Consider the following 132,166-nt stretch of genomic DNA (forward strand, 5'->3'; position numbering starts at 1 on the left):
ATGCATATGATTATGTTTATTTTACTATAAATAGCAAACTATTTTTATGTATATTGTTTGCTTTATGGATTCCACCATTTTAGGGTTTTATATGTGCACAGACATGCTGTTTATGGCGAAGGTGCCTGTTGCTGGTCATGTGGGTATTCAGTATGACATTATATGGATGTGGCATATGCCACTATCATGTCATAGCTGTTTAAAATGGCTATATGCAGCAGTCGCAATCCTATCTTCAAAATATATTGTAAAAAAAAAAAACAAGTTCTTTGTGCACTATTTAGGGAAAGGATTATGTTAATGTGACTTATACAAGTGTTCCTATCTATTTTTGGGTTTTCTTTCCTGAAGATACTATTTTTATTGTTATTTTCATTTTTCGTGTGGTATTGATAAACCTGTGTGACCTTTGCCACAGGAGGATGTGGCTGCCCTTCAGAAACCCCCCTCTTAAACAGTTTTCCAATGGGAAACAAACACACTCTTACACCTCCTCTATGCAGGATTAGCTGCAGGCTTGCTAGCTTGTGCGGGGCTTCGAACATTTAAAAGACCGAGCTGCGGTCATCCTGACGTCTCACTTCCCCCAGACTCCCTCTGCTCCGGTTGCTGCTTCCAAGACGCTGTGCCCCCTTGAACAAGACTTTGTGTTCTTTTGACCAGGAGTTGGGGCCAAGGTGTCACGTTTAACAGCTGTCCCTTGTGTGGCCAGATCGCTTCTGAAAGAGACTTGCGCTTGTATCTGCCTGGACAGCAATAATGTTTCTAATCTTTGGAAATCCTCCTGTACTCTCCTGTGCAACTTTGTTACCAACGCTTGACACCTGATTTATTCTAAATATATTTATTTATTTATTTATGCAACATCATTTCAGATTGTTCAAGTGGCCTGGTTACCATGATATGCAATGACATACAGTAAATATGGAGATGAGGATGCGTTACCTTCATTCTCAGTAATTGCAACTTCTCTTTAAGAAATATTTCTTTAAAAAAGCAGTAGTTTCGGATGTATAGTTTCTTTCCAAGTAGGGCATAGTGTTAGAAATCTACATTTTTGTTATTGACTTTTGTTTGTGACTTTGACCTTATCTTTGTCTTGTCCTTTAGCTCTGTTCTGTTTATTCTGATTGATCTCCTGGTTTTGACCCTTCGATTTCCTTATCCATGATTTGTGCCTCCTCTTTCTTCTGCTGGCCCCCTGTTGCTCACAATAATTATAAAGCAATATAAACATTTCCTCAACAATTTTAAACTTTTAGCTTTCTTTTTTGACTTTAGTTTTTGACTTTTGTTTAGAGGTTATTTTCTATCATCTTTCAGTGTACTGATGTACTGGCCAATGATTATTTTTGTAAATAGCATCTAAACCCTTCATTTCCTGGCCTTATTCTCTTTAAAATAAAAGCCCCTGTTGTTTTTAGTAACTTTTTCCATTGTTGTCATAACTCATCCAAGATAAGAAAAGATCTACTGAATGTTTTGAAACTGTCACGGCCACAAGTTTCAAGTTTGCCCTGACATGTTTGGAGACCCAAATACTTCATGTCCTCAGATGTATCTTGCAGGATCCGATCTGTCCTATACAGAAGTTCTCTGCAGCCTCCAAAGTGCACAGGATAAGTCCCCTGGCTTTCTGCTCATCTCCAATGACCTTCCACATAGTGCAACTCCTGTGGGTTGATTACTTCTAGGACACTTTTTAAACATAAAGATATAGAGCCATCTAGAAGTGACTTATGCTTTCATAATGGGTCCCTCTATCATAATACAAACTTTGTCCAAGTATTTTCCTATTTTTACCGCTGGTTGCCAGTGCATAAAACACACACATGTGAACGTCTGTACAAATTTAATGGTACACCTTAGGTTTATTATATGTATCATTGTAATATTCACAAAGGTAGTAGTAAAAGAACCCTTTAGGCATGTTGACCTGTGTATATGCTACAGCATTTATACATTTCCATTTGAGATATCCACTTTATCAGTTCTTTTTATTCTGCTTTATATATTTCTTAGCTAATGTAAAAAGGAGTGAAATACATAATGAGCAGAAGGATAAAGGCACACTTCCTCTGCTTTTCCACTGCTAATAAGTAGTGCTATTAAAATGCTGATGTGCCTTCTGTGATAACTAGTAGTTATCCTCCTTAGTAAAAAGACAAGTCTCTATTACAAGAAGATTACTAACTATGGCACCGCTTTTCTCTGTTTCAACTAAACTTTTTTTTAATGTATTTTTTCAAGAGAAACCCGCACCTGTGATTAATGCTGACTGTACTTCAAGGTTAATTCCAGCAGAATGAGTAGACTTAATATAATCCCTCCAGGCAAATAGCAGCTCTGAATTTCACAAAAGCTAGCAGTTTTAACACTTACGAAATACTGTAAATGGAAGGTACAACAAGAGAAGCGGAAATCTCTTGCAGCACTGACGATGCTTTCAGAGAAAAAAAAAACTACAATCTATCTGTCTAGTGAAGATGTTTATCTGTGTATCCAGAAGGTGTTGTCAGTGGTGCAATGGCCATTAAGGTGGTAAAGGGTACAGGACATCTCTATGAGAGAAAAAAACTACACTGGTGCTAATATAGAGTCTGCTAACGGGCGCCACATCCAATCAGCAGGAGGGTGAAGGGTGAGACCACCAGAGAGGGGATGAATATTGCTCCTGTTTTATAAAATACCTGTAGTCTTATGATTATCCTGTCAGAAATGCACAGAATAGTCTGATTTTAAACATAAAGGTATACATTAGTCTTTCAGCTCTTGATGAAGACAGGACCTATTGTAAGCAATAGTCTGCAAATGGAAAAATTGTGAGGCTTTTAATATGTGTCATGTTGGACAAATCTGAAGTGCAGATTGTATTGAGGTTCATTGTTTCAGTTTTGAAGCAGATTATACTTCAATTCCCTGATGCTGAAGCACTTCCAGTTTTATGCCACTGCTGAGCTAATACAACAAGCATTGCTGGTAACACTTCACTTATAAGCAGTGTCACACACGTGCGATTTGGAGATGACTGAAAGGCCTTAAGAATACTACTACCACGCCAGACCAGGGGGTGTCGAGCTGCACTAACTCTCTTTCTCAATCTTTTGCAGACCATCCATGGGAAATATTGCTAGGTCCTAACGCCAGTGATCATTTCACTTCTGGTCCCGCCACCATGAATAATATCACTTCCGGTCCAGAAGACGCCACTTCCGGTTCGATCCCGATGACATCACTTCCAGTCTCAGGCTTTAAAGCCACCATCTTTTCCTATTACATTCAGTTTTATTTTGGACTCAAACCTGTGAATATCACAATCCATTTCTATCCATTTGCAGCCAAGGCACAATATATGGGTGGCTGCCCCAAACCTTTTTATGTCTGTGGTCTGCTTTTGTGACAGCAGCTATCAAATGGCTAAAATATTTTAATAAACCATCATTGGAAATAGTAATATTATTGTCGCTATGTATGATGAAAAAGTATTATATTTATCCTGGCATTAAACTTATTGAATATTACGTACTTATGTGTTTGCTTGGAAAAAAACGTGTAACAGTTTAAGAAAGTATTAGAACGTATGTAATATATAACATAGGTATTTTATTAATTATTGAAATATCTGGTCAAATGTCTTACCATGAACTATGAAGAACATCTTCAAAGGCTGTCATAAAGCCAGTCCTATAATAATGGATTATGATTATGGATCTCACGCACTAGTTGTTCTCACCACCACCACACTTCATATTCTCAGCTAGTTTGAATCTTGTAAGAAGAATGAAAAATTATAACCATTTAATCATAAAACATTTCTTGTGATTTATTTGAGAAGTTGACACAACCTTCTAAATGGCCTTTCTGTTCTGTGTGAAGAGCTACCATCCATGTACTATATTACTTTAATATGTCATTGCCTATTTTTTGAATTTTCTATTGCATATTAAACTTCCAGATAGGTTGCTCAGATTCTGTTGAGGAGATCGGTAGCCTACCTTATCGGTGTTTTGTAGCTCTACATGCTTGACCACTAGTGCTAAATGTTTTACAGTACAATGATAGGCTTTCTATAGACATAACTAGGCTCATTTCAGCACACAAACGTATAGTCTTGCCTCATGTCTCACTACAACACTTGCAGAACCATGAAGATGTCATTTGGTAATCAATGTTTTAATTGCTGAGCGTGGACCCCAATATTTTGCTGCTGGAACAGTTAAAATATGAACACTGATCTTGTCAAAGTTGAGAGAGGTCTACAGATTCCTAAATATTGTTCTATAGATCTTTGGGACTTTTTGAGAGTTTTGGAAAGTCTTTCTTCAGAAAACAAAAACAATACTACAATACTACAAAAGCTTTTGTAACATTTACACTGATACACATTCTTCCAGGGCATTTCATATACATCTAGATTTGACAAACTGTCAATGTTTAGTTTTAAGGATTTGTATTGGACAGCTGACACAAGCTATCCCTTTAATTAAGATGAGCTCCACTGGGGCAAAAATGTTTCAAGTCATAAGATTGCAGATGTGATTACCTTGCTTATTGAACATTTTTTATTTTTTTATTTTTTATTGATTTTATTGAAATCACACAACATTCCATACAAACACATCAATTTTACAAGAATAGGATTGAAAACAAATCAACCCCCACCCCTGAGAAAGAGAGGATGGGCAGCAGAATTAAACTTAAACCTAGTAAAAATAAGCAAATAGATAAATTAATAAGTGAATATAGATAAATGGAGAAGAAAAAGAAAAAAGAGAATAGGGAGAGAATCTGCTTCCTCAGTGCTTTAAAAGCTTATTCTAAAATTTTATTGATTAGATCCTGCCAAGTTTGGAAACATTTCTGCACAGATCCTCTAAGTGAGAATTTTATTTTTTCCCATTTCAGATAATATATAACATCAGTTACCCACTGACTTGAAAGGGGAGAGTTAGGATTGTTCCAGTTGAGCAAGATAAGTCTACATGCCAATAGTATAGTAAAGGCAATTACGGTTTGTTTTTCCTTCTCCACTTTAAGCCCATCTGGAAGAACACCAAATACAGCTGTTAGTGGATTAGGAGGGATTGTGACACCAAGGCTGTCTTAAAGGCATTTAAAGATTTTGGTCCAAAATGATATTAATTTGGTGCAGGCCCAAAACGTGTGACCCAGTGGGGCTGGAACTTGATTGCAGCGTTTGCAGGTTGGATCTTGCCCTGGAAACATTTTGGACAATTTTAAGCGAGACAGATGTGTTTGATATATAATTTTTAGTTGAATAATTGTATGTTTTGCACATATGGAGCGCGAGTGAATTCTCTGCATTGCTACCTTCCACTCCTTTTCTGATATGTTGAGGGAGAGATCCTTTTCCTATTGTCCTCTTGGATCTTTGAAAGGGAGGGACTGTAAAATGGTTTTATATATTGCAGAGATTCTGTCTAAGTCCTTGAAACTGATGAGTATTTTTTCAAGCATAGAGGGAGGTGGAAGATGAGGGAAATTGGGCAGGTTCTGTTTAACAAAGTTTCTAATTTGAAGATAATGAAAGAAATGTGTTGCTGGAAAGCTAAATTTAGAATGTAATTGTTTATAGGATGCAAAGACGTTGTCTATGTACAGATCTCTAAGTGATAAAGCTATCCCTTTAATTAAGATGAGCTCACTTGGGGCAAAAATGTTTCAAGTCTAAAGATTGCAGATGTGATTACCTTGCTTATTGAACAATAATACTATAATACTATATGTGAAAATAAAAGTATATAAATCAGTCAATCAAACTTGATTTATATAGCACCTTTCATACATGAAATGTACTCAACGTGCTTTACATATAGAATAAAATCAAAAAAAAAAAACAGCAGGCACACACAGTAGGTAATTAGAGATAAAGTTAAAATACATTGAAACTAAGAGAGAATAAGATAATAGTTGGAACAATAAAATAAAACAAAAAATAAATACAATTTAACTAAAAATGCCAGGATAAAGAGGTATGTCTTTAATTGCCTTTTAAAACAAGGAAGCGATTTATCTGCTTTAATTGCCATAGGTCAGTGCTTCCCAAACTCGGTCCTGGGGAGCCACTGTGGCTGCAGGTTTTTGTTCCAATCAGATTCGTAATCAGTGACAACACCTGATAACACTGATATCACTTAATTAGCTTGTTTTTTTTCTTTTATTCTACATTCAGAAAAGCACAGCAGCATGATTTTTACATTTAAAAGACATTTAGAAATATTTCTGCTTTTGCTATAGATTTAAATGCTTAATTCTCTTTTGTTGATTTCATTATATTTTGCCCTTTCTCTGTGCAGTTTTCCCCGTTCATTGTATCTTATTAATGACAATTAAAAATGAGCACAGCAGACACCCAGGCAAACAACACTGAATAATCAAAGGCTGCAACTACTTTGGCGTCAGACCAATTAATTAGTAAATAATGGATTAATTACCTAGAAAAGTAGAATGAAAATCAAGAAGAAAAAATTATTAAAAAGAAAAAAAAAACATTATTCACATAATACTGCTTGGTACATTTTTTTTTTTTACCAAACGTAGTTTTCTAATTTCTATATTATTCCCAAAACACAGATATTGGGAAATAACAGTTCACTTAATTAGCCCAGGAGTCCAATTAAAAACATATATATTGTAAAAGAATAAGTCTCAACACATTTTATCTTATCTTTACATCTTAAAGGCAAAATCATAACAAATTAACTTTAACCATTTCTTTCCCACATTTCTAGCCCACTGCCATCCAGTCTTGATCTGGGAAACTTTTCTAAACTTACTGTACAAGTGCAGCAATTCTGCAGTACATATCGAGCAGAATTGGATTCCATCCAACAACAACCTACAAAGTTATTAAATAAACCTCATTGTATAGTTTGATCACGGTAGACTGTTAAAGACAGGTATGAATTTTGTAATATCACTGAAGCAGGCAGTTGCCAAGATGCATGGCACGGACACATTCAAGCCATACACTTTGGATTCACCAATAAATGAAATACCATGTTTCTGAATTGTATAAGAAGACATGACAAAAATTAAAAACAATCTTAAAATGAAAGAACACATAGATATGTCATACAGCATAAACTCAAAAAACAGAAATGTTACTCAGAAAATGAGAGAACACGATTCTACCATCTGTTTTTCAAGAACGTTCATACTTAATGCTCATGTCTGTGGGATCAGAAGATTTTTTTAGTTTATTGGCTCAAAAAACAAAACAAAAAAAAACTCAACAGTAATACAACTAGCGTGCTATCTGTTCAACCATATTGCATTTTCAGTGAAGTTTCTTATGTACTGTATTTACTTATTTATTTATTCACTTATTTATTCACTTACTGTATTTATTTATTGTGGGTTCATTTTTTTAACATTAAAACAATATTACTGAAACAAAAAAATGGGCTATTGTAAAGAATGTCATTAAATATATAAAAGATTAAATTAAAAAGCAAGCTAATAACAAAGGTGGCAAACATTAAACATACCCGTATTTGGAGCCAGGCTGAGAGTGCAGTAGTGGGTTACAAAGTCTTACTGAAGTTTTAGCTGCCACCTGGTGGCCATTTTAAGCATTCACAACAATTTAAAGTAAATGATGACCCATCAACTCTAATTTCAACATAATGACACTGAGGTTTCTGATCTCACAGAAATTTTGAGGCTTTTAAGTAATTCTACCAAGTAAAATTACCAAAGCGTTGCTGCCTATCTATATAAAGATACAGGTAAAGAACCTGTGACTGTAATTGCTGTATTTGCTGTCAAATGGTTGCCAGCCAGCAGTGGGAAACCAAAAGAACCATTCTTTTTTAAAATTTAATTTAATTTAATTTAGTTTTAAGGACAAACCAAATTAGCAAAACTCTCCAATCCAAGAAAAATAATGCACAGTAATATATGTTATAAAAAATAATCCATAAAATTCTGCACTCAATAACTTTTCATTTCAATTCAGTCCTGTTCATACATATTGTTAGCCACTTTATTTTAGCACTGGGCCAAATACTGCACATGCACAATTCAACATGTTAGTCACAAGTGCAACTAAGAATTTCACTGAACTCTGCATATATGACAAATACTAATACTGCTGCTACTACTACTACAATGTGACAGTTCAGAGAAGTCAATCAACCTAAGATACTTGTCTTTGCGACAGAAGAGGACAATCTATGTAAACACAAGGAATACATGTAAACACTATACAGTTCCTAAGCTGAACTAGAATCCCAATGCAGTTTAATTTAAGTTAAATTGAATTCTTATATAGTATAGTTCAATTCAGTTTGCAAGGCTATAACACTACCAACATCTACAATTATAGCTTACTTAAAATAAAATGTAAAATAAAGTTCAACAACACTCCAAGACATGCAATATGTATGTTTGTGTGTATTTATGTCATACGGATAGTATCTGAATGAGCAAAAGATCCAATTGAGAGCCAAGAATGGAAGTGGACAGGCATGGTTACGGTTAGTGCACCGAGTCCAATTTGAGTCACTGTGTGGGACTGTGGAGGGAATATGCACAATATGTTACACTTCTAGAATCCATAGCCACATCTCCTTTTGCATCCTTCAATTTAGTCCCTCTACATATACATATACAGTATATAATAAATTGAAGTAAAGATACTGTATATACACACAAACCATATTTACAATATGGTAATATGTATTATCTGCTATATAATAAACCACTAATGTCTGTGTGTGCAGTCCCTAAATCTGATTGGTCCGTTTATCTTTGGTGTGAATAATCAGTTTGGCTTTGATGATGCGATCGAAAAAGAGGAAGAGCAAACGTGAGGCACATGAGGAGGAGTAAAGCTGTACGAGGCATGATGAGAAAATCGCCATTAAATGGTGGCAAGTATGAAACCGGTCAAGAGGAAAAAGTTTGGGAAGCAGGCTTTATGGAAAAGCACTTGACAGAGTGAGCACAGATGTAGGGAAGTTCACATACATGCAAATACAGAGGAAAGGCACCCACAGGTACACGTAGAACAAGAGATAGCAAATATTTTTTTAAATTACTTTATTAACTCTCGTGTCCCATGGCTAGTATATCAATATATTGTGAATGAAACACAAAAAGGTGGATTGTGGGTCCAGAAGGATGCCTCGTTTAATGTCCAGAGGTTTTGGAAAAGGACAAAAAATTCTGTGTTGGCCATTTAACGTCAAAAGCTATTCAAGAGCAGAAAAAATGCCTGTCTCTTTTAGAAGCAGGTCCCAAGATGAACACCGATATATGGAAAAGGAGACAGAAGAGGCGGGGCTTGCAAGGTGACATCATTGATGTTCTGAGGTGTCCTCTCCTCTCTAAGAAGGGAAACAGAAACTGGGTTAGTGATTGTGCATAACTGTTATTCTTTCCCCTGTGCTTCCCTCTTCTAATACCCATGAAACACTCCTCAAGCTTGCCTCTCCAACACGAAATAATTTATATAAATACGAGGGGGGACCCAAAAATAACCGGAAATATTTTTAAAACGTGTTTAATTTAATTTTCTGTACAAACTACAATTAGTCTCCTTCAAAGTACTCTCCGTTGGCAGAAATACACTTATCTAACCGTTTGTTCCATTGTTCGAAACATTTTTTAAATTCGTCTGAAGTAATGCCCATTAATGCTCTGGTCGTTTCTTGTTTTACCTCTTCGACGTCAGCAAAACGCCTTGCTTTCAAGTCTTTTTTCATCCGAGGGAACAAAAAGAAATCACACGGAGCTAAATCCAGTGAGTAGAGTGGGTGGTTCAGGATTGTCAGACCGTTTCTTGCCAAAAATTGGCGAATGCTGAGAGCAGTGTGAGATGGAGCGTTGTCATGATGAAAGAACCAATCGCCCGACTCCCACAAATCAGGGCGTTTCCTTCTCACACTGTTGCGCAACCTACTTTTACAAAAAAATTCACTGAACACAAGCACAACCTTCCAGACTGATGGCACTTGGCAGACTGACTTGTGAGGAGTGTAACTAGATCGCCCTAGCGGCCCAACCACGTACTAAAAGTACCAACCTAACAACAACAAAATTCCGATTATTTTTGGGTCCCCCCTCGTATACTGACACAGTGTGTAAGTGCACATCCTTAAGAGCTCAACATGCTATATCACAATTACAAAAACAGTGTAGCTAAACTGAAACATAAACAGAGAAACATCATACAATACTAGGGGGTTCTGCCCCCTGCTCTCTTCGCTCGCCCACCCCCTGGTTTGGTTAACCGGATATATAATTTTAAGAGATTGTTATTTTCATGGGAATTGTTACATATACATTATTTTCACTTTTACTTTAAAACTTTAGTAACAACAATATTTGGAATTAACTTTTCTTCAAGATCGCATTGAATTTTGATTCCGTGTTTGGACTTACATCATGACAACGTATGACTGCCTGTGAGTGAATATCGTTTCTTTCTCTTAATAAAAAAATTACTTTTTCGATTGTTTGTCCATGCTCTTTCTTCTTCTCTTAGTCATTGATGTGTCATCTAGAACATATGAAATTATTGTCCTAATAAAATTTATAAGAGCTGACAGTGCAGGAAGTGTGTAGTTGTAAGTAGGGTGTGACTTGAAAGAATCTCATGTTAAAAGTCTTTACAACGTTCTACTTTGTCATCTACTCTTTGTCCTTTATTTCCGACCCCGGGCATGAACTCGTCTCGCTGGACGTATAAGTGTCTCTCTTAAAAAATCACGTTTCGTCTCCTTCCAAGATTTTTTTTTATAATAGAGAGATATCTCTCTATATATAACATCCAATATCTGTCTGTCTGTTGGTCTCTCTGTATGTCTGTCCACTTTTCACAAGAGAGCTACTTAACGGATTTAGATCAGGTTTTTTTTCTATACTTTGCTTGAACATTCTGGTTGATTTTGTGACTTCTCTCATCGCGCCAAATATCATAGTTTGCTTGCAGGTGGGATTTATTTGTGCTAATCCGAGACAGAAGCTGCGGGCTGAGGGGAGGGGGAAGCGTGACGTCATGACTGGGGAGCCGGGTGCGGCCCTCCTCACTCACACGCCAATCTCCGTTTGAATCGGTCTATTTCTCGCCATGTTTTGGAGTGTACCTTTCCTCCGTGTAACTAGCAATGCCTGCTTGTTTATTGATTTTTAAACTTTGCTCTGTTTCACTACTACGTGGGCAGAGCTGCGGGGAACAGCTAGTATATGATAAAGTCCAGATTCAAATCACTCCACAAGGAAAGTGACAGCAATTTCAGTCAAATACTAAATAAATGAAATTAGGCTTGTCACTTGTCATGATATAGTCACTTCAAGGTTCAGAAACTGTCACTACAGTGGCAGAGAAGAGAAAGAAAACGGAAAGGGCCAGGTAATGGCCAATTAAAACAACTACAAACAATTAAAGGTCTATTTGAGAAATTAATATGTAAGGCCTCAGCAGCTACAATAAAATGACAAGGATACAGCTTTGATTTAAATGCAGAGGAGCTCTTTTAATATCGGCAGGTAGATTTTTCTAAAGCTTGGATGCCCTATAGCTAAAGGCTTTGCCTCCTGCACATTTATTTTATTTATCTTTGGAATTTTAAATGGGCCTGTATACTGAGATCACAGTGTACACTCTGGATTACACAGATCATGCATGTACTGTATCTATAAATCAATATAATTTTCTAAAATTAGTTTCTTAAAGCACTTAAATAGTAATCTATAAACAGAGAGTATAATAAACCAATTCCAAATTACGGAAGAAAGAAATAAAATCTACACAACAGTTAATAAATATATATATATATAGATATTGGCAATGAAACATCCATTCTAAGGGCTTCTTCCAAGGTCAGGTGAGATAATGTGATCAAGATAGCAGTGATATTAATTGTCATCACCAGAGTCTCAAATGAGAAAGAGAACTGGAAAGGCTTAGTAACAACCTGAATTTTTAAAAGGCAATATAAGCAATCTCAGTCTCAGCAGTTGCTCAAGATGGCATACACAATGCTAAGATAGTTATAGCAATATTCAGTTTTGATTTAAACACTTTTACCAAAGAGGCATCTTGAATACAGGCAAGTACATGATTTCAAGATTGTGGGCCCTGCTATTATGGTGTTCGTTCTCATATATTTACATTATAAAGTACGTAGAATGACACCTTTTATTGGCTAACTAAAAAGATTACAATATGCAAGCTTTTGAGGCAACTCAGGCCCCTTCGCCTAAAGAAGGGGCCTGAGTTGCCTCGAAAGCTTGCATATTGTAATCTTTTTAGTTAGCCAATAAAAGGTGTCATTTTGCTTGGCTTTTCTCTACATTCATAATGGCTAACATGGTACAACACCCTAGTATTATAAAGTACTATAAGGTAAAAGGGAGGGTCTGGCAATGAAGATACATGACAAAAAGGTATGGATACAACATGCAATATTTCCAAGCCTGTTTAATTCCTTCTTGAATAAGGCAAAGGCCAAGGTGCAATAATCAGAGCACTTTCATTAAACAGACAGGCCTTAAGGCATTTTGTGAGGCTTATAGAATTTTGGAACAAAGTCTCTAATTATAAGAAGTGAGACAAAATGTTAGACAAAACAATCTGAGAGCTGCCAGATGTTCTCAGAATCAGAGAACATTGTGTTTCTAATGGAATACATCTATTATTAATTAGGTCTGTTACAGTAGATATTTAATTTACAATAAATGATCTAGTTCTTTTATTGCTCACAATAATATTAGCCTTTAAAATAACCTGTCACCCACTAAGAATCTTGTTATCGAAGCTTTGATATCTAACCATTGGTTGTTCACTGAAAATGAAAATGAAAACATTTATGTGTCTTGTAAAATAAAGGGGTGGCCTATTTTTGAAAATAAATTATACTATCTGAACAATTTATTTGCTTACTTGATTTCCATGTTACTAGAGTATGTAGCATTAAAGCTGTCACATCATTCTTGTGATCTTAATTATACATTTCCCTTAAACACACTAGTACATGCTGACAAGTTTACCATATATAATATGGTATATTATTCAGCTACTGTATTCTTTACTGTGACATTTCCTAAAAAGTGTGCAACTCTACAAGCTTCAAATCTTAAAGTTGATGTGACTATAGAATAAACTGCTCAAACCAATGATAAATATTTAAAAGCTACACTAAGGTTTTAAATAATGAGGCAAAGTCTTTGAATATCAACATTGTTTTTCAAATAGAATTTTAAAATGTCCCTGTAAATATTTTTCTATACATTTTTAACAGCAGTTATTCGACACAGTGCCACAATACATTCTTCTTTATTATGGGAGCAGAGAATAGTGATGTTTTCCATGCTGGTTAAACATGCAAACAAAAATGTCCCTTTGCTGTGTACACATGACAATAATACTACTATAACTACAGAAAACCAAAGTCTCTATTTTGGACAGTTTTGGACATACTGTTAGTTAGAAAATAACTCTGGAATCAAAGCCAGTCTATCAAAGGCCATACTAATGCAAACAATCACACCTACTCTGACTCACTGTGTGACCTTCACCATATTACTTAACCTGCCTGGGTTGTACAGTATGTGCCTGCAAGGCACTATGAGTGTAGGAAATACAGTTGTGAAGTAGTCTATCAAAGTTCTAAATGCACAATTAATTTGTGTATGCAGGCAACACAAAATTCTTATTAAATACACTTTTAGCAAAGCTCATTTTCGTTTGCATTGCTGAAATATACCACAAATGCTATAAAAAAAATTAATATATATATCTATATATATATAGATATATATACTAGCAAAATTCCCACGCTTCACAGCGGAAAAGTAGTGTGTTAAAAAAGTTATGAAAAAGAAAAGGAAACATTTTAAAAATAACGTAACATGATTGTCAATGTAATTGTCGTAGGCTTATTTTAGTATTGAGAGTGAATTTGATGATTGTAAAGAGTTTAATCTATGATTGTAAATGTTGTGTATGAGAAATGCACATTTTTAGGATGTAAGGATCTCTTTGTAAACGACATTTGCAGTTCTGCCCTCGGGCTGTAAAATGACCAAGCTGTCTGCTGAGCTTACTGTTGAGCATGCAATGTACAGTTGGCCATGTGAGAAGCAATCTTGTGTCAAGTCAATGCCGACCTTTTTTAGAGTCTGGCCCTGTGACTTATTTATTGTCATAGCAAAGCAGACCCTTACTGGAAATTGGAGGCATTTGAATTGGAATGGGAGGGTATGAGAGGGATGCGAGGAATAAATGCAGTCTCCCCTGAGCCAGTTCCAGTGAAGACAGTTGCCTCAATGAGGTTCTTGTGAAGAGATTTGATCTGAAGCCTGGTGCCGTTACAAAGTTTTGGTGGTTGTAAGTTTCATAGTAACAATAACAGGCTTGAAGCGATGGAATAAAGAAGAAGGGAGCAGTGAGCACCACGAACAGCTGAGGAAAGTAAGGAAGCAAGTGAGGAGGCACATGAGCGCGTGATGTCGTTAATGTATATAGGCAGGGAGCCAACCACGTGGTAGGTGAGCACACAGAGGCCGTGCGGAAAAAGAAAGGGGGACTGGGGGCGGCCCTTGTGCATCGCTGCAGTGAAATAAATGCTCTGTTAATGGAAATAAGGAATGAAACCGACAAAAGGAGAGGTCAGTTCTGAAAGTTTCTTATGGCATAATGGTGAGAACCGCCAAAATGAAGACATTATTTTCAAAAGTTTGTTACGGGGCACGGCGCAAAATGAAACATACTTAATGTTTGTAAGTACAGTGTAAAGGATAAGCATGGCACATTTGGGCTTCCTACATATATTGGAAGTCACAGAAATAGTGAGGAGGGGTTTCCCCTATCTATATATACAGTTTAGGGGGTACACCTGTTTCCCCCCCTTGGGTGTTGCAATAGGACATGAAACATACCTAACTTTTGTAAGTACACTGCCACTATCTATATAACAAAGATAAAATCACCTTATAAAACATTGTTATCCATAATACATATGGCATAAAAGAAATAATAATTGTAAGAGATGGCCTGCAGCTGAACCCGGCCGTGACGCACCCTGAAATGAAAGGACGGGGGAAGGCAGCTTTTGTAGGACACTACCTCCCCCAAGACGCTAGATGGCAGCTCCTCTGGAGTACACCGGTGCCCCGGATTCCCACTGGACATCCTGGGGGTTGGAGTTTGCTATATCAACCCTGTTGGGTATCATGGGTGCCGCCAGAGGGTGCTGTGGAAGGACCAGGGGAGTCGTGCTTCTCTTATAGCCCAGAAGTACTAGGAAGTCACAAGGATGGGACCCCCAAAGTACTTCCAGGCTGATTAAAGAACTTTAATTCTCTGTCTGACCAGGAAGTGCTGAGAAGTCACGTGGATGGAAGAGCAGAAGCACTTCCGGGTCAAGGACTATTTAAAGAACTGCTGAAGAGGTGTGGGACAGAGCTTGCTGGGGGGAATTATTATTATTATTATTAATAATAAGAATTGTACTTATTTACTTGCCTGTTTACTTTGGCTGTGGTGCTTGAGAGAAGAGAAGAATTTAAAATACTTCTTTATGCTTTTAACCTGTGTCCTGTGTGTCTGTCTGTTGGGTTTAAAGGGGCAACATTGAACCCTAGCATCTTACATAATTATAAAAAAAAATATATATATAATAATAATATAATGTTAATAACATGTTTAACAAGTTCCCAAGGAAAATCGAGGCCTATTATCTACTAAGCAGCAAGGGCAAATTCCTCTTTATCTTTTTGATCTCTTCTTAATTCATAATGTGAACTGCTGCTGTCCACACTCTGACAAGGATTGTCCATTTTTAATTAAAGGGCAAAATGTAATGGTCTAAACTCATTAAGGCAGTTTCCCTTTTAATTTTTGCCAAAGACATGGCTCTCTGGTGCAAGGGCTCTTTCCACTCCAAGTCCAGCTTGACAATAAATTTATTGCACCTCTCCATGCAAAGTGGGACTCCTCGGATTCCCTGTTCTCACTTTATGACTTCACTTTCTTTAATATAAAGGCTAATATTTGGGTGTTTTCTCTCTCCTAAACTGCCTGACTGCTCTCTGTTTACAGGAAATTCCTGCAGCAAAACATCCCGAATGTTTCCTCAAGTTCTGTAATCTATATATATAAAATCCCTATGTGCGTCCAGGTGTCCATGTGTGGGTGTCTTCTGATGAAGTACGCATGCGCGGGGCACGGTGCGACTCGCGATATTACTGTCAGAGAAAGTTAGAGGCGTTTTATGGAAATACAAACCAGTATTACTGCGAGAGGAAATTAAAGGTACACAATACAGCCACATACAAGCCAGTATTACTGTCGGAGGAGATTAAAGGCATATTACCGACGCGCACGCCTGTATTACCGCCAGAGAAAATTAAAGGTAAATTACGGACATACAAGCCAGCGGACGTACAAGATGGTATCCTTCAATAAGGGCACGCACAAAAAGGCGAGCCTCAAAAGGGCGAACTCAATTGGGCGCAGCGAATAAAGGCGCGCGTAAATAAAGATCTGCACCTTTGTTGCTCTTCACATATTCCAGAGCCATTTGAACTAAATTATCTACGAACGCCTTTATTCGCCGCGCTCAATTGAGGTCGCACTTTTGAAGCTCACCTTTTTGTGCGCGCCCTTATTGAATAGAGCTGTACAAGACAGTATTACTGTCACAGAAAATTAGACACACAATACACGGCGGCAGCCCACGAAGAATGGTCAGCTCAGCAAGTAAACATCAACAAAAGAAAGGCTGAAAGAAAGAAAAATACGACCAACAAAAAGAATGAGGTCAAAGTCCCTTGCCATTTAATATAGACTGTTCCTACTAATGTTTATGCACTACTGTTCTAGCGCCTGTTATTGTAACGGGCTAAATGACTAGTGTTATATAAAGAAGTACTACAACTAACTGGCAGCAAAGTTTAAAAAGGCAGATAATGAGAAAAGATCATTATCTGAGACCGTCAATTTACTAATCACCAATTGAGTCATTTGAAGTAAAATTGTCCAATTTGGATTGGTGTCTTATCTGTCAGAGCATCACTGTATTATACAAAAAATGTGAAAAAAGTTAAATTCACTATACAAAAACTCAAACGTCAATCAGAATCTAGCAGTCATTAATTAATATTATACTCAGTGAACTGAATACAGTCCAAAGACATGCAGGTTAGGTGGATTGGCGATTCTGAATTGGCCCTAGTGTGTGCGTTGTGTGTGGGTGTGTTTGTGTGTGTCCTGCGGTGGGTTGGCACCCTGCCCAGGATTGGTTCTTGCCTTGTGCCCTGTGTTGGCTGGGATTGGCTCCAGCAGACCCCCGTGACTCTGTGTTTGGATTCAGCGGGTTGGAAAATGGATGGATGGATGGATGAACTGAATAACCCAGCCACAGGGGATGCACAAACCAGTGTGTTTCTTCATGCCGGTCAATGGGTAGGGTTACATCACAAAGGGCATCCGGTATAAAATTTTGCCAAATCAATATGCGGACAACAATACAAATTTCCATACCAGATCAGTTGAGCCCCGGGTTAACAACGACCGCCACCAGTACTGTTAGTCAACAGGGTGCTGGCGGAAATTGAGCTACTGTTGGCCAAAGAAGAAGGAGAAGAAGAGGGGAGAGACGTGTCTGGAGGCAGGAGGAGAGGAGGAAGGAAAAGAGAGTGGAACTGAGGGTAGGAACTTTGAATGTTGGCAGTATGACTGGTAAGGGGAGAGAGTTAGCCGATATGATGGAGAGAAGGAAGGTTGATATATTGTGCGTGCAAGAGACTAAATGGAAGGGGAGTAAGATCAGGTGGATCGGAGGTGGATTCAAATTGTTATATCATGGTGTGGACAGGAGGAGAAATGGAGTAGGGGTTATTCTGAAAGAACAGTATGTCAAGAGTGTTCTGGAGGTGAAAAGAGTGTGAGACAGAGTAATGATTATGAAGCTGGAAATTGGAGGTGTGATGATGAATGTTGTTAGTGCATATGCCCCGCAAGTTGGGTGTGCAATGGATGACAAAGAAGATTTTTGGAGTGAGTTGGATGAAGTGATGAACAGTGTACCCAAGGGACAGAAAGGGGTGATTGGAGCGGATTTCAATGGACATGTTGGTGAAGGGAACAGAGGAGATGGGGAGGTGATGGGTAGGTATGGTGTCAAGGAGAGGAATGAAGTAGGTCAGAGGATAGTGGATTTTGCCAAAAGGATGGACATGGCTGTGGTGAATACGTACAGTATTTCAAGAAGAGGGAGGAACATAGGGTGACGTACAAGAGTGGAGGAAGACGGACACAGGTAGATTACATCCTATGTAGAAGAGTCAATCTGAAGGAGATTGAAGACTGCAAAGTAGTGGCAGGGGAAAGTGTAGTTAAGCAGCATAGGATGGTGGTCTATAGGATGACGTTGGAGATCAAGAAGAGGAAGAGAGTGAGGACAGAGCCAAGGATCAAATGGTGGAAGTTGGAAAAGGAAGACTGCAAGGTTGAGTTTAGGGAGAAGGTGAGACAGGCACTGGGTGGTAGTGAAGAATTACCAGACAGTTGAGAAACTACAGCAGATGTAGTAAGGGTGACAGCAAGAAGGGTGCTTGGTGTAACATCTGGACAGAGGAAGGAGGAAAAGGAAACCTGGTGGTGGAATTGGGAAGTACAGAAGAGTATACAGAGGAAGAGGATGGCAAAGAAGAAGTGGGATAGTCAGAGAGATGCAGAAAGTAGACAAGAGTACAAGGAGATAAGGCGCAAGGTGAAGAGAGAGGTGCGAAGGCTAAAGAAAAAGCGTATGATGATTTGTATGAGAGGACTCGAGAAGCAGTGTACTGGTGCCGATATTTAAGAATAAGGGGGATGTGCAGGACTGTTGTAAGTACAGGGGGATAACATTGATGAGCCACAGCATGAAGTTTTGGGAAAGAGTAGTGGAAGATAGGTTAAGAAGTGAGGTGATGATTAGTGAGCAGCAGTATGGTTTCATGCCAAGAAAGAGCACCACAGATGCAATGTTTGCTCTGAGGGTGTTGATGGAGAAGTATAAAGAAGGCCAGAAAGAGTTGCATTGCGTCTTTGTGGACCTGGAGAAAGCATATGACAGGGTGCCTTGAGAGGAGTTGTGGTATTGTATGAGGAAGTCGGGAGTGGCAGAGAAGTATGTAAGAGTTGTACAGGATATGTACGAGGGAAGTATGACTGTGGTGAGGTCTGCGGTAGGAGTGATGGATGCATTCAAGGTGAAGGTGGGATTACATCAGGGATCAGCTCTGAGCCCTTTCTTATTTGCAATGGTGATGGACAGGTTGACAGACGAGATTAGACAGGAGTCCCCGTGGACTATGATGTTTGCTGATGACATTGTGATCTGTAGCGATAGTAGGGAGAAGGTTGAAGAGACCTTGGAGAGGTGGAGATGTGCTCTGGAGAGGACAGGAATGAAGGTCAGTAGGAACAAGACAGAATACATGTGTGTAAATGAGAGGGAGGTCAGTGGAATGGTGAGGATGCAAGAAGTAGAGTTCGCGAAGATGGATGAGTTTAAATACTTGGGATCAACAGTACAGAGCAATGGGGAGTGTGGAAGAAAGGTGAAAAAGAGAGTGCAGGCAGGGTGGAATGAGTGGAGAAGAGTGTCAGGAGTAATTTGTGACAAATGGATATCAGCAAGAGTGAAAGGGAAGGTCTACAGGACGGTAAGGTTATATGGGTTGGAGACAGTGGCACTGACCAGAAAGCAGGAGACAGAGCTGGAGGTGGCAGAGTTAAAGATGCTAAGATTTGCACTGGGTGTGACGAGGATGGATAGGATTAGAAATGAGGACATTAGAGGGTCAGCTCAAGTTGGACGGTTGGGAGACAAAGTCATAGAGGCGAGATTGCGTTGGTTTGGACAGGTGCAGAGGAGAGATGCTGGGTATATTGGGAGAAGGATGTTAAAGATAGAGCTGCCAGGAAAGAGGAAAAGAGGAAGGCCTAAGAGAAGGTTTATGGATGTGGTGAGAGGGGACATGCAGGTGATGGGTGTAACAGAACAAGATGCAGAGGCCAGAAAGATATGGAAGAAGATGATCCGCTTTGGCAACCCCTAACGGTAGCAGCCGAAAGAAGAAGAATACTCAGTGAACTGAAATGTGTCGAACCATTGCTAAGATTTGAATATTTCAGTATCTGAGTGATTATTTTATGTTAAATCTTTTTTTTCCTCTGTTGATGGTTAGGAAAGGAGGCATCTAAACTGAGTAAGATTTACTATTATATGTGTTACTGATATGTAATTTATTCATTATAATCCTTAAAATCAATAAAAATAAATACATAATTAAAGGCATTTAGGAAAGTGACAAAAAACTATGCTAATAAAGTGTTTTACTAGAAATGTGAACATATTCTCTTATTAACATTAAGATTCACAAACTCACATTATTTGAAAATGCCTTGCAATCAACAGCAATATAAATGGTCAAAATTAAAATTGTAATAATGTCTGTATTTACAGAACAGCAATTTACAACCTACACACTTAAGGATTGTTCAGTAATTATATACTTGTATACTCATTAACAGGAAGTCTGCCTACTACTTGCAAACAAGGCATTACATTGTTACTGAATATGCCCATTCAATAAAGCTATTTTGTAGATAGATTTCAGCTTGAATTTTGTGGTATTAAACTGAACATACTGTATATATAGAATACATCATGACATGCAATGTTTACATTTCAGTTGCTTTATTTCTTAGATAAACTAACTGAATAAATTACTATGGCTATTTGCATATAATGTCAGATGGGGGAGTGTGCTTTTAAGGCATGCCATAAATGTGGTCCTTAAATGACATAAACATCTCGGTTCATAGCACTCATCATGGGTCATATTTAAAAAAAGGAAAAATTAAATTAGATTAAAAGAAAACAATTAAAATAGACTTGTCCCTGGATGCTGTTTGACTGCTCAAATTTCTTGCTTCTTGTGTTGTTTGACTTTTGTGACCGATTTCTCGATAACAATTTGCCATTTTGGTAGTTTATTCACTTTTCATATATTGACCTTTACAGTACTTTGTTACAACTGGATCTAAATATGATATACCAACTTTCATCAGCCACTGCAAATCCTAATGGCCACATAGTACCAGAGTTAATCTCAGGTAATGATCATCAATGCACTTTATCCATGTGGTGTATATCTGAGCTATGCAAAACAGGGAAGTGAAAAAGATCACAGCTGTTGGGTGGCAGTAGACACTGAACCATTTCTTCTAAATGTAGGTGCTTATTCATTTATGTTTGTTGATGTTTAAAGATAATCTGAATATTTCAAGGCAGAGGTGGGTCCTGTTGCTTAGTCAGTATAAAAAGGAAACAAAAAGGGAAACAGAAAATAAATGATAACATACTTATTATAAATATATATAGTATTCATATATACAGTGGCATACAAAATTGTTCAATCCCTTTGAAACTCATCATAATTTTCTGCATGACACAAGATTTGTACACATATTTATCCATTCAGTATTTTTAATGTGATCTCTTATGCTGTAACAATACATTTCCACAGTCAAAATGATCAATTTTCTGTAGATATTTAACTGAAGAAGAAAAAGTATTCAAACCCTACACATTAATACATTGCTGAGAACCATTTTGCTGCAATAACAGTCTTAATTATTTTAGGGTAAGCATGTACCAGTTTTACACATTGTTCAGGAGTGGTTCTTCCCCATTTTTATTTGCAGAATTGTCCTCTAGGTCGCAGTGGGTAGTGCTGCTGCTTCGCAGTTAGGAGACCCGGGTTTGCTTCCCGGGTCCTCCCTGCGTGGAGTTTGCATGTTCTCCCTGTGTCTGTGTGGGTTTCCTCCGGGTGCTCTGGTTTCCTCCCACAGTCCAAAGACATGCAGGTTAGGTGCATTGGCGATTCTAAATTGTCCCTACTGTGTGTTTGGTGTGTGTGTGTGTGTGTGCGCCCTGCGGTGGGCTGGCACCCTGCCCGGGGTTTGTTTCCTGCCTTGGGTCCTATGTTGGCTGGGACTGGCTCCAGCAGACCCCCGTGACCCCGTAGCTAGGATATAGCAGGTTGGATAATGGATGGATGGATGTCCTCTAGGTTGGTGGGATGGTGCCTCTGGGCAGCAGTTTTTCAAATAGAGCCACAGATTCTCAATAGGGTTAAGGTCAGGGCTTTGACTTCCAAAATAATAACCTTTCCGTTTTTCCAGTGTCACTTTGGCCTTATGCTTAGGGTCATTGTCATATTGAAAGATGAATCTTCTCCTGAGTTGTTGATTCATAGCAGACTAGGACAAGTTCTCCTGTAATATTTTGCGGTATTTGTATCCATTCATTGTCCCTTAAACTCTGACAAGATTCCCATTCCCAGCATTTGAAAAGTATCCCCATAGGGTGATGCTGCCACCACCATATGTCACTGTAGGTATGGTGTTTCTTGAGGCATGAGCGGTGTTGGTTTTAATGCCAGACATACCTGTTTGATGTCTGGACAAAAGTTCCTTTAAGGTCTCACCTGACCACAAAACCTTCTCTTACATCTTAACTTTCTCACGCTTTTTTACAAATGCCATGTATCCTTTTATGTGGACCTTCTTCAGGAGTGGCTTCTTTCTTGCTAGGCTTGTTTTATGGAGAGCTCTTGAAATTGTGGACCCATGTACCTTCCCTACTGTTTCAGCCAAAGAGCTCTGCAGACTTGAGAGTGATGGTAGTAGTCTCTCACACCAGTCGATGTCTTGTTCTGATGTTTATTTTTGAGGGATGGCCTGTTCTAGTAAGAGCCTGGATGCTGTGATGAACCTTCCACTTTCTGATGATGGATCCAATAATGCTTAACAGGACATTTAAATTCTTCATTTTTTGTAGCCATTTCCTGCCTTTCAATGATTTTGTTTACCACATCACCAGAATGGTCCTTTGTCTTCATTTTTTGCAGTAAATGCCCAAAAAAGACTATGGCCATTACAAAAAGTGCTTTTTATAAAGGACTCATAAGTAGTACCTAATTATGTTTAATTATGGTAACATGACTGTCACCTTTGTGTCTTTTTGCGATTAATTTGTCATTTGTGTAAACCTGGAGCTTCCCAAGCACAGAGGTTTAAATACTAACTTTTGAGTTTTTTTTCTTCAGTTAAATATCTGCAGAAAATTATTTATTTTGTTTGGCTTAGGAAAATGTATTGTCACAGCATAAGTGCATAAGAGTTCACATTAAAAATACTGAATGGATAAATTTATGTGCAAATCTTTTGTCATGCAGAAAATTATGATGACTTCAAGAGGATTGAATACTTTTGCATGCCACTGTGTATAAATATGTTGCTCTTACTGTAAGCCCTTCTGTTTGAGGCTTACTCTACCAGGATATGTGTTTATGTTAAATCTTTCATAATGTGTTCAGTTGCAAGTCAGGGCTGATTCTAAACCGTTGAAACTATGATGTGTCTTAAAGTGAATGAATAAATCAATTGTGCCATATTTCAGACAGGCGACATTTTCTTTTGCCTGATTTCTTAAGCAAAGGCTAATTACTGCAGTGAACTCCTTAATTAATTGATCTACTTGTTTCTGTTTATAGTTTCAGTGTGAACAATTTATTGTGGCTGAGATGTACTCGCCATTCAAGTGGAGTCTTTCAACTTACACCTACGTTTTTAGGTGACTCATACTGAGCACTACAGTACATGCTGCCCTCAGTACAAAAAGCGATTTAAGCGGGAAGCTGCCCATCTGCTTTTTGTTCATCATTGAAACTCCAATAATTTACATTGTGCACTATACCTACTTATTCCAAGGGACATTTAATAAAATAAACAAACACATGCATAGATTTCAGATCTATTCACATGCAATGAAAATTAATATTTAAAATCCAGTTCAAGTTGCAGTTTTACATCCAAAATGCAAGTACATAATACAAACCACTGTGCCATCATACCATCCAACAAGTACAACAGAAATGTAATTCAAAGGAAAGGTGGAAGGAAAATCCACACAGTCAAAGGGAGATCATACAAACTAAATTAGGACAAAAACTGGTTGTTATACCCACTGTACCACTTTAAAACCCTTCAAGGAAAATGAATCTTTAAAAATTTAATTTTGAACTATCATAATTTTGTAAAAATGTATGATAGTTCAGTTATCATAGATATTTGATTTGATTTACTAAAACATCCAGTACCTTTCTTCAAATCTAATCCACATATTCATTTATTTAACCTCTGTGAAATCAAATATTGCAATCAACTGGAATTAAGAAACCTTCATGATCATAAATTTCCACTTTAATTGTACCTGTTTTTATAATTTCCTTTTATGCTGTTATCTGTTCATATAATTTCCACAAGTTTCTAGTCATTGTCTTTAATGTGGTATACAACTACATTAGTGAGGTTGTGAAAGTGTTAGAAAAGGTTCCATTGTAACAGTAAACACCACTTTAATGCTCTCTGAGAATGGCGTGCCAATCCAAAGGTATGATTAAATAATATTTGATAAATATTTATAAAATTAAAGGAGTAGAAGATAAAAGAGAAAACAACAGATACTCATCAAAGATGCAGAAAAGGTCTACCGTAATTTTCTTTCTGAATGCAAAATTTTTAGACCAAAGGACCACCCACTACTCACAAAGTGAATTTATTAAAATTCCTTATTACAAAGCAATACATTCCTTTTCATTCTATTGACAATACTTGTAAAAAGAGTCAAAATAAATAAATACATTTAAATGCTTGCAGATAATGTTTTAAAATATTAAGTAATGCTTTCTTAAGAAAGAAATATTTGGAACTCAATCAGAAAATAAAAAACACACCTCTTTAATTACATTGCCTGTTTTTATGACATTCATATTTCATGATTTAATTAATTTACCACTGCTTATCTGCAAAACTGTATGTTTGGTAGTTGGCTGATTCCCATTTCAGAATTTCAAGAGATGGAAATTCAACGAACACATGTGAAAAGCTTCATTTTGTGTGGACTGTGGGTGTTCTTTGGCCATACAGAATTTTCTTGAAAGCATGCATTAAAAAACTCCTACTTGCAGAATATTTGTGCTTCTCTGCTTCTGATGCTCCCACTCAAGTCATTATTCAAAGTAACTAAAGTGTGTGCCCATTAAATTTACATTCATATATACGCAAGTACTGACTTGAGACACTAGCAAGAGTGGCTACAATTGATGTTTCCTAAGTAACTCTAGAAAAACTCTAGTGTTATGTAAATGGGCTTAGATTACGTAGCAATAGTTCAATGTCCTCAGTTCAGAACTTCAGACCTAGTATTTTGCTATGATATGAAATGGGGTAAAATATTTTTGTTCATAAATGCACACTCCTACACCTCTAATTATATCTAATGAAAGTATAACAATTACTGTCCATTTTTATTTTTCTAGTTTGTAATCGTTAGATCTGATTCCATATTCCCCCTCTTCTACCAAGCATTCTTTCTCTTAATATGGTGAGGTTTCAAGGACGAGTAAATGTGACTTACATTATATTTTTCCATAGTTTACAGGACTGGAGTTTCTGACGGACTGTGTGTTTACAGAATGTATTCATGTATAGCACTGTGCAAAAGTTTTACGTCACCCAAGAAAGTTTTTTTTAAAGCTAGATAGAGTATCTGGGTATTAGGTTTTTTATTTGATCATGAAACACTATATAATATTATAGTAAACACAAATAATTATTGACAAAAGCCACAAGAATGTTTTTTGCTATAAAACTTTACCTAAAAAATGGCATGTATTTTGTTGACAGATAGCGTCTCCATAGATTACTAAAAGATAAGAAAAGACTGGGACAGACCAGCATGATACAAGAATCATAGTTAGGGCTGGGACAGGTTGAACACAGAAGAACAAAAAGAAAAAACACTAGCACTTGGACTATTTGAATTGCAAACTAACTATCACTAAAGATTTTTGAAGTTTATCCAATAGAGGGATAACAAAACATGAAACCACTGCCATATTTAAATTGTAACTGCCGCTTATGTCACTAATGCACCCAGTGATGCCCCTAGCCAAACTGGGCCAAATGTGGAATTTTATTGGGCTGCCCCCCACCCTGCACCTCCTTGAATCCACTACATTAATATTTTCTGTAACAGGTTTAATTGGAACAATTAAGATATAAATAAATAATAAACAAATGAGGAAGCACACATCACAAAACTAACTATAATTTTAACATCCAATACAAAATAGTTTTTTTTTTTTTACATAATCATAACTTGAAAGTAAATGTTGAGGGATTTCTTTTGTCTCTTTGTTGCATATCACAGCAGCATAAAGTCTACTTGTTTTTTGCAGACAAAGTCATCTATTAGGTCATCACACAACAGCTTCTGCACATGGTATGAGTTGATGCTGAAGATAGCCAAGCTGCTTATACATTGTTGTGCCATCGATGACCTCAAGCATTCCTTGATAAGCTTAAAATTTGAAAAACTGGTAATTGGGAGAGCTATCGCAATCTGGAGGGCAACCCATAGATTTAGATTCAATGGTATTTAATGGCAATGATATATTATTTGATTTGTTTCCTTTATAAATTAATGCCTAATTAATAATAATAATAATCCAGGGTATCAATGTGTTATTACTGTTTGTTACTTGATGTAGCTAACAGTATAACTTGTGACATGGTATACAACAATAATAATTCTACTACTACAGCTATTACTACTAATAATAATAATAATACAACTACTACTACTACTATTAATAACATATAAAATACTACTACTGTACTACTAATACTAGTACTGAACTTGCTTACTAAAATGAATGCAGTAAATACGGGGTGAAAATTAAGATGAATATTGAGATATTTAAAAAATAAGCATGTAAATATACTGTTTCACCTACACTTATGAATTTATCAAAACTTCACTTTCTCCTTCCAATGACAGCAAATAGCAATAAGGCATTAAATAAATTTGTAATGTTAACCAACAGTTGAAGTTAATCTTAGCTAATTGCTCTTTTTGTATAAATTTGCTTGCATGGTGCATTTCCACAATTCCATAAATAACTAGTAAGGAAGACAGCCTGTGTGTTGGAGATATTTACAAAGGTGTCCTCGAGGCAACAACACTCACGGCATTTAATATTTCAACTATCTTTAGCAGCATTGTATAGGTCCTGAGGTCTATATGGCGATAATATATAACCGACAGCCATGTGTCAACTAAATACTGTAATATCAGGTAATATCAAAACTATCATACATACTGGTGTTCCATTGTTGTAAGCTGCTAGCTTTAGTTTAGTTGAAATTTGTATAATTTTTTGCTAGCTTAGTGGAATTTGGACATATTTCTAAAATACACCTGCAAATTCAAATGCTTCTGCATGCATTCATTTTTTACTTTTCCGTGCTTTTGACTAATGTTGCCATAAAGCTACAGTATCTCTCTGCTTGTAAATGGAAAATTGTCATAACAGGTGACTATCAGTGTCATTAATTTGACAATTTATGAACCTGCAATAACCCCAGATAGAGTCAGGAAAGCACTGCACTGTGCAACAAGTGTCAGATGACTATGACCAGTGCTGACCTAGGTCTTCACCGGATTTCTATGTACACTTTAAGGAAGTGAAATTTAAATGCACATCATATGTGGATTATTTTTTGGGTCTTCCATTGCATTTTCAGTATTATATTTTTCCACCTTCTTAACATTTTTGGTGTGCTTCTGCGCTATGATAGTAGCATAATTGATAGAAAGCATATATGTAAAAGTGCATTACTTCCAAACCGTTACTCGAGAAACCCCAAAATTCGTGGTTACGATCTCATACAACCCTTCATTTCTTTAATTTCACCACTAGCCTACTGGTATGGCTAATCACTACTTCTAGTATGTTATCGCTGAAATTTATCAAATACATTCAGGGGCTCAAGTGCCACTAGGAGAAATTTGGGAACCAAACCTGTGTGGTTTTTTGGGAAACATTGGGGATTCTTATTACTTCTTATTTTGTTAATGTTTATTTGTATTTATTCTAATGCTATATATTGTTCTTATGAGCATATAAACACCTACTGCCCAAGTTTAGTTTAAAAAAAAATCTTGGGCAGCAAAAGACAACAGAGAACCTAAAGACAGTATAAAACCAGGAAATTTAAATTTTCACATAAAAGGAATTATATTTTGGCAATTATTCATAGTATTAGATAGAAATAAATAACTTCCAATGCTTACTCACTAGGTGATCTTTTATCCTGTAAATTATTTACACAATATGTATGACCACAATAAGTAGAACTTTTCATAGTTTATATTTTGTATTATTACACATACCTCACCTGATTCTAATAAGGTTCCTCGCACCATCATCTTCTGCTTCCTGTATTTTAGCCAATACTGCACTTGTCTACACTGTACACCCTGAACTCCCCCCTCTTTTAATTTGATGCCCAACCTTCTATGTGGGACCACATGAAATGCTTTCTGAAAGTCAAGATAAAGAATATTGTTTGTACTGCTTTGATCATATCCTTTTGTTTGTACTCATGATGACAGTTCAGTAAAACTCCTGTTCTTACCATGTGTTGCTCAATCTTATGCTTAATAATTCCTCGCAATAATTTACTGGTGAAGCACATGAAGTTTACTGGCCTGTAGTTACTTTTTATCTGCCTGGTCATCCATTTTATATAACAGGATTACAGGTGCCACTTTCCAATTCTTTGGAAATTCCCTCGTGTGCAGTGAGTTCCTAAAAATATGGGTGAATGGTAAACTCCTGCTCTTGCACTCCACTATTTGTAAAGATAGCCCAGTTAATTGTTAAGCTGTCTCACTATCTCATACAGATATATTTTAAATCTTTTCATGATCTCTGCTTCAACTATGTAATTGGGCATTTTGCTACAGACTCCCATGAAAATTTTAAGGGAAAAATCATTCCCCAATTTCTTCTTTCGCTGGAATCTTAAAATAATCAAATGGAACATCTCTGGTAGATTAATTGTATTAGTACCGTAGTAGAAGAATTTAATTACTTTTTCGGATTTAAAATTGATTTGATTAGGCATGTGCTTTTCCAGTTAATTCTCTAGCACAGCATACTAGATTGTATAGCTAATCATTTATAATATAGATACAGTTTAAATATCTGGAGATAACCATCACAAGTAAATATAAAGATCTTTTCTGATACAATATTTAAAGTACCATAGATAAAATCAAACAAGATGTTAGCAGATGGTCCATCATCTATCTTACCCTAGCAGGTAAAATTAATACTGTCAAAACAAACATCCTCCCTAAACTTCTATATTTATTACAGAGTATCCCTATACAGTATACATAAACAAATTATTCTTTAAGAAATTAGACTTATCATAGTATTGTTCACCTGGAATTCAAAATGGCCATACATTCAGAAGGTGGTATGGCACTATCTCACATTCCATTTTACTATTGGGCAGCAAATGTATGCACAATAAAATCTTGGAAACCGGCAGAAATGTGTGAATTCACACTGGCCTGGCTTGCAATGGAAAACAAATCCTATTTTAAATTTTCCTTGTATGCAACATTCTGTGCAACATTCAATGCTCTCTATCATTAATTTATAAGCAACCCAGTCATCCAACAGTTACTTAAAATATGGAACCAATGCAGGATGCATTTCAAAGTAGAAAAGCTCTTATTGGTTGCTCCTATACATGATAATCACCTTTTTTACCTTCTCACACCTACACAGTGTTGAATTTATGGTTAAGGGACTTAGAAATCTTTATATAGATTTCCATCTTATGAAAAATTATAATTCAAGTTTAACTTTGCAACTATAGTGCACACATTTTTATATGCAGATTGGACATTTTGTTAAAAGAATGTGCCCTATGTTGGCTGGGATTGGCTCCAGCAGACCCCCATGACCCTGTATTCGGATTCAGCAGGTTGGAAAATGGATGGATGGATGGATCCTACCCAGCTTTCCACATTTTGTGCCCACATCAATCCCAGCCTTAATGGTTGATAGTGCATAAGCTGAGATCATTTCTTTACATTAAGACTAGACATACAGCAATGCTATTATGAACATTTTCATTTAGCATGCATATGTATGATTTTGTTTTATGAATAAATATCTCATTTCTAACTTGATCAAAAGAATGATTCTGCCTGAGAGTTGAATTGCAGTTGATTAGAATTAAACACATATGCACGAAAAGCATTATTCTTTTTGCTCTTATTTTATAATCCCCAAAAAGTAAGCTAAACCTTCATTAAACATTTATCAGTAGTGAAATTCTTTGCTTCTAAAGTTTCAGATGGTGTTGTTCTAGCATCACATCAGTGAATGGCAGGTAAAAGTGAACAGCTCAAGTGAAACGCTAATCATCCAAAGAAAAGCACCTAAACCCATCGAAACTCCATTCCAAGCCTGACCTGTGAGAAGAGAGTCAGGAAACCTTGCAGAATCTCAGATGCCACGACATAAAAAGCTCATCACCAGTGAAAGTGATGGTAAATATTTGTTATTCTATAACAATTACCTTTAGTAATAATATTAGTTCAGATTTATATTTTTTTTCATCAGTAAATGTTCTTAGTAATAATCTGGATCAAATAAAGAATAAATGAGTAAAATATCTGAAAGTATTATTTATTACTATTACAATATAAATTTTAATTTAATACATCAATCATAATGACTACAGTGCAGTCATTTTAATATCAAATTTCTTATAAGTGCATAGATGTTATGTCTTCCCTGTCATATAGTATAAAGAATTAAACCAAAGATGTAACAGTAGTTTAAAGATTAATCTCTCAAAAAAAAAACCATGAATACAAACATGTGTCAGCTTGCTAGTATTTCATGCATAAGCTATTATTTTCTTTGAATATTCTGTTACCTGTAACAAGTATATTACAAATGTAACATTACATATACGAACATTTTCAATAAACAAAAAATGATCAATAATGTAAAATCAATTTCTCCCATTTTATAACTATAAATGTGTAAAAATTAATAACAGCAACAGGCTTCACATTCTTTGGATAATATAATACTACTTTTAAGTTTTATAACTGGAAATCATTCACAGGAAAAACTCTGCATGTTAAAGTTTATTATTCACCCATTGGGGATTCTTTAGAAATACTAGATCATTACTATTTTTGTCCAAGTGATCAATACTTTAAAAGTGTTTAAATAGTATGATATAATGAAATATTAAAATTTCCTGTCATATTAGCCAATAGACATAATTGAATACAACACAAAGACTAAAAATGTGTAAATGAAAGGAAAAGTCTTGTCAAAGAGAATTCTGAGAGCAATGTTTTTTGTTCCTTATAGCTTGCATAATGGCATTTAGGAAATCCTATATGTTGATACTTAATTTTTGAACCTTTTGTCTGTGTACTTACATGCAAACTGTAATTAACGTGTAAAGGGAAATCTGGTGAACTTATGAATGGCAAGTGGGATAGTATTGTAATGAATAAATTTAGACACTGGCTTTGGAAATCAACCAGGCAGTCAATAGCAATAGCCTTTGTATGCTGATATGTTACAAACTCCCACAGGGCTGTCTGGAAATCGTTGTCCACACAGACATCCCAGAAAAACCTGGGACTACTGTGTGGACCTCTAGTAGGATGGTCTCATGGCTTTGTCCATCTTGGGGACTGACCAAGAAGTGCTTCTTTACAGTATATTACATTGACTTTGAAAGCAGTTGTTCTTCATTGGAGCCTTTTTGGTAGGCAGTAACACCCCCCAAGACCTGCCATTTTGGATATGCTCATTTAACCATCACAATTTGGTCCATGTCAAAGTTAAAGTTGTAGAAACAGTCAAAACAAAAATCAAACTTCTTTCTAAGTAATTCAACTTCATCTGTAACTTCCTGAAATGAAAGAATTCGAAGGCATCCTCTTGAGAGCTGTCTCCCTGCCATGGGACAGAGCTGCACAATGCACTCCAAGAGTTAAGCACCTTAGACAGGTAAAATCAGTTACATTAGGGGATCGATCACTTATAAAAAAGTTATATCATCGTGATTTATGAGACTTGTGTGTGGAGGTAGCAGCTGATCCAGCTTTTCTTTAATTATTGCTTGTGTAAAGTGTGTTTTCTCTATAGCCAATCCAGTTTTAAAAAGCAATGTGTTGCATTTACTGTTCCATGTGTCACTATATACAGTATATGCATATATATATATAACCTCTGAGACCAGGCACCAAGTACCTGTGGCTTCACATAAACAACAAACTGGACTGGTCTGACAACACAGTGGCACTGTACAAGAAAATGTTGGAAATGTTCTATCAGTTCATAGTAGCCAGTGTGGTATTCTACACTGCAGTCTCCTGTGGAAGCAACCTGAGCACAAAATAAGCACAATGACTGAACAAATTTTTCAAGAAAGCTTGCTCCATCACAGATCAAACCCTTGACACATTGGAAGCCATTGCAGTAAAGAGGATAATGGCAACATTGGATGCCATTATGAAAAATCTCCTCCATTCCCTCCAGAAGGGATTCAGTTAGAGCAATTTTAGACACAGGCTCATTCCACTACAGTGTGCTAAGAAGTGACTCTGGGAATCTTTTCTGTCCACAGCTATCAGACAATTCAGTGCTTCTGCCTGATGTACTTGTAGGTTTATTTTTATTTACAGTCAATTCCGCTTAATTGGGACAGTAGCAGACGCGTGCTGCAAGACAGTCATCTATTGTCACCCGTCGAAGAAGCACTGGTAAGTTTAGATAGTACAATCTTAGAGTGGAGTAGCACATGTCTGCTTAATAGTCTACTATCACCACTACCGAACCATATTCAGTTACCCCTACACCACCTCACGTGTACGTATAACGTATAAGTAAACTTTTTTTTTTGTCAATTTTATTTATAAAATTATAACCCTTGCCAAGATGCCAAGAAATTATTTTACACTTTCTAGTAAAATTGCTTTGCTGGATAAAATTAAAAGCCAGCCATTTAATACAAGCCATCGTAGGCTTGCTGAGATAACTGGTGTACCAAAATATACCACAGTGCGTCTCTTACAACAAGAAAATCAACTGCGTGAGGAATGGGCATTACAGAAAAGACGAACTGCAAAGGACAAAGTACAAACTTACAAAAACAAAAGACAGACTACACTTGATGCATTTTTGCAGCATTAAATTGTATGTACATACCTAATTATTTTACTTTAGAATTTATTATTATTTTTTCTTCACAGCTTATATTATTTTCTTATAATTTATATTTGGGTTCAATAATTTTATTAAATATATTGAAAGAAAATTATTTATTGTTTAATTTTATGTGGAATTCGCTTAATTGGGGCAGCCGCTTAATTGGGACAAAATGTCCTAGTTCTAATGTGTCCCAATTAAGAGGAATCGACTGTATTTTTATATTTACTTATTGATTGATTGATTGGTTGTATTATCTGTCCTGTGAGTCTGTATCCTTGTTTTTTATGTTTCTATTGCTGCATACATCTAAATTTCCTTTTGGGATTAATACATTTTATCTACTCTAATCTAACATATATATATATATACAGTATACTGTAATATGTAGGGGATACCAGAGTTTTTAACAGCTTTGAATTAAAGTAAATATGCAAGCTAATTGCCAATGTTTCTTTCAAGGCTTAGCATACACTAACACAGATAAATGTGAAAACTCTGTTTTCTTTTTCGAGTCTGCTATCCACAATAGTGTTTTTAGATTGTTTTCTAAAATTTTTTAACTGTAAATCTTTCCTGCTTGCCATGCATGATTTATCAGCCAAGAGCAATATTTTTTTACAGAGTAAACCCAACATAAATCAAAATGCTGAAACAAACTAAGGAAAAAACAAACATCACCTGAAGAAAACACCAAATCAGATATTCTTCTCTGAATAGAGTGGTTATATAGGAATATAAAATATACAAAAGGCCTTGGAAAATACAGAGTGGGAGACTCAAAATATTTGAGTGTTTCAAGGTGTAGTAACTGTTGGCTAATGCAGAGAAGTTAGGTAAGAACAATCCCCACAGGTACTTGAATTAACATGACAAAGCTGAAGTTAATGTCTGATCTCATATATATGTATTGCACTATTAATAAAAAACATAATACTATTAAAGCAAATTAAATATTTACACTGATGAATAAATTAGTGTACTGTAAGTAAAAGATTGTTATATAGAGTATTAAATTAAGCTGTTGACTTTTCCAACAAGCTATCAGAGAGTATATTTTCGTATTATAAAAGATAATTTATCAGTTTAAGTAAACAACTACAGTACTTTCTTTATGAACTTGAAGGATATAAAAAATCAATAGCTTCTGTTAAAAAAAAAAATTGATACCAATTTTAAAGTATAATACTTGAGGATTTCTATTCCATGTTTTCATACTCATGAATTCTATCTGGGCCATCTGCATTGTTCTTCGTCTTATATTATTTAATAGGCTAAAATTAAACTCTTATAAGTGCCAAAAATGATAACATTTTGCAATCTGCAAACAAGATTTCAGTATCTCCTTTGAAAGAAATTCAGCTTTTTTCACTGAGTGGACAGAAACTATCTTTAGATACAAGAAGGGAAGCAACAGTTCCACGTGTGCATATCTTACCTAAAGTAAAGCACTTACTGTGCTGGTTTTTGAAATATTGTGACTTGTTTTATATGTAAGAGATTGAAATTAGCTTTATAGATAGGAAACTATTCCCAAAATAGATATTACATTTTAAGAAGCACTAAGAAAGATCAAGCAGGTATTGAACATGTAAATGTGTGTCTGAAATAGCAGAATAACTCATCTTTGCAGTTTCTTGCAATGTTGTGCGGATTGTATGGTGAAAATCCTTTATTCATTGCTCTTCTATACAGAGAGCAATGTGCTAAGAATATGTTTTTACTGTATTTTGAATGTAAAATAGGTTGAACTTACCTTAAAGCTACAATTTAAGCAGAACAATCAACATAAATGGCAAGAATGAATACAGAGGCATGAAATAAGATATACATGGCCAGATCATTCCTAATCTGCTCATTTAAACTAACAGTAGCACACTTGCATTCACTAGCAATTTTCTTAAAAACATGCAAGACTAGCAACAAGTTAACCTTTTCAGAGTTGGTCGACTCATTTGATTTTGCAGTGGCATTTGTGCATTAAGGGATGGTAACGGTCACCAGAAGTCTCTATTGTGGAAATGACCAAAAGGCCTCCCTTGGTAATTTAACTTGTTTAAAGCATCCCTCAGACTTTTATTTTGGTTTAATTTAACTCAATATTTTATTTGAATACCTTGCTGTTACAAGCAACACTACATACTGTACAGTATTATTTTTTTTTCATTATACCTTGATTCTGGGTAATTGCTTACTGTGTAATTTATTACAAGCTTCTCTTCTAGGATGGAGCTAAAGTATGTCATTATTTTTACCAGTTGTATTGTAGATGGCACTTAATCATAATAAGGCAATCTGTTCTTTCTAAAGCTGTTAAATTGATTTTATATAGGGTGGTCTGGATCTAATTATGCAATTTTCATTACGCTATAACTTAAGTTTATTACATAGAGAATTCACAGCACCTGCCCTGCACATAGAGATTTCACTTAAAATTCTTTTTGTTGTCGATAGATGGTAGCCTGTGGTGGGTTGGCACCCTGCCCGGGATTGGTTCCTGCCTTGTGCCCTGTGTTGGCTGGGATTGGCTCCAGCAGACCCCCGTGACCCTGTGTTCGTATTCAGCGGGTTGGATCATGGATGGATGGATGGATAAAATAAATGTCCAAGTGCAGTCCAAAACTGGATGTGGTATTGGAAGTAGTGTATAACCTTCTTATAATAGTTTTTCCTTAGTGCTATTCTGTATGTATCTTAAACTGATTCTTCACAGAATTTGTGTTTATAACACAGGCTTTATTAATCTTCGTTGCTCTAATAATATTCAACTAAACAACTCTTCTCTGGTGAAAGATATCAACAGTTAGTTAATATTCATGGACACAATTTAATTATCCTACATCCAACAACATGAAATAAAATAGCTGAAAATTAAATTATGAGAAGTGATAAGGCTTAAGAAAACAAGATCCTCACATACGAATGTGCAGGTGTAAAAGTAAACCTAATGAGATATATACAAAAAAAACAGTCACAATGTTTGCATTTTTAATATATTCATTACCTCATTTTCCATTTTCTCTCTCAGTATAGTTTATTAAATGTTATTTTAAAACTTCTAATGAAACTAAAGTAATTTACCAGACATCTTACACAAGCTAGAGAAGTCTAGTGGTTTCATTACAATCCATCCATTTTCTAACTCGCTTATCCAGTTTGGGGTCATAGGAAGTCAGTGCCATTCTTTACAGTACTTTTTTTGGATTCCCTACATAAAATTATTGTGCGACAGTAAAAGAGATATTTGAGAAGAAGATTGGGGTCATTTGAGAGCCCTGACTGAGAGCCTGATTAAACATATATAAGACACAAGACAATTAGGGCAAAAAGATCTTCTACAGTTCATCTGTGTTTGGCTCAGTCAGATGAGCTTTACTTAGATCTACTGAAGGAAAGATAAGCTTGCTAAACAGTTTTACTTAAAGCTCAATTGCAGTAATGAAAAATAGCAAACTTTTCCATAAATCAGCAGCAAGATTCTGGAGGGAAAACAAAATACTTGTAATTATTAAATTTAATTGAAAAATTACTACTGGCATTGTCTAAAACCACCACAACAATATGTGTAACAACAACAAAAGGCAATGCATTATGCATGATCAATATCATAAATTACCTTGCCCAGTTAATAAAGTTAACGATAAAAGATTCTGGGTCCATGAGCAGCAACAGTTTATGAAATCTTCTGATCAACAAGAATAGAGATCTCAATTGTATCTTGTTCAAAGGCACCTATTATAACAAACATGTTACAGATATTAATAGCTGAAAAAGTTGCCATCCCAGGTGAATGGTGTCTTTCATCACACTTTCTACGTATTTCCTGACCTGAGATGTCTCTATTACTGGAGTGAATTGCTCTTTTAAGCCTACTGTATTTTTTGTTTTTCAAGTGGCTTGTGTTAGATTTGGTAAACATATTACTGAACCAGCCATTACAGAGGAAGTAAGGGTATTTTGAATGGCACCCTTATGGAACTGGACAAGCATATTTTTTAAAATTGAAGTTTTCACCCCATGCTTAATGAATTGGGGGTCGCTTTCAACAGTTTTACTTAACAAATGTACCACATATTAACAAAACATTAGTGAAGTTGTTTTTTGTTTTTACTGAAACTTACAGATATCTTCTGTTTTTAACACTCTAGATTGTTTTAGGCACAACTGACCAGTTATAGTTAAAATTAAACAGAAGAATCAACATAATCAAAAATGGCTTCCAGTCCATTTCACAAAGCTCTTGAAAGTGTCATACATAGCTTATCATTTTTAGAACATTGAAATAAAACACATCTTCAGATGGATCTTGAATGCTGAATTTAATTGTACTTGTTATATTATTCATATTTGTTAAATTGAGATGTATTCTATTGTAATGATTTGAAATAAAGAAATTAAAAAACACCAGAGGACTTTTCTATGCTAATTAGACTGTGAAAGCGAAGGTCTGTGATACGGTTTGCATATCTGTGGCTAGAGATCCACAAAGGGAGAAAATGAATCATAATATAAAATAGTTTTGACATTAAAAAGTTTTTTATGTCTAAGCTTTATGACCTAACAGGTGTATACAGGGATCAAAGGCAATATATAGAAGAGTGGGTGTGGAGGAGAAAGTGTTCTGAAGCCCACCGCCTTATAACCTCCCCCTCCAACCCCCCACTTCACCTGCTATATATTGCCTTTGATTCTTGTATCACTAATTAGACTGTGTACATCCATGCAGTTAATAACATTTTTTAAATACCTGATTTACTGTCCACATTGTTTGCCTACTCAGTTTTGAAGTGGACATCCTACAAGTCTTTCTTTATAATTAGTTCATAAAACTCTGTTGGAATCCTCTTTCAATCCCAAATTCAAAAATATTCTTAGCTAATTTACAGTTAAAAATGCTATTTTCAGATTTATCTTTGTGATTTCTGTATGATTCTGTAATTGCCAGTTGTTAACTCAGCTACTGTGTTATTTTGAATACGAGGTCTAAATGAAATTTATTTTAAAAAAAAACATTATCTTTGTACTTGGGTTTAGCACAGGAAAATTAAATTTGTGAGAGCAATGCTCCTGTTATTTTATGAGGTTTACTCAGAAAAGCTGATATATTGTAGCATCAGTACATGTAACCTTAGCCAATGTGACAAGCAGATAAAGCACGTACCAATGTTTTTTGACATAACGTCTTCCCCTACTTATATAGGATAAACTTACATGAAAGGAATTTCATTAAAAGAGCCTCTTTGTTTCCTTTGTAAAATGTTATACCCCATGTAATGATGCAGATCTGGTTACACAAATTGACAAATGCTATGTCTGTAAACAGCTATTTATTATTTAATGTGCAGCGTGGGGACCCTTCTCATCTCACATTTTGAATAGTTCTTTAACTTAAGAGGCTTTTAATTGCTTTTGCCTTTTTCTTAATATAATATGAATGAGCATATGCATTCTCATGCTGCTGAATATATATAATTTCCCTGTGATAATAAGACTTAGGACTTCAAATTCAAAACCCTGTTAAATAAAAATAAAAGAAGTCACAAAAGTGTTGGAAGTTATTTCCCACTGAGATCTCCCCACTGTGCCATAAGTCAACACCGGGGAGTCAAACCCAGTTACTGGAGGACCACAGTAAATGCAATTTTCATTCCAGCTAATTTCTTAATTAGTAAGACAATTGCTGCTGCTAACCAAACATACTTCATTGTGTGTGTCGCATTTCATTTTATCTGAGTCACTTTTTAACATTCTGAAACTTAAATTACATTTTCTTCATTAAAAAGCTGTATTAAAGTCCTAAATAAGTTCTTCAGGTGATGATGTTCTCAATAAATGAAGACTATGTTAGAAATATCCTATGTGTTAGAGTATGTGGATTGCCAAGCTCTAATGCAGGGGTTTCAAAATATAATAATTTTAACTTTAAATACTTTTGAACAGAAATCAAAAAATGTGTAAATCGCTTGTCTCAAACTCTGTTTCCAGGTGGCCACAATGGCTTCAGGTTTTTACTTCATCCAGGCCTATTATTACAATCAATTTCTTGCTGTTAGTGATACATGTTACTTTATTCAATTATATGGCAACACAAAATTGAACTTCCATTACAAACAGTAAATGGCTTCTAAAAAGAAAACATGCAGTCACATTGCTTATGCATCAGTTCTTTTACTTCTTCAGGAGTCTGTACAACGCTCCCCAACTTCTTTGTGTACACAGTGCAGTCAGTCCTCCCTGTCTGCATTACATTCTCATACAGAACCTGTTCATCTCAGGATCACAAAGCACTACCTCTGTTATGTTCAGGACAAATATGAAACATGTTGCCATCAAAAGATAGACATCTCCCTACCCTATTCAGGTAAACAGTATAGGACCACTAGCACCTCCACGACTATATTCAAGAACAGTTTTTACCCATAAGTCATAGGGCTACTTATACTGATAATTCCAACTGTTTCTTTTATATATGGTATTGCATGTGACCTGATATAGCATTTAATGTATGGTGTTGTATTGACTGTGCTGTATTGATTGTTTGCTGACTGCTGTTGGTATTGTGCTACTGTTAATAGTTTGTGTGAAGCATATAGATTTTATTATTAAGTATTATACACACTTAACAATACTTGAAAACTGAACTTGAATTGAATTTTTCTCTTAATGAGGAATGGGATGTGTCTTCAGTTCAGAAGCTCAATCCTGTTTAGACATTGCCTCTCTCGCTTGTGCATGAAAGCATTTTCTGAAAGTGGTTTATTTACCAATATGTTATTCAAAATACCTGTGTTTGGGACATTGGGGACATATCACTAGGTATCTGACCTTTGCATTATATGATACAAGGTTTTTTGGGGTTTTATGTTCATAAACATTTTGTAAATGTTTGCTGTTGTTCAGCGTGGATTTTAATTGAAGCCCACAATATCAAAAATTTTATGACCTTGGTTCTCCATTGAAACATGGGTTAAAAAGTTCTTGGCCAATGGGGATAAGTAACACAAAAATGAACACTTTTGGATTGAGTGTTCCTTTAAGGACAACACTGATCAATGCTTGACAACTTCTTCAACGTTTTGAGTTGTTCCTTCTAAAGTGAATTAAATTTTTTTCTAAATTTAATTAAACTAAGAAATAATTTAACCATTGTCAATGGTAAATATATATACTGTATTCTAAGGGTACATATACAGTACATGAATAAATACCATATATTAAATGTTATTCACTTTAGGGGTGGTGGAACTATGGGATAATCTTGAAGGGGTGTAATTGAAAGTTACATTACAGCCTTCACAAGTTTCTCCTGAACTTGAACAATTTTCTAAGTGAGCGTTGAACCACAAGATTTCTGTTTAGTTGATTTCAGATAATAGTTAATTTGGTACACCAAACAGAGTATGTTGGGAAGAGGTGGTGTAGGATTTCCATTCTATAGCTACGAGTTAATTTCATTCTGATAGATAGATAGATAGATAGATAGATAGATAGATAGATAGATAGATAGATAGATAGATAGATAGATAGATAGATAGATAGATAGATAGATAGATAGATAGATAGATAGATAGATAGTACTTTATTCATCCCCAAGTGGAAATTAAGACTTTTTAGAAGCTCGATGACAGCATAAAAGCATAGGTTCAGATCAGAATCTTCAATGATCCACACTGACCATAATCTTTATTCTGTACAAGACAAAAGCACATTTTTGCTTAAAAATACAAAGACATTCAATGAAGGAAATTTTTCATGGTGTAAAATAAATAAAGCATACTTTTAACTTTTGTCTCTGTATAGTATATTATTTTCTGATAATGGCATTGAAATTAGTGTTTTTATACATAAGGTAGGAACCATTAAATTAATTAATTTTTGTTTTAACAGTCAGCATAGAAGTCGACAATCAAGATGACGTCAGTTCAGATGACAGTGAAGAGGATGACACAGGTAACTGTTCCTTTCTTTTAATTTTATTTATAATGGAGGGTGGAGTCATAATTTTAGTTAAATAGTAATGCTTTCTGCAATATACAAGTTACATAATTAACAATCTAAGTATGATTTCAGTAAATTAAAATAAGCATCAAATTTTCCTTCCTACTTTTACATTTGAAAGGTGGTGTTTGTATTTCTGAATAAATCAATATATTTTGCAACACATTTACTATCAAATGCATTATGATCATATCAAACATCCATCCATTTTTCAACCCGCTGAATCCAAACACAGGGTCACGGGGTCTGCTGGAGCCAATCCCAGCCAACACAGGGCAGGAACAAATCCCGGGCAGGGTGCCAACCCACCGCAGGACACACACAAACACACCCACACACCAAGCACACACTAGGGCTAATTTAGAATCGCTATTCCACCTAACCTGCATGTCTTTGGACTGTGGGAGGAAACCGGAGCGCCCGGAGGAAACCCACGCAGACACGGGGAGAACATGCAAACTCCACGCAGGGAGGACCCGGGAAGCGAACCCAGGTCCCCAGGTCTCCCAACTGTGAGGCAGCAGCGCTACCCACTGCGCCACCCATCATATCAAACAGAAATTGTCAAAAAAGTAATATGGTTCTATAATTCTTTGACATTCTATCTAAATTACGATGCAGAGATAAATAAGAATATTCTTTCAGAAATACTCTTAATTAGACATGCCATACACCAGTGACTTTTAAAGAAACCCAAAATTACAATAATAATCAGCTGTAAAGGACAGCAATGGTCCCATGCCTGGCAGGGACGCCCCTGCTGCATCTGTTCCGGGGGAGCCACTGTGGGCAGCTCAATACCTCCCCCGGGATGCTTGGTGGCAGCCTCCCTGGCAGACGATGATTCCCCAACCTGGCGCATGGCTCCATGGGACATGGAGTCCTCCACAGCCTGGTTGGGGGCCTGGATGGCCGCCAGGGGGAGCTGCATGGACTTTGCAGCCCGGCTGGTCAATTCCTCAGCCCCACCCGGAAATGCAATTAGGCCCAGGTGATTAAGCACCTGGAATACTTCCGGGTGGGGTATAAAAAAGGCCAGCCACCACCACTCAAGAGAGCCAGAGTCGGGAGGAGGAGGAGGACTAAGCCTGAGGAGGAGTGGTGGTGAAGAAGAGAAGAGTGTAGCGGTAATATTTGTGAGTGTTTTGGGACTGTGTTGGGCCTGTGGGACACGGGGAAGGCGTGCAGCACGGCTGAAGAAAAATAAAAGTGTGCTTTGTTTAAGTACGTACCTCTGCATCAGTCTGTGCCGGGTCAGGCGCTATATAGCGTCGTATATTACACAGCATTAATTACTAATAGTCTTTAGCCAAGAATTAGGCTAAACTGTGCTTATTGAGTGCACAATCTTTCTCTACAAATTGTAATCAGTTCAGTTATATCAGTGGAATTGACATGGTTTCCAAGATGGACTAAACTGATTTTACTTTCAGAAAGCACACATACACAAGTATGCTCACCAACTGATATTGGGGCATGAGTCTTACAACAGTAGCTTTATCACTTAACAATGACTAACACTTTTTTCAGAATTTAAATTAAAGCAGTTACTAACAAATTATAAACACTTCACATACCTCATAGCATGTTGGTCATCAACTTTCATTTACATTTGGTTGGCATTTAGATATTAATGTTAAGTATTGCTGTTACAAAAATGATGGACCAAGTAAACATTTTCTTTTAACAGCATATTATTAATTAAATTGTGGTAATGCCAACACCACCTGATATTGATGGTCAAATACCACTGCTACTCTGGAAAGCATGTATTCACAACAGCTAAGCAAGTGATTTTATTAAATAGACATTGTTTAAATGTTTCTTTATACATTGTGTTTCATTTTGAACTATTAACCAATTAACCAATTAATGAACAGATATCAGTAGTAGTGGTAGTAGTAGTAGTGGTAGTAGTAGTATTATCAGATGTACGTGAACAGAGTTCTTACATATCTAACGTTCTTGCTGAAACACTGTACATAATTTTATTTAATAGAAAACATAAATCAGTCTATCTGGTGTAATCTTTTCCCCTGTTTCCATTACATCCTTTTCAGTTATGCAGCCAATACCTGAAACCATTTAGAAACACCTGTGAAAAACTCAAGTATAGTTAGAAGAACAGCGTATCTGAACTCATTTATTTCCCCTTTGCTCTTAAGCTGAATGATCCTTCTCTTCCTAATGAAGCTGTGTCATATGGACCTTCTAACTCTTTTAGTACTGTGAAAGCCAGCCTGACCCCAGACTGACAGACACTGTCTTAAGTCCACCACACATGATTTATTTACACTATTTACAAGTAAAAGTCCCAAGTCCTGCACAGCACACAGTGCTTCCAGTACCAAACACCTCTCTTGCTGAGCCTTCCAATGCTCCTCTTCAGGCCAACTTCATTCCACTCTCCCAAGCCTTGTCTCCTTCCTCCCAACACCAGCCCCGAACTGTTGGAAGGCGGCCCCTTTTATGTTGCCGTGGATATGCTCCAGGTACCCCATGATGAACTTCCGCTGGCACTTCCTGGTGTGGCGGAAGTGCTGGCTTCCAGGGCTTCAGCATCCAGAACCCGCCCCCTGGCGGTGGCCATGGGCCCCTATAGGGTTGAGCTTTCCAGATCGGTTCCTGTTACTCCCATAGCAACCAGGGCGGCTGTCCTCTCCTAGCTGAGGTGCCATATAGGCGTCCCAGCTGGGTATGGCACCCAGCCACCCGTGACAGTACTTTTGTTTTAGAAAAATACTCTTTACAGAGTTCTACCATCACAATCAAGTTCTAACACAGAGTGCCAGCATATATACATGATATCACCTCTGATATCTCAAGTTAAGGCCTGTACCTGATAGGTGCCCCATCTTTAAATTGGCAAGATGGACTGTGCAGTCATAAACTAAGCATTTAATATGCATGTTAATCTCTGATCACAATAACAGATCTTAACACCTTTGTTTGACCTTCACCATGACAGGTTGCTCTATGCAATATTCAAAATACACACTTGCATTCTGCTGAGGATAAGTATACATTGCTTATTGATGAAACAGAAATTATTCCAACAGATATATCACTGATGCGGTTGATCGAAAGCCACTTTCTTCAGGAATTAGAATGTTGCCATTTGTATATATACAGTAGATTTAAGGAAATCTGCATTTGTTGTTGGATTTATTGGATTTGTGATGAAGAGGGACACACTATTGTTACATACAATAGGAGTAGTATAATGAAACTGGATTGAAAAACAATAAGCAGTCAATATTATATTATGCAAAGAGCTACACTGCAAGTAATGCATATATAAAAACTAGACATTAAAAACTTTAAATGGGAGTTGTTTTGTTTTTATTTAGCAAAAATATCTGTCAATGGTGTAAGGAAATTTCACTTGACAAGATTTCTTAAAATTAGCTAATAATCGTAAATACAATTTTGTTCAAAGTCAATAGTTCATGCAATAAGGAAAACAAGATTTAATGTCATGATATAAATACTTTTCACTTGCTTAGATTTAATTTTTTACAGAGAGCATTCCCATAAATATAATTTTTCACCAAACCTCATACCCTGCAGTACTTCTGCTAACATGTGCTGATGGTCCACACTGGAAAGGCACTGGGTTCTCCTTGTTGTCATAATGATGAGGAAACTCTGCGGTGTTCTCTTCACCTCAAGCTTAGAGAAATCACAGAATTGTTTGCGAATATCGAAATGCATTGAAGTCAATGGGGACGGACAAACTGAACTAGATTTGACTGGATTATAATGGTGGAATCATCTTTAAAGTGTCCCTGAGGGTTATTGAAACATCTGCTAACTATACTGGACTGATTATTGTAGCCTAAATGGCGACCTGAGTTGTGCGGCAGCAGTGCCAACCATTGCACCACCATGCTTCTGTGAGATCAAAGAAGAAACAACTCAGTTAGAGATACACAAACGTATATTACAACAACAACAACATTTATTTATATAGCACATTTTCATACAAAGAGTAGCTCAAAGTGTTTTACATAGTGAAGAAAAGAAAAATAAAAGACAAAATAAGAAATTGAAATAAGACAATATTAGTTTACATAGGGGTGGCGCAGTGGTAGCGCTGCTGCCTCGCAGTTAGGAGACCTGGGTTCGCTTCCCGGGTCCTCCCTGTGTGGAGTTTGCATGTTCTCCCTGTGTCTGCGTGGGTTTGCTCCAGTTTCCTCCCACAGTCCAAAGACATGCAGGTTAAATGGATTGGTGATTCTAAATTGGCCCTAGTGTGTGCATTGTGTGTGGGTGTGTTATTGTGTGTCCTGTGGTGAGTTGGCACCCTGCCTGGGATTGGTTCCTGCCTTGTGCCCTGTGTTTTGGCTGGGATTGGCTCCAGCAGACCCCCGTGACCCTGTGTTCGGATTCAGCGGGTTGGAAAATGGATGGATGTTAACATAGAAAAAGAGTAAGGTCCGATGGCCAGGGGGGACAGAAAAAACAAAAAAAAACTCCAGACGGCTGGAGAAAAAAATAAAATCTGCAGGGGTTCCAGGCCATGAGACCGCCCAGTCCACTCTGGGCATTCTACCTAACAAAAATGAAATAGTCCTCTTTGTATTTAAGGTTCTCACAGAAGGACTTGACGATGATGGTCATGCAGACTTCTGGCTTTTAATCCATCACTGTTGGAACATCACGGTGCTTTGAGTAGATGCGCCACCACCAAAAGGACACCGGAAAAGGAAACAGAAGAGAGAGTAGGGGTTAGTACAGATTTTAGAGCCACCATGAATAGTTATTATAATGAATTGGATATACAGAGTATCAGGATTAAATTACAGTGAAGTTATGAGAAGGCCATGTTAAAATAATGTGTTTTCAGCAGTTTTTTAAAGTGCTCCACTGTATTAGCCTGGTGAATTCGTATTGGCAGGCTATTCCAGATTTTAGGTGCATAACAGCAGAAGGCCACCTCACCACTTCTTTTAAGTTTTGCTCTTGGAATTCTAAGGAGACACTCAGTTGAGGATCTGAGGTTACGATTTGGAATATAAGATGTCAGACATTCCGATATATAAGATGGGGCGAGATTATTTAAGGCTTTATAAACAATAAGCAGAATTTTAAAGTCAATCCTGAATGACACAGGTAACCAGTGTAGTGACATCAAAACTGGAGAAATGTGCTCGGATTTTCTTTTCCTGGTTAGGATTCTAGCAGCTGCATTCTGCACTAGTTGCAAACAATTTATGTCTTTTTTGGGTAGACCTGAGAGGAGTGCGTTACAGTAATCTAGCCGACTGAAAACAAAGGCGTGAACTAATTTCTCAGCATCTTTCAATGATATAAGAGGTCTAACTTTTGCTATGTTTCTTAAGTGAAAAAATGCTGTCCTAGTGATTTGATTAATATGCGATTTAAAATTCAGATTACAGTCAACAGTTACCCCTAAGCTTTTTACCTCCGTCTTGACTTTTAATCCTAATGCATCCAGTTTATTTCTAATAGCCTTATTGTATCCATTATTGCCAATCACTAAGATTTCAGTTTTCTCTTTATTTAGCTTGAGAAAGTTACTGTTCATCCATTCTGAAATACAAGTCAGACATTGTGTTAGTGAATCAAGAATTACATCAAAACAAAGCAGAAATGGCAAAATTGCAGTCAACAGTCAGAAAAACTACATAGGTCATTTTATGTTGATTTATGTGAGAAACTATTGCTTTGTGTGCTTTTCAGAAAACAGCCTGACAGCAACTCGACCCTGCCCTGTCGCTGCTGTGGGTAGTGCCCAGGGCAATGCATGTAGCAACAGACATTTCATATTGATTTATGTGAGAAAGTTTGCTTTGTGTGCTTTTCCAAAAACTGAGTTTTTGGAAAAATTTTCAGCCCTGGGAGAAAAGGAAAAGAAAATGGCTCTAAAAGAGTTAACGGCCGAAAATTCAAAGTGGTGTGTCATGATAGAAGCTGCTGGCTCGTTCTATTTTTTAAAGTCCCGCTGAAGGCTCTCCAAACTGTCTGCGCTGATGCTTTGCACTTTTGCTTCTTTCAAAAAGATGAAAATGTCTTCTAAATAGTAATAAATCTAATGCTATAGTAGTTCACCAGCTGCCTTTTTACCTTTGGTTTCCATGAAGTCTTCATGTTCTGTTTATATCTGCTTGAGTTTTCTCTGCTGACCCCGAGTTTCTCCCAGTGTTCAAATCTGCTGTGCGTCAGCCAATAGACTAGTTATATTAACTGTGAACGCGATCATGTGCTCTTCATAGTGCTAGCCACTGTGCAACGGTGCCTCCGTAAGATCAAAGCTGAAAGAACGTAGTGAGAGATGCACAAGCTTTGTAACCAGTCTGTAATGCAAATGTTCAGCATTATATTCTCATCCAATGTTGGCTGTTACAGCTGCGGTTGATATCGTACTTGCCTCGCAAACCATAATGGGATGCTGAAAAAAAAGTTCTCCTAAACAGGCCAGATTATCAGTAAATGATTTGACAAACAAGGGCAACTTGAAATGCAACAAATTTGCTGTGAATAACACTTATGGGTACCACATATGATAGTGGGGCTAGAAAATTGGGAGTACAAGAAGTGAGGTGATTTTAATTTTCAAAAGGAAGACAGAGACAGAGCAACAAGCACTCAGAAAAGCCTGAACTAGAATAAATAATTCTGAAAATGGATGACTGATTCAGAGGAGTTTTTGACCAAACTGTCACCCAAGTAAGAGCTTTGTTGGTTGCATACTAGATATAATGGTTTCCGCATTACACACTGGAGTGTGTCAAAACTTTTAAAATGTGAAAATAAAAACATATATACTGTTTTCAGACACACTGCTTTTTATATAACATCACAAGCAACAATCTGGCAAAGGTTTAATATTAATAAAGTATTCAGTTAATGACATATAATCTTTAAAAAGAGCCCTCAGCACATCCCTGCATCCCCATTAGCTTAAAATAGAATCTGTTGAAAGAGTAATCAATTTTCTATGAAAGAATGATTGAAAACTCATTGTGATGTAAGAGCAATTATTAGGGTGTTACTTTTGTAATACAAAATGCATAGACATGAAATTTTGTTTACAGTTTCTTTAAAATAAAATAAATTCAATTAAAACTCATTTGAGTTAGTCCAATTTTGTATCAAATTAAAACCAAATAAACTGTGAAATATCAGAAGCTGCATTTTATGAAATTACCAACATTTGTATGGTTTTGCATCCTTTAATACATTACCAAAGTTAATCTGAGCTAAGCTTTTTAATTATTTTTTGATTCCTAGTAATAATAATACTAATAATAAAATGATGTCACAATCATGAAAATTTTAATTTTTGTGACTGGATCGACATAGCCTGCATGGTATCCTGTATGAAATCTGTGCACAGTCAATAAATTTGAATCATCATTTGCATTATCACCAGAAAAAAAAAACTACTTTGCGTGGCCAGGAGAGATTTTTTGGTGTCTTTAAACATGTAAAATAATCTCAATGTTACAATACAGCATTGGGAAAGCACAGTGGTTAGTAAACCCCAGATATTAGAGTCCAAATTCCAGCCCAGGCACTGTCTGCATGAAGTTTGTTAATTCTGTCTGCTTGGGTTTTATTTGACTACTCTACCTACATTGCTAAATTGAAACAGGAGAGTAATTGCCAATGCTTAATTTATCCATTTGGAGAGGGTTAGTTTAGGTTATACTTTGCGTTAAAGATGAGCAGGACATTTGTTTCAAAATAATAATAGGATTTCAACTTTTTTTTAAGTTTTGTCAAACTGAAAAGTAGTCACTCCCTTTTATATGTAATGTTGGTTGCTTACAGATAAAACTCTCTAAATTAATCACTTAAGACTACTCACAATCAATGGCAAATTAAAAACAGCTGAATATCTAGTGCAGCTAAATAGTAATTTTTTGAAATGGTGTGTCAATGGAATTTAATACCTCTTTATTATATTGACTGAAACACAAAAGATATTGAAGTACAGAATAGTATAACTTGAGGTTGAAATATAGAGATTATTATATTATATTAGCCATCCCCCACGTATTAGTGAAACAGGACAGTGAGGAGGGCCCCGACCCGGCTCTCTACTCCTGACGTCACTCTTCCCCCTCCCCTCGACCTGCAGTCTCTGTCTCGGATCAGCGCGAATATATCACTCCTGCAAGCGAACTATGATTCTTAGCGCAATGAGAGAAGTTGCAAAATCAATCAGAATGTTCCAGCAAATTATAGAAAAAAAAAAAGATCTAAATCCGTTAACTAGTTCTCTCATTCACTAACTAAGCGGGTTAAGGTTATGCCCCGAGGCAGACGTGTGAGTGAGGAGGGCCCCACCACCCTCCCCGCAGCCCGATGAGTCTCTCGGATTCACGCTAATAAATCGGTACCGCAAGCGAACTATGATACTTAGCGCAATGAGAAAGTCGCAAAATCAACGGAATGTTCAAGCAAATTATAGAAAAAAATCCAATCTAAATCCATTAAGTAGTTCTCTCATGAAAAGTGGACAGATATACAAACAGGTGTAAAAAACTATAAGAAATTGTTAAAACCGTTTCTTATCGAGCACCTATGGGCCAAAGGTAACCTACATTCCAAATTTCAAGTTCTCATGGTTCGGGAGATTTCATGATGAATGAGTCAGTGGTATTTTGCTTTTATATACTGTATATAGATTATATAGATTGTGACAGATAGGGGGCGCTATCGCTCCCTTGAACCCTCAGACACCACGCCAAACACCAGATAAAAGTCCAAATATGATTTTTATTTAGACTACACAGTGCACAAAACACCCTCCACTCCACAATACTCATAAATCACTACAATACTAATCAATAAACAATCCTCCACTCTCCCAGACGCGTTGCCACCCTTCCACCCAGCTCAGCTCAACGACTGGGATCTCCCACAGTCCTTTTATATTTCCTGACCCAGAAGTGTTTCCGATCCTTCAGTCCACGTGACCTCCTATCACTTCTGGGTCACATCAAAAGTCCTCTTCTTCATCCCGGAAGTATGTCATTCCTCCTGTCGCTGTGACTAAGGCATACTTCCAGGTTATAGGGCACGTAAGAGTCACTGGGCCTCCCTGCAGCGTCCTCTAGGGGCCCCTGTGGTATCCAGCAGGTCTGTGGATGAAAACTCCATTGTCCATAATGCTCTGCTGGAACTCGGGGCACCTCTATGTTGCAGGCAGGGCTCCACCTGGCGGCCTGGGGGTATTGGCCGGGATAAAAGGCCGGCCATGTCCCACAAGAGATATCATTTGTAAATCACAAATAGTCACTAGATACCCATAATAATGGCAACATCTCCATGTCCAAGGCAGGAAAAAGCAATATTCAATAATAACAACAATCTTACATGGTAAACATTTTAGAGGTTTCAATGACATACAAGTAGGTTTAAAAATCTTGATATAGTTAGTATAGTATAGTGTTGTGAAACCAATCAATCAAGTAATTTTTATTTAAGGTGTGCATCATTGAATGCGTAATCACAAGGCATTTTACAAAGCAAACAAAGGAACATTTCAAGGTAAAACGTAAATTCAATAGCTTTCAATAACACTGATACTAAAGGCTAAAGAGTTGTTAGAAGTAACTGGACAGGTAGACCGAGATGCCAAGAAAGGTTGGGGTACCACCCTGGTAGCCCCAGTTAATAATAACTGAGAAGATAGTAACAAACATCTCAAACAAAAAAGCATTAAATGGTTAATTTCTCTTGCAGCGGTTTGCAGTAGGCAAACTGTTCTCTGGGATAGTCAGTTTGACATCTGACAACACCTTCCAGGAATGAGCTTGGTATATATTATGAGATCCGGAAGGGGTGAAGTTTTTTGGATGGTTGCGGGGCCAGCCATGCCTCTTGGGCAATTTTTTCTTGGCTGCGGAATAAGAAGGATAAGATAAGGTTAGTGTCAGCACCCCCTCTCATTCCAGGGTGGTATTGCTTACCTTCATCAGAGTCAGGATAGTTTTCAGATGCACATACGCAGCTGTGTACCTAAGCAAAGAACAAACTGAATAGTACTAAGAAGTAAAATGACAAACCTGCAGTATGGATTATTACAGTAATTATAGAAGTAATAAAAATACAGTTACAATCAATCTGATTGAAATACATGCTTAAATGAGATTTCAAAAGTCTACTGATTCAGCTTCACAGAGAGCTCTGAAAGTTAATGTACAGCAAGAACTGCAAACAGGTTTATGGAATTATGAGAAGGCTATTGGTTTCATAGGTTTTCAGTTGATTAGTGGGTTTATAAGTTACAAGTAATGATGACAGTAAATCTGAGATTTTGAAAGTAACAACTATACCCATCAGAAGAAGAACTTTGAACATATTTTAACACCATACAGGCAGTAGACTCATAAATGGCCAATTTTTATTGGCAATCCACTTTACAAGTATAATAGATTACCCAGAGGAAGTTGATGAAAATCTCCATTTCCTTTTTGTATAACACTCTTCTGTAAGAACACACTCTGCATGCTGATACATATTACAAGTTAAATTCTTTACACTTTCAGTAAATTGCATACAACATTTACTGTATATACATAAACACACAAATTATATTAATGACACAGTAAAACAAAATTAATGCCACTAATAAAATAAGCAAATCATAATAATAACTGTAATATAACAGAAATATGATGAGTTGATGATAAAAGAGAGAAAGTATACTCCCAGTGGGCCCATAGTTGATTAGTTCTTGGACATTTTACAACACTGTAAGTGCAAGATAAACATTCTACTGAGAACCACAGTGAATCCTTGGCTCCCAATATCTCTGGTGTCATTTTCCTCAGCCAGCAGGATACCGAGAAGAGAAACAAAATAGAGAAGGGTCACTAACAGTTCATAATGATTAGCAAGCTTTTATTCCTGAGCAAATGCCTAAAACAATATGAAGAGCCTAATCAGCAACTTTAATCACCCTGATTTCAGACAACATTTAAAGTCTAAAAATCAGAACTTATATGGCCATACAGTACTCGCCAGTCTTACTACTGATGCTTGCAGCAGCATTTTGGATGAAATGAAAGTTATAAGTGGAATAATTTGAGCTGCCTATAAATAACATATTACAGTAATCTATTCTGCTATAGATAAATACATGAACTTGTATCCTGAATATATAAAACATTTTGTAACTTCCCTTTATTTTAATAGTGAAAGAGCAGGTTTTGACAGTGTGGTAAAGTGTCATGGCAGCATGTAGAACAACACATTACAGTAGAAAAAGAATTAATTAAACTATCTCTGTCCTGTATACATAAAAAACATACTTTTCCAAAATGTCTATTTGGAAAAAGCAGGTTTTGAATGACTTGGTAATCTATGTGTCAAAACATAGGATGATGCACTTGGTCTGAAACAAACATACAGTTTATAATATCTTTACTAAGATACTATTTTCTAAGTATATCTTTCAGCAGCAGTAGGTGAAGTAAATACTGTTTTAAGACCTCATCCCATAAGGATACAATATCTAATTTCAGAATGCAGTAATGGAATACTATTAACTAAACTTTTCTGTCCTCCTGGTCATCGGACCTCACTTCATTCTTTGTTACTTAGTATTGCCTAATCTTATTTTTATATTTTTCTTTTTTCTTTCTTCATCTTGTAAAGCACTTTGAGCTACATCATTTGTATAAAAATGTATTACATAAATAAACAATATGATGCTATTGTTGTTGTAAACCTCATGCAGTACCTCAGAGTCCAAATACATTTTAAGCCTATTTAATACAATAGTTTTGTCACTATTTTTCCAGTACTGTTCTTTAAGAAATACAGTTTTGAAACTGGTCTGTAATTACTAAGCATATTTGGGTTTATATCTAATTTTTTAAATCATAATTTGAAAATTGACACTTTTAGTATCACGATCTGGATTTTGTGTTTTTTATAGTAGTTTCTTGGCTTCACAAAATATTTAAGTTATTGCTTTGAGGGTTTTAGAGGTCAATGAATATAATGATTTCGTGCATATTTTAATCTGAATTGTTTTCACTATGTTAAAAACAAATGATTTTCTCCAGTTGTGCCATTTTGTTTTTGCTGTGGATGCTGTCATTTTGTGCCCTTTGTTATCTGTCGTTCTAGGCAGTTGTTATGCAAAGTCAACAGGAAGTGTGCGATGCATGACATCACAGGGTCACAAGGTCATTGGACACTTCCTAGTCTGTCCAAATTTGTGGATACAGTCTCATCATTACTTTCATTAATTCTTAGTTGGAATTCTAGTTACAAACTTTTTTATGTGTGTTTGAGACAATAGTTTACATGTAAATTCTTGCTTTTCACTCTCCCTTTTTTTTAATATTGACTACAATTTGTTGCTTGATTCTCACTCGTCCAGTTTTGACCTTAGCTAGTTTATTTTTCCGTAACTGCATGCTGATCACACTCCTCTCTCCATACTGCTGCTTCCTAGTGCATTCAGTTAATTTGTTGAATGGTGTAACTTGGTAGAGATTTATTGATTTGATAGCTGAAGTTATTGCTAGTTTGGCTGAGATTGCATCTAAGGGAGATTAACAAGGTATCATTTTAGAAATTAAAGTTTGATTTCCTGGTTTATTATGAAGTTGAAATTACATGTGCACAAGGAGAGATAAAGTGTGCCACTGTAGAACTAAACTCTCAAGATTTGGAATCTGGAATCCTATGTTATCATTATTTAAAGAATTCTAAAAATATGTGTTGCCAATGTTTATAGAAATTTTCCATAGCCGGTCAGATTTCCAATTTTTCAAATTAGCAGCTCTTCTAAATAGTACTGAAGGCTTACTTCTATTTTCATCAAATTTTATGGAGTAGAATTTGGAACAGGCCAGAAAATAGCTTTTTTACTTATAACACTGTAATTTCATGCTGTCCAACAAGTCTGTAATTTTGTTTCTTGATTTTAGACCTGTAATTTTAATTTCCAATTTAAGAATTAGTGTTCTATAGGAATCCATGGTGAGTTTCTTTTTGCTGTCATCATGATTGTTTTGAGAAGAGCCACTGTATATAAAACGTCTTTCAGAGACACATAATAGTTATATGGCAACTGATCTATATTGTATATTGTCTCCAGGTTTAAGTTTACATTTCTTATAGTATCTGCAAATTTTTATCGTATGTCATGGAAGTGCAACAAATACATAACATTTTTCTTTGAGATCAGTTTATATACAGTATTGATGCACTACTGAATAGTTTTTCACTAGTGCTTTTACACAATGGCTAAAGTGCATTTTATTATTTTAATCACTACAGTAATTTGATAAATTTATCTAGAAAAGACATGAGTGTCTTATGATAAATATATTCTTTAAAATAGTAGAGACGACAAAATGAACCAAAAGTGCAGCACATGTACATGAAGAGTGTTCATCATTACAATGCAATTACGTAATAATTAAGATACATTACAATGGAATATCTTCACAGTACTGTTGAATGGCATTCACAAGTGTTTTTCAGTGAATAAATGCTATTTTGTATTTGGGTTTTATCTTTAAAATATGCTCAAATGAATCCACTTTCTCAGGTTTTCTCAGTCTGTATCTCCTTACTTTGTGTTCACTTACAGTATGAGTCCCTTCCTTTTATACCAGTTAACAGCACTGCTCTTGTTTGCCTTCTTGGTGTCCTTACTTTTTAGGAATCTCATTTCCAATAGTCTTTTAAGTATCCATCCATCCATTATCCAACCTGCTATATCCTAACTACAGGGTCACAGGGGTCTGCTGGAGCCAATCCCAGCCAACACAGGGCACAAGGCAGGAAACAAACCCCGGGCAGGGCGCCAGCCCACCGCAGGTCTTTTAAGTAGATTTTATTTTTTGTCTTGATGTAGTATAGCGTTTAAAACTGATCACCTTTTATTAAGTGTATATTTTGTTCTTCTATAATATCCATTTTTGTGAAACTGTGTTAATGATTTCTCCTCGAATGTTCTCTTCAGAGCTCTTTCTTATCTAGATTAACACATATTCTATACATATGCTGAATGTTGCCTTAATCTAATTCATGCAATATTCATGTTGTGAAATGATGTAACCTACATAAAGAAATAGATTAATCTGCTATTCCATCTTTCTCTTTATTTAAGGGAATTTAGTTTTACTTACTCTATTACTTTAAAATTTTCCTGAAAACCACTTAAAGATTAATAAAGTATACGAAAAAATTCAAAAACAGTTAGGAGATGTACTTTATCTGATTGGCATTTACCGTTGGGTCACAACTCTTTCATGAATTGTGAACAGGGAAGGCTAATGAAAAGTCTAAAGGTATTGAAATAATACATATTGAGTTTACAACTAATTTTACTATTTTTCAACAAACTGCTTTATTGGAATTTCTAGATGAAACACGAGCTTCAATGGTGAGATAATATTTCAGTTCAAAAATAAAATCAACCCTTTTTTTATGGATAGAATAATGAACATTCCTCCCAAAAATACACTGAATCTTCTAAAAGTTCTGTTTCTCTGTTATGCTGAATATGAAGAAATAATTAATTTAACCTTGTATTTATAAACTTCCAAAAATTAACATTCATGACAAGAAATTGCAGGGGGGACCTTAATACTAAGCTGATCTGTAAAATGTATGCCTTTTCATCTGTTATTTTTGGCAATTCACCAGTCAGTTTCAAGTAGCCTCCATGTAGTTTTCCTTCATGCCCTGTCTTTGCACATGTCTTTGAAATGTGTATTTACTCTACTTTTCAATAGCAGTTCTTACTTGAGGAATACAAAAAATATGAAAGCATTTTAACCAAAAACTAATCATTGATACATGCAATTTTTAAGTTCAACTTTAAAACTTCTGTATTTTAGGTCTACACAGTTTAAATTAAAGTGATTAGGGCAGGGGTCTCAAACTCAGCGGGATATATGGGCCGCACATAGAAAAAAGTGCTATTCTGCAAGCCGCATTCATTTCTAAAAGATACAAATACAATACAATATTATTGTTATTCAATTATTTGAACTACAATACTACATTACTACAAGAATACAGCTAGGTTTATGAGTTTACTCGACATGCTTATTATAAAATCCAGTTTTCAAGTTCAAATGTCATTAAATGCAGTCTGACTGCTCAGTTGTCAGTGTTTGGCAGACACAAGAACGTCAAGATTGAGACTGATGTCATGTGTAGTAGCCAATCATAATGTTGCATACAGATGCTCATCTGTAAGTCTTGAACGTAACACTGATTTGTTAATCTTTATTGATGAGAAAAAATGTATGCATACATGTGTACTGCCAAACATGGCCATGATTCTGGCAATGGCGTTTTAGAAATCTTTTACATGACACAAACTTGTAGAACGCTGAAACACCAATATCTATATAATTCTGTTTAAGCACATTGTCGCCTCCATCTCTAAATCTTCTGAAACACAAGCAACATCCACCGCAAAAAGAGTCGCAAAGAGTGCAAATTGAGGTTCAAGAGCCTAGAACTCGTCACAATGTCGATCAAACTCTTCAAGTAATTGAGAATTGATATCGGAGTAATATCTCAAGGATTCTGATTTAACGCGTATCAATGACTGCATAGCTGAGACATGAGCCAAATTGCCAGACTGCAGCTGTTTGGCCCAGAAAGACAGCTTATATCTGAATGACTTGACACTGCCGTTCATCATCGTAGTCACCTGGAGCCTCAAGTTGAGTGCTTGAGGTGTTCCATGATATCTGTAAGAAACGCTAAATCTGATAGAAAAGATGGATCAGAAAGGTGGCAAATGTCTTTATCTTTCAATGCCTTAAAGCAAAAAATCTGTTTAACATGTTTCCCCAACTCAACCATCTGACTTCGGTATGATACAGACACTCTCCACTTCAGTGTCCATATCAGACAAGAATGAAGTGAACTGCCTGTGGTTGAGACCTCTTGCTCGTATAAAATTAACTGTCTTAACAACATCCATAACTTCCTTCATTTGTAGACTTTTGCCACACAGCGCTTCCTGATGCAGAATGCAGTGTACGGTAATAAAGGGACCCGACAAAGAAAGCTGGTTTCTATTTGCTTTCAATAATCCCACATTACCAACATTTTAAGAACACATTGCTGGTGCACTGTCTGTTGCCACGGACACGAGTTTATCCCATGGCAGTCCTGCTTTGTTAATACAACCTTCCAATTCTTGAAAATGTCACAACCAATTGTTGTGCCTTTCATAGGTAATAAATCTAATCATTTTTCAGTTACGTTTAGGTTTTCATCAACCCCACGAAGGAACACAGCACAGTATGCAGTATCTGTTACACAAGTACTCTCGTCATGTGCTATGGAATATGCTTCAAACCCTTGTGCTGCTGTAATCAGTTGCTGATGAATGTTACTAGCTGATTCAGTGATTCTGCTAGCAATAGTATTTGCAGACAAACTTATGCCTTCAAGCAGTTTCTTTTTGTCCAGACAAATAATTTCACATGCCTTTATAAACACTCTTTTATGAATTGGCCTTCAGTGAACGGTCACAAAGATTTTGCTATCATAGTACAGAGGTCACTTTTACAGAATCTTTGCTTGACTTACTAACAATCGAGAAAAAGTTTTGCTGTTTTGTAATTAATGCTTTCAGTTGCTGAATCTTTTCCTCGTGCAGTTTGCCATACAATGCACTATACTGTTCTCGATGCAGTGTATTGTAATGTCAATGCACATTGTACTCCTTAAACACCGAGATAAACTGCAAACAAATGAGACACTGGGCTCTGTCTCTGACCTCTGTGACAAAATATAAATTTTCCCATTTATCCTGGAAATAACCGTCAGCAATCTTGCGCTTTTTCGATGACGAAGATGACATTAATGACTTTAATCAACAATGAGGCATACAATTAACAGCAAGAACTATACAAAGTAGTTTGCAAACATTGTTTATGGCGACTGTTTATGTTTAACTGACGTCACTGAATGTAAAAGTAACAGCACCGAATGTTGGGGTGAGTAAGAAGAATGGTATTTTAATTCTGATCATCGGATTGGAAACAGTATTGTGAGGAAAATGCTGCAAAGTAAAACAGATTTTAGTGGTAGATTTTGGCAGTTCATGTAAGTCGTCAGATAATTGCCTCGGGGCTGTGTGTTTGAGACCCCTGGATTAGGGTAATTGATATAACAGGCAGCCATGAAAAAAGTAGTCATTATAATGTATCTCTCAAAAATATATAATGGCAACATGCTGACCAACTTTGTGCTCGGTTGCTTTAATACAGTATCCTTTAAAGGAAAGACCATAACTTTTTCATAAGAAGAGCTTAGGAAGTGTTGTAGAGGGTCATAACATCAATTTGGTGTTATTTATTCTGCCCGAAGTCTGAGAAGAGAAAGAATGAAAAAACAATTGACTAGGAGATGTATTGTAGTCACTCACCAAATATACATTAATTTTATTATCGAAGACAAAGTGAGAATTGCTAGACATTTTGAAAGGGGAATGATAAAAGTATGAAAATACAGAATTCAAAAAACAATGCACAAAAGCTCTTTGTTTACATCCTTAATCACAGATAGCAAATGACCTGTCTTTCCAGTATTTAAGACATTACATCAGGGGTAGCAGATGCAACTTTCAAAGCCAATCCCATCATCCACCGGGACCAACATCCTAATGATGAGACTGCTAACATGACAGCATCCATAAAAAAAATGCTGTTGTGGTAGCATGAAACTACTAACAAAACAAAAATACTATTTTCTAAAGGTTCAAAATGAGTAGCCAGAAATGTTCATTGGTATAAAAAACCCTAAACACATGTATACCTTTTGCAGGAAAAATTGATCACACTAATAATACATTTTTAAAGTGTAACGCTCAAGAAATGATTATGTTTTCCCTAGAAATATCACAGATGATCTTCAGTTCAGAAATTGAGCATTTTCTCTTCATGCCATCACTCTGCTATGCTAAAAATTTTGCATATGTAGAGAATTAGATAGCATGTTTTTCTGTTATATAACTGCTATCACTTTTTCATTATTTAGAACATTTTTTTTTTATTGGTGCTGCCACTTTGTGATTTGGGTCTTCATGGGCACCGTTATTTTTTTGTCAGGTTGCTGTGATGCTACATGACTACTAAGCATGCGATGCATATGTCACGTGACATGTAAAACAATGAAGTTTATGTCATAAAAGACAACTGCACAAATTAAATAGAGTTCAAACATAGTTGAAAAACAAAAGAATGTTAGCGATATACTGATCTTGAATGTTTCAGCTAGGACTTATTTTGGTGCTATACCATCTCTAAATCTCTCTGCCCCACAATTTAAAACTTGAGTAAAGCTTATGGCAGTCAGAGCACCTACATACCCCATTCTTTCTTGTTTCCTTCTTCCCATTCCACTCCCAGAAATTCTGGCAAGTTCTATGCCTTGCTTCCTAGATTCAGTCTAGATCTTTACATTTCAAAAAGGCCATGTTCTTGAACTCCTTCAAAACTTAATAGGTGTGTTCAGTGCCTCTGCCTTAGGAAAGAAACTGTGTCAGGAGTACATAAATGCTCTATTTTTGTTTTCTTTATTTATGATTTTTAATTGATTTTAGTGTCATTACTATGTCAACAATTTCAAAAATAATTTTTCAGTGGTGATAGTCTTTTATGTTTCAGGTTGCTGTGGTGCTACATGGTTGCCCAGCACACAACAAAAGAGAAAGTTTTTGGAACCCAAAGCTCAAACATAGCTGTGGCTAAAGCTCAATATGTAATGAAGTGCAAATGAAACAGGAAACGTTGATTCACAGAGGACGAAATGCACAGGAATCCATATGTAACATTTCACCTATAAGCCTAAAAAACTCAAGTAGCAAAAAGTAGAACGTAAACATTAATTAATACTGTCTGAAAGGTCTTTCATCCTTACAGGATATTTTTTTATTTGTTGTGTTGAGAGAACAAACTTTAGAAATACATAAACTTCCTGACTCGAGCTGCTTGGACTTGTGCAGTGGGAGTGAAGGAGAACAAAGAAGCGTGGCAAAGTAGTACAGACAAGGGAGAGAGAAAAGAAAGAAAGGAAATCTGATCTTTAAGTTCTGGAATTCCATGAAGACTTGGGTAGCTTGTAAAGTGATTAAAGGTTAATCTCCTTTGGCCGGGTAACAAGAACAGAAAGCCATGAATGATACCATCTAGAAGAAGCACCTTACAGGAGATTGTGTGCATTGTTTAATTCTCAGATAATGAAGTAACATAATCTAGAGAGGTTATAGAAATCTGAACTCTTAAGTGGACAAGGGACTACAGTGTACAAATGTTAAAATTATGCACTTTGAGAACATATTATTTGTTTTGATTTTTCACATCAGAGTCACAATTACACAGGTTATCAGTTTTCCAAATGCTTTAATGCTGTACAGGGTAGTGGAGAGCTGTAGCCTACATATGTACAGATACTGTATTTTTGCAGTATACATCATTTAGAAAATATACATGCAAGTTTCAGTTTGTTTTTTATGTAATTAATGGTGGAAAGTGGCACATTTTATTATAAATAAATAGCCTGCAGTGCTTAATGCTTTTGCAAAATTAGTTTGATGGATGACACAATAGCATACTAGACATTCCGTCTACTTAACAGACTTAGGGAAATCAATCCCCCTTCTCATGTTTGTGTTTTATTTGGAATAATTGAAAGTCTCTGTCTTGACCTTTCTCAAGTGAGTGACAAGCCAATCTTTTGTCTTTGGGTACTTGAGACTCATTGTGTCATTTGTTAACAACAGCCAGGATGTTGTCACTCATCCTGCCATCCGTAAGGATTTGCTTGTGTTTTGTTTAAGTGTAATCTGATCAAACTGCAGTTAAAATTTTATTACTTTGTTAAAAACGTTAATATCAAATGTTACAGAGTTTGTCATTTCTCTTAAAATAATGATACTATGTCATGGGAGCACAGTGTTTTGCTTTGCCACCTCATAACTTTAGTGATGTAAGATCAAATCTTCTCCCACTCACTGTCTTTGCTTAGTTTGCACATCCCTCACAGTCATCCATGTCTGCCAAGGTTTTCTTCAAATTACAGAGCACTGTATTTATCCCAATGGGGAAATTTATTTTTTTACAGAAGCTCAGTAAATAAATAAATATTATAACAAACTTAAATAACCCCACCCTCCTCCACAAATACACATCAGTATTACTAAAAATGAATGAAAGCCTTCTGACTTGGCCAATGATTAAAAGACTAGTCACAATCACGGTGACACATTATAAAGGCATATTGTCATTGGTAGAAAGGAGCCTCTGTAGCATTACTTAATGTATTTCCAAATTATTTGTTAGCTTTAAGTACTTAATTCTGGTGCTAGTCAGAGGGAGCATATGCAGCATTGCTCATAATGACACTCAGTTTAGTCTTCATTCTGTCCTCCTCTCCTACCTCCAGTGAGTCTTTCCATACAGTAGCTGCGCCTGCCTTAATTATCTTGTTGATTTGGCAAACCTCCCTTAAAGTTATATCAGCAACCAACCACAGAACAGCACAGTCTCCTAAAAAATAAAAAAGAGCCTACTCTGTCCTTTCTTAAAAAGTTCCCTCTATGTGACGAGTCTAGCCTGCCATTGATATGGACCCCTAAGTACACGTAGCAGTATACCACCCCATATGCACTCTCCAAAAAGTGACCTGATGTTGAGTCTCTTTTGTGTAGTGAAACTCAATAACCATTTCCTTGTTTTCTCTGATGTAGACACTTCCTTCGCACCAAGAAACATAATTTTCCACCTGACTCCTATACTTTGTCTCATCCCATTTATCAATACACCCTATTACTGCAGAATCATATGAGACCATCTGAGTTACCTGCCATCCTCAACCATATCCCAAAGAGATGTATGGTAGGTTATTTTACCACACTACTGTTAGCACCAAAAAAAGAGCAGTGTAGCAGTGATCTACTTTTTATAGGCTGAAGGTGTACCAGGGGCCGAAATCCTCCTGGATACCTCAGAATCATGGAATTAATTTGCTCAGTAGTATTGACTGTAGTGGACATGGGTGGGCATAATGCTCCTTTTTTGTGCTTGACACTTGTCCAACAATTTCTGAACTTCTCAATCCATTCATTAATACTCTTCCATGGTAACACACTATGTCCATATTGTGCAGAAAGTCTTCTATTGATTAAGGCCCCGGTACATCTTCAGCCCATAAAAAGCAGATCATTGCTCACTGCTCTATTTTGTTGCTAATGGAGAGTGGTGTGGCCATGTTTACTCCTACAGTACAACAACCACTGTGACCACAGGCACACCATGTTTTCACATGTTTGTGGGGAAAGCTGCACATCCAACCCTAACAAAATTATCATAAAGGTGCAGATAATTATTGATATACCCTTGTGTGTATATACAGGGTGTCCCAAAAGTCACTATACACTTTTAACAAATTCCTAAAAATTATACAAGAAACTGAGTTTATTAATATTTCTAGCATCAACAAAGCAGTCGTTGCAGTTTTACTTGCTAGGCTTGCCATTTTCAACAATTTTCAGCCACCTTCGGACACAAGCCTCTCCGACGTTTTGCAGCATCTCTTCCCTGACCTCACTGCAGGACGTGCGGATTCTTTCCTCAAGCTATGACAGGTTATGGAGCTTAGTGGCATACGCCTTGCTTTTGATATAGCCCCACAAAAAAAAAAGCCACAAGGTGTAAGGTCAAGGGAGCGCAGAGCCCATTCAAGGGACTCCTTCGACCGATCCATCGGTCAGGAAGCTTGATGTTCAGGAAATCTCTGACTAACCTGGCAAAGTGGGGAGGAGCTCCGTCTTGTTGAATAGTTAAGGGAATGATACGCTTACAAAACGACAAAGCCTAAGTTGTCATATGCTGATGGCTTAAGTCTCTCCGAATGATACCTGGAACGAAACAGGAAGTGTATAGTGACTTTTGGGACACCCTGTATTAATAACAGAACAAGCATGGGATTGGTTCCATTGCCTTGCGGGGAGGAAAAATAACTAGTTACTCTTGCAGGACAGATTCAGGTTCCTTACCTGGCTGGGAGGCCAACACAGGGATGGAATGAGGGGTGTTATCCTGCTTAGACTATTTACTCTCCCAGTTTGCTAGATGGTAGTATCCCTGGGTTAGGATTCCCACTTGGACACTGTCGAGGCATGCTGGGACCTACTGTCCCATGGGACAAGCCTAGTTGAACTCCTGGTGGCTACCAGGGACTTCCATTTGTCCCGGAAGTGGAAGTCCCTTCCAGTGGACTATGCCATGGCAACAGAAGTGCTCCTGGGTCTCAGATAAAAGGAGCCACTCTGCCTCACCCAGATGAGTTAGAAGCAGTTGATAGAAGGACAAAGCTCATCTGGGAAGAGTGGAGGAAAGAATGAAGAAGAAAGAGAGGGAGAAAGAGAAAAAAGTGAATACTTGTGTTTATACAATGAGTGAGAAGCCTTTGTAAAGTATTATTATTAATATACCTTGTATTTACAATACAATGCAATACAATACAATTTATTTTTGTATAGCCCAAAATCACACAAGAAGTGCCGCAATGGGCTTTAACAGGCCCTGCCTCTTGACAGCCCCCCAGCCTTGACTCTCTAAGAAGACAGGGAAAAACTCCCAAAAATACCTTGTAGGGAAATATGGAAGAAACCTTGGGAAAGGCAGTTCAAAGAGAGACCCCTTTCCAGGTAGGTTGGGCGTGCAATGGGTGACAAAAGAAGGGGGTCAATACAATACAATACACAGAACAGAACAAATCCTCAATACAGTATAAAAATAAAAAATTTTAGAAGTACGGAGCAGAATTTAACAGTAAATGATATCACATAAGAAGATTTGGATATATTTTGAGTCCTGGAGACCTCATCCATCAAGCTGCCTCCCCCATTTGGCCATTCCATGGGTGAAACAGCGCTGGGCCAGCCAATCCGATGAAAGGACCCCTCCTTCCCATGATTCCTGTGATCCTCCATCAGGAATGACTTTACCTTATGCAGGCAAAACAACTTGACAGGTGGGCCGTGGCACCAAGTGCCACATTTGAGTACCAAGAAGAGAAACAGAATAGGTGAGGGTTAGTATCCAATTATAACTATCATATTACTTGTGTTTTAGTGCTAATGACTAACAGCAGAGATACAGTCTGTACGGTTAATCAGCAGCTCTAGTCAGGATATGCTAAACTGAAGTAGTGAGTCTTCAGCCGGGATTTAAAAGCTGAGACCGAAGGGGCATCTCTTATAGTAGCAGGCAGACCATTCCACAGTTTAGGGGCCCTGTAACTAAAAGCTCGACCTCCCATTGTTATTTTATTAATCCTTGGAATCATAAGCAGACCGGCATCTTGAGATCTTAATGTGCGCTCTGGTTTGTAAGTCATGTTAAGTTCCGACAAGTAAGCCGGACCTTGGCCATTTAATGCTTTATATGTTAAAAGGAGGATTTTGAAATCTGCCCTAAACTTAACTGGGAGCCAGTGTAAGGATTTAAGAACTGGAGTTATGTGTTTATATTTTGTTGTTCTTGTAATAATTCTTGCAGCCGCATTTTGGATTAACTGGAGGCTGTATAGAGAACAGTTTGAACATCCAGTAAACACCGCATTGCAGTAGTCAATCCTACTAGAGATAAACGCATGAATTATTTTCTCAGAATCCTGTTTATTTAGAAAGCGCCTTAATTTCCTAACATTTTTAAGATGGAAGAAACATGATTTGGACAACTTTGTAATATGCGCTTTAAATGACATGCTAGAGTCAAAGATAACTCCTAGATTGTGGGCTGATTCAGTATAATTAATGGAGATTCCAACTGAGTTAAATCATTCCCTCCAACAATTAACATCTCTGTTTTATCTATGTTTAAATACAAGTAGTTCTCATTCATTCACTCCTTTAATTCACTAACACAAATAATTAAAGACAACATTGGAGAAACTTCATTTGATTTAAATGAAAGGTATAACTGGGTGCCATCTGCATACGAGTGAAAATTAACATTATGTTTCCTAATGAGAGATCCCAGTGGAAGCATGTAAAGTGAAAACAATAAAGGTACCAGTACTGAGCCCTGCGGGACACCATATTGAACTTCTGTGTATAATGATGGAGTACTGTCAGCACATTTCTGTACATATTGGAATCGATTTGATAAATAAGAACTAAACCAAGCGAGCATGGTGCCTGTAAGCTCCACATCATTTTCTAGCCTGTGTAGTAAAATAGAATGGTCAATGGTGTCAAATGCTGCACTTAAGTCCAACAACATAATTACAGTGGAGTTTCCTTCATCAGAGGATATCAGAATGTCATTTACAAACCGTGTTAGTGCCGTTTCTGTACTATGACCAGTTTGGAAACCAGATTGGAATTTCTCAAATAAATTGTAATGCGTAAGGTGTGACTGAAGCTGACTGGCGACTACTTTTTCTAGTATTTTAGAGAGGAGCGGTAAATTTGAAATAGGCCTATAATTATTTAGTATGTGTGGGTCTAGGTCTGACTTTTTAAGTAATGGTTTAATGACTGACACTTTTAGTGCATCAGGTACTGTGCCATGCAATAATGAACTATTGATAATGTTTAGAAGATCCATTGCACTTTTTACTAGTTTTGTTGGCACTGGATCTAGGGAACAAGTAGTGGGCTTCATTTTAGAAATTAAAGTTAAGACTTCCTGCTCTAAAATTATTAAAGTGCTGAATACAATGCAGGGTCTGCTAAGCTAGTATTTGGTTTGCAGTGTGATGCAGATGTAGTGTTTTCTAGATTGAAGTTTAACGTTTCGAATGCTGTTTATTGTTAACCTTGTTTAACCAACTCCCCATACAGCGTGCCTCTAAATCACACCCCTCCCTCTGGCCGTCATACATCTCAAAAGATGCAGACCATAACAATCAACACCCAAACATAAAGCAATAGACAAAAGCATCATTAAACAATCATATACAATAGCAGAGATCTGGGATCTTATATTTTTTAATTTCTCATTGAAGAAGTTCATAAAGTCTGTACTGCTAATATCTGTTGGTATTTTGCACTGTTGATCTGAATTTCCATTTGTTAATTTAGCCACTGTTCTAAACAGTACCCGAGGATTTTTATTATTGCTATCTATTATTGTAGAATAGTATTCTGAGCGAGCTTTAGAGAGGGCTTTTTTATATTTATTAACACTCTCTGTCCATGCAATTTGAAAGACATGTAGCTTTGTTGTTCTCCATCTGCGTTCCAGTTTTTGACACTGGTATTTGCACCCAGAACTTGTGTCCATGCAATTGTGTCTGGGGTTCAGGGTTCTGGAATGCCCCCTAGTGTTCACAATAATATATATATAGTATATGGCAGCGGTTCTCAAACTGTGGGGCGCGCCCCCCTGAAGTAACAAAAAAGGGGCGCGAATGTTGCCATATGTGGCGTAATTTCGCTATTCGTAGGAAAATTTTAAACTTGTAGCAGTGTATCGGCAGCAAAAAATATAGGAATAAATTTTATTAGGGTTTCAAAAAAACCTTAGGGGGCGCGATTAAAACTGTTATGAAAACTCGGGTCGCAAATACTTAAAGGTTGAGAAACGTTGGTATATGGATACATATACAGTTCCATGAAAAAGTATGGAGACACCTGCTAAATACTGAGTTAGTAGGATGCGAACGTCTTGCTTGTGGATTTGTTGAGCTAAGAGCTTATTAGCTTTCTCTCCGTGTTCATAGTAATGATGTCTTGATTTAAAAATGAGTTGTTCAATTCACAAATGTTCAAAAAACATTTGGCCAGTCCTGGAACTGGCCTTTGCTTAATAAGTGGGTCTCCTGTAAAAATACTATCTTTGCGTTTAGACCTGTTAGGTGAGAGAACACTTTCTTTCTCTTTAATTCGTGATTCAGGCCTTTAATAGCTAAATGGTTAATAGATAATAAATAATAAATAATGGCTAAATAGATCTTTTATCCTAGAAGTCCCTTTTCCAAATATATGTTGTAGTGTACTGTGAAATGTAATGTCATATGCATGGTTGCTAAACCTAATATGTCACCTTTTTAAGATGTGGATAGTGATGAAGAGGAAGAAGAAGAAGAAGAAGTAAAACCCAGTAAGTCTACAAAAAAAACAACTACAGTAAAAAGGCACATAAAGGATGCTGAGGAAGACTCACAAAGTGTGGCCAAAAAAAGAGGTAAAAAGAGCAAAGAAGAAAGTGAAAATGGAAGGAGTAAAAATAAGGAGGATAAGCTAAAAGTAGACACTACAAAAAATAAAAAGAACAGAAGAAATGAAAAAACAAAAAACAACAAATCTGAAGAGGAGGAAGATGAAGAGGAAGAACAGCCTAAGCACAAGCATAAAGGCAAACATAGGAAGAAAAAAGATAGTGAGGAGGAGGAGGAGAAGGAAGAGGAAGAAACCAAAAGGAAAAGAAAAGACAAAAATAAAACTAGAAAAAAGAATAATAAAATTATTAAAAAAAGTAAAAAGAAACGTGATTCAAGGTAAGCAATGTATTTTCATGGTTGAAAGCTGTTTAGGTTTATTGTACACAAATTTTCTCTCCTGTGGAACATTAAGTACTTTCATTGTTAAACTTAAACAGTTAAGTTATTATTATTTAAACACCGAATTTTTAAAGTTTCTAATTTTGAGTGCTATGACCTCATCTATTTCCCCAGAGTCAGCTGCCACACTGTAAAGTGCATCTAGTCATACCTTGACTTGTTGACTTTGTGAGCACAGGTTTTAATAGATTAATGAAGCTTTTATTAAACAAATATTTAATGTAAAGGCCATTTTTTTACCTAAAACTTTGGGTTTTGACCAATACTTACAGTGTACTTGCATTGACAATTTGTTCTGTGCCTGAGCACATTTGTTTGCATGTAACCCCGAAAACTCTAGTTCATTTGGCTAGTGTGATCGCTCCGTGACGGGCCAAATATTCTGTGCCCTGACTAGCTTGGAAGAAGTGGGCCTGAACATGGTTCAGTAGCATTCGGGAACAGTGTGATCGCTAAATGTGCCTGAGCATGGAAAACAGACATGACGTCAATGATGCGACAAATCAGATATCTTTTGAGTTAAAAACAGGTTTTTACTCTCACCTTGCACATGAACGTGAATTGTAGTTGGCAAGAAAAGCTGCAAATTCCTCCCTTAACATCATTTGTCACCGTAAAAATCTTCTCGGATGTACAGCACGACCAACAGCAAGATGCTGTGCTGCACACTCAATAAATCTGTAAGAGGGTAGAGTGTTATCCTGCCCTTCATGACTCCAAAACAACCACAAAATAAGACAAATCATTCTAACATACATTCTGTCACACCGTGTTTGGATCTTGTTTTGGCTTTACACAAAGTTGCATGGTCATGGCGAAAGCGTTCCTGGGCCGAGAACGTTAAGCGCAGTGTAAGTAGTGAAGTGGGACAATCGCGCTTGGGAACGGTAAGGAACAAACGTGCATAGTGTGAATACACCCTAAAGTTAAAATGTTTCTAGCTGCAGGGCTTAGCAAATCAAGCCTCTCATTATTTTAAACCAATATAGCCACAGCAGCTTCTTTAAACAAAGAACTTGAATTCTTATATAAAAAATATGCTACTTTCTGACTTTGATAGCTACTGTCTTTTTGCAACCAGTTAATCGAGAAAGGATTAATTCACAAAAAATACTTTATAACTAACTTTCACTGTTACCATTCTTTGAACAACCTCTGACACAAGCCCTATTAGCTCCTCTTGGCCAAAGAACCAATGAATAAAAGTGATCCAGAATAACACGTCAAGGAAAGGATGGGCAGCATTAACTCTGGCCGCCTTTAATTTTCCCATCATCTCCTTTTTTTTCCACTGCTGCCATACAACATGGTGTCACCAAGACAAGTACCAATAAGGCAGTAAAACTGAATAACTATTGTAAATGAGTTAGTAGTGCAGTTACTTACATAATAGAATCCTAGTCACAGATCAAGCAGATGATCGAATAATGATTTAATGGCTGTTTGAGAAGATGGCAGTGAAACTTTAAATGGTTTAGAAAGAGCTTTCTTAAGGCATCTTTTGCCATGAATGGCCTAGATTCTAATGTATTTAATATGTTTATTTTGCATGGCGTATCTGTAAACATAAGTGAAATCAAAGGAGAAAGACTGACATTATTCATCCTTTTCAAAAGAGAAGATAGGTGGTGTTTCTGGGCCATGAGCGATCATCAGTGATGTGCAAACATAAGAGTTTAAAGTCATTCACTCTTTCCACAGCAGCCCCATTACTCTCAGTAGGCATACAGTATGTCCCCCTGTAAATCTCTAAAGTCCACAATAACGTCCTTTGTTTTACTGACATTAAGGGACAGAAATTGTTGAACGGCTCAATAAAAAGTTTAACCTCCTCCCTGTATGTTCTTTTGTTTTTCTTGGTTCTCAAACCAACAATATATTGTCAGCAAACTTAATGATGAAGTTTTTTCTTTCTTGGCAACACAGTTCTTTTTAAAAATGGAAAACAGCAATAGACTCAGCACACAGATGTAGGTGCACTTGTGTTTAAAGTAGTATTGTTAGATGTGCATTGCTTAAAATATGAAGTCTATCAGTCACTTAGTCCTCATGCATCCACTTAAAGAGGATGGTGTTCAGTGCAAGAGGTCTGATCTGATCACAGCAGCAGAGGTCAGGTCATTTTATACACTGTCCTTATGCTAAATTGAAGTAAATAGATAATTTAGAATCAAACTGTGTAAGACTTGTTTTTGTATGTCATCAATAGCCAAGAACTTCACATCTATATATATAAAATCCCTATGTGCGTCCAGGTGTCCGTGTGTGGGTGTCTTCTGATGAAGTGTGCATGCGCGGGACACGGTGCGATGCGTGATATTACTGTCAGAGAAAGTTAGAGGCGTTTTACGGAAATAAAAACCAGTATTACTGTGAAAGGAAATTAAAGGTACACAATACAGTGACGCATATTACTGCCACATACAAGCCAGTATTACTGTCAGAGGAGATTAAAGGCATATTACCGACGCGCACACCTGTATTACCGCCAGAGAAAATTAAAGGTATATTACGGACGTACAAGCCAGCGGATGTACAAGACGGTATCCTTCAATAAGGGCTCGCACAAAAAGGCGAGCTTCAAAAGGGCGACCTCAATTGGACACAGCGAATAAAGGCGCGCGTAAATAAAGATCTGCACCTTTGTTGCTCTTCACATATTCCAGAGCCATTTGAGCTAAATTATCTACGAACGCCTTTATTCGCCGCACTCAATTGAGGTCGCCCTTTTGAAGCTCGCCTTTTTGTGCGCGCCCTTATTGAATAGAGCCGTACAAGACAGTATTACTGTCACAGAAAATTAAAGACACACAATACACGGCGGTAGCCCACGAAGAACGGTCAGCTCAGCAGGATCTCAGGAGGTACCACAGTTCACAGACCACATTAACGGGGTGGACAAACACATCAAGTTCACCAGAGAGGATATGGAAAATAACAAGCTAGCCTTCTTAGACTGTGAAATTTCCATCGGCAACGGGGGACATTTGAAAGTGGATGTGTACCGTAAACCCACACATACAGACCAGTATCTAAGGTTTGACTCTCACCATCCATTAGAGCACAAACTAGGTGTCATTAGGACTCTACAACACAGAGCCAACACCATTCCCACAGACTCAGAGGCCAGGGAAGCAGAAGAACACCACGTCAAAAAGGCCCTGAGTAAATGTGGATATCCCAGCTGGTCCTTTGTCAAAGCAGGGAGGACACTTAAAGAACGCTCCAAGCGATTCATGAGAGAGGAAGGACATCCACTGCCTAAGCGAAAACCCTTAGTGATCCCGTATGTGTCAGGAGTATCAGAACAGCTGAGGCGCATTTTCTCAAAACACCGGGTCTCAGTGGCTTTCAAACCCCAAAACACGCTACGCCAAAGATTGGTCCATCCCGAGGATCGGGTCCCACGGCACAAACAGAGTAACATAGTTTACGCAGTTAAGTGCCAGGAGGAGTGCCGTGAATTGTACATCGGGGAAACCAAGCAGCCACTGGCTAAGCGCATGTCACAACACAGAAGAGCTTCCTCGTCAGGCCAGGACTCTGCAGTCTATTCACATCTACAGGATAGTGGTCACTCCTTTAAAGATGAAGAGGTGCACATCCTGGACAGGGAGGAGTGCTGGTTTGAGAGAGGAATCAAGGAGGCCATTTACGTGAAAAAGGAACGACCATCTCTGAACAGAGGAGGGGGCCAAAGGGTACATCTGTCGCCATCTTACAATGCGGTGATTGCAGCCATTCCTCAACCCTCTATGAATGGTTGACACGTCTACTAATCAGTGGACAATTTGCATATCACTGATCAACTGGCCCTTTGTCAATGGTGCTAGTCTCTGTGATTAAGCAAAGGTACTGTTTATAAGGTTGGGGAAACCTGCAGTCAACTGAGACTGAGGAAGAGACTTGGATAAGTCTCGAAATATTTCTCCCACTTAAAAAACTTTGTCCAGATGAACAGAATCAAATTTCTAGGATTTCCTTACCTGGATTATTGAGCATGCATCGAGACAGCTCAGCAAGTAAACATCAACAAAAGAAAGGCTGAAAGAAAGAAAAATACGACCAACAAAAAGAATGAGGTCAAAGTCCCTTGCCATTTAATATAGACTGTTCCTACTAATGTTTATGCACTACTGTTCTAGCGCCCGTTATTGTAATGGGCTAAATGACTAGTATTATTATATTTAACTAATCTATATTAGCTTTCATAATGGACCCTTGCTTCAAATTAGGCATGTGTCAGTGTCTGCAGAGAATCTGTGGGTACTCTCAGTGTCTGTGTGGTTTTTCCTCCAGGTACACCAGTTATCTCTATGCATCTTAAAGATCTTGTCAGTTTAATGGAAAACTAGAAATTGGCCTAATTTTAGTAAATCTGATGGTGGACTGTGATGGGCTGCCAGCCTGTGTCAGATACTGAGTGAATAAGTTGTTTGGACAGATCAACTGGATTTAGAAAATCAATTGAAATATGCATATTTTTACTATGTATGCCTTTTTCTAATACGCCATCTGCATTATCCGTGCCATGGAAGAAACAAATAACATGTCTCTCTATTATGAAAGAAAATCTTGAGGCAAGACTATTGCCAAGAGATTTTTTCAAGTCCTGTCCTCCTCTCAACCATTTATGGTAAACGGCCCACGCTCCTCTCACTTCTCATTTGTGTAAATGCTTTTATCAGACACAGTTCCTGCTGTCTCAGCTCTTATATATTTTTATGTTTTCCTGACTTTAAGTTCCCAATAAAAGGAAACTTATTATGTCCAAATCTTATTGAAGAATTTCATCCCGAAGGGTTATCAACAGAAGAAATGAGTACACAGGCAATCCTAGAACCGAGAAATGATGAAGTCAAACGACTTAACGTGAAAACTATCGATCAGTTACATGGCAAATTGGTTAAATGCGTATCAGTAGACTATGCTGAAACAATTGGTGGTGATGGTGTGGAAGAACATCAACTTACAATATCCCGTAGAATATCTACAACTGTTAACACTGTCCAGTCTTCCACCAGTCGAATTACTATTGAAAGAAGGATGTATTGTAATGTTATTGCGTGTAAAATTTTAACAGCCGACAAGAAAGGTAATGTAGTACATCTTCCGCGGATAACATTACACACCAAAGGAGCTCTTGATATGCATGAAAATGTTTACAGTTTCTGGTTAGAATAGCTTTTGCTATGACAATTAACAAATCACAGGGACAAACATTTGAAAAAGTCAGTTTATTTATTAGAGAGAAAAAAACGATATAAGATACGATTCACTCACGGGCAGTTATACAGTAATCCCTCGCTATATCGCGCTTCGACTTTCGCGGCTTCACTCAATCGCGGATTTCTGTGGACAATGGGTCTTTTAATTTCTGGTACATGCTTCCTCAGTTGGTTTGCCCAGTTGATTTCATACAAGGGACGCTATTGGCAGATAGCTGAGAAGCTACCCAACCAGAGCCCGTATTATGTATTAAATAAAACTCCTGAAATATATTGTGAGCACGGGGGCTGTTCGCACCCCTAGAGGATATGGCTGCTCCTCAAAAAACGCTGAAAGACTACCATCACATTGCTGCTATCCTTGCTGGGCTTACATGTAGCTGTTTTGCTTTGCGTACTTCAAAGCTTGAACGGCACGTATTGATTTTTGATTGTTTACTTTTCTCTCTCTCTTGCTCTGACATTCTCTGCTCCTGACGAAGGGTGTGTGAGCAGAGGGGCTGTTCACATACTGGCCTAGAGGATATGGACTGTACATTGCATTGTCACGATGTATCAGTTATCTTACATATGGAGGTACATGTCACATTTTTATATAATTTATTCATCCACCAGAACCTGATTTTCAGTGCAGATCCTCAGGGAACTGGAGCCTATTCAGTCAGTTTAGGGCACAAGGCAGGGACCAGCCATTAATGAGAGTCCATGCCATTTCATTGAGCACTTCAATTTTATATGCATAATTTAAGGTAGACAGCATGTCTATGGGCTGTGGGTATAAATTGGAATTTCCATAAAATCCCGTATAAGTGAGTAAGAATGTGCACATTTTTTAGGTGGGATTAAAATAAGGAATCAATTTCAGTGAGCAGTAACAGTCACCCTTTGGGTTCTTGTGTACCTCAAATTTGTATTAGTTTTTACATAGTCAATACCTCTGTTTTCTTTTCCAGCCTTGTAGATAAGTGTATTCCTTGATATTATGTGGTTGTATGAAATAATATGTCCTGCAATGGAATCCTAAAAGCAAAAAATGTTTCTATTTTGTGCCAGATTAGAGCTGGATTAGCAGCTATTTAGTTGGATTTATAGGTAGGAATGTATAGCTAAAACATATCATCAGATAATTTAAAAAATAATTTTAATTTTACAAAAGTTTCCAAATGAATGACACAGTCAATAAAGTGTGCTGAACCCACATTGATACACTTTTCCTCAGTTCAGAGTCAGGAAGTTCATCATCAGAAGAAGACGAAGATGTAATAACTGAGGAAGAATTGGCAAATCTTAAAGAAGCAGTTGAAGAGAAAAAGAAGTCAATTACTACCTTAAGAAATCAGCCATGGCGTATGAAAAAGAAACTGGAAACACTAAAGTAAGTGAATGTGGACTGATTGTTGATGTTGGGAGGGTCATTAAAATACACAGAGGGGATTGGTTGTTGATTTGCTCCTGTGACAGTTGGAGGATGCGCACTGTAAGAAAACAGGAGTAGTAAAAGATTGGAGTTTAGAGAAGCAACTGGACTTGTGTGTTCTTTCATAGCTGACACAACACTGATAGAAAGAGAGATGCATAAATATTTTATCTTGACATCTGTATAAAACTGTATGGCACTGCCACCACAATTCAAGACAGAGGTTGGAATTTTTTGGATGGAGCGAAATCTAATACATGCACAAAACACATTGTTAATATTTAGATCGAAAAGGTATCATCAGATAACAGAATTTTCATTCGGTGTCAGAATCTCTCACATGTCTTTTGGCAAATTGTAAATGAGATGTTATTTGAGAATTTTTAAAAATAATTTGTTGTGAAGACCACTTATTTTGTGTATTGTTTCTGCCACTGAAGGCTGTAAACATTGATGTAAAGAAGTATAAAAGTTGAAACGTTCCTGTTTGACTGCAATGATGATCTTTAAGTCTAAGTGTGCAAGAGGGAATAGCACAAACACTAAAGGACTTGTCTTGAAGAATGTTTACTGCCCTCTAACTCATAAAAAGAAGTCTATTTGAGCCTATAAATAGAAATGACTGCAAGAGTGTTTCATAGTGAGACTGGAACACACCTACCAGTGTGCAATGGCAGCATAGGTTACAGCAGCTACAGCAACAGTAGGCAGTTGGAAAAATGTCGACCATGATGTGAAGAGTAAACATAAGATATTCCAGTTTGATGACAATTCAACCAGTATCAGTGAAGAACACAGTACTAAAAAAAGGGAGATAGTACATATGCTGTGTTTTGCTTAACCATAAGTCATCTGAGTCATATAATGAACCATAAGCTAGTTACTTTAACACTGTCATAGAGTGTTTGGTGTCCTTCCTTCTCAAGAATGCTTAGAGTACCAGTGTGTTCGAATTTCCTCCAGTGGGAGATCAGGATATGTGATTGTATGCTCAGTGCTCAAAAAGGGTTTTAATCCTTGAAATTAAAGATGGTAGACAAGTAAGAGAGTTTAAGTTTTGAGTTTTAGTTTTGCACAAAGGTTTTGCTTGAACATTGCAATAATACGATCCAGTTGGACCCATTCCTTACCCCTTGTGAGCTGGAAGGGATGTGCATTGGGCCTGTGCCTCTTGATCTTCTAACACAAAGCCATACATATTAATTCTCCAGTTCTTCAAAAAAGGCAAAACGTGCTAGATGCCTACAGGAGTGTTGTGTGGCCAAGTTCAGCATGTGTTTGAATCACCTTAGAAAGTGATGGAGATAGTGGATGACTTCATTCCATCTAGAATACACCCAACTCTAGAGATTGCGTGTTGTTACTCAAACTGAGACATAGACTTTCTTGGTGAACTGTTTTAGCATACTTTTCTCATGATGTTTATATTATTATAGTAGAAGGTAAAACTATGTAACTCCCTGAGATTACTAAATTGTTTTAAGTTGGTTGGGGTGGAGGGTATGACATTGTTCATGGATTGTCAGGTGATCATTACACCCTTTCTTTACTCTCTGTTTTTTATGTAATGTGGGGCATTCACCTTCATCTCCAGTTGAATTACACATTGTTACTATTGGCATTTTGTAGTGTATGGGAGAAGGTGAACGGGTGATTTGAGGTTTATGGCTATTGCTTTTCACATGCTGTGTTTCATGGATATATGGGTGTGTTATTAAGTCCTGTAAAATAAATATTAATTTTATGAGAACTGTGGTCAAACTCATTTATTCCTGTTTATGTCCCTTACTGTGTATTTACTTTTGATCTTTCTTTCTATGGAACAAGGATGGTCTGAATATTATTTCATGAGATGTTAAACACCTGAACTTACCTGTTTGTCAAGCTACATGCTTTTATTTTCTTCAGTGCAATAAACTGAATGCAGCAATATCTTCAAGAAACACAACCTAAAGTAACTGATGTAATATGGTGCAGTAGTAACACTGTAGAGTTCTGTTGGCATCCTCTGCTTAATCCTCTGATTCTGATTAATATCAAATTACAAACAAAAGATTGAGATGATTTAGTATGTCATTGTTTTTTATAATTAGAAGTAGGTCATCTACCACCTTTAAACTGGACTTCTAATTTGAAATTATGGTTAAAGTTATTGTATTTTGAAATTATCATTTGTTCATTTGATTTTTCTTCCATTTTGATAAATAAAATGTCAAGTATCCCCTCTCCTAGCTCTCCAGGGGCCTCATGTATAAATGGTGCGTACGCACAAAAATGTTGCATAAGAACATTTCCACGTTCAAATCCCGATGTATAAAACCTAAACTTGGCGTGAAGCCACGCACATTTCTACAGTAGCTCAAACCCTGGCATACGTAAGTTCTGCACTCGGTTTTGCAGACTGGCGGCACCCAGTGTCAAAGCAGTGCTACTGTTCCTGTGTGGTTTCCCTTTCTTTTTTAGATCCACATCCCTGACGCGGCTTTATAAATACACTGAAATTAACCGCATATTGTTTATTAGTTTAATGCATCTGATTGTAATTAACCTGTAACAATATAATGATCCACAGAATGGTCAAACTGTTCTAAATACAATAGCTGCTTTAGTGTTGTTACTCTCACTGCACCTTCTTCTTCTTTCAGCTGCTCCCATTAGGGGTTGCCACAGCGGATCATCTTTTTCCATATTACTCTCACTGCACCACTCTGAGTATTTATATCACTGTATCTGAATGGGGAATCACAGATCTACAGCAGCTGATCAGAAAGAGAATTATCGATATACAGCATCTAGTACACGCTGCCTCAGCCATGCTGTCTATTGAACTGCTCTCATGTGGAAAACGCTTCAGAGCCTTTCCTGTACTGACCTCGCAGTTCAGAAACAATTTCATCCCAAGAACTATAAACGCACTCAATCAGTCCATCAAGTGCTCCTTGTAGAACTGTTTGTACCTATAAGTACAATTACCTCACCGTAAACTTGCGATACAGTTATAATATTGCACAACCTGAGCCACTTTATAAAGCGCATATTTACATATGACGACGATATCATTTTTAAGATGAAATGCAGCAAAATATGCTTATTATATTATACAGATAAAACTTTAACTTCATTTAAATAATCTATATTGTTAATAATTAAACATGTGAGGACACGGTGCCGCAGCGCTAGCGAGGCGCTGGTGCTCCATTCACAGATTGTTCCTGCCTCTCGCTGTATTCTTGCTGGTGCTGGAAGGATGGATGGATAGAATAATTAAACACGTACTACGAAGATATTTCAATGTTCCTTAAAAGTTCTGAAGAATCTGTGTTCTAAGCTTACAAATGGCTTAACATCTATTAGAGAGCTGATTGTATGGCGATTGGGTATTTGGAGAAAGAAAAGTAAGGACAGGAATTGGGGGTTAGTACGTTTGAAAGAGACAGTACTGCTACAATAAAGTATTTCATCGAAGGTCGCGCATGGCGCAGCAAGCATCTTGCGTGAGACATGAACAATCACTGCACCACCGTGTTCCCATGTTTAATAACATGCTTTAACTCCTATCATCATGAAAATGATATCATGTATACATCTCAGTATTTTAATTATTCAGAGAGCTGTAATAATATAATGGATTCTGTGTCCTGTCGGAGGAAGAGAAAGCCCAGAAGCACGTAGTGATTCACACACATAGAGCACATAGATCAAATACAAAACAAAGTATTTAACGTGCTACTTTAGTTACGATGGGATTTGAGAAACTAAATATTAAACAATTTTAAGATAAACTTTATGATGTTCTATTTTAATGACAAAATAAACTACGTGATTAAAGTGGAAATTTAGAGATTAAAGTTGACTTTTCATGCTTTTTTCCCACTTTGTGCCTATTTTTTTTTCTCTGTACCCTAATAAGCTTACATATGACACTCAGTTGGTGGGCTACGACTCACCTTTTCACTGCGACTTTAATATGTGACAACTTCTTTTTTATTTTGGGCACTGTGCGACTTTGTGAACTTGAGCTTTCGAGTTTCTCTGACACTCTATGTCACTCAATCAACTTCCTTTTGTTGTTTATACCACTGTTTAAACCAACAAATAGTATGTTTTTCCTTGCCTCCACCTGGTATTCGCTGAAATCCTTCTATTTTCCCTCGTGCTTTTGCCATTGTCTTTTCACAGAAGGCTGATCTTAAGGGCTATTTATATTGATTTGCATATTCAAAGAGGCGTAATTCTGGGAGGAGTTGGGGCGGGACAGCAGGCACATGCATGTTCGTTATTTTTCACGCTGACCGGGATTTATAGAGCAGAAGAATGTGGAAGTTGGCGTTCGCACATATTTATGCATCTGGATTTTTTTGTGCTTAAGCACATTTCTGCTTTTGTGCTTACATCATGTTATAGTGCGAATTCTACGCACGGTGTTATGCATGAGGCCATTCAGACAGCTTTCCAGTTTTGAATCCCTTAGCAAGACAGTTTTTTTTTAAGCCCACATAAGTTGCAGTGTTGAACTGTCTACATCTTCCCTGGCATGATTTGGTACCTGAATTGACTGGCACGGCCTAGAAAACTATCACATTGTCTGACCACAAGGTATTTATTATAGCTGAAAAGGCTGACACACCAGAAGCATGCCACTAGGGGGCAATGAGATACCTCTTTATTGAACAAAAAAATAGTTCTGCAACCATTTTTCTGTTTCAATGCTACTTGTTTTGTCCTTTAATAATGCCAGCATTGGTGATCTAGCTATTCTTTAGTTACCTATTAAAGATTTTATCAGGAAAAATTCAATGGGTTATGTTTCCCATATTTCCTGTTCTAGGTTAAAGACAATTTAAGATCTTGTAAATGAAATACAGAATACCATGAAGAACAGACTACCATAGTAAAAGCAGAGCTTAATGCTATTTGTGTACAACAACTGAATTCCAGGTTCACCAAGTTTGTACTTGTTATTTTTCATCTGAGGCAGTTCCTTGCAGACTTAGCTTTACATCTTTAAAGAAACTATGCATGTTCCTTTAACAATTCTTTAAAAATAAAATCATGCGCGTTATCCAGTCAATACAGAGTTTCAAAAGTTTTACTCATAAATATTCTCTGATAAACATGCTTCCTCTGAGACTGCTATTGAACAGTTTCTAGGGAAATTAAATCATTGTAAACTTCCTAAAAACTTTATGGCAATGTAAATATTCCAATTACATTACCTGAAACTAAGAAGGCTCCTTGGCATATGAATACTGGTGAGGCTCTGGGGAGTGTTGGAAAATGTGCTGAATTTTTCTCTAAACTTTCTCATTTCTAAATGCTCCTGATTTCCAATTGCCCTTCTGTAACTTAAACATTGCAGTTATGATCCCTTTACTCAAACAAGACAATACTACCATCTATGTTATGGTTATCATCCTTTGCCCTAATTACAGATAATAAACAACAAATAAAATTGTTGCCCTTAGGCTACAACTGGTTGTCTAAAAATTGCCACCCAGACAAAACTGAGTTTCCCAAAACTTGTTTTGTTTTAGACACTGTGTGTTCTTTGTTGTGTATTACTGATGTGTTTTCTTTATATCATCATCCACAGTTTTATGCCTTAATGCTGAAAAAGCATTTGATATACAGTATTTGTCATATTTCTGGAGTATTTTGCATAGAATATCATCAAATGGGATTTGGTTTATGATTTATTGGAATGATTAAACATTATATTCCACCACTTCTACAGTAGTATTCACCATATAATAACATGTTCCCTATTTCTGATAAAAACAGATACTAGACAGGGCAACCAGTTACCACCTCTTTTATTTGTATGATCACTGGAGCCACTGGCCAGTGCTATTTCGGGATTCAGATAATGTTTCCCTTATTACTATTAATAAATGTCATCATAATATTTTGTTGTATACTGAGCTTATTAATTTATATATGGGTGATGCATATTCAGATCTGTCTAGTGTCTTTAATCTTTTAAAATTTAAAAAGTTGTCCAGGTATCAGATTAACTAGGCCATTTCAGCTCTTGTCGGTCTTTCAGTTTTCCTCTTACTATTCTAACTACTAAGAATTTTAGATATCTCAGGACTGAGATGGGTTATTCATCATGACTGAACTTGATTGCTTGTACAAACAACTGTCATATACTTGCATAGGTAATGAATTCTCTGAGTGAGGTGTTTAAGTTTAATATGTACTTTCAAACTTGATAAACTACTATTAAAATTGAAACAGTTTGTCATTTTAATTTCATCACTTCATTGATTCCTCCTAGGTCAGATGACTGATTTCTGATTCGCTAGATCTGGGCAGTTAAGAAACTTAGACTTGAACATTCTGTGCTCACTTTTGACAGGGATATTTAAATTTTAAATCACCTTTAAAAGCTGGATTACCCTGACCTGACGACATGATGACTGTAGGTGTCTGTTTCAACAAATCTAATGATGAGGAACTAATCTATGCCTGCAAATAAACCTCTTGCCTAAATAAAAAACTTGTTTAGTATGCAGCCAGGGGTGGAAAAAATGTACAATAAACAATAAACATTTCACAACATTTACAATACACATGGCAAACTGAAATTAACTACTATACATACAGGATTGTTCTTAATTAAATTATCATTGGGCATTGTCTATAGTATCCTAGTTTGATCCCTTTTCCTCCCTGTGAAATAGTTATTGTGGCTAAAATACTGATAGTGTCTAGATGGAAATCATCTGAATTTGTTAATACCAGTTTTTGGCTATGACTGACCTTATGTTATAATCTTATTCTTTTAGAACAGTGTGAGTTAGTAAAGCATCTGTGAAAATCTTCCATATTAGGGAGAAGTTAGATGTTTTCCTTGATTCAAATCTCATAGACTGTGATGGCTGTTTAATATGTTAAAACATACATTATTAATCTGCTTTTAATTTTTTTTTTGTTTTCTTTTTATTATTACTATTTGTTCTTTGATTTTTTTTTTTGTATATTCATGATTGGTATAATAATTCAATAATTGATCACAATAAGTAAATAGCTAAGTAAAAACAGTTAAAAGGAAAAATCTGGAATGTCAAAGGTCTTAATTAAGATCTAAAGAGAATAAAAGTATTTTCTCAACCAAAAGGCCTAAAGACAAGATAGGATTTTTACAGGAGACTTGCTTAATAAGTAAGGACCAATTTCAGTTGCACAGATATTGGACTGCCCAAATATTTCACTCCAGCTATACAAAGAAAACTAGAGGTGTGGGAGTCTTAACACATAGAACAATCTCATTTGTAGTATCCGACGTAGTATCCGATCCTGAAGGGCAAAATGTCATGGTGATGGATAATTTATTTAAATCTAAAGTGATTTTGATCCCAGTAAATACAAATTATCAATAATATACTAGTAATCCAATTGTCTATCAATCACTTGGAATTTGGAACCAATGCAGGAAGCACTTTAAGGCAGTGTAGCTTTTATCTATTTCACTTTTACATAATAATGACCTTTCTCTACTCTCTCAAATCTACAGAGTATTTAATCTATGGAAAACATCTTGGATTAAAACACTCAGAGAACTGTATGCAGATGTCTTTGCATCTTATGGACAATTATGCTTCAAATTTAACTTCCCATCAACACAATCTTTTTCACTACTTTCAAATGAGAATCTTTGCTGAAAGGAACTACCCAATTCCCCCCCCCCCACCCCCCCCCCCCCCCCCCATTTGTATTCCAGAAGAAATACAAATACAACATCTCAATAACAAATAAAAGCATTTTTAAAGTCCCTTCCCTTCAAAGCTCCTAGGGCAGTGATGGCGAACCTTTTGGGCTCAGCATGTCAAAAATTCTGAAAATATCTAAGTTGACCATGCTGGTGTGTCACTCCCGCTAAACAGAAGAGAAACAATTCTTTATACATTCATTTATTTAAAAAAAAATAGCCCAATCATGTGTTTTACTATGCAATATAAAAGTAAAAGAAAAAAATCAGAGACTTACAATAGAGAATACTATATGTGCACTGATAATTGGGTTTAAAATAGTGTACTAAACAACTACCCTACTTTTAACAGAAATTTTGAATTGAACTGAAAAAATATAAAACACACTGCATTTGATTTGACATCAATTAATGTTTTTTTGTTGCTGAGTTTTAATAGATAAGTCTGAAATTGAAAGTAGGTACTGTACTTAGTGTACTTCAAGCCAAAACAAGCTACACTAACTTCATCTGTCAGTTTTTGTTTTTTTTTCCTTTTAATGTTATTAATGCCAAGAATAAGGTCTTGCAAAAGTATAATGCGGAAAATAAGCCAGGTTTAGGAGGGATTACAAGGGACAGTTGAGGGAAATGTAAAACAGCACACGCTAAGAAATGCAGACTACTTATCCTTTGTAGAAGTGTAACCACGGAGAGAAAATAATGTCCACACTTGACTTTGCAGACGCTATGGAGACAGTATACCAAAATAGTCTTTGAGATTAATAACTTTTTTATCTCTGCAGCAATATTGTTTAAGGAAGCTCTGAACCACACAATAAAAAAAATGATGGGATAACCCTTAACCCTTCTCTTGTATGTATCTCGTATTTACTACATTAATGATATTTTCACATACATATGGGATACATACGAGAGAAGGGTTAAGGGTTATCCCATCATTTTTTTTCATTGTGCGTTTCGGAGCTTCCGTACTTGTAGAACTGGCTCCTGGCAAAAAATAATTCAATGCACTTCACACGAGTAACAAATGTAAAAGCAGATTTTCACACAAATGTGCACTCATTTTGGAGCCTGCAGTTGTAGTTGTCTTGCAGTTGTATTGTACTTGTGCCATGAAAATGAGCATGCAGTGCAGCAGTTAGAAGTCAACTGTGCGGCTGCTGTAATGACAAATGATGTGCTGATATGGATAGTGAGAATCCATTTTAAGCTCTGGGTGATGCAGGGTCTTATATTTTTGTTATTTCTTATATTTTGTTTATTCACTTTCTTTGGTAACTTGGGTCTTGGTGAACGCTGGCATGTCACCCAAAATGTTGTGTCACCTTTAACATGTGTGTCATAGGTTTGCCATCACTGTCCTAGGGTATGGTGGGAAAGGATCTTTCACTTAAAATTTCAGAAAAGGTGTGAACGTAAGCTGTGCATATAATACACTCTAGCGCCATATGCACAGTCATTCAACTTAAAATCTTTTATCGATCACTATTATCTCATTTTAAATTGTCCAAAATGTATTCAGGCCAAGACTCAACTTTTGAATATTGCAATCGAGCTCCAGCCTCACTGGGCCACATGTTTTGGGCGTGCACCAAATTAACATTATTCTGGACCAAAATCTTTAAATGCCTATCAGACAGCCTTGGTGTCACAATCCCTCCTAATCTACTAACAGCTTGGTGTGCTCCCAAATGATCTTATAGTGGCGATGGACAAATTGATTGTAATTGCCTGTTCCACACTACTAGCATGTAGAATTATCTTGCTCAACTGGAGGAATCCCAGCCCATCTGTTATAACTCAGTGGGTAACTGATTTTTTACACTATTTGAAATTTGGAAAAATCCAAAACTTTTTAAACATATGGCAAGATGTAATTAATAAAACTTTTAGAATAAGCATTTATGTTCAGCGAAAAGGACATTCTCCCATGTTTGTTGTTTTTATAGATTTGCTCTGTTGTTGGCTGTCCTTTCTTCTCTCAGGTGGGGGTTCAATTCTGGTTTGTTACATTTTATTTGACTGCATGTAATGGTACTTCCTTAGTTGTATATGTTAGACATGATCATATGCAATGTTATTTTCTTCAAATAAAATCAGTAAAAAAAAAAGAAACAGATATAAAACAGGACATCAAAAACTTAGATTTCATTGACTAAACTGATGCTATATCATTGTTAAAGATAAATTATATTAATAACAAGAAGAAACAATAAGTCAGAATTCATTTGTTTTTTTCCTCACTTTTTCAAGAGAAGCCCAGGAATTTATAGAGAAATTTGAAGGTGCCCTTGGAAAGGGCAAGGGAAGAAAGTTTTATGCATATAAGGTGATGATGCTCAAGGTATGTTTTAATTTCAATTTACTTTAGTTTTTATTATTTTCATTACTGTTACTCACTTTAATTCATTTTTTGCAAATGAAATTAAGGTAGTCATTACAATGAATATACTGTATATTGAAAACAACTGTGTTTTAAATTTCATTAAGCTGATGGTCTTGTAAATCTTTAAAATTCATATACCTCCTTTTTAGTACCTTCTTTTTTGCTTAAGTTGATTATTCATGATCGCTACTGTAGGCAATGCTTATGTTTATATGTTTATGAAGTGATTTACATTTTTCCCAGTCTATTGTATTATTTCACCTACTTTTTCGGACAATTTGAAAATAACTTTTCATTAATGCCTTTCACAAAGTTTGTTAGTTATCAGCAATTTTAGAGATAAATTAGTTATTAATTAAATAATTTTTCATCTTTTAAACAATAAACATACATCTGTATTGGTCAACATTATTGCTAAGCATGAAATTTCAGTGGTTAATATCTGCACTACTACATGATATGAAATATATTACTATTTATAAACTACTTACATATACCATTTCATGCAAATCACAAAGCACTGTACCTTATAACATTTCATATACTTCCTATTCTGAAATTTGAAATACTCCTTTTTAGTTTTTTACTATAAACTCCAAAATAATTTACTGCATGTTTTCCATTGAGACGTGAGAGCACAAATTCAGTTTTAGTTTCTGAAGTCATTTTGCTTACTGTATAATTAAAATCATACTTGTCTGGAGCATGTAGCACAGCAAGAACTTTCAGACCAAAAATATTTAACATGTGAATGCAAAATCCTTCTGGTATTTTTGTTTTATGTAATGTTTTGTATTTTAGACTTGTAGTCAGTTCAGCTTATGGTGTGCCATTCCTTCACTGTACATACTTGGATCTTCCCTTCCACCATATTCTCTTATTAGAAGTCAATTTAAAACTTTTTAGGATTTTCACCAAAACTCACACAAAAGTCACACTTGAAAATATGTCAATTACAACAAAGTTGTGACTTTAGAGAATCAGAACCCATAACTGTTTTGGAAGAGCACTGACCACTACATCACCCACCATTACAAAATATGCCATTTACTGTGAAGTTCCCTTCACTTGTGTCTGACAGTCAAGAAAACTGTTAAGACTATTTCTATTCTATTCTATTTCTTGTCTGTTTCAGAAATGGATGAAGTTTAAGCGGGATTTTGAAAATTTTAAAACTGCCTGTATACCATGGGAAATGAAAATAAAGGAAATAGAAAGTAAGTAACAAGCAAATATCTCTGTAATACATAGTTACTTGTCAAACTATGAAAATGAATTTGCTTATTAACATTGAGAACAGTGCTTTGAAGGCTATAACTATGTTTTCTTCTTCTCAGTGTCCTCCGGTACATCAATAACCAGACAATCTTAAATGAATTGTTTTATAAGCAAGAGTGTTGTTTGCCTGTTGGTAAAGTTATTACAGTAAATCATAAATTAGCAGGTCTGTAAGAGTCATTTTCCTTGTTCTATAAGATTCATGAATGTTTATTAGATAACAATGCATAAACTGTAGAAGGTTCCTATAACGCCCGTGAATAGAATCGTTTTGGTATGTTTTTGCCGTTTCTAATAGCTTGGAGTAAACATTATTCTTCAGTTAGTTAGTGTCAGCCTTGCCTTGTATAAGGTGTAGAGGCATACGGTTTTTAAATGTGACCGCACGTTATCGTGCCTGGGCACTTGCCTATGTGCCAACCGGCTTACGAGCCTTTAAGTAGAAAAGAACAAATTAAGAACCTTTAAGTAGGAAAGAAGAAATTAAGAACCTTTAAGTACAGAAGAAGAAATTAAGAACCTTTAAGTATAAAAATACTAAAGTCTTTCAAGAAAAGCTAAGTTTATAGAAGATTCATTTTTCCCTTTTTTTTGCCTTTTATTCTACGTGTGTAACTATTTTTTCTTTTATTCTTGTTTGGATTATTCGCTTTTAACTTTCACTAAAAACCTTTAAAACAAACTCTTGGACTCTGTGAATTCTTTTGACACGCGTCTTACCCGTGCCTGATGACACCTTATATTTTTGCAGCTACAAGGTCCATTTCCTTCACTTAACCTGCGAGGCTGTCAGCAGATACTAAGATAGTAAATTTGCTATGTAGAATATTGTGCCAATAGAGAGAACTCTATAACAGAAATGAAGCTTTCAATATTTTATCAATGAGCAACATTTCATTTTACTACAGTAACAATGGTGAAAGTGTTTTTATGTAGCATCAGTTTTCTGTATCTAGAAAGCTGTTTTTACTAAGCTCTCTTATATGTATATGACTACAATGGATAAATTGATAGTTTCTTCATTAACCCTTCCTTTATTATGACTATCTATAATCAAACAGTAGGAATGTCAAACAACTTTCCAGTTATTTCTTCCATAGGTCATTTTGGGTCCTCTGTGGCTTCGTACTTCATTTTTCTGAGATGGATGTATGGGATTAACATGGTTTTGTTTGGTCTCACTTTTGGCCTTGTCATGGTTCCTGAGGTATGGAAATTTTAATCTTTTGTGTGCTTACTTTTGGACACAAAATAAAAAATTGGTCTCAACCTTGTCAAGTGGTAGAGTATTCTTGGTTATTTTAAAAGAAGTCAAGATCTACAGGCTCTCTGTCATGTTTGTTTTGCTAGTTTGATCATTTTTTGCATATCTTTATTTATCTTAGTAAAGTGTTAATTAATGAAGATCCTTTAAATGATTTAATGCCTACCTCTAATTGAGATCTACTGAAGGCAATCCTGTGTAACTTTTTATAAAGCATATTTATACTTGTAGGCACTGATGGGAAAACCCTATGGCAGTATGCCAAGGAAAACTGTACCAAGAAGTGAATCTTCAACAGCTATGGACTTTGCAACTCTGTGGGATTTTGGAGTGAGTTCTATTAATTAACTTGTTTTTTTTTCATGTTTTTCTCTATGGATGATATAGTGCATATTATTATAGGTTTTCAGAAAATAAACTATTGCTTGAGAAATGATTTGTTTAACTCTTTCAAGACTGAACTCTTTTTTGGAAAAACTCACTTTATGTGAATTATGTCAAAATGTGTTTATTGTGCAAAATACAAATGTCTGAAAATGTATGAACACGCTATACACTTAATACAACATCAATTTAATACCGTTAAATTCCCGCACTTGCAATATTGTGGCATGGCCAACACTATTTTTTCTGTTTTTTGCTACAAACTACAGTATATAGACTGGCTTGTATTTCTTATTTTGACAAGGGCGGAAAAATGTCATTTGGTTAGCCTTTTTGCCAAGCCAGAGCATGTCCAGGATATGATGTCATGCTGTAAGGTGAACAGAAGTCTGAAGTGCACAGACCTAGGTTTATTTCATAGTCAGTAAAAAATTCATATGGATAACTTTTTTAACACCCACATGGAAAGAATTCATGCTAAACTATGAAATGAATTATGGATTTGAATAAACCTATTGTATTCAGTAGGTGGCACTGGCTTCCAAAGATTTCAGTTCTTTTAAATAGTGATAAAGTGAAATTATTTTTTTCCAAACATCTTATTCCCTTGAATGAAGATCCATATGATAACATACACATAATAGCTTCTTTTAGAGATAATGGTTAATATGTTGGAATTAGTTCAAGCTGCCCTAATTCAGGGTGTTCATTAGAAATGTAATGTTTACTTCATGAGATAGAAGTATAGTTGCATCACATATTTGAAACATTAAAATGTGTGCTTCTATTTATGTTTAAAGTCCAAATATTCTCAGTTGTAATAGAAATTTGTCATTTTTCACCCAAAGATAAAGATCCACAGATAGCTAGTGTGGAAGTGACCTGCGAGGAAGACAGAAATAATTCAATCAATCAGCTTTTTATTTAGTCACAGATAAGTAGATGGATACATGCGTTTCAAGACAGAAGAGCGAAGTTCAACTTTTTAATCGGCTTTTTTTATATTTTCTCCCTCCCCTTACCCTTACTTATAAAATAGCATAATATCATTTACCTAAGCATTTCATTTTATATTGCGCACATCGGCCAGACATTTCTGTTTTGTATACGTGTCAGAGGGGCCCTAAAGAAGTAAAGGTCATCTTTCCTGTGTCTAACAGTTGTGCTCATAAAAGAGGATGTTGTCCTTGGTCAGCTTACTGCAACCTGTCTTATGAGTTCATCATCAGTTGATATGGTATGCACAACTTCAAGGAACTTGTGTATAATGTTATGTGTAGAACTCACATTAAATCATGGTATAGGGACAAAAGCAGAAATGTGCATACGCACAAAAAAATTTAGATGCATAAAATTGTGCAAAAGCAAAGTTCCACTCATTTCCCCTTTATAAATCCCAATGAACATTAATTTTAATGCACATGCACGCACCTACAGTCCCACCCGACTCCACCGAGAATTTTGCTATTTGAATATGCAAATCAGTATAAATAGCTCCTTCCACTCAGTGTTCTGTTAAAAGACAATGTTAAAAGCATGTCTAAAAAAGAAGAATTCCACTGAATATGGAGTGGAGGTCTTACTCAGTGAGGTGGAGGCAATGAAAAAATGTATATAATTTAGTGACTTAGGCAATGGTATGAGCAACAAAAGGAAATTGATGGAGTGGCACTCAATAGTTCAAGTTCAGAAAGTTGCACAGTGCACGAAATAAAAAAGAAGTGGTCAGATGTCAAAGTTGATGTGAAAAGGTTTCTTGTACTGGTGAGTCAGGAGACGCGGGACAAAAACAAAAACAGACATGTTTTCAAAGGGGTAATTAGTAATAGGGTGTTGTACCATGTTAGCCATTATGAATGCAGTGAACAGTCAAGCAAAATTACACCTTTTTATTACAATGTGCAAATTTTTGAGGCAACTCGGACCCCTTCAGGCAAGATGCCTGGAAAGCTTGCATATTGTAATCTTATTAGTTAGCCAATAAAAAAGTGTCATTTTGCTTGACTTCTCACTACAAACGGATAATTAGTAATTCTTATGAGCACACTAAATACAATCAAAAAAGCTCATGGAGAAAATTCTATTCATTTCAACAAAAATTGTTCAAATAATTTATAATTTTGTACAGTTCTTTGATCTAAAATCAATCAATCAGGTAAAGACACATTAATTTACAATTGGTAAGGGTATCCATTTTATCTTCCCCAGCCTGCTAATGTTCCACAGAGGCTGTTGGAGAAAATATAAAGTGACTCAGTTTGTTAAAATTGCATGCATTTTTTAGACGCGGTCCAGGCTATTGAAAGTTTCATTCATTTTCAGTACTTTTCATGACTTTTTTTTTTAATATCAATTTATTTATATAGTACATTTAAACAAACAGAGTAATGCTGTGGCCAAAGTGCTTTACAAAAATAGAACAAATTAATATAAAACATAAATAGAAATAAAATATATGAACCTAAAATAAAATACATAATAAATAGAAGTAATGTTATATACATAAAAAATAGAAGTAATGATATATAATCACAAAGAGGAAGCCATCAGTATTACTGAAGGTCACTGAATGCAAGTGAATAGAAATGAGTCTTTAGTCTTGTTTTAAACAGTTCAGTTGTAGACGACTCCTTTATATGATGAGGTAAAGAGTTCCACAGGCGAGGTGCAACAGCTGCAAAAGCCCTGTCCCCCTTGGTTTTACACTTGGTACGAGGGACAACCAGAGACAGCTGACCAGAAGATCTAAGCACTCTAGATGGCTGATGTAAAACACACAGTTCAGATAAATAGGCAGGAGCAAGCCCATGGAAAGATTTAAAAACTAGCAGTAGGATTTTAAAATCAATTCGAAAACTGACAGGCAGCCAGTGTAAAGAAGCTAAAATAGGAGAGACAGAGTCATACTTTCTTGCCCCAACCAGAAAGCGAGCCGGCAGCATTTTGTACCAACTGTAACCTGTGTATCAAGGATTTGTTAATCCCAGAATACAGCGAGTTGCAGTAATCGAGGCAAGAAAAAATAAACGCATGAGTAGCTATCTCAAGATCCCTAGAAGATAAAAAAAGGCTTTATCTTACCTAATAGATGAAGTTGGAAAAAGCAACTCTTGACTACAGAATTTATTTGTTTCTCAAAAGAGAGGTTACTGTCAAAGGTAACACCAAGATTGCGGACTTGAGGTTTGGAAAAGACAGAGCCGAGAAGACCAAGACCAATTTGGGCTTTAGCTGATGGACCCACTATAAGCACCTCCGTTTTATTTTGATTTAGATCAAGAAAATTATTAGCCATCCAGGATCTTAATTTAGTCAGACAGTTGTGGAGTTCATTTGTTGTAGAGTTACAGACAGGAATATAAACCTGAGTATCATCAGCATAGCAGTGAAAAGAAATGTTAAATTTCCTAAAAATTGCTCCAATAGGGTGAAGGTATATGGAGAATAAAATAGGACCCAAAATGGATCCCTGAGGAACACCATATTTAAGAGGAGCAGTAGATGAAGAAGAGGAATTAAAAATCACTGAAAAGTGTCTACCAGTTAAATATGACCTGAACCAGTTAAGAGCAGCCCCTTTAAGCCCAACAAGATGTTCAAGCCACATCAGCAATATTTCATGATCAATAGTGTCAAAGGCAGCAGACGGGTCAAGGAGGAGAAGGACTGCCGCATCACCTGAGTCAGTAATAAGAGAGATGTCGTTGAACACTTTCAGGAGTGCCGTTTCAACACTATGATAATGCCTAAAGCCAGATTGGTAGATCTCAAATAAATTATTAGAGTTAAGGTGATCAACCAATTGAGTATAAATAATTCTTTCTAGAATTTTAGCCAGAAATGGCAGTTGTGAAATTGGATGAAAATTAGCTAAAACTCCAGGGTCTAATTTTGCCTTTTTAAGACAGGGGCGGACTGCAGCATGTTTAAAAAATGAGGGCACAACACCTGAACTAATAGAATCATTGATGATGGCTAATAAGGGTGGGCCCAACACATCAAAGGCTTCCACTAGGAGACGTGGTGGTACAATATCCAGAGGACTGGGGGCTGGTTTAAGGGAGTCAATAGTTCTTTTTAGCTGTGAAAGTGAAAGTAGATCAAAGGATTCTAAGACAATGTCATGATTAACAGTAGAAAGTTCGTAGCCCGTTTGAACAATGCCACGGCGGATAGTATCAATTTTGCTGACAAAGAATGATAGAAACTGGTCACATGAATGAACAATGCTATTTGATCCCATCGCAGAGTGGGGGTGAATGGCCACATTAATTGAATTAAATAAGACCCTAGGATTCTTTGAATGATGGCAAACTAAATCGACAAAGAAATTTTGTTTCGTTTTCTTAACTTCGGCCTGGAAATTGAAAAGAGAAGTCCTAAAAATCTGTTTAGAGACAATCAGTCCATCTTTTTTCCAACGCCGTTCAGCAGTTCGACAGGCGCGGCGCAGTGATCATGTATTTTCATTAACTCAGGGAGCAGGTCTACCCTTATTACTACATATCTTGGGGGGAGCAATTGAGTCTAAAATCTTTTTACAGGAGGAATTAAATTTTACGACAGAATCATCGATATCATTATTTTGGTCATGCACATAAAGACTAGAGAAAATGGTTTTAAAATCAGATATAATAGAAGAATTTAAAAAGCGCGAGCAGCGTGGGGGACAGCTATTAGTAGGGACATCGACAGTAATATTCAGGTCCATCATTATAGAAAAATGATCAGTAAAAGAAATATCACATAAATCAATATTATTCACTGAAATATCACGAGTAAGGATGAGATCGAGGTTGGCACTGTTGAAATCACCAGCAATGATAAAAAAAAAAGCCATCGGGATGGGCTGTTTCCTGCTCATTGATGACGTCTTGCAGCTCACGCAGCATCTCATTTGCACTGAAACAACAATAATAGTGGTGAATTCTCTTGGTAGATAGAATGGCTGACATTTCACTACTAAAAACTCCAGCTGCAGTGAGCAATCAGTTGTGACTGCCATAGCATTGACATACCAGTCATTGTTTACATAAACACAGCGTCCCCCACCTGGAGTCTTACTGGGGGCAGTGATGTCTTTGCATAAAATGGTTTAATCACATGAGGCTGAATAGCTGAGTCAAGGACGTTGTTCTGGAACCATGTTTCCAAGAAAATAAACATGCAAAAATTGCTTTTTCCGGAATGGGCATTGAATTGGAATCTCAGATGGTCCATTTAATTTTCCTTTCATTACCATAATGTTTTTTGAAGAAAGCTAAGTACATTTATACAGTGTATAAAAGTACTTAAAAAAAATGATACCCCTACAGCTTAAAGTGGCAGTGGAGAACCAATGGCCATCCTGACAACACTATGCATAAGATGGGAACCACTCCTGGACAGGGTGCTAATCCGTTTTAGAGCAAATTCTTATATTTATCCAGAAATTAGTCATACTGTGAGAATTTAGAGTCTAATTAGCCTAACATGCCTATTGTTGGGAATACTGGAGCACACAGGAGCAGCTGGAGAAAAACACATGCAGACTAAAATATTCCCAAATAAATCTTAATCTACAGTGCCATTGTGCTTCTAAATTCTGACAGTTATGTAATTCCTAAAATCATCAGCCTACTACATTCAGGTTTAATTTTTTTATTTAAGTATATGACATTAGAGCCATAGCAAGTGCTGTGTTATACAATAATCAACAGGGTAGGTATTAATTTTGAACAGATAGTGTAGTGTAATTTAAAGAAAAGCTCCACAAATTACAGTTCAATCACTTTTCAGTTTTTTTTCTAGGGTTATGCACAGTACTCAGTGCTGTTTTATGGATACTACAACAATCAACGTGCCATTGGGTGGCTTAAGTTTCGTTTACCACTCTCCTATTTTTTGGTTGGAGTTGGAACTATTGCTTATAGCTTCATGGTGGTTATCAGAACGTAAGTATCTACTAAAAAAAGTAATATCTTGAGAATAGCAATAATCTAAGAAATTTCATTGATGGAATTTGTATTAGAAAATTGGACTGTCAGTACTGTTTGTTTTTTGGTTTCATTAAAGAAGACTAAAAACTGTATTTTGATTAGGGCATTTATGTTTTATGAAAAAAATAAAATAATTGTTTCATATTAATTATAGTTGTCTGTACACATATATGGGTTAGTGCAGATGAAATTATTCTGCAGAGGAATGCGTAAGGGGGAATCCTGCTTACTGTCATCAGAGGACACACTTTGTTATTGTTGTGGACTAACTGCTCCTCAGTATCTGCTCTGACTGTGGTGGTGCTACTACAAAAAACATTCTAACTTGTAATATAATTTTAAAAAGCATTTGCAAAACAATCATACAAGGCTTATTAATGACAGGTCAGAAGAAGAGGAGTTGAATCTGATTGAACATATTTTGCAGCAGCATTTTTTTGTCTAATTTCTTAAAGGGTCAGTTTCTAGACTTAAAGCAGAGACAAAATGGTGGTGTAGTTATAATACAGAAAGACAGAAAAAAATAGACATTCTGAGAATAATTCAGACTCTATTAGTTTTATTTTAGGCATCTAAAATCTGGTTAGATAATCAGACAAAACAAATTAGAATGTGTGTGCACGATGTAACATTCAGATGCATTCAGGGACTTAGCTGATTTGACAGTTGAAGCATTTCATTTTTTTGTTGTTATTTTTTCTTGCTATTAAGAGTCAGTCATCACATTTTTGTAACAACAAGTCATATTCAAGGATAGCAGCAACAACAGAGTGCAATTACATGCATTAGTAGACTTTATTAAATGTATGATTGGTAACAGTATTTTACAATGTCATTAAATTAAAAATGTATCCCAAACAGGCTTGGAGTGGCTCAATAACTTTCATAGACAGCAGATTCCAATTCAAAGTTCAAAGTTTATTGTCATATGCACAGTAAGGAAACACCTTTCCCTGTACAATGAAATTCTTTTTTTGCTGTCCACACCAAATGACAAAACCAACGTATAAAGATAAACATAAATAATAAGTAGCAGGTAGATAATAAGTAACAGAGGCAGCATAAAGTATAAAAACAGAATAAAAGTATAAAGTGTAATGTGCAGGTAGGTGTGTGATGGACAAGTCAAATACAGTTATGTGAGGTAGATAGAATGAGGTGAACCATGGTTATAAACTCCAGTCAGTTGTTTAGGAGTCTAATGGCCTTGGGAAAGAAAGAGTTCTTTAGCCTGGAAGTCCTGCATTTCATACTTCTATACCTCCTGCCTGAGGTAGTGTGAACAGTTCGTTTTGGGGGTGGGCGGGGTCCCTGAGGATCGAGGCAGTTCTCCTGCGGACTCTGCAGTTGTAGATGCTCTGCAGAGAAGGCATTGGGGTCCTGGTGATCTTCTCAGCAGTCTTTACCACTCTCTGCAGGCGTTTGCGGTCCATAGCAGTAGTGTATCTGCACCACACGGTGATGCAGCTGGTCAAGATGCTCTCAACAATGCAGCTGTAGAAGTTGCAGAGGATCTTAGTCGACATACCAAGCTTACTCAGCCTCCTTAGAAAGTACAGCCACTGTTGAGCCCTCTTGACCAGCTGTGTGGTGTTAAGTGTCAAGTAATGTAAAAATATCAATTTATATCCTATTGTTAGTTGTTGGTTGTAGAGAGACTGTGACTAATTGTAGGTAAAACTTCTTAAAAAGTACATTTTAAAAGAAGGACCCGATAAATCAATCTCTGTTTTGAAAATTCAAGGTAAAATTGTGGCCTGCTGTGGATCATGATGAAGGTCTGGAGCTTTGTTGATAAATTATAACATCAAAAAAATATGCACTTGTAATGCAACCATGAGTGTGGGAGTGAGTGAGCATGTGTGTGATTGTTAAATTGTGTGTGGTGTGTATTTGTCTGTGTTTAATGGAGGGTGTTTTTAGAGTGCTGTTTCCTGGTTTTTTTTGTTAATTTTTTGAGAGTTCCATTGAATGTATATAGACGTATACACTGTTTGGGGGTTTTAAGGTCAGGTATTTCAAATATAATGTGTCCAATTAAGGGTGAATTGAATAAGTTCAAAATAATTACTGATACCCCGAGAACTTTCATTAACTTGTTATTAACATCACCATTTTGGAGTTTTATTGTTAGGTGCGTCCTGGCTTTCGCTTCCCAAAATTCTCTGAATAGCGTGACATATGTAACATTATTAGTGCAACCCTATTTAAGTTGGCACACAGTATTCAGGGCTGATCATTAAAAACCTAAAACACAGGCATTACAAGCTTTTTATTGTAAGCGGGAGTCAGGCCAGCCAAGAAGAAGTTCAACCTAACCCAGTCAGTTCCCAAGCTTAGGCTAGGCCCGAAAGGGAAAAACTGCTTTTTAAAGTTTAAGAAGTACTTCAGAGTCTCTAAATGCTAAAAAAATACTTTACAAGAGAAAAAAGCAGTGAAAAGCTCTGGATTATAAAGACACACCAAAAGGTGAAACTTTATAAGTCAAGTCAAGTCAAGTTGGGGAGCATGCACTGGTACAGTACGTTGCCTCACCCACTACACGAAAAAACAACTCGGGACCCTGGTTGGTAACCACCCAGGCAGACATGCAGTCCAGTCCCACCCTCCGGAAATGACCCTCTGTCTGCCAAGTGTTACGTGGGCGACCTCTTGGCCTGGTCCAACCAGTTGGATCCCCAACAATGAGGATCTTATGAGCTGGGTCACCCTCGGGGTATCGTGCCACATGGCTGTAGTGCCATAACTGACGCGCCCTCACAATGTAGATAATGTGCCTCATTTGGGACTCCATAAGCAACCGCTCATTCGACGCAAAGTCAAACTAACGGTACACAAGGATTTTCCGGGTAGACACAGTACCAAAGGAGTCCAGTCTTCATCTCGGGTCACAGGATAGCATCCATGTCTCGCAACCATATAGCAAGACAGGAAGCACCAGGACTCTAATGACTTGGACCTTCGTCCTTTTGCATAGATATTGGGAGCGCCACACAACCCTTTCCAGCAACCTCATGACCCCCCCCATGCTCTCCTAATCCGTCTACTGACTTCACAGGAAGAGTCACCAGAGACATGAATGGCACTGCCAAAGTAAGTAAACCTCTCGACAAGGTAAACACTCTTTCCACAAACAGACACACTGCTGATGACTGTGCCCAAGAGGTCATTAAAGGCCTGGATTTTGGTTTTTATCCAGGACACTCGCAAGCCCAGACACTCAGACTCCTCACGCAGTCTCTCGAGCACCCTGATCAGAGCCTCCATTGGCTCTGCGAAGATCACAGCATCGTCAGCAAAGTCAAGATCCGTGAATCTTTCTTCACCAACAGATGCCCCACAGCCGCTGGACCCCACGACCCTGCCCAACACCCAGTACATGCAAGCGTTGAACAGAGAAGGAGCAAGAACACACCCCTGACGAACCCCAGAATCAACTGGAAAAAAACAGAGGTTCTATCTCCACTCTGCACAGCACTCACAGTAACAGTGTACATGCCGGCCATGATATCCAGCAACCTCAAGGGGATCCGCAAACCCTCAGGATGTCCCACAAGGCAGCTCAATCAACTGAGTCGAACGCTTTACGAAAATCGACAATTTTTTTTTTTTTTTAAATCTTTATAAATTAAAGATTAAATTAACTAGATAAAGAAAAGAATAAATAATGCTCAAAAGACCAAGAAAAGAATTTTATTAAAGATGGTCTAAAGCAAACAAGCCCCAATATGCAAAACTAATGGCAAATACAAAAAACTAACAAATAAATCACAAAAACCAAGAATTCTGAAGAAATAGCAATACTCATGAAACATACTTCAGCCAAATGCAATGAACCACAGCTGGATCTGTTCAGTATGGCTGGAGAGAGGATCCAGTAGCAGTGATATAAAAAAAGAAATAAGCAAACATTTAACAAACATAACAGAAATTATATGAAAAACAATAATTTAAACACAACAAAAAACATTAATTAAACAGAAAATGCACATAAACCCTGGAAGTAACACAGCGCTTTTACTTTTGTCTTTCTGATGTTTAAAATCTAAGCTTCTGTTTTTGGTCTTTGAGTTCAGGTTTGTGATTTCAGTTTTGATCTTCTGATCAGGCTGACTTCTGACTTTGACCTTGGCTTGTTCTGACTATGTTTATCTCTTGATCCTTATCATTAAAAATATACTGTTTCAACCAGAGTCAGTTAAGATATGACAGAGCCTAGTCCAGACCATGCCAAAAAGTATTTGCTTTGTAGGAATTTGGCCTAGGGTCAAATGTGTTTTATGTTCTGCTATACAGTTTTAGAAATGAGCTGGGAGATAAACATGCCGACAGAATAAGATAGAATCAGAGTTGCAGGCAAAACCTAATATGTAAAGCAAAGACAAAGTCAGAAAAAACAAATCAAAAAATGCAAAACTAAGGTCTTCTTTGCAGATATGTGTGCCACTATCCCATATAAACAAGCCATAATGACATAATGCGCCACCTTACTTCCTAGTCTTGCGAATGACAATGGCCATAAAAATAATAAAGAATAGGGCAATAGCATTGAAAATCTAGCACAAAATGGTGTAGTGAAGATGGTAATGTGATGATAAAAAAATAATGGTTAAAAATTTGCAAAAACAAATGTAGTGGGAGGATGAGAATCCAGAAAGGCAGATCATAATACCATTATTGTCATCAAGAGCCCAAAGTATCTAACCTATGGTTAGGGTTTCTGTTGAGCCCAGAAATGAAGACTGCCCCCAACCAATTCCTCAGCATGCTCCTCTATACTGCGCTTGAAACCATTTCTGGGGTTTAGATAGAGGAGATCCTGATGAATTTACAAGCTGGAAATGTATGAGGGCACAACAAAAAGCCTTCACAGGGCTGTGTGTATTGAACAACCTATTTTGTCTTTCAGGAAGCCGTTGCTAAGATATCTTGAGAGGCTCTATTCACCAAACTGCATGTGGTGGAGATTCAGACTGCTATGTGAAGGTTTTGAGTCAGAGCTATTAAATGCAGTTATAAAATAATGGTTCTGTAGCTTTAAAAGATGACTCCTCACCTTCCACAACTAGACGTACGACAGTGAATTAAATGCTAATTTACAAAATGTATACAGTATTTACAATATATAGTATTTAGTATGTAGTTATGCACATGGAATGGAAACAATAAACTAGCTGATTAGTATTTTCTGTTAATGATATGCTTTACCCCATTCTTGTTTATCAAGGAACCAAAGAGTGCCAACACGGTACATTTTTGTTTGGCTTGCAAATAAGATTTTCACATTACTCTGTCCATATGTCATTACTACTTCTACTACTAATATTAAATTAAATAATGTTTTTGTATCCTTCCCATGAAAAATTGTGCTCTGTTAGCTTCTAGAAAACAGAAAAAAATAGCATATCTGAAGAACGGCCATAAGACGTACTGCAGATCTCCAGTGTATGAACTACTTTACAAGAAAACATAAGATTTATAAATGATCTTAAAAAAGGAGAGATTAAGTGAAGACATTTAGTAAATATTTAAAATTTTGTGGGGAAATTTCTGAGATACAGTAGGTGTCACTTGTTATTTTAAAATAAACTGTTCAACTATGAAATGTGGATATACTGACGGAAAGCAGATATGGATAAGTTTTTATTCACTTGAAACTAATGGTATACAGCATGTATGGAGCATGTTAACTAGTAGCCTCATTTAAGTTAGCATCTTGGGAACCTTCAAATGGTGATAAATTTATGGACGCTGTAGGCAAACAGAAATTGACAAATCATGTAGGATGTATGGAATCAATGTATGGAATAATGTTATTGACTATTCTTTTTATTTCTGATGCTCATATTAACACTGTTATGCTCCATTTATTTGTAAATCAATGGAATATGACTTTGTTCACATTTTGTAGTACCTGTTTTTACAGCACATTTTTATTATATATTTCATTTTGCTTTCCCCTAGAATGGCAAGCAATGCCAATCAAGAAGGTGGTGGGGATGACACTAGCTTTAACTTTAGTTGGAAAATGTTCACCAGCTGGGATTATTTAATTGGGAATCCAGAAACTGCTGATAACAAGTTTGCTTCAATTACCACTAGCTTTAAGGTAGGTTTATAGTAACATGTTTTTTGTCTAACAGTAAGCAATAGTCAGAGCTTTTTAGTTACTCTACTTATAACTAACAAATGTGCAGCAATGTTAAGTATGCATGAGGTGTTACAGTACAATGAATTAAGGCCATTTTTACCTTTTAATTTTTGATGTGCATGCTTCAAACCTTAAGTGATGTAGTACAGTGGAAACTGAAATTGCATGGGATTCTGAATATGTTGAATGTTATAGCTGTGATATAAAACATGGCTAAACAGCTGCATTAAAATTCATATTAGTTTTGTTAAGACGTGATAATGGAAGGTCAAAAATGTGTGCAATATAACATACCAATCTGTGTCTGTTAATGTACTAATGTCACTAATGTGTGTTTTATGAATGTGAGACCATATTACTTTTCATTGAATTCTTATATAGTTCTCCATAAATAAATTTCTATAAACAGAAAAGCCCAAGACTAAAAAAAAATTGTGAGTGGTCTCCTCTAGACTTTCTCGAATACTCAGATATGGGAATGGATATTTAAAGTGTAAAACACAAGACAATGATTATATTTTTATATTATGTACATTAAAGAACCATCAATAACAAGTCATATCAAATTAATAATATATTGAACAATTATAAAAGTAAAGTTGAATAAATCACACTTTGCAGCTGCATGAATATAAGGTGAAGTACCACTTCCGGTTAACGAAAATAGCCCAAAGGTTGAAAGAAATCTACGTTTTGTACCTAATATGTGTATGCAAAATTTGGTTGACCTAAGTGAAAGTGTACTCAAGTTATCATGTTTAAATACACACACACACAGACATAATTCCAAAAATGGTATTTTTGGACTTAGGGGGGGTCTAAAATGTCCAGATTCATCAAAGTCTCAAAATTGAATTTTTAGAGGATTCAAATACTTCCTAAATACTGTCACACATATGATGCCATCATAGAAAAACTTACTAATTTATGAGGAAAGCCTAGATATACCTGATTAAGTTATCACTCATTGTAATATCTTTAATGGTGGACAATTTCTGAAAAACAATTTAAAAGTAATAATCATACATGTGTGAATTACATTTAGATTAATGTGTTTGACAACTTAAAGAACCATAGTGATCTATGGCAAATTGTTAACCTGAAATTACTTTTGGAGCAAATAAAACTTTTGGTTAGGGAAGATAAACAAAGAAAGCATTTTTCAACACATCATTCAAAAAGTATGTGTATATTATTAATAAGGAATATCTTCTTTAAATAATGTTAATTCTCTGAATTTCATGTATGGTTTCATGAATGAGCCTGTATTCAAAGAATAAATGATGCTAGCTTTTTAACACATTCAGTCTGTTTTTAAATACAAAAGCTATAACCATGCCAAAGCAGATACTATAGATTTTCAGAAATTCTCACTAAAGAATTTTTGTTTGTTTGTTTTTATTCTAAATCTCTTTAGTTTCTCTGTGTAGGAATCAATTGTGGAAGAGCAAGAAAATCGTAAAGAGGAAAATATTCATTTGACACGGTTCCTGCGTGTGCTGGCTAACTTCTTAGTACTTTGCTGTCTTGCTGGGAGTGGATACCTAATTTATTTTGTTGTGCGACGTTCTCAAAAGTTTGCACTGGAAGGACTAGAAAACTATGGCTGGTGGGAGAGAAATGAGGTGAGAATATGTAAGATATTTTAAAATTTGGTTAATTGTCTTATGAATGATTTAGTACCCAATGTAAAGTAAATCACAATCTACTATATAATAAAACATTAAGGACTGTGTGTGTGTATGTGTGTCCAGTCCCTCAGAGCAATCTGATTGGTCAGTTTGGCTTTCGTGATGCGATCGAGGAAGTGTGAGTGTGAGACACACAAGGAGGAGTAACAAACCGTTTGAAGCATGCTGAGAGAGTCTCTTCAGAAACAGAAAGTAGACAACCAGAAGTTAGGCAAGTAAGGAGCCTTGAATAATGACAGAGTCTGAAAAACAGGATTCATGGGAATGCACTCAAGAGAGTAAGCGCTGGTCAAGAGATACAGAGAAAAGGTGCTGAAGGTTCACATAGGACATGAGACAGCAAATAGTTTTTAAATTATTCAATTACCTGTCTTTGACAGGTGGAATATCTAGTTTCCTGGCACATGCTGTAACTATGTTAAACTTCTATATATGCTGCAAGTTTTTGTTTACGGTGTACCATGGAGGTTCATTTTTAGTTAATAAGTACTAAAACGTATTATGAAATGAAACAATTTCTTCCTTATTGACAGAATGTAACTTATAAATGCCCTTAATGATTGCAATTTATTTAATCTACTGAATTCTTATTGACCTATTTTATGCCAAATTTTGAGTTTGTGGCTATTTCATTTCATGGATGTCTTTTTTTTCCTGTTCTTACTCCCACCTTCCTCCTCCTCCTTAATTGTACATGATTTTATGATATTTCTTAATTCATTTTGAAATATGAACATAAACATACATCTTTGTCTTTCCTAGGTGAACATGGTGATGTCTTTGTTGGGAATGTTTTGCCCAACTTTATTTGATGTGATCAGTGCTTTGGAAAATTACCACCCACGCATTGCCCTTAGATGGCAGCTTGGACGAATATTTGCATTGTTCTTAGGCAATCTTTATACTTTTATTATTGCTCTTATGGATGAAATAAACTTGAAGGTAAGATGATCATGAAATTCTCTAATGGTACATATTTACTAGTACAGAGTAGTTTGGACAAATAATTGTGGACATTTTTGAGTATTTTATGTATTGTGAAAAGGCGCTATATGGGCGCCGCCCGACACAAACTGACAACGTGAGGCACACGTAAAACAAATAAACTTTTTATTTTCTTCACCTGTGGGGCTCGTCTTCCCCGTGTCCCACAGGCACAACACAGTCCCAAAACACTACCACAAAAACACTTCCTTTCCCCCACTCCTCTCGGCAGCTTCGTCTCCTTCCTCTTGACTCTGGCTCCTTGAGTGGTGGCTGAAGGCTCTTCTTATAGCCCACCCGGAAGTGCTCCTGGTGGTAATTAGCCTAATTAGCCTGCACTTCCGGGTGTGGCTGCATCACAGCCCAGACGGGCTCGTTAAATCATTCAGCTCCCCCTGGCGGTGGCCACGGAGCCCAAAAGGCATGAGCCCAGGGGGGGCTTCCACCAAGTGTTCTGGGGAATGTAATGAGCCTCCCATGGCAGTTTCCCTGGATCCAGTGCCAAAGGGCATCCCGGCCATCCGTCACAGTATATATCCATCCATCTATTACCCAACCCGCTATACCCTAACACAGGGTCACGGGGGTCTGCTGAAGCCAATCCCAGCCAACACAGGGCGCAAGGCAGTAACTAACCCCGGGCAGGGTGCCAGGCCACCGCAGACAGTATATATGTACTTAATATTTATTGTCAGAAATGTTTTGTATATTTCTTATGCAGTCAATAGTTTTGTTTTATTTTTTCATGAAACAATTTTTCTGATTTAATGAAGAGCAGTAAATCCCAACATGCATTTATGTAAAAACACTGGTGTATGCGGCCTCTATTACCCATGCATGCATTGTTCAAAATATTGTTACTTTTTAAAGTGTCAATATATCATAGATATATAATATAGTACAACTTTTTATTTTTATAGCTGGAAGAAGAAGCAGTAGTTAAGTATAATATGACAATCTGGGAGGCCAATCTTTATAATGGAACTTTGTCAGAAAATTCCACTAGACCACCTATTGAAGTTGACCCTGCTGATGTGCCAAGGGGGCCATGCTGGGAGACAATGGTTGGACAGGTACAGCTTTTTAATGACAAATAAACATTTTAAATTGTTTTGTGTATTCAATTAGTAAGTAAAAGAGTAACTATTTATAAATGCAATTCCCAACTTCATTTTCTTTTATGGTTTTTCTTCAAGGGGAATTATTTGCTCTTTATACAATACAATAAATCAAATGAGTGGGTCTGTAAACTGTAATTTGGACAGCTTGGTTATTGGACAGCTTGGTTATATATAACATTCTGAATTATTCTTATTGTCTACTGTGTGTTATTAAAAGTAGCTTACTTGTTATACTTACACACAAAATATAGTCATACTCAAATGGTTTGAACTGATAATTATATTAATACATTATATTTTACTTACATAACGCATAAATGACCAAACAAATTGTTTTGATCTACTTTAAAACAGATTAAGAAATTCAAATCTAATAGTAATGTGGTAATTCAGTAGTTACTTCTTAATGCTACCTAGCTTCGGGTAACTAAAATGAATCTGCCCTGGGGACTCCCTCTGCAGAGTCTGCACATTCTCCACATGTTTGTGTTACCTTTTCTTTCTTTTTTTTGCAAACACTCTGTGCTTGGGTTTATTTGCTACTCAAAACTGAGCCAGTATGAGTGAATATGGTGTAAGTGTTGTAAGACACTAGAGGTCGCTGTTGCCTCTTTCAACCCAATAGACAAACACACTGAACACAGGTTAAAATCACCAAGAAGGTATTTAATTATTCTTCTTGTTTGTATAAAAGCACCTCCACCACCATAAACAGGCAAGTAACACTAATTATAACCGCAATAAATCCACACAAATCTCTCCTCCACACCTCCCAGCAAGCTCTGTCCTCTATCTCCCATCTCCGGCTCACTTGCTGGGTCCCCAGAAGTCCTTTATATATTCCTTTGACCCAGAACTGCTTCTCCTCTTCCATTCTTGTGACTTGCCAGCACTTCCTGGTCAGATGGAGAACTTGCTTTTTCTTCAGCCCAGAAGTACTTTGGGGCTTACGTCCCCATGACTTGGGAGTACTTCCAGGCTATATGGAAAGTATAACTCCCAGGTCTCCCTGCAGCGTCTTCTGGAGGCACCCACGGTACCCAGCAGGGCTGTGAAGCTGAACTCCAAATCCCATGGTGCCCTACGGGAATCTGGGGTACCGCTATACTGCAGGGACATTACCATCTGGCATCCTGTAGGAGGCAGTGTCCCTCAGTAGCTGCTTTCCCCCATCTTTCTCCTCTTTGGGCGTCACGGCTGGGTTGAGCAGCCGGCCGCCCACCACAGTGTCTACATGAACATGGCCTGCAATAGACTGGCACCTAGTTCATGGCTGATTTTTGATTCATGCCCAATTCTAATGAAATATATATTTATATATTTCTCCCCCTCCTCGAACCGCCACCTTACCGTGGTGGAGGGGTTTACGTGTCCCAATGATCCTAGGAGCTCTGTTGTCCGGGGCTTTATGCCCCTGGTAGGGCCACCCAAGGCCAATTGGTCCTAGTTGAGGGATGAGACAAAGAGCGGTTATACAAACCTCCTATGACGAATAAAAAATTTGGACGGCATTTTCCCTTGCCCGGACGTGGGTCACCGGGGCCCCCCTCTGGAGCCAGGCCTGGAGGTGGGGCTCGATGGCAAGCGCCTGGTGGCCGGGCTTGCACCCATGGGGCTCGGCCGGGCACAGCCCGAAGAGGCAACGTGGGTCCCCCTTCCCATGGGCTCACCACCTATGGGAGGGGCCAAGGAGGTCGGGTGCAGTGTGAGTTGGGTGGTGGCCGAAGGCGGTCCGATCCTCGGCTACAGAAGCTGGCTCTTGGGACGTGGAATGTCACCTCTCTGAAGGGGAAGGAGCCTGAGCTTGTGCGTGAGGTTGAGAGGTTCCGGCTAGATATAGTCGGGCTCACCTCGACGCACAGCTTGAACTCTGGAACCAATCTTCTTGAGAGGGGCTGGACTCTCTACCACTCTGGAGTTGCCCCCGGTGAGAGGCGCCGAGCAGGTGTGGGTATACTTATTGCCCCCCGACTTGGAGCCTGTACATTGGGGTTTACCCCAGTAGACGAGAGGGTAGCCTCCTTCCGCCTTTGGGTGGGGGGACAGGTCCTAACTGTTGTTTGTGCGTATGCACCGAACAGCAGTTCGGAGTACCCACCCTTTTTGGAGTCCCTGAAGGGTGTGCTAGAGGGCATACCATCTGGGGACTCCCTCGTACTGCTGGGAGACTTCAATGCTCACGTGGGCAATGACAGTGAGACCTGGAAGGGCGTGATTGGGAGGAATGGCCCCCCCGATCTGAACCCGAGTGGTGTTTTGTTATTGGACTTCTGTGCTCTTCACGGATTGTCCATAACAAACACCATGTTCAAGCATAGGGGTGTTCATATGTGCACTTGGCACCAGGACACCCTTGGCCTCAGTTCGATGATCGACTTTGTGGTCGTGTTGTCGGACTTGCGGCCACATGTCTTGGACACTCGGGTGAAGAGAGGGGCGGATCTGTCAACTGATCACCACCTGGTGGTGAGTTGGCTTCGGTGGTGGGGCAGGATGCCGGTCAGGCCTGGTAGGCCCAAACGTGTTGTGAGGGTCTGCTGGGAACATCTGGCAGAGCCCCCATGTCAGAAGTAGCTTCAACTCCCACCTCCGGCAGAACTTTGACCATGTCCCGAGGGAGGTGGGGGACATTGAGTCCGAATGGGCCATGTTCCGTGCCTCTATTGTTGAGGCGGCTGACCAGAGCTGTGGCCGTAAGGTGGTCGGTGCCTGTCGTGGCGGCAATCCCCGAACCCATTGGTGGACACCGGCGGTGAGGGATGCCGTCAAGCTGAAGAAGGAGTCCTACCGGTCCCTTTTGTCCTGTGGGACTCTGGAGGCAGCTAATAGGTACCGGCAGGCCAAGCGAAATGCAGCTTCGGTGGTTGCTGAGGCAAAAACTCAGGCATAGGAGGAGTTTGGGGAGGCCATGGAGAACGACTTTCGGACGGCTTCGAGGAGATTCTGGTCCACCGTCCGGCGTCTCAGGAGGGGGAAGCAGTGCAGTGTCAACACTGTATATGGTGGGGATGGTGCGTTGCTGACCTCGACTCGGGACGTTGTGGGTCGGTGGGGGGAGTACTTCGAAGACCTCCTCAATCCCAATAACATGCCTTCCAATGAGGAAGCAGAGCCTGGGGACTCGGAGGTGGGCTCCCCATCTCTGGGACTGAGGTCACCGAGGTGGTCAAAAAACTCCTTGGTGGCAGGGCCCCGGGGGTGGATGAGATACGCCCGGAGTTCCTCAAGGCTCTGGATATTGTAGGGCTGTCTTGGTTGACACGTCTCTACAACATCGCATGGACATCAGGGACAGTGCCTCTGGATTGGCAGACCGGGGTGGTGGTCCCCCTCTTTAAGAAGGGGGACTGGAGGGTGTGTTCCAACTACAGAGGGATCACACTCCTCAGCCTCCCTGGAAAAGTCTATTCGGGGGTTCTGGAGAGGAGGGTCCATCGGATAGTCGAACCTCGGATTCAGGAGGAATAGTGTGGTTTTCGTCCTCGTCGCAGAACAGTGGACCAGCTCTACACCCTTAGCAGGGTCCTGGAGGGTGCATGGGAGTTCGCCCAACCAGTCTACATGTGTTTTGTGGACTTGGAAAAGGCGTTCGACCGTGTCCCTCGGGGAATCCTGTGGGGGATGCTCCGGGAGTATGGAGTACCGGACCCCCTGATAAGGGTGGTTCGGTCCCTGTACAACCGTTGTCAGAGCTTGGTCCGCATTGCCGGCAGTAAGTCGAACCCGTTTCCAGTGAGAGTTGGACTCCGCCAGGGCTGCCCATTGTCACCGATTCTGTTCATAACTTTTATGGACAGAATTTCTAGGCGCAGCCAGGGTGTTGAGGGGGTCCGGTTTGGTGGACTCAGGATTGGGTCACTGCTTTTTGCAGATGATGTTGTCCTGTTTGCTTCATCAGGCCGTGATCTTCAGCTCTTTCTGGATCGGTTCGCAGCTGAGTGTGAAGCGGCTGGGATGGGAATCAGCACCTCCAAATCCAAGACCATGGTCCTCAGCCGGAAAAGGGTGGAGTGCCCTCTCAGGGTTGGGAGCGAGATCCTGCCTCAAGTGGAGGAATTCAAGTATCTTGGGGTCTTGTTCACGAGTGAGGGAAGAATGGAGCGTGAGATCGACAGGCGGATCGGTGTGGCGTCCGCAGTGATGCGGGTTCTGCATCGGTCTGTCGTGGTGAAAAAGGAGCTGAGCCATAAGGCAAAGCTCTCAGTTTACCGGGTCGATCTATGTTCCTACCCTCACCTATGGTCATGAGCTATGGGTAGTGACTGAAAGAACGAGATCGCGAATACAAGCGGCTGAAATGAGTTTCCTCCGCAGGGTGTCTGGGCTTTCCCTCAAAGATAGGGTGAGAAGCTCAGTCATCCGGGAGGGGCTCAGAGTAGAGCCGCTACTCCTTCACATCGAGAGGAGTCAGATGAGGTGGCTCGGGCATCTGATCAGGATGCCTCCTGGATGCCTCCCTGGTGAGGTGTTCTGGGCACGTCCAACCGGGAGGAGGCCCCGGGGAAGACCCAGGACACGCTGGAGGGACTATGTCTCCCGGCTGGCCTGGGAACGCCACAGGATTCTCCCGGAAGAGCTAGAAGAAGTGGCCGGAGAGAGGGAAGTCTGGGCATCTCTGCTCAAGCTGCTGCCCCCGCGACCCGACCTCGGATAAGCGGAAGAGGATGGATTGATGGATGGATATATATTTATCTCCTGGAATATAAAAACAGATTAATGAATAAAATCATTGAAACAACTATGACAAGTAGAAGTACATTGCTTGCTTTGGATTTTTTTGAGCTACATATCTTTGCTGACCTGACTAGATCTCAAAACATTGAAACTACAAAGAAGGAGACAAAAGTTCTTCATATAGTGAACACCGAATGAATATACTTTTTAATTAACTGCTTTCTTTTATTTTCAATAGTACTTCTGCAAAATACATTTTTATAGTAGCATTGTATATTTTAAATTCATATTATGAGAGTATAAGCATAATTATAAATACCACTGTATGTGTTATGCTTGGAAAATAAGTGTAAAATAAACAAGTATAAAATCAGAATGAGTTAAAGAAGATATATTCTGTATTGGCAGGAATTTGTAAGACTGACCATCTCTGACACCATGACCACCTATATAACTATCCTGATTGGAGATTTTCTTCGAGCTTTGTTTGTCAGATTTATTAATTATTGTTGGTGCTGGGATCTGGAATATGGATTTGTGAGTATTTCAAGGGGAAAGAAACAATACTGCTTAATTTTTAGCTACTTTCGTTAAAAAACATTTCGGTTAATATTTAATTAATGGAATGATGGGCCAAATAATGACTCATGATCATTTCTACAGCATTATTTAAATATATTTAAAATTAATAGTTGTGCATTCTGAAATATTGGTTACATGCACTATACACCATAATAAAATACAGATTTAATCATTATGTTTTAAAATTAATGTTAATCTTTATAATTTTTAAAAACTAGTTTAAATATTGATACAGAATGGAGCTATGATATTATGCATAAAAAAAATTAAATGATAAGAACATGAGGCGTGACTGCTGAAGGTTTCCTGAACAGAACATTTTCATATTTACTTTTGTTCCCAGCCATCTTATGCAGAATTTGATATCAGTGGAAATGTGCTGGGTCTGATCTTCAACCAAGGAATGATATGGTGAGACTTTTATATGTTTAATTGTCTTTAAATGGCTATCTTCATTCTTTTTGTTTCTTTGATATCAATTATAAAATCCAAAATATGAAATGCTGTTAAAAATACACATAAAGTGTCTGTTTCTACACTGTTTTCCCTAACACAGCAAGCACTGGACTCTAATGCCTCTGCTGTCTTGAGCATTCTCTAATAAAATATAAAAGTAAATTAGTGTAAATTGCACCTGAATGTAATCAGATGAAAAATTAAAGAAATAAATTGTGAATAAATATGTATAAAAATTAATATAGACATCTGTACTTAATAAAATTTTAAGGAACTACACAATGAAAGCACAACTGACACAATACTTATATTCTATGATATACATACGTGTATGTATAATACAGAAGGTCAATGCAAGTGCAAAGCCTTTAAAGTTTTGTCATTTTTTATCCTTAGGATGGGGGCATTTTATGCACCTTGCCTTCCGGCCATCAATGTGCTACGACTCCATGCATCCATGTATCTTCAGTGCTGGGCAGTCATGTGCTGCAATGTTCCACATGAAAGAGTATTCAAGGCCTCCAGATCTAATAACTTCTACATGGCAATGTTGTTGTTTATCCTTTTCCTGTCAACGTTACCTGCAGTTTATACAATTGTCTCCATTCCACCTTCATTTGACTGTGGCCCTTTTAGGTAAAGGTGGGAATATTTGTTATGTTTCTTTTGTAATGAAGTTGACAGTCCCAGTAAATGCATAGCAGTCAATAAAGGGTATTTACAAAAATATTAAAATATACATATATTCAGCAACATATTTTGTTTGTTTTTATGTTTAATTATACACATATTGCATAGTGTCTCAGGGATTTTGATTCTCAGAATGCAGCTCTGCTGTGATATTTGTCAGCTACAGGATGACATGCAATCAGATCACCACAAGAGGGCGACATATACATGCAAATGATGTTATTCAAAGATGAGGACTATAAAGTAATGTTTCTTGTTAAAAGACACTAGAGTGTTGTACCATGTTAGCCATTAGTAATGTAGTGAGAAGTCAAGCAAAATGACACCTTTTATTGGCTAACTAAAAAGGTTACGATATACAAGCTTTCGAGGCAACTCAGGGCCTTTCTTCAGGCAAGTCCAATAGAAGGTGTCATTTTGCTTGACTTCTTACTACAATGGTTTAAGAACAAAATGTGATTATGAAAACATTCTTTTGCAGTCTCCGTGTCATTTATATTTCATAGACACCAGTAAGCATTTTGATTTACAACCACTGGCAAAAAAAGTTTATGTTGTTTTATTGGCATATTGCTTTGTTTTTAAAAAATAAATAACCTACTAAACATTAAACAATTCAATCTTTTGCTCATAAATACATTTTAAGAAATTATTTTGATTCTTTCACATATTAAGATTTTCTTTCCTGGCTGACTGGGTTAGAAAACCCAACATATGTTATACCGTTCAATGGTTCTTGTTATCTACTTATGTAAGACATCAAGCTTTTTGAGGTTATCTCCTATTTTTGTCCCTCAAGACCTAAAAACCCTCATTTGTAGGACATTTTGGGACATATTTTGTGCAAGACATTACACTTTTATGATAAAGAGTAAACCAACAGTTGTCTTTAGCAGAAGTGATCAGAAACAGATGAAGCTGTGTATGCCACATCAGCCGATCCTATACGAGAGGATCAAAGTTACTTCTTTTCTCAAAACTTCAAAAAAATTGGGATCAGTAGTAAAGGCAATGGGAGTGGTGCTTTATGCTGTTTCGAGGTTGCTGATCTTGAATTTGATAATATTCTTGACATTTGATTCTTTACTGGTGGTCTCAGATTTCAAACATAAACATGTGAAGTATCGTTTTAGACTATTTCAAGGTCACTGATTACGATTATTAAGTTATTTTTGAAGTACGATGCTTTTCTAAGAATGTAACACTTTATGGACCTATATTGGTATGTGAAAATGGCAAATTTCTCTTACAATCGAGAATATTTAGACTTTAAACATTTAAATTGAGGCAGAAATTTTAATATTTCAAATATCTGATGGAAGTATACTTACAGTATTTATTATCTACTTCATCCTCATGAAAAAAGCATTGCCATCCATCCATCCTCTTCTGCTTATCCGAGATCGGGTCGCGGGGGCAGCAGCTTGAGCAGAGATGCCCAGACTTCCCTCTCTCCGGCCACTTCTTCTATCTCTTCCGGGAGAATTCCAAGGTGTTCCCAGGCCAGCCGAGAGACATAGTCCCTCCAATGTGTCCTGGGTCTTCCCCGGGGCCTCCTCCCAGTTAGACGTGCCCGGAAACACCACACCAGGGAGGCGTCCTGATCAGATGCCCGAGCCACCTCATCTGACTCCTCTCGATGTGAAGGAGCAGCGGCTCTACTCTGAGCCCCTCCCAGATGACTGAGCTTCTCACCCTATCTTTAAGGGAAAGCCCAGACACCCTGCGGAGGAAACTCATTTCAGCCGCTTGTATTCGCGATCTCGTTCTTTCGGTCACTACCCAAATAAGCATTGCAATTCACCAAATTAAAGTGGCTTTTTTCATTTTTCATTCCTACAAAACTGACTTCAAAATTCATTATAAGTAACAAACTAGAAATATCTTTGTACACTTTGTTTATTTTTACTGTAATATATCATTAAAAGTCTTTTAGAATAAATTTCAGGTTTTTTTTTTTTTTAGTGGGAAAAGCCGAATGTATAATGTTATCCAAGAAACCCTAGAGAACGATTTTCCTGCCTGGTTTGGAAAAGTCTTCAGTTATGCTTCAAATCCTGGATTGATTCTTCCTTTCATATTGCTCATGGTGTAAGCATAAAATCTATTTACATTATACCTTCTTTTAAATGTATTTTATTTAAATATTGTACATTCACATTTCTTTTCAATTGATATTTTACAAGAGGCGGAGTCTGTATTGCCTGCAATGGTGTAAGGAGCAGGCCTAGTCAAAAATCCAGCTCAGCACAGGACCAGTGGTGGATAATTCTGTAATATTTTGCATTTCAGGCATTTTCATTTTATTGAAACATTCCTGGCAAGTTTCCTTTGACTGCTAGTTGAAATTGTGTCTTAGTGTGGAGTCTGCACATTCTCTTCATGTCTACATGACTTTCAGTTTACCTTGGGGACCCAAAATTTCCTCCTACAAGTTTATATTTAAGCATACCCTGTGAAAGACTGGCAGCCCATCTAGTGTGACGTCTGCCATGCATCTACAAGGGACATTCAAAAAGTTTCCACACTTTTATATTTTCGTTGAAAACGGTGAAGGCATGAGGACTAGTAATTGGTCACAACTTTTCAAAGAAGTAGTTACTGTCATTACCACACTTAGTCTGCTAACTTTCAAACCTGTACAAGTTATCTATAAATTTATTGTGATTTGTTATTTTGCTATTGTTGGTACTCTTTTCTAGTTTTATTCTGTCAGTTTGTTGATCAGAGGAGGTAGTTGATTACTTGTAGCTGAGAGAGTTAGTAGCGTAATGTAGTGTAGTGTGGGGTCCACTGAAAAGGCATGTCAAATAATCAAAGCAAGGTCTAGTCCTCCTAGGACAATATGATATTTGAATGTGCCATCATGCCATTGAACAAAATTACATACAGAACTGCTTTAAAGTTTGCAAAATAACTCCAAATACTAGAGACCACCTGAAACATGCTTAAACTACACATATTACTATAGGAGCAAAAGTCCATGATACAGTTTGCATACTTGTAGGAAGCTGGGTCATGTATCTAAAAATATATATATATTTTTTTCCTAAGCTTTCAACCCCTACCAGGTGCCATCATCAGTGGAAAATGATTAGACATACGGGAATCAGGGAAAAAAAACATTTTAAGATATGTGACTCATTTTCTCCCTTTGTGGATTTCTAGCTACATATTTTTAGAAACGGTAACCATTAAATTGAGCCACATATACCAATTCTACATTACATTGTTGTATATGATAGTCTTTGAACCAAATAAGGCTATGGAATTTCAAGGTAAATTTGCATTATATCATATGCCTCCTTCTGTATTTTAATATTAGACTAATGTGTACTGTGCACTTTAAGCAAGATTGTTTTTCATTCCAGTTTAGGAATATATTACCTGCAGTCTACTTCAAAAGCCTATAAAGCAGCTAATATCGAATTAAAAAAGAAACTTCAAAATGTAAGTTAATCTATATTTTAATTTTAGTAACATTGTAATGCTTGTAAATATATTTGAAAATGTTTAGGAATTGTTTACATTGTTACTACCGCCAATGTGTATCAAGATAGTGGGGTTAGTTTCCATCCTGGTGGTGCCTGTGTGGCTGTTGCACTTTCCCCCTGTGGGTTCCTTTACCAATTCCAATTTCATCCTGTATTCTAACAGTTTTCTAGTTAGGATTACACTGTGTGAGTTAATATGGAGGTACATTTCTTAGTTCTTACCACGTTTGTCCTTAATACTCCTGGGACATCCTCCTGTTTACCTGGACCTAAAGTATGAATAGAATAATGGAAATGTTTATAGATCATTAAAGTGCCTGACCTGATACTGACTTTCCATTTCAGGTCAAACATAGACAACCCTAACAGCAATCTATCTCCTTTAATGACCAATGTGTTTTGCTTATGTAAATAGGTAACAATAAAATAACTTGGAGGCATTTGAATGTGTGAGTTGAAAACAAATTACTTCGGGCCTCATGTATAAATGGTGCATACGCACAAAAATGTTGCGTACTCCCATTTCCATGCTCAAATCGTGATGTATAAAACCTAAACTTGGCATAAAGCCACGCACATTTTCATGCTAGCTCAAACCCTGGCTTACATAAGTTCTCCGCTCGGTTTTGCAAACTGGCAGCACCCAGCGTCAAAGCAGTGCTTTTGTTCCAGTGTGGTTTCCCTTTCTTTTTTAGATCCACATCCCTGAGGTGGCTTTATCATATACACTGAAATTAACTGCATATTGTTCATTAGTTTAAGGAATCTGATTGTAATTAACCTGTAACAATATAATGGTCCACAAAATAGCCAAACTATTCCAAATACCATAGCTGCTTTAGCATTGTTACTCTCACTGCACCTTCTTCTTCTTCTTTCAGCTGTTACCGTTAGGGGTTGCCACAGCGGGTCATCTTTTTCCGTATTACTCTCACTGCACCACTCGGAGTATTTATATCACTGTATCTTAGTGTGGAATCACAGCTCTACAGCAGCTGATCAGAAAGAGAATTATCAGTATACAGCATCAAGCACATGCTGCCTCAGCTATGCTGCCTATTTGAATTGCTCTCACACGGCAAATGCTTCAGAGCATTTCCTGTAGGGACATCGTGGTTCAGAAACAGTTTCATCCCAAGAACTATAAATGCACTCAATCAGTCCATCAAGTGCTCCTTGTAGAACTGTTTGTAGTTATAAGTACAATTACCTCACTGTAAACTTGCGATACAGTTATAATATCGCACAACCTGAACCACTTTATAAAGCGCATATTTACATATGACGACAATATCATTTTTAAGACGAAATGCAGCAAAATATGTTTATTACATTATACAGATAAGATGTTAACGTCATTAAATAATTTATATTGTTAATAATTAAACATGTGAAGACACAGTGGCGCAGCGCTAGCTAGTTCAGGGATTGTTCTTGCCTCGCGCTGTATTCTTGCTGAGGCTGGCGCGACACTGATAGATAGATGGATGGAATAATTAAACATGTACTATGAAGATATTTCAATGATCCTTAAAAGTTTTGAAGAATCAGCGTTCTAAGCCTACAGATGGCTTAACATCTATTACAGAGCTGATTGTGTGGCGAATGGTTACTTGGAGAAAGACAAGGAAGGACAGGAATTGGGGGTTAGTACGTTTGAAAGAGATAGTACTACTGCAATAAATTATTTCATCATAGGTCGCGCATGGCGCAGCAAGCATCTTGCGGGAGGCAGGAACAATCTCTGGACGAGGCACCAGCTCATTACTATCACTGCGCCACCGTGTTCCCCTGTTTAATAACATGCTTTAATTCCTATCATCATGAAAATGATAACAAGTATACATCTCAGTATTTAAATTATTCAGAGAGCAGTAATATCACAAATGTAATAGATTCTGTGTCCTGTCGGAGGAAGAGAAAGCCTGTTTAAGAAACACATAGTGATTCACACACATAGAGCACATAGAAGAACAAATACAATACAAAGCATTAAACATGCTGCTTTAGTTATGATGGTATTTGAGAAACTAGTAAATTAAACAATTTAAAGATGAAGTTTATGATGTTCTACTTTAATGACAAAATAAACTACATGATTAAAGTGGAAATTTCAAGATTAAAGTTCTGGGCTTTTTTTCCCCACTGTGTGCCTATTTTTTTTCTTTTCTCTGTACCCTAATAAGCTTCCATATGACACTCAGACAGTGGGCTACGACTCCCCTTTTCACGGCGACTTTGATATCTGAAAACTTCTTTTTTTATTTCGGGCGCTGTGCGACTTTGTGAACTTGAACTTTCATGTTTCTCCGACACTCTATATCACTCGATCAACTTCCTTTTGTTGTTTATACCACTGTTTAAACCAACAAATAGTACATTTTTCCTTGCCTCCACTTGGTATTTGCTGAAATTCTTCTATTTTCCCCTGTGCTTTTGCCATTGCCTTTTCACAGAACGCTGAGCTTAAGGGCTATTATATAGATTTGCATATTCAAAGAGGCGTAATTCTGGGAGGAGTTTGGGGAGTGGCAGCAGGCAAGTGCACATGGGTTACTTTTCATGCTGACCGGGATTTATGTAGCGGAAGAACGTGAAAGTTGGCATATGCACAGATTTATGCATCTGGATTTTTTTGTGTGCACTAACATTTCCTTTTTTGTCCGTACGCCATGTTTTAGTGTGAATTCTACGCATGGCGTTATGCATGAGGCCCCTGGATACTTATTACAAGCTGTTGTTTGTTTTAGCATCAGCCTCTCCATTATTTGCGACCAGATACTCCACTGTCCACCTAGCATTATAAGGCATCACCGTTCATGCAGAAACGTTCATTGGTTTGTTATCCTGTGTGATATATTTCATATTTGTATTTATATTTAGCAAAATGAGGAAAATAAAAGGAAGAATAAAACTGCAGCTCTGAAAGCAGCCAGCGAGTTAGAAGAAGCCAAGAATCTTGCTGCCCAAGCAAGACAGGAGAGCTTAGCAGTACAAAATGGATTTCAAGGTAGGTTCACTCAAGCACTGAAGGAAAATAAGTAAATACTAGTGAAACATGCAGACCTTTGCTCCTAAAATAAAGATGGCTTATACAGAGCAAGTTGAACTTTTCAATTTTGGCAGTACATTCTTTTGTTCTTCACCATGAAAGAATACAACTTTATAGTGATCACATTGGGTGATGTAACTTTACTAAGTAGCGCTCCTTTGTCAGCATACATTTCTCACTTCTTCTCATTTTTGCATTATGTTATCTTGAATTTTGCCTTGCATGCCAATGAGCCTTGTATATGCCTGCTGGTCAGCTGCTTTATCATAAGTGTCTTCTGTGATGTTCTTCATGCTTAGTAGATATGGCCAAGTTGTTCGTAACATTCGATGATTAATAAACACAATACTTACAAATGCTTGAATTCTGAACACATATGTACCATGCCCTGGATGATTATCAGTAGATGGATTTTGCGAGGACTGTACTTTCATTACTGTAAATTCTTTTGCCCACCAGTAAAGTGGCCAGCAGGTTGCTGAAACCTAAAGTTTTTTGAATCTGCAGAACATATCAGGCAATATCCAGGATTACTTCTTGCTTGTGTGTAAATGTCAATATTTTGTCTGTCAATTCTTTCTTGGTCTGTGTCACTTAATCACCCTCTGTGATGTGCTTAACACTCAGCAGATGGTGCTGTTCTTCTTTTTCTTCTTCCTGTTATGGTGTTTAGCTTAATTTTAATGGATTCTATGATTTACTTGCTGCTTAGAAGTTGTTGTTGGTCATGTTACTACATTTGACAATCACTTTGCTGTAATAAACCCAGGATCGCAGGTCAGTTTATTGAGGTTGCTGCCACCTGAATTTTTTTTTAATTTCCAGAACATATGACATCATATGTTTTTGATCAAGTCAAAGATCAAGGTTCTAGCCTTGGTAGTTATATGTGGAACCTGATGTCATGCATTTCCCTGTCTATCTCATTGTTGCACTATGTGTCCTCTGCAGATTTTGCTACTCTTCTTTGCTCAACACTCAGCAGATGTTGCTCATTTTCTATTTCTTTCAGCCATGTCACTTTGTTTGCTTATCACTTTGCTGTAAGAAACTTATGAGCACAGATCAGGCTGCCACTACCTCAAGGCTTCTGCTTGATGGGTGCAAAATGCAAAGTATCATTATTATTGTTGATATATTTAGGGAATGACATTAAAAATCAAATATACATGCACTGTTATTCTACTGTTTGGCAAGAGAGTACAAATCAGAGTTTCACACAATAGTTGAACACTGCAAGCAATGTTATGATTAAATGATGACAAATTAGCAAACAAATAATAAAAGTGGTTCACAGGGTCATTACAATCCAGAGGATGGATGGGTACAAGAAGGTTTTAGCAGATTTAGATTGCTCTATTAAGGGCTACATCTTTCAGGTGCAAACGAAAATCAGTAGACTGGGAGTTTGGATGGTCAAGTGGGCTTTTTCTACAGGTTAAAAGCAAGAACTGAGAAATAAGTTTAATGAACTGAAGGGTCTTCTCATGTTTTTATTATGTGTTTAAATAATAGTTTACATTTATGCTTAATCTGTGTCAAGAATTAGCTAGGACTTACATGATGGGGGCAGGTGAAATAAAAATAGAGAACTCAAGTTATGTTGCTCAAGACTGTGCATGATGGTGCCTCATATCAGTGATAAGTAGGGTCCATGATTTACCGCGGCCCGTGGAATTTAGGGTTTTGCAGTGGTAAAACACCACACCACGGAATTAACCTAACTGCCACGGAAAATACCAAATCTGAATGAAATCTCACCATTTGAGGCATATTGATATTAGTATGATTAGTTTTGATTACTTCTTTAAGTTCTTTCTTTAGCCTATTGCATCATCTCATTAGTGATAAACTTAACTAGCTGAGAGCTGAACTTGAATTTGTATCTGTTCACTGCCAGCCAAATATGAACACTCTGACTTCTTTTGAGGCACAGTCATTCATGGCTGTCGATGTCTACAACAAAGTGTCTGACTTACTGTCTTGCCTGAAATCATCCGGATTACCAATTGCAACCAGCAGCTGTGAAGATGCAAAGCACAATGCTGCTGCTAAACCTGAAGAATATTTTGTGGGAACCAAACAGCCGGCAACAGACCTATTCAGATCTGTGAGAATATTTGATCCATGACAGCTACCACTCTTATCGAAAAATTTTGCTGATCATGCACAATCAGTGCCAACAATGATGGCTGCAGCAGCTGAATGGCAAGCTTATCTGGACATAACATCTCGTGAAGTAATTCCAGCTGATATCACTGCTTTTTGGCGTGCCTTAGAGGACAGACTGCCTCGCTTAGCAGCTCTTGCTAAAGTTTACATTGCGTTGCCGATCTCTTCTGTTGATGTGGAACGTTCGTTCTCAAAATATGGATTGGTGTTGTCACCACTGCGATGTTCTCTGTCACAAGAAAACCTACGAGCTTACGGTGCCGTTACAAATTAGTTTTATGGAGTTCTGGTACTGCATTTGCCGCGCCGCGGTACGCCACGGAATTTAGAAAAACATGCTGTGGAATTTACGAATTCTTGCCGCGGTAAATCGTGGGCCCTAGTGATAAGCTTTCCCAATCCTCACGTCTTTAAATGCATCTGTATTTTCTGGTTGTAGTACATTTTTACCTGGATTTATGTACGCTTCCCTTGTTGACCTTCTGCTCATTGTGACCACTCTTTTGGACTGTGGATTTTAAATGATTAGATACAGTATGTTTGTTTTACTATTGTAATTCTCATTTTCTTGTGCAGGACTCTAACTGAGTTTTGTGCAGTGAGCTTTGATGAGCCAGCACGAGGGGCTGCAGTGCTCCATGGGTGCAACAAAGCAGAGGAACGGTGTGGTAGTGCTGAAGGACAGATTTCACCAGTCATGCAGCAAAAGTCTAGGGAAAGAACACAAAATCCAACAAGATTTTCTTCATTTGATATGTTAAAGCAGTGTGCCTACTTCATTATAACTTTAGTGACATGGTTCAGTCCAGGTTGCTGGAGATTTTCAGTATAACGGAAACATTCTGAACCAGCCTGCAAGTCTCATATAGTGTTCCATTGATGCTGACTGGATTGCAGCTCTCTCAAGGTCCACAACAAGTTCCTCTACTTCTTTAATTTTCAGGGTCTAGTTGTTGAAAGGATGCCACTCATAAGAACCAAAGTATCATTTAAATCTCAGTGAACAGATGACACAGCACTCTGTCATTCCATTGTGAGGATGTAAAGCATTACAGCCACAATCAAAATAATTCCAAACTTACCAAGAGAACACTGGGAAGCAATGGTCTGTAACTACGATGTCCTCTTGTCTTTATCCTCTTCATCTTCTCAATGTGTTCACTACCATTTCTATAAATTGTCATTAATGAAAAAGCTTGAAAGCCATTAGCTTGCTTTTGAAATAACAACAACAGCATTTATCTATATAGCATTTTTCATACAAACAATGTAGCTATACAAAATAAAATAAAAGGAAGTTAATATAAAATGTAAACAAACAAGATTAGGGAATAACATTATACAGTATGTAACAAAGAAAAAGGTAAGGTCGAATGGCCAGGAGGACTTTAAAAAACTACAAAAAAAAATACAGTTAGTCTAGAGAAAAAAAAAATCTGCAGGGGTTCCAAGGCCAAAAGACCATCCAGCCTCCACTGGGCATTCTACCTAACATAGATGGACTAAATCTGTCCTCATGGTTTTCAGGCTTCACATGGAAGAAATTGAAGAAGATGATCATGTGGACATATGGGACTCCCGCTATTCAATACATAAACATGGGGGGCAGCATGGTACCTTGATCAGGTGGTGGTTGCAAACTGGAAAAGACAGCAGAGAATAGTACAGATTAGTAGGGAATTGCAGAACCCAGAGAAAAATGATAATTTAATATCCATGTAGTGTAATAGGGATACAACTAAAATGTAGCTAAATGCAAGCTTCTGGCTCTGGCACTCAGGCGTCAATTTTGTGAATTCTTTGCATAAGACACCGGACACAAAATTGAACAAACAACGTGAAAAATAAATAAATAAATACTTGAGAAATTGCTGTATGTCCTGTATTTCCAAGGATATCTTGGAAAAAAAAAGACAGCTAAATGGAACTAATATGTGATTGTTTACTGCATCAGAGAAAAAAAACCAAAAAAATTTATTTCACCCATATAAGAATGTAGCATTTAATCTTTTTTTTTCCATTTCAACAGGTCAAAGACCAGGCAACAAAGATTTAGAAAGGAACCATCTAGGACAGAATGGTGGAAATTTATATCCACCTAGGGAGAGAGGAGTGCGGCCTGGGAATCTTCATCCTCCACATATTGCTGTGACTTCTCCCCCAGGAAGAAGAGTGCCTGGAATGCATGGATATTTGCCAGGAAATCCTCACCACCATGGACCAAGAACATCACAACTTCATCCTCAGTATAGACAGGGAATCTGAACTATTAATTTTCATTCCTTGTCAAACATAAATTGTATTTTATTTAGGTTTAAGAAACCTACGGGTCATTTTATATCTGCAAATCAGAATTATTGAACAATAATTTATCAAGTTATTGACTTTCAAAACACTTATGTTAGAGTCACTTTAGCCAGTAGTTTGTAAAAGACAGCATTGAGTAATAACATTTACAGCAGCAATGTCATGTAAAGAAATACTATATAAAAACTTTTTAGTTGATATTTCAGAAACTTCAGATTCACCATCATGAAATAATGCATTCAAAAAGTTTTGAAGTGTTTGGCCAGCATTCTACTTCATTGTGTAATATCTAGTAAATCAAAGTATTGCCCTACAATTTTCCAATATAAAGATTAAACTTACACAGGGTAATTGAATAAAAGAAAGCTATACAAACATCACTGCCACAAAGTCATTTTCAACAAAAACTCATCTGGGTCAAACTGAAGTGTTATTTTAGAAATCCAAGTTTTAAATATAAAATAGTGTTATTAAGGCATCTGATATAAAAATATAGGTATCAGCTTGATTTCAAAGTATTCATCATTTTTGTTAAAAGTATTAAAATATTAATGCAGACTCCCGAAAGAGAAAGCACTTTACTCCATTCCTTTCCTGGGCAAATGATGACTGTTTAGAGCATTTCTGTATTATATTTCGGATAAACCTGTTAATAATGATTCATTTTTACTTCCTATTTCATTGATACCACTGTCACAAAACTATAATAAATGTGAGTGTGAGGACTTGCATGATTGCGCCTTACAATGAACGTCCAATTTGTTGTTGTTTAAAGTTTGGTACACATGTCTGCCTGCATAGGCTCTGATTCCTGCAACCTGAAAGGAAAGTAAGCTCAGAAAATAGAAGGTTGAATTATATTTTTACCTAATAAATGTAAATAGAAATTACATATTGTATTAAGTCAATAGGTCAATACATTAAATATCAGGAATATGCTGAATTGAAGGTCATGTATTACAAAAATCTTGGTAACACTTTAGGCACTGCAAAAAAATTGCATCTGTTGTTCATTTATTATTATGTAACAAGACCTTAACATACATGCACTTTTTTTGAGCCTTCATACCACTAACAAAAGTATTAGTGAATTGTTTATTCATCTCTGCAATGTGACTGACTAACAGAACTTCAGTTTGGAGTGGTCTGAGGTGGATTAACTGAGCCACATTACTCTTGATGTTAAATATTTTGTATAAAACCTGTGAATCTTTCGTATTAACAAGCAATTTTACCATCATTTCAACATGCCACACCGTACAGAGATGGATAACCTGTCTACTAATGTTTTGCAGTACCTAAACTAAAGAGTTACCAAAATCTTAATTTTATTAGTATAGATAAAGAAAGATGGGTGTACATCCTGGATATGAATATTGCAAATAATGCATTTGCAAGTGCTATTTTCCAGTGGATTTTAATCCTTGTATATAAAGAATAAGAAATATGTATGTCTATTGTAAAATTGATTTTCCATGTTTAATTGGGGTTGGCCACTTTAATACGCTGTAGCTGCAATTTTCTAATGCTTTACATTTGAGACTTCCAGATTCTTATTTGTTCTGCACTCCATCATCCATTTTCTGATTCTGCTTTTTCCATTCCAGAGTGCTGCACCTACCTGTGGAGCCCAGATCCCAGAAACTCTCAGGCAACAGCGCTATCCCCTGTGGCATACATTAAAATTCCTTTTTATTAGTCCTACTGAGGGTCACATGGAGCTCAAAAAAAATCCCAACAGCATTGCCTACAAAGTAGGAATTATTGACAAATGCTTAGCCAGTTCAACGCGGGCACACTAATGCACATAACCAGGTTAATTTACACAGTTTTACATTTTAGAGACGCAAGTTAATGTAAGACTCCCTCATCTCTGAGAAGCAACATGCATAGACATGGGGAGGATTTGCAAACTCCACTCAGACTCGACCTAAAGCCCTATAGCAATGAGACAGCAGCTCATTAAGTGAAACTCTTCAATTTTATATTAATACATCGGTAATAACTAGAATTTTACAATAGCTTTAAAGTGTTGCAATGCACATTAACTTTTTCATGATATACTAATTTCTAATTGTTTACTTACTGTAAACACAGAACAATATATTTAAGTTGTTTAGATATGCCCCGTGACCCTGTGTTCGGATTCAGCGGGTTGGAAAATGGATGGATGGATGGATGGATGTTTAGATATGTAAACCAGCAAGTTTACAACCAATATTGTGTTAAGTTAAGATGGCTTTCTTCTAGTTGCCATACAGCAGTGTTTTCTGAGGTATTCAGAACTCTCTAGCTCTCTGTAGCACTTCTTTTATTTATAGTGCTATTGACTTTCTATTATGAAATTTTTCTATGAAAATTTTGAAAAAAATAATGTCATAAGCTTCACAACTGACTCTTTTTAGTATGCAGTATTCTGGATAATGAATAATACCTTAATTTTTAATGAGCTATGTAAAATGTAAGCTCTAGACACATTAAATAATTTACTTCTGTTACTTGAGTCCTTCATGATAAATTGTTTATTATATATATGCTTACTAACTGGTTTCATAGAATTATCAGGGTTGATTTTAAAGCCAAAATCATGTGTGTACAAGTTAAAAAAATGATTACTTCAAAAATGTCTTATAGAGATAGAATCAAACTATTTTATTTTGGAATTATTTAATAAAAGAATGTAAGACAATTTTTACAATTAATCATCCATCCATAATAGCTCAGATAATTTAACAGTTAAATTTATACTAGATTACTTAATGGTATTATCAATCAATAGTCTCAAAAACATTAAAATGAGTTTAAAATAACATTTTTATATCCAAAGACAGTTTGTTTACCTTCTATAATACAGAATAAATTAAATAATGAGTGATTAATAAGACAATACAGGCATATCACAATTATAAAAATGTTTTAAACAAGGTGTACATTTAAATGTTTTTATAGTATGTATTATATTGATATTGTTTTATATAGATCAGTACTTCTTTATTAAACTTTAACAGAGGCAAATGCTTCACTTAGCATTTAAAAGCATGTAGGTTGGTGATATCCCTAAATTATTAATTTCACTTTCAATAGCTATTAAGAGTGTTTTAAAACTGTTATGTCATATACATACCATTTTAGACCAGTAAATGCATAATGAAACATTACACGAAAGGTAACTTGAATCTTCATTAAACCTTCAGCATCTTCCTTCAGGTGTTGTTTTAGGTGTCCGATGACTAGACCATTATTTAAAACAGATTATTGTGAAGATTAACAGAGACAGACAAATGTGCAGGCATAACAGGTTGAACAATACTGGATTATACTCAGATAATAACAAAAGGAAAAAATCTTCTCTTTAACCTGTGAAAGGATACTTCAGTGATGATCAGTTTCACTCTGCTGAGTCATTTGACATTCTGCCTGTTCCATTAACCTGAGTGAGTTGACAGTTGCATGTTAATGTGTCTCTCATCTTTTAATGTACTATAATTAATTTGGGAAAAAATACTGCTATGGGTAGTTCTTTTTAAATACAAACATATGAAATTAATTTTAAAATAATGAATGTTAAACATGTACATGTTAGGATAAAAAGTACAATGTCAATACATATTTTTTGAATGTATTTATTTACTGTATCTTATATGGACTTATGAGAATAAAAAGTTTTAAAAGAACCAATTTATTGCTGTATTTTAGGACTCTGTACTGCTATTTGCTGTTGTCATGGAAACACAAGAATGCCACTGCAAGCTGTTGATCATCTTACCCAGACAGGCTATCCAGGGAGAAAACAATTCTTTGTAACCAAGTGCCTTTGAAGTAAATGCAATAAAGGAATTACGGCTATCGAACAGCATAAACCATCATAAAACTCTTCAAACATGCCAAGGAAAAGCAAAAGTCAGTTAGAGATTACAATGGAGGATGGTGAGGTCAACATGTTATTATTTGTTATATATATATTTTAGTCAAACATTAGGAAATACAGTAACATAAGAGTAATAAATAAATAAAAATCGAGTGATACTTTAAAAACTGAAAATTACAATGCATTTGTAAATGAATCTGCACAATATTGCACAAAACAGAATATAAATTAAAACAATGAGCAATGATCCCAATTCTACACCTCATTTACTTTTTTTTTTATTATATAATAATGATAAAAATTCAACTAAATGATGCAGAAAAATTATACACATTTCGCTCGCCAACCCCCGTGCATACGCTACACGCTAGCCTCTTTGCGGTTCTGACGCTCGCGTACAGGGATGCGAATGTACAATTTACTAACTATTTTACATTATAGGAAGTAATTAACCATCCATCCATCCATCCATTTTCCAACCCGCTGAATCCGAACACAGGGTCACGGGGGTCTGCTGGAGCCAATCCCAACCAACACAGGGCACAAGGCAGGAAACAATCCTGGGCAGGGTGCCAACCCACCACAGGACACACACAAACACACCCACACACCAAGCACACACTAGGGCCAATTTAGAATCGCCAATCCACCTAACCTGCATGTTTTTGGACTGTGGGAGGAAACCGGAGCGCCCGGAGGAAACCCACGCAGACACTGGGAGAACATGCAAACTCCACGCAGGGAGGACCCGGGAAGCGAACGCAGGTCCCCAGGTCTCCCAACTGCCAGGCAGCAGCGCTACCCACTGCGCCACCGTGCCGCCTAATTAACCATATTAAAAAATATTAAAACGTAATAATTTGAATGTAAATTATGTTTCATGTTGCGTTAGAGTTATTCATTGTGTAATACAATTTTGTTTTGTTTGTCTTTGAAATTAACACGCCAAAACTTTTTACACTTTTACTGTAAAACTTAAGTAAAAACTATTTTTTGAGTTAAATATTCGTCAGTATCGCATTGAATTGTGATTCTGTGTTTTCATTTTGACAATGCCATGTATAACTGCACATGATTGAATTTAGTTTCTTTCTCTCTATTAAATAAAATGACTTTTTCTAATTTTTGGCTCTGAGATTTGTAAATTGTCTTTGCAAAAGCTATTATAATGGGAAACTGTTAACGATTTTATACAAATGGCATATCAAGATCTCCTTTGTTGTCTAATGTTATCCCCTGAAGATGTACTACATTACCTTTCTTGGAAACAACCTTCTTTCTACAGTAATTCATGCAGAGGAAGACCGGACGGTGTTAACGGTTGTAGATATTTTTTGGGATATTGTAAGTTGATGTTTTCATCAACCGCACCATCACCACCAACTGTTTCAGCATAGTCTATTGAAACGCATTTAACCAATCATCATTTTTGCCGTTAATTCGTTTGACTTCATTGTTTCTTAGTGCTAGGATTTGCCCATGTACTCATTTTTACTATTGATAACCCTTTGTGATGAAAGTCTTCAATAAGATTTGGACATAATATGTCTTCTTTAATTGGGAACTTAAAGTGAGGAAAACTTTAAAATTTTAAGAGCTGAGAGAGCAAGAACTGTGTCTGACAAAAGCATTCACCACAATGAGAGGTGACAGTACTGTGGGTGTGGTTTTCCATAGTTGAGAGGAGGGAGTGAATTGAAAAACATCTCATGGCCAAAATCTCAACTCGCGGGACTTGAAAAAATCTTCCAAAAAGTCTTGTCTTGTTGCAGGATTTTTTTTATAATAATAATAATATATATATATATATATATATATATATATATATATATACATATACACTAGATGTACAGTATGTATATATATGTTTATTAATATACTGTACATCTAGCTATCTGTACATACTCTACATATTCGTATATATTAATTATAAAAAAACAGTTATTAAACTTTATATAATTACAGGAATACTTCAAATTGCCTCACATTCTTTTATCATTTTTGATATTTTCCAGTGGGAATAGAGATTGATGGACAGGTGGACAGTGATAGTGATGGTGAGTGTCTTTATTGGTAAGGTTTCTTGGAAAATATCAGTTTAAACCTGGTTCTGAATTTTAAGTTGAATTTGATAGGCTTTTAACTTTTTTTTTTACTTTACAATATTCTTATTTGTCAATTTTTATGGTCTGCTCTGTTATTGTACATTATAAATAACATCCTATATTTTTGCACATAATGCATTTTGAATATATATCATTAGAATCATTGCAAATATTTGTCTAATTTCAATTAGTTCAATTAGTTTATACTGAATAGACAATTTATTATGTTCATATGTCTCTCTTCCACATAACTAACAACACCGTGACAACATTTATGTGCAGATAATGCTATTTAAGTGTGGTCCTCGTGGGCCAAAGGACTGTCTTTGTGTGTGTGGTTCGGACAAGATAGTGGGCATGCTGTTTAACAAGATAACCAGCTTCTCCTTCTGCCTGTGACAAACAAAATGGTGTAACTTAGTGCAGTTTCTCAACCTTTCTGGTTCTACAGCCCATTTTTTCCCATGTATGATGTAGTTGGGTCATGACCCAGTGGTTGAGAAACACTGACAGAAGGAGTTAAGACAAATAAAACATTGAAAAATGGAAAAAAAAATGTCTCTTGGTTCTTGCTTAATAATTGCGATGTATAAAACCTAAACTTGGTGTAAAGCCACGCACATTTTCACGGTAGCTCCAACCCTGGCGTACGCAAGTCCTCCGCTTGGTTTTGCAAACTGCCAGCACCCAGCGTCACAGCAGTGCTGCTGTTCCCGGGTGGTTTCCCTTTCTTTTTTACATCCACAAGGCAAGCTTTAACAAATACACTGAAATTAACCGCATATTGTTCATTAGTTTAAGGAATCTGATTGTAATTAACCTGTAACAATATAATGGTCCACGAAATAGCCAAACTATTCCAAATACCATAGCTGCTTTAGCGTTGTTACTCTCACTGTACCTCCTTCTTCTACTTTCAGCTGTTCCCGTTAGGGGTTGCCACAGTGGATCATCTTTTTCCATATTACTAACACTGCACCGCTCGGAGCAGCTGATCCGAAAGAGTATACAGAATCAAGCACACGCTGCCTCAGCCATTCGCTATTTGAACTGCTGTCATCCAACAAACGCTTCAGAGCCTTTCCTGTACGGACCTCGCGGTTCAGAAACAGTTTCATCCCAAGGACTATAAATGCACTCAAGCAATCCATCAAGTGCTCCTTATAGAACTGTGTGCACTGTAAACTTGTGATATAGTTATAATATTGCACAATCTGCGCCACTTTATAAAGCGCGTATTTACATATGATGATGATATAATTTTTAGATGAAATGCAGCAAAATATGTTTATTACATTATACAGATAAAATGTTAACGTCATTTAAATAATCCATATTGTTAATAATTAAACATGTGAGGACACAGTGGTGCAGCGCTAGCTAGTTCAGGGATTGTTCCTGCCTCGCGTTGTATTCTTGATGGTGCTTGCGCTACACTGGAAAAATAGATGGATAGAATAATTAAACATGTACTATGAAGATATTTCAATGTTCCTTAAAAGTTTTGAAGAATCTGCATTCTAAGCTTACAGATAGCTTAACATCTATTACAGAGCTGATTGTGTGGCAATTGGTTACTTGGAGAAAGAAAAGGAAGGACTGGAATTGGAGGTTAGTACGTTTGAAAGAAATAGTACTGCTGCAATAAATGATTTCATCAAAGGTCGCTTACGGCGCAGCAAGCACCTTGCAGGAGGCAGGAACAATCTGTGGACGAGGCGCCTGCTCATCACTATCACTGCGCCACCGTGTTCCCATGTTTAATAACATGCTTTAATTCCTATCATCATGAAAATTATATCAAGTATACATCTCAGTATTTTAATTATTCAGAGAGCTGTAATATCACAAATGTAATGGATTCTGTGTCCTATCGGAGGAAGAGAAAGTCCGTTTAAGAAGCACGTAGTGATTCACACACATAGAGCACATAGAAAAACACATACAAAACAAAGCATTTAACGTGCTACTTTAGTTACGATGGTATTTGAGAAACTAGTAAATTAACCGATTTAAAGATGAAGTTTATGATGTTCTACTTTAATGACAAAACAAACTATGTGATTGAAGTGGAAATTTCGAGATTAAAGTTGGCATTTCGAGCTTTTTTCTCACTGTTTCCCTATTTTTTTTCCTTTTCTCTGTACCCTAATAAGCTTTCATATGACACTCAGATGGTGGGCTATGACTCGCCTTTTCACAGTGAATTTGATATCTGATCGCTGCTTTTTTATTTTGGGCACTGTGCATCTTTGTGAACTTGAGCTTTCGAGTGCAGCATCCATCTGGATAATGTGATGGCAGCTATTTTGCGCCAGAACATTCGCCATACATTAGCTATTAGGTGGTGAAGGGGTGAGAGAGAGTTAGTTAATTAAAGAAGGGGATGATTAGGGGCTCAGAGTGACAAGGCTGTGGTTGGCAATTTAGCCAGAATATTGGGGTACACCCTACCTTTTATGAAAGATGACCTGGGATTTTTTATGACCTCAATTTTTCAAGACCTCAATTTTAAGTCTCATCCGAAGAATGGCTCCTTTTTTACAGTACAGTGTCCCCATCCTTCCACTGGGGGATTGATATCCAAATTCAGATCTCGCTAACACCTCTTCTAGCAGCAACTCAAGCTTCTCCTAAATGGTCTCTAATCCAAGTACCAGCTGGGACCAAACTTGCTTAGCTTCAGATGGAAAGGCTGCTATATATAGTGCTTTATATATATATATATTCATTGTCAAGATAAATTTTTATAGTCTGTCCATTTGCAATTTAGATTTATCTACAGACTAGTAGTAGTAGCTCGACCAAAACACTAGTCCTGGAAAGGTACAAAAGAAAAAGACAACAAATTCAGCTGAATGCAGTAACTTTACCTGTCATCAAATTTCAGCCTAAATGAATATACTGCATATGAGATGAAGTGAAAGGATCTAGTTGGAGGAGACATCCACTAACAGTAAATGTGAAACAGCTAAGAAAGACTCTGTAAGTATCATAAAGCAGTATCTCTATACCAGTTTTTGACATCTTGTTGAGACCAAGGTCTACTAAACAACCTAAACAATTTCAGCTGTCTAAGGGTATACAGGAGATATATTTCCTTTCTTGTCATTGTACCAAATGAGGTAGCCATATGTTTCATTCAAGACTTCTAATACAACAGAAATGTGTTACAAATAAATGTAACTAATAGTATACTTATAATACAGAAAGTGTCATTAAAAGAAACATACTGTATAAAGAACATTCCAATTTGGGATTGCTGCCTGCTACAGTATGGTTTCGTAAAGTCTGTCTAATGTCTTCAGTATTAAGAAATGTATGACTGATAGTTGAACAACAATACAGTCTATTTCTCCAGCAAACTCACAATAAAAGAAGATGCTGTCACCCAGTTATTTGTCTGTTTACAGTAAAGCACCTAAAGTCTGCTTTGAAAAGTTTAATTTTCCATCTTTAAATCTAAATCTGTAAACAGAAATTAAGTATTTTTATCCTTAATCAGGTTCTGCATTTACAATAACAACAGATAAAGACACTCTTAGTTAAAGTGCAGACCTTGGTGCTTTTTCTTGCTAATACAACATTTTATTTATGCATGTTATTGCATTCTTACTTTTTTTGTGGATGTTATTTTAAAATTATCATTAGAACATATTTATCTTCAACTGGTCAATTTTTATTTAGTTGTGAACATACAGTTCATTGAACATACTGTACATTTTTCTAACAATTTAGTTACATCCATCCATCCATTATCCAACCCGCTATATCCTAACTACAGGGTCACGGGGGTCTGCTGGAGCCAATCCCAGCCAACACAGGGCGCAAGGCAGGAAACAAACCCCGGGCAGGGCGCCAGCCCAGCACAGGGCGCACACACACACACACACCAAGCACACACTAGGGACAATTTAGAATTGCCAATGCACCTAACCTGCATATCTTTGGACTGTGGGAGGAAACTGGATCACCCGGAGGAAACCCACACAGACACGGGAAAAAAATGCAAACTCCATGCAGGGAGGACCCGGGAAGCAAACCCGGGTCTCCTAATTGTGAGGCAGCAGCGCTACCCACTGTGCCACCATGCCACCCTATTTAGTTACATGCATTTGTATATTTTTAAATATGAACAGATCATCAAATAAGTGAATCAGAGGCATGACTATTCACTAGTACAGGTCATCAAAATTCACCAAAGCATTTTCCATAGTGAATATGAAATGTTCGCTGGTGACCTTGTTCATCAAATATTTTACTGGGAATAAGCCTTGCGGACAGCTTTTTCTTAACACCCCATGATGCTTTATGTGGCCACCATGACATCAAAGAGCTGTAGCAGCCAATGCTGGATGAGATAGACCCAAAGTATATAACACTGATCCTGGTAGTGGGCTAAAAATTAGTAGAAATATTGTGAATACATTTAAACACAAAATGTGTCAGAGTATTTGTGTCTTAAAGGTAAAGTCTTTTTGTATGGACTTGCATGTAACCTGTGTGTAATATGTAAGCCTAACCCTTTCAGAGTAGTACCCAGGGTGCTGTGCAGTTGATGCAAACAGGATGGAGTGAAGGATCTGTGTGCATGTTTTGCATTTGGTAGCAGTGTCAGTGAATGAGCAAAAGCATCAGGAAAAAAAAAAACTCGGTTTGAGAGTTGTGATTACCTGCTATTGAATCAGTGGGGTGAAACCATAGTGAATTCATACTTCCTGTCTGCAAGAAATTTTACTATTCTGATATTTAATTCAATTAATTTTATCTGAAGTATGCATGGTGGCACAGTGCTTCGCACTGATTCCTCACAGCTAAGACCATGTTATTGGCCACCATACTGGGTCCAGCATAGTTAGCAAACATTTGCCTAGCTGTCAGGGACACTTATAAGACCACTCAAAGCTAGTCCAGTTCCCCCTTCCCCTTTCACTTCAATGCATTTTGCTGAGGTTGGCAAAGCTCCTGAACAATTCAACGATTTCACCAAACTTGAGGCGAAGCAAATTCAGTGGGTTCACTCATCACTACTATTCACCAAACCAAAATATAATAGTACCAAGTCTTGACAACAAATTAAAACAAAAACATAAATGGGAAATAAAAAAATAAGGGCTAAACAGATTATTCTGTATGTTTAAATTATGTATAGATTGCACATAGAGATTACAATATGTGATGCACCACATCGTTACACTCTGCTTATATAAAATGACAGCACACTGCTGCTTGCTATCTGTGTACTGGACTAGCCTCAAGAAAGTATTCTAAACAAAATATTGAATTAGTGCAGGTAGGATTAAGGAAAACAACTACTGTATATTCTTTGACTACAACTTATTTTCTCTAAGCCTTTGACATTTGTTTTGGTTTGCTGTTCTTAGTATTTAGAACCCTGCCTGTTTATTAGACTTTGGT

The 132,166-nt window shown here is 37.0% G+C and overlaps 1 protein-coding gene across 1 annotated transcript; it reads left to right on the forward strand.

Annotated features, from left to right (window-relative positions):
* The first annotated feature begins 35,188 nt into the window (after positions 1–35,188).
* On the forward strand, positions 35,189–120,733 carry tmc1 (transmembrane channel-like 1). Its single transcript, XM_051928569.1, has 20 exons — positions 35,189–35,243; positions 41,089–41,151; positions 67,242–67,568; positions 74,202–74,352; positions 84,365–84,455; positions 85,633–85,714; positions 86,876–86,982; positions 87,271–87,369; positions 93,214–93,356; positions 99,366–99,510; positions 100,983–101,177; positions 102,006–102,185; positions 103,148–103,300; positions 108,431–108,559; positions 108,948–109,015; positions 109,457–109,696; positions 111,716–111,841; positions 113,122–113,200; positions 116,128–116,254; positions 120,498–120,733. The coding sequence occupies exons 1-20, from the start codon at positions 35,189–35,191 to the stop codon at positions 120,731–120,733; spliced, it is 2,796 nt and encodes a 931-aa protein (XP_051784529.1).
* Positions 120,734–132,166: the final 11,433 nt, after the last annotated feature.

This window comes from Erpetoichthys calabaricus, chromosome 5, assembly GCF_900747795.2.
Source record: "Erpetoichthys calabaricus chromosome 5, fErpCal1.3, whole genome shotgun sequence".
Lineage (NCBI taxonomy): Eukaryota > Metazoa > Chordata > Cladistia > Polypteriformes > Polypteridae > Erpetoichthys > Erpetoichthys calabaricus.

What these genes read in the sequence shown, in the direction of transcription:
- tmc1 (XM_051928569.1), top strand. Translation starts at nt 35,189, where the DNA reads ATGGTAACGGTCACCAGAAGTCTCTATTGTGGAAATGACCAAAAGGCC. An exon ending in AAGAAACTGGAAACACTAAA is followed by an intron (nt 74,353 to 84,364) that starts GTAAGTGAATGT and finishes CACTTTTTCAAG; the next exon opens with AGAAGCCCAGGAATTTATAG. An exon ending in GCTGGTGGGAGAGAAATGAG is followed by an intron (nt 101,178 to 102,005) that starts GTGAGAATATGT and finishes TGTCTTTCCTAG; the next exon opens with GTGAACATGGTGATGTCTTT.